The 125027-nt window shown below is 40.7% G+C and overlaps 2 protein-coding genes and 1 long non-coding RNA gene across 16 annotated transcripts; 2 read left to right on the forward strand and 1 right to left on the reverse strand.

The window, feature by feature from the left end:
- The first annotated feature begins 26431 nt into the window (after positions 1 to 26431).
- LOC134548743 (uncharacterized) lies at positions 26432 to 42717 on the forward strand. Of its 3 annotated transcripts, none has more exons than XR_010079883.1 (4): positions 26432 to 26520; positions 26892 to 27364; positions 32459 to 32542; positions 33061 to 42717. It is a non-coding gene; the product is annotated as an uncharacterized LOC134548743 (long non-coding RNA). The 3 variants fall into 3 exon arrangements; XR_010079881.1 differs by having other exon boundaries at positions 26892 to 27360; XR_010079882.1 differs by having other exon boundaries at positions 27111 to 27360.
- A 152-nt stretch (positions 42718 to 42869) lies between these two features.
- Positions 42870 to 98476, reverse strand: EMSY (EMSY transcriptional repressor, BRCA2 interacting). Of its 11 annotated transcripts, none has more exons than XM_063393705.1 (21): positions 98421 to 98476; positions 83275 to 83383; positions 79791 to 79890; positions 79095 to 79169; positions 76803 to 76978; positions 75390 to 75542; positions 71005 to 71264; positions 66328 to 66592; positions 63984 to 64253; positions 61687 to 61836; positions 59774 to 59947; positions 57012 to 57148; positions 55292 to 55465; positions 54203 to 54401; positions 52684 to 52848; positions 52262 to 52420; positions 50510 to 50569; positions 49298 to 49449; positions 47314 to 47877; positions 45982 to 46350; positions 42870 to 44394 (listed from the first exon to the last, which is right to left on the reverse strand). In XM_063393705.1, the coding sequence occupies exons 2-21, from the start codon at positions 83342 to 83344 to the stop codon at positions 44200 to 44202; spliced, it is 3867 nt and encodes a 1288-aa protein (XP_063249775.1). In that variant the 5' UTR covers positions 83345 to 83383; positions 98421 to 98476; the 3' UTR covers positions 42870 to 44199. The 11 variants fall into 11 exon arrangements, with proteins under 11 accessions (XP_063249775.1, XP_063249776.1, XP_063249771.1 ...); XM_063393706.1 differs by lacking the exon at positions 98421 to 98476 and adding an exon at positions 84403 to 84554 and having other exon boundaries at positions 52262 to 52417; XM_063393701.1 differs by lacking the exon at positions 98421 to 98476 and adding an exon at positions 84403 to 84554.
- Positions 93479 to 120489, forward strand: THAP12 (THAP domain containing 12). 2 transcript variants are annotated; one of them, XM_063393713.1, is made up of 5 exons: positions 93479 to 98251; positions 108069 to 108189; positions 109703 to 109810; positions 110652 to 110688; positions 110951 to 120488. In XM_063393713.1, exons 1-5 carry the CDS (start codon positions 97890 to 97892, stop codon positions 112894 to 112896), a joined length of 2574 nt encoding a protein of 857 aa, XP_063249783.1. In that variant the 5' UTR covers positions 93479 to 97889; the 3' UTR covers positions 112897 to 120488. The 2 variants fall into 2 exon arrangements, with proteins under 2 accessions (XP_063249783.1, XP_063249784.1); XM_063393714.1 differs by lacking the exon at positions 93479 to 98251 and adding an exon at positions 103629 to 107968 and having other exon boundaries at positions 110951 to 120489.
- The last annotated feature ends 4538 nt before the right edge of the window (positions 120490 to 125027 follow it).

The raw sequence follows: 125027 nt of genomic DNA on the forward strand, positions 1-125027 counted from the left end.
CCTTTTACTTTCCACACACTTTTACACTCTTTGAGAGTACCTGGCCAGAAAATGCCCTTCATAAACCCTCAATCTGGCAGTGTTGGGGGTTCTCCCTTCCCAACCCCAGGTGTTCTTGGGTTTATTTCATAGATTCTGCAGAATTTAACATAACCCTGGATGTCTCAGAATTGCTTCCTCCAATCCAGCTGGTTATCAACCCTGGGTGCTCTCAGAATTTTCCTCAACCCAGCTAAATTCTGGGTGTTCTTGGAATATTTCTTCAACCCAGCCGATTATTAAAATAACCTGGGTGTTCTTGGAATAATTTTCCTCAACCCAGCAAAAGCTTTTAGGGTCCCCTTTTCACACACTTCTTCCCGGGGGGTTCTTTCACTCCTTTTTACCATTCACTTTCGTCCTCGGACTGGCCGCCTCCCTCGCGGGACAACGGAACCGCAGCGTAGGGGACTCCGCTCTCGCTTGGAAGGTCCGGGTTTTACCCCAGCCCGCCTCTCAGGCACACACACTTTCAGCCCCCGTTCCGCGCCAAGCGCTGCCACCCCCAATCCCAGCAATTCTTACCACTCCGTTGTCCTTGGGTCTTTATTCTTCGTGCACACTTTGATGTTAGGAGCTGGTTACCGCGGTTTTTAGGGAATTCTTTCCCTTCTCTTTGCCTTATTGCCTCCTTTTGTCCTTGGATCTTACCCCTTTCTGGGGTACTCTGCGAGGACCAGAGCCGAGGCCGCCTAATGCAGGCGGGACGCGTCTCCCTGGTCTCTAATCCTCCCACAGCACCCACAGTGGGGTATTTTAACCGTACTCTGCTACCAAATTGTGATAAATGCCAATAACTCGCTTTTTGAAATTTATGAAAATTTAATAAAGAATAAAAATTGGTTACAAAAAATTAATACAATAATAAAAGTTTAAAAAGTTTTCAGAGACAGGACAAATAATGAGGCAAATAAGAGCAAAGTAGGTAGCCCGGGTCTACCGTCCCCCCTCCCTCCCAGACAAAGGCTGAGAAGGAGAAGGGCCCCGTTAGAGAGAAGCCTCTCTATTTTTGAGGACCAACTTTAATGAATATGCATACTTTATCTAAGAAAAGCCCGTTTGCCACGAGCCTTTTGCAAAACCCCTGGCGTCCTGGAGTCTGGCTTAACCAGATAGCTTTGTGGATTCAAGGAGATATGCATGGTCTGGCTTGACCAGGGTGGTTTCGAGGAGATATGTATCTTTCCCTCTGAAACATCCAAGAGGGGTTTTTAGTCTGGCTTGTTGTAATTGTTCTCTCTGTGTAGAAACCTCTGGGTTATCTTCTCTTTGCTCTTGAGCTAAGGACAATACCTTACACACACTTCTTACTTAGATTCAATGTTAAAAACTACATTTACTATATTATTTAAAATGTTAATATTGCATAACTTTTCTACCTAGCATATTACATATAGTAAATATCTGCGTAGAGCCACACACACAATATGCATTTTTCACAAACCCCATACTGCAGCCCAGGTGATGTTTTACACTGTGGTGGCCAGGACATGTGTCTATCTTTGGGTGCAAATGAGGGTGTCCTGGAAGGGACTGTACCTGCCAGATTTCCTGGGCAGTGCTGGAAGACTGTGTGAATGGAGGGTGAAAAGTTATAGAGTGGACTTATTCTTAAAGATAAATTAGCTTTTTTTTTTTTTTTTTTTTTTTTTTTTTTTTTTTTTTTTTTTTTTTTTTTTTCCTCAGGATGATCAGGGAGGTGGAATCAGGAATTACTTGGGGAGATAAATTATAGGGTTACGTTGGCAATGCCCATTTCCTGCAATTAGAGAGAAATGTATAGGACAAGGTAGCTAGAGTTTTCCAAGTGTTTTTACACCTTGTTTTATCTCCCAGAAGTCTTCCATGTCAAAAGCCCATCCAAGTCCCTTATTACTCATTTTCAAACCCAGGCTAGATATCCAAAATCCAAGATGGCTAAAATTTCTGGGATCCATCCACAGCCTGGTTGTTTCACCCATCCTGGAAAAAGAACTGAGACTACCGAAAACTTGACTCATCATTTGGACTGAGAAGTTATATCCTTCAGTATCTGCTGTCATGGTGAACATGAGACCCTTCTGAGAGTCTCAATCTTCTTCCTAGAAGATGACCATGTTTGCTTACTCACTCACACACCAAATTTTTCTTGTGTTCAAAGCAGTAACTGAACCTGTTGTGAAGTGAATGCACATCATCTCTGTGGTCTACAGAGATTGTTTACTGGGAACTTGGAAAAGTCAATACAACAGCATGCCTTTTTGTTTCTCTGTATTTCAAACTTCAGTCCTCTAGCTAAATATTTGGCTTATGCTATGGACAGCTGCTGGAATGCAGCTTCTGGAATACTTGGTCAGGGTGAGAGGGCATTGCCTTTCTTCAAAGGGTCTTGTAACTGGGGAAATAACTTCTTGGAAGAGCCTTGCCATTGTACATTGGATGTGCTAGATGGTTCCCATAGGATGCCCCGAGGAAATGGCTTTTCTCTAGCACAGTTAGAAATGTGACCTTGCAATCTGTGCTGTGGGTGATGATCTTGTTAAGAAAAAAGCACTAAGATTTTCAATGAGAAGCTCAAGCCAGGAGGGAATATTTTATATACTTTTTGATCATTTGTTCCAGAGCTTATAGATTACATCCTGTTCAAAACATCCATTTTTAGTAAGCACAGAGCTTAAATTCCATTTGAAGTGCAGGGGATTTAGCATGGGCCTCTGTGCTTTGACAAATCTGAAACACTTAACTTGTACTCACTGTTCTGGTGACCTCAATGAGAAAAACGTTCTGGGGGTCCTCTCAAGTGTTGACTAATGAATTACAGTCATACTAATCCAGATGCATTTTCCTCAACTCAAATCTGAATCAGATTTCCTGTTCCTGGCTCTGTCTCAATTTCTTTACTAATGTACCCACTGAGGTCTATAAAGTGCTCAGAATACAAAGAATGCTATCTTGTCTAAAGATAGCACTACCACAGATTTGGCTTCAATGATGCATGAAAAACTTAATATTTAGTTTCAGAAAACAAACCTCCTTGCTGATAAAAAGCAATTCAAAAAAAATGGTGACCTGTGAGGACACCTAATCACTGCTTAGTTTTCTAGGCCTTTGCCCCAGTGACAGTTGCTGTGTTTGAGGGAAATGGCACTTCAGGTAGTACAGGATCTGTATTTACGGAATCATAAAGTCATAGAATCATAGAATAGTTTGGGTAGGAAGAAACCTTAAAGATTATCCAGTTCCAATGCCCTGCCACAGTCAGGGACACCTTCCACTACACCAGGTTACTCCAAGCCCTGTCCAGCCTGGCTTTGAACACTTCCAGGGATGGGGCAGCCACAGCTTCTCTGGGCAACCTGTGCCAGGGCCTCACATATTAAGATGGAATTTAGTTAGTTAAGGAGCTGATGCCCATATAAGAGACTGCTCTTGCATGGTCTGATTCTGCTTGCAGGGAAGAAGGGAGATACCTACAATCTGCTCTCCAGGCTGTAGCATAAATATGAGACTTGCTTTTTGTATCAGCAAGTCTCAAAACACTTTGGGGGGGAAAAAGTCCTTTTCATCCATCCTCTTCAGGACACCAGGCCATGAACAAACACACAAAGAGAAGTCCCAGAGGCACCTGGCAGCACAGAACATGGTACCCAATACACAGTGGTGAGCACAACCCACCTGGCTGCCTTGGTCTGAGGTTCTGCATGCACATAAGCAAGAGCATTTATCTGCCCACCAGACCAGTACTGTGGTCAAAAGGCATAAAATGCTTATATTTCATTGAAGGAAAATGAGATTTTTAAGGCTATAAAAAAGATGAGGTCAGGATGACCTGGAAGCCTGGAAGAAATCAGCATCTTCCCACAGTGTCTTCTTCAACATCCAAGATTTTCTGAGTTTTTCCATCTAGGTTATGTGTAATTTTGCATATTCTTTCAGTTATACATATTCATGCTGTGGGTTCTCCCTACCATGCCCAACAGATACAATATTTTCAACATCTTGGTGCTTCAGTTATTGCAACTTCCTCTACTCTCATTCTGATAAGTGCAAAATAAGGATTTTTAGAAAATAGTTCTAAATAAATCTAACCATTTCTCCTAACTTTATATACCAACATAGGCTTCTTTTTTTTTTTTTCCTTTAGCTCATAATCAAAAATCAGATGGTTTTCTTACCTCAAGCCTTTATGCTTATCCTACATTTTTTTGATTTGAGTCTAAAAGTTTGGATTTCACCTACAGTTGATGTATTTGCTATGTCCTAGACCTCTAAGAGAATCATACGTGGACCTAGATGGCATGTTTTAGTTTCTGGCTATGTCCCACTTGGGAGATTTTTCTCTGTATTTCTGTTCCCACACAGTATACAGAAGAATAAATCTTCTTTGCCCACTATTTTTAACTACTTGCTCTAGTTATGCCATTTAGTACATATTTGTAGAACATTTCACACAGCCCTGATCAGAGATGAAATCATCATACATTACCAGAACCTTAGAAAAAATGACATTTTTAGGAAAATAAATTCTATTATCAATGAGGAAATCCCAATGAAATTAGTTATTTGGGTGCAGAAACGCCTTTAGAAATACTGAAAGTATGTAGGTTACATTAGATAAACAATATTAAATATTGGATACCTATTCTTGCTGTCATATGGGGCTGGAGCAGAGAACATCAAGCTCCTGAGGGTCTTTGTTATGAAGTTCACTAAACGAAATCAAGATCCCCTGAGCAACAGAAGAAGGTGTTGCCAACAGCAGACTGGACACACTGCAGATGTGTGAGTTCTTTAAATATCCTGTACAAATCTTCAAGAGGAACAGTTAGCAATTCTGAACCAGGGAATATTTTGAGAGTATGTGTATTTGTACTTAATTTACTTACATACTTTTTTTCCATTCATAGTCTGGTCATCTTCGTGTTCCAGGAAAAAAAAACCAAAACAACAAAAAAACCCACAAAGCCCCAGTGCAAACAATTATCACCCTAACAGTCAAGATTGCTTTCATTTACTCCCTTACAGCACAGACAAGTTGGGAAAGAAGTCTTAGTCATTAATCTGATGCTCCAAGAAGGGAAATTCCTGGGGAGTGAATTAGCACAGCTAATAAGCAATATTCCAACTTTTTTCCTTTTTTTTTTTTTTTTTTTTTTAAATGAGCACTTTACAAGTCAGCATCAACTAAACTTTTTAAACAATTTGTCATAATTTTATTCTCATCTGCACTTCACATGTGGCAATTCTCATCTGCATGAACTTAGCTCGTATTGACTTTACCTTTCTGGTATAATGATGAGGTGATTTTGTTGCTGGAAAGAGAAAAAAGGACAAGATTTCACATCCCCACCAGGCCCCCTACCTTGAGTGGAAACTGGTAGGACATGGTTCAAAACCTCATGATGGAGTGATCACATTGCAGCCAGGCAGGTTCCTGACTCAGGTGTAAGTTTGATTTAATAATTATAGAATACTTTGGGTTCGAAGGGACCTCAGAGATCGTCCAGTTCCACCCCCTGCCATGGGCAGGGATAGTTTCCACTAGATCAAGTTTCTCCAAGACCTGTCTAACTTGGCTTGAACATTTCCAGGAATGGGGCAGCCAGAGCTTCCTTGGGCAACTTGTGTCAGGACCTCACCACCCTCAAATCCAAGAATTTCTTCCAATTTAAATCCATTCTTTTTCAGTTTCAAGGCATTTCCCCTTGCTCTGTCAGTACCCCCAGCTCAAATGTCCCTCTCCACCCTTCTTGTAGTCTTTCTTTAGGATTTACCCATGGTTAATCCATGTTTTTATCTGTCAGCTTGACAGAGAAATTTGGGCAATATTAATAGTGCTATCAAGCCTTGGTATGTCCTATTCCATGGAAGAAAGGCTTTAAATGGTTCAAAAATAAGCTAGCAAATTGTCTTGAGAAACACTACAGAAAACAAGTTATCAATACTGAACTGCAGATAGTCCAATGCCTGACATTTAGTCTTAATTTCTATATCTGCTGCTCAAAAAATATAAGCACAGCAGAATAGTAGAACAGTAGAACAGTTCTGGGGAAACCTGAGAACAAGTTTGTTGAAGGTAACATGGAAAATGTGGCTTTTTAAATGTCTTTCCATTCCCATTTGAAATCATTAAGGTGCAAACAGCTTTAAACTGACAGAGGACAGGATTAGATTGGATATTGGAAAGAAATTCTTGGCTGTGAGGGTGATGAGGCCATGGGAAAAGTTGCCCAGAGCAGCTGTGGCTGACCCATGCTTGGAAGTGTTCCAGGCCAGGTTGGATAGGTCTTGGAGCAACCTTTGACTAGTGGTTTAGTGGAAGGTGTCCCTGCCTATGGCAGGGAATGGAACTGGGTGATGTTTAAAGCTCCTCCCACCCCAAACCTTCTATGCTTCTATGAAAACGGAGTTCAAATAGCACTGGAACCACTTAGATGTAAGACTCTACAGCATCACACTTCATCCTTCTGGTGTCTTAAGTACTGCCACAAATTAACTTATAAATAACTCTGTCTAACACATTCCATAGCACTTCTGACCACAGCAGGGCCTTGACAGTGAAACCACCAGTTGTGAGGTGCAAGTTACTCCCTGCATTCAAAGAACACTGACATCAACCAATGTTTTCCCAGTGGGAAGGTGGGCCCATTTTAAAGAAGGGGAAACAGAGGCATACACAAGTTTGGGATCAGTCTGACCAAAAGCATCCTTCAGTTTGAGTCACTCTGGGCTCTCCTTGTAATCCAAGGGAAGACTCTCTTGGGATGCAATTCACTTTCTTGGGAAAGCAGTGTCCAAAAGAAATCAGATGAACCACTCTGCTGACTGTAAGGGCAGTCGTGGATGACTTAATCAGGTATAGACATCAACACAAAAATCTAGAATCATGTGCGAGGAGTCACATCTTTGGCTTTCCTGGGACCTGACAGCTATTTGGCAATTGCAGCAGAGTCAGAAGCTCTTCTTTAAGATCAAATCAAATCAAATCAAATCAAATCAAATCAAATCAAGTTTTTAAAAGATCTAACTGGTAATCTGGTCTGAGGTCCCATGACTTTAATCTGACTCAGACCCTGTTGTTTATCATATTTACATCTCTGTAGCAATAGGAAGTCAACACATTGTGGACTACAGGAAATGCAACAACTTTCTACTGCAATAGTACTGCCAGTCCTAGTGCAGACTCTGGCGGATCTGTGTGGGATCAGGCTCATGCTTTGTGTACGATGAATGCAGGTGATGCAATTGATAGACCACGAGTGGAAAACCTGACCCCAGATATGCTGCAATGTATGTTTTGTATTACTTTTTGTTCCCTAAGTTACTACTGCATTTCCGAGTTCAGAAGAGCGATGGAGAAGATGGACTGCTCTCTTTGCCCTGGCAAAGGAATAGGAATCTGACAAATCCCCCATGGATTTGAGACTTGACACAAATGAAATCTTCTCCCAAACACCACCTGGTCCTACTTTCGCTATGAGCTGTGGGTTTTAGGAAAAAGTCAGTGGTAAGAAGAGGGCATTTTCATCTGGAGATGGTCCACTGTCATGTATTCAGTGGTCTCATGGCATTTCAATAATGGTCAGGTGCCTACAAGAAAAATCATGACCTAGCTGATATTCCTCCAGGGCACCGTGCACTTGCAAGACTGTTTGGAGCTGTACAGATTTCTCTAGCTCAGACATTGTTTTGTTTTGTTTGTTTTTCATGGAGATGGTTCCAGCAGACATAGCATGGAGAACTGCAAGAGATGAGGAATTTTACAATGTCTCTAGATTGAAACAAGAAATGGCAGAAGGGTTCCTTCAACTGTAATAAGGTGGAAAAAGACCCAACAAGGAGATTTTTCCTCATCCTGGTATGAGCTCTGCTCTTTGCTGTGGTGGCCCTGGCTGGATTCAAAGCAGGATGGGGAGCAATGTTCAAGTGTTGCTTGATTCCTTATGATACAATTTCTAAGGACTCAATACCATTTTGGGCACAGGAGAATTAAGAAACTTTGTTATTGTTGGTTACATTTCCTGGAGGTGCCTTTGCCACAACTTTTATGATCAAGTTCCTTGGTAAGCCTACATTTCCCTGTAAAGGATCATGTACATCTTTCATAATTCCCTGAAGCATTGGGGTTTGGTTTACTTTACTTTACTTTAGATTTCAGTTTAGTTTGTCTTTAGTTTAGAGACACAGTTTTACTGAGTGAAATTTGCAGGCATATGAGTCAAAACTGGGTTCCTACAACCATGTTTAGGTTTTCTGAGAAATGTGATCTCGTTCAGAGGAGAGTCAAAAAGCTTTCTGTGGCCATGGAAAGAAGAGGCACTCAGCACCTTTGAAATATTATTTGCCTTGAAGAGTCTAAATATAGGTATGAAGGTCTAATTTGAGAACATGGTTTAAAACCAAAGGAAATTCTGTGTTTTTTCTTTCCTTGAATATCTACAGAATATAAAAATTCTAGTGCAATATACTATCATATACTTGTAATTTTTAATATTTTGCTTACCAAGAAGTTGTTTTCCAGTAGACTTAAGATATTTGTTCAAAATAAGTTTGATGTAATATCTATGTGGTCCTATTGCATTTTCGGAAATTTAATTTTAAATTATTTTAAATCACTATTTTAAATACCTATCATTAATAAAGTCCTGTGAATCCAATCAAGATGCAAAGTATGAGGGTTTTGTTTTTAGTATAATAAAGCAAGAATAAAAAAGTTGTGCAAATATGGGTGCATGCCTTATGTGAGATTTCAGAAGCAGAGAACATAGTTTTGGTAAGAAGTCATTTAACTGAGACATCTGATAAACTTCCACCGAATTACTTGCATTTGCATTCTTAATTTAGTTAAACATTCTGTCCTGTATTTTTGTTGGGAAATACTCAGAAGAGTGATGCGGTGATCTGAGATTAGAAAAAAAACCCCACAAGAATCTCTCAGACTTTACACCTATCCTCAACAGCAGGATATGACAGGAGGATGTTGTACCAGGGATGTCACCCAGAGACTTGTACAGCACAGCGACTGTGATCCACGGCCACTATTTCATGTGAGCACCAGGGATGGAGCCAGGAGAAGTATGAGGAGTATCAAGAAGGATTGCAGAGCCCTGGGTGTGGTGGTAAGAGACCCGGAGTGCAGATAGTTTCTTCCTGAATGTTCCTGGTCAAAGGGAAGGGATTTGAAAAGTCCAGTTGAACCTGGGAAGTCCACAAATCCTTACAGAACTAGTGCCACAGCCAGGGATTCAGATATTTAGAATGTGGGACTTGCTTTGAGAAAGCTGCTCTGCTGGGGACTGATGGGGTCCTGTCAGAAAAGGGGAAAAGCAATTTTGGTTATAAGTTGGCCAGCCTGGTGAGGAGGGCTATAAACTGAAGTTGGTGGGGAAAGACAACCTCAATCCATCCCATTCCTACCAGTTTGATGCCAAGACCAGCAACATATGCCCAGAACCTGGACAGCAATCACAGGTCAGCTGAAGAGCACCTGAAGAGCAGTACAAAGCTGCTCCAGCCACTAAGCCAGCTTAAATGTCTCTGTGCAAATGCACACAGCATGGGGAATACAGGAGGAGACGTACATACATTCAGCACTGCCAACTTATCAGGACCATGGAGATGTGGTGGGGTGGCTGCTATGCCTAGAGTGTCAGGATGGTGGGATACAGGTTCTTTAGGAAGGAGAGACAGCAGTGGGTGTTGTCAATGACCAGCTGGAGTGCGTGGAGCTTGGCCTGGGGATGGATGAGGATGAACTCATGGGTCAGGATCAAAGGAGAGAAAAGGACAGGTGACATTGCAGTGGGGCTCTGCTACAGGCCACCTGAGCAGGAAGAACAAGTGGATAAGATCATCTATAGATAGAAGTAGACACATGTTCAAGTCCTGGTTCACATGGGGGGGACTTCAACCACCCTTATACCTGCTGGAGGGTCATCAGAGTAGGGCATAAGCTGGGATGTTGCTAGAAAATGTTGATAATAACTTCCTTCTCCAAGTGATAGAGATGCCGAGGTGTGGAATTGCATTTTATGGAAATGGTTTGCTCTGGCTCACCCCTGGAAAGTGTATGGTTTATCTCAAGTCTGTACCCTCCTTGCAGTATCGTGTATCTGTAACTCTGTTGGCTAAAGAATCTTACTGCGCCCACTTTGAACCTCCCTGTTAAGGGTGCAAACGGAGAGGGCTCGTGCTCTTTGCCCGGGAGGTCTCCAGAGGCTCCCCTTCCCTCTCTCCCCTTCCCTCTCTCCCCTTCCCTCTCTCCCCTTCCCTCTCTCCCCTTCCCTTCCCCCTCTCCCTCAGTGACCATGCTGCCTTCCCGGGGTAAGACTCCGAATAAATCCTCATCTCATCAGCACCCCACCAGTGTCTGGAGTCTCTTTACCTGCCAGCATGCAAACACCCACGACCCTACAGCCCGGGGGGCTCCCGGGGAACCTTCCCCGGGAACCCCCTTAAATTTAAATCACTACACCGAGGATGAGAGGTGTTGTGGTGGACCTGGTTCTCACCCACAATGAGAAGCTGGTGGGGAATTGGAAGCTCAAGGATAGCCTGGGCTGCAGTGACCCTGAAGTATTGGATGGAGCTCAAGATCCTTACAGAGAGGAGGGCACACAGCAAACTCACTGTCATGGATTTCAAGAGAGCAGCCTTTGGTGTCTTCAGGGATCTGCCTGGAAGGGTATCATGGGATAAAGCCCCAGAGGGAAGAGGGGCTTAAGAAAGCTGTTAAATATTCAATGATCATCTATTCCAAGCTTAGGAACAATACCTCTCAGCAAAGAGGAATTCAGACACAAACACCAGGGTGCCTACACAGATGAACAAGGACTGCCTGGACAAACACCCCCACCCCTTACCCCCCCCCCACCCCGCAAACCAACCAACCAACCAACAAAAACAAACAAAAAACCCCCAAAAAACCAACAAAAACAAGCCCCCAAAAAACCAAAACCAACCAACCAAAAAAAAAAAAAAAAAAAAAAAAAAAAACCAAAAAAAACCCACCAAAAAAGACCACCAAAAAAGCCTTCAGAGGATACAAACCAGGAAAGGTAATGGGAGAAATGCAGAGCAGTTGTCTGAGCAGGTTAGAAAAGCTAAAGCCCTGGTAGAATTAAATCTGACTAGGGATGCCAAGGGTGACAAGGAAAGCTTCTAAAGGTATTTTGGTGATAAAAGAAAGACTAGGACAAATTATGCCTCTTCATAAGGATATGGGAGCCTTGGTTACCCAGGATGTGGAGAAGGCTGATACAAAATAATGTTTTGTCTTGGTCTTCACTGGCAAGTTCTCCAGCAGGGAGGAGGCCTCAAGGACTGGAGCTCCTCTGCTCTGGAGACAGAGAGAGAGGAAGGGCTGTTCAGCCTGTAGAAGAGAAGGTTCCAGGGAGACCTCAGAGCCCCTGCCAGTGTCTAAAGGGCCTCCAAGAGAGCTGGAGAGGGACTTTGGACAAGGGCCTGGAGGGACAGGACAAGGGGGAATGTCTTCCCACTGACAGAGGGCAGGGTTGGATGGGATACTGGGCAGAAATTCTTGGCTATGAGGATGTTGAGGCCCTGGCACAGGTTGCCCAGAGAAATTGTGTCAGCCTCATCCCTGGAAATGTTCAAGCCCTGGCTGGACAGGTCTTGGAGCAACCTGGTGTAGTGGAAGGTGTCACTGCCCAAGGCAGGGCATTGGAACTGGATGATCTTTAATGTTTCTTGCAACCCAAATCATTCTACGACTCCATACTTTGTATTTAGCTGAAGATGTAGGTTTTGAACTCCAGGGAATGCTTTTTCTCTATTGGACAAACAAATCAAGAGAAATGTAGCTAACTTACCAGTTGTTTATTGAAATTCCATTTAAATTATTCAATGTATTCAACAGCCATTTATTTCTCCCCACTTATTCTCTTGTATGGTCCTGTTACTAGTCAAGAAGGGAAAAAAAGATATATCTGATGCATAAATTAAATCTCATTTTAGGATCAGCTATAGAATTTAACTATTTTTTATAAAAATAAATGGGACTTCTATTGCAGATGAGAGTTTCCAAAGGGTATCTGCTAAGTTTCTGAGCACATATATTATCTTTACTATGATGATATGTTGTCTGAGGCTTAGATATTTTAAGTCAAATTAAGACATGATTTACAATTTGCATCACTTTTTCCAAATAACCATGGAAAGTCCCCAGCTGCGAAAGTTTCACCAAAAAAAAGCGATGAACTAGTATTTGGCAAAAGATCCTACAGATCATTTAAAAAAATGAACTCAAAAGAAAAGTGGGGGGAGTGGTTTAAAATGATTAACCAGCTTACATTGTCCCCTCCCTGTAATTCGACAGTCTTGCTGCACAATCAGCAACATCCTTAAAACAAACCTGACTTGGTAACAGAGTCATGTACACAGTGGGACCACGCCACACACCACAGCTTTGGTGATACATCTTGGGCCTCATCCAGAGTGGGCTGGAGGTGATGGAGAAACTGTGCTTGCCACCTAATCATCTTAAGTTGCACAGCACATCGCAGAGCCCATCATCACTCACAAGGGCTTCGGAAGAGAGCTCCCTCTCTGCTCTCCTCACTCCCATCAAGCTGAGCCAAAATTGTTTGTTATCATCTCCAAGGCATGGGGTATCCTTTCCTGGTGTCTGAAAGCTCCCAGCTCCTCAGAGCGAACCCAAACAGAGCTCTTGTGTATCAACTCTAGACATGTGCAGCATGATCTGCTATGATTGAACACATCATTGGGTCTGATGATGTGTCCTGAGGCTCCCTCCCATCCCTTCCCCTCAAGAATGACCTGCACTCAGGTATTATCTCAAAACACTGTTGACACCCTTATTCATCACTATAAGAATATATGGTGTGGCTCCAGTCGGAAAACAGTGTTGGGATCAAGCATTGCATCAAGCCCTACAGATTAAAGTGTCTTTGCTCCAACAGCCATACAAATCACATGTACCTCCAAGGAACTACAGTGGCATCAAGACAGCAAGCAACAAGGTGAGCTGTAAATGGCTGAATGTGAAATACGAAAAAAAAATCCTTAAAAGAGAAAAAAGCAGGCAGAAATCTTGTGGCAAGTTGTTGCAACAAATGTGTCTGATTGCTTTGAGCAATCTTTGCCAAATTGAGGTGAAATTGTCAATCGTTTCCTTTAGTGACTTGCTCTCTTCTGGCCTTGTGGTGGGAGCACACCCCGGGAAAATGAAGTAAGAAAGAACAATTTTATTTTCATTATTCCAAAGACTTGCACAAAATTATTTATCTTGACAGCACCAAATTCTTAGGAAGAAACTACCACTCACTGACACATCCTACTGCAGACACATCCCAGATGTCCAGTCCCCTCACAGTCTGAATAGCAGAAGACCTCTCCTAGGCAGAAGAATTCACATCACAGTATCCTTTGTTTATCCTTTTAATGCTCTGTAGGCTCCTACCTGATAGGTTCTGCTTATCACTATCAGACAACTCCTAGATAGAAATGGTGTTTCTTTATGTTCAGTTTCAGCCAAATTTAGAACGGCATCTTAAGAAACCTGACCTCTCTGCAAAGCTTAATGTGAATCCATGCCATACTCAAGGTTTCAAAATCCCGTACAGGTTTTGGGAATGAAGAGTTTAAGTGTTTATTGCCTTCAGACCTGTAAATCTGTGAGCTTCATAAGCAGTTAATTTTGTATGACGCTGCAATATTACACTTTAGCCCCATTTTTGTGAACGAGACCCAGTTTCTACCAGACACAGGAATGAGATGTTCTCACAACAGGTTTGCAAGCAAGTACTGATAAAAGTAAGTAAAACGAAAGTGCTTTGAGGATGCAAAGGTCGCTAGGTAGGAGTGAGAGCAAGAGATGATGTCAGGCTAGAGCAGAGGAAATGAAGAAATGGAAGCAGTCTATGCAATGGAGACCTTGCTGCTGGAGGAAACATTGCATCATATCTCCAAGTGGCATCACTTGCGGTGGCAGGAGCAGGTTTGGGGGACTTTTTACCCTCCAGATCTGCAGGTAGGGGGATTGTGGTGACTGAGACCAGCTTAGACTCATACAGACCTCTACCCACGCACAAAGGCAGAAGTGGGTTTTCAAGTATGTCTTGCCCTTCTCAGAAATTACTAACACAAGTTAGGGGAAGATAATCTGAGATAGTTCTAAACCTTCTTAGGCCACAAGTCCTCAATAGCTAATCACACCTAAGACAAATCTGAAAACATCTGGGTTACCAAAACCTGTATCTGTCATGCAATACACGTGGATTTCACCTCAGAACATATAGCCAAACACTGGACTCAGACAACTGGGTTCAGGGGTAGTGTGAGCAGCAAAGAACCTCAACCTTTTATGCAAAACTGAGCTTAAAAGCTGTCTCAAAAAAATCTACTAGAAAATCACATCAGTAGGATTAGGATTTCAGAATTGATCACTTTTGCTCATTTCAAGCCCAGCCTCTGTCAAATTCTTGCTCTGCTGCTTCATCTCTTCTCCCAGACCTCAGGGCACTGTTGCTCAAACATCACCAAACATTGAAAAAGTCAACAGTGCAGTGAATGTTGTCATGGGTGTTGTGGGTGAAGTGACACCTAAGAATACATCCTGGCAACACTGCTTGTCTCAACTGTGATCACACTTCTCCGTCACTGTCCAGCTCCACTGACCTGCACAAGAAGAGAATTGGATGAGACTGGATTCCAGATGTTGCTGCAAGGACAATTGCACAACCTCAGACAGAGACCTCATCAACATGTGATCTCATGTGTGCAAGGTGGGAACATCCCCAGGGTGTGTCTGAGAGGCTGTTTTTGTGTGTCTGTTCATAACAGCCTGGAAACCACCATGAGAGGTGATACTGGTGCCTTAAAGAACCTAGAAATGAAACAACACACTTTCAAGATAACATTAGTCTGGGAGGTAATATAAAGACTGGTCTTTACTGGAAGCCTCCGAGGGTGGAAATGCTTAACTGCCCAGATGCACACCTCCACCTGGGGTGAATACAGTTTTATAGGTTTAGCAAATTAGCATAATTGACAAAAATCACCAATTAGGAACGGAAGTATTGAGGCAATTCCTCCTCATTTCAGCCCCTTTCTAAATCCTTCCCCCGCAGATGCGAACTAAACTTTGTTTACGAAAATGTGTCTCAAACAGCTTGGTTTCCAGGAAGAAACAAGATATGATAGAGGCCTTGTACCCCCTGGGGCTTGGAGGTCTGGAATGTATTTTTCTGCATAGGGAAAAGGTAGTGAGAAGTACTGGGACTAGCTACAAATACAATAATAGGCTACAGAGCTACAACTATATGTGTACAGAATAGAGAGAATGTATAAAACCAAAAATAATTCTGATAACATTACCACCATGGAGCTCAGCATCTCAGCAGCCAGCCAAGGCACTCAGCTGCAGTGCAGCACAAGGGCACCAGCAGCTGTATAGGTAAAGGTACAAATTTATGCCACCCACCTGCCCCCCAACAATGTTGTTTTGATGTTTTTGAGGCAGTCAAATCCCTCCGGGCCCCAACTGTTCCTCCTTCCTGTTCTTACAGGGAATTGAAAGGGAGCTTATATGATGAAATTGTTCCCTGTGAGGTTGTTGAGGCCCTGGCACAGGCTGTACAGTGAAGCTGTGGCTGTTCCACTCCTAGAAGATTTCAAGGCCAGGTTGAATGGGGCTTGGAGCAACCTGGTGTCTCTGCCCATGGCAGGGGGATTGGACTACACGATCTTTAATGTCTTATCCAACACAAACCATCCTATGATTCTATGAAACTCAACATTTTGCATAAAGCCATGGAGTCAGAAGTGACTTTGAGAAAAGACAAAGGAAAATGTGTTGACCAGCAACCCCAACACATTATTCCCACACACTAGATAAGATTTGTCTTTCAGATTAAAAAACTCTGACATTTACAAATGTAGGCTTCCTGAGAAATAATTTTTAAGTGGAATCTCCCCAGCTATTTCAGGCCAAAAGCAAACACTGCAAGAGAGAGAAAAAGAAACTCATAAGACTTTACAATGGTGAGATAGGACTAAAGGGCTGGAGGAAAGAAGCCAGTGCCCTATGTAATGGGGCACACAGATACCTATGTTATTTGCTGTGAGATGCAGGCAGCATTTATAAGGCAGAAAGCGAAAGAAATCGTGCCAAGAAAAGAGACAGGTCAAGAGTAATATTTTGTGCAAAGGCAATCTACAGCTTTGGTCTGTATTGTGGAGTGGGAGGCAGTTAGGCATGGAATTCAGTAAGTACCCAATGCCCAACTTTTAATGGCCACAACAATGCTGTGTTGTTCACAGTTCCTAGATATGCTGGAAAGGAAAACTCCAGGATAATCAAGATTTTGGTAAATGCCAATGAACCTTGTGTTGTGCTGGTTTCCTGGTGCAGCAGATGAAGCAACCAATCTGCTTAGTCATTAGTAGTTATTTTTGTCCACATATCCACATTGGATAACATGTGGGACAGTGCCATATTGATTGCATTTCTTTACAAACTGAGTCAGGAGGACTAATAACTGCGCTAGTTTCCCTTGATGCTTCGTCATGATTACTTCAGGAAAAGCTTTGATTCCCATGGACTGTACTGATATGAATTTGGGGGAAAAGGGAAAGAACAATCACTGATCTAGAAACAAAAACCTAAAGCACTGAGATTGGACATGAATTAGAAATATTCATCATAGAATAACACTGGGTTGGGTTAGAAGGGCCCTAAAAGACCTTTGGTTCTAAACTTCCTGCCTTGGGCAGGGATACCTTCCACTACACCAAGTTGCTCCAAAAACTGTTCAACCTGGCCTTGAACACTTCCAGAGATGGGGCAGCCACAGCTTCTTTGGACAACATGTCCCAGGGCCTCAACACCCTCACATCCAAGAATTCCTGCCCAATATCCCATCCAACCCTGCCCTCTGGCAGTGGGAAGCCATTCTCCCTTGTCCTGTCCTTCCAGGCCCTTGTCCAAAGTCCCTCTCCAGCTCTCTTGGAGGCCCTTTAGGAACTGGCAGAGGCTCTGAGGTCTTCCTAAAGCTTTCTCTTCTCCAGGTTGAATACTCTCAGCTCTCCCAGTCTGTCTCCAGAGCAGAGGGGCTCCAGTCTCAGGAGAATTATTGTGGCCTCCTCTGGACTCACTTTACATGGTTACTTACCCATTGAGCAAATTACGTTGGTGTGCAGGGATAAAGGTATGATACATCACTGACTGTCTCTGCTGCTTAACAAGAACCCTGATTCATTTTTTCCCCATTTATGTCATTGAAGCAGAGCTGGTATTTCCTGTCTGACCCAATACACTGATTAATATAATCAACAGTCACATCTTATGATTATTCTGACCGACTTATTCCACTCAGCCTGAGCAGAAATTAATTTCCCCCCTCAAAAAAAGGCCAGTGACTTTTATTGTTATTTAGTTTTAGACTGTATTCAGCCCTTCAATTTCTATATATGAGTTAATACCCTCCAGCTGTGAATCTCAGCTAGTTCCCTGGAAAAGCAGCTTTTGTGCTCCCCAGCATTCCTTCAGGAGCACTACACTAAGGGAAGTATCATCTTGCTATTATTCCTCAGCACCTTTGCCTTCACTCTGAATGTTAATGCAGACTAGAAGTGCCAGCTGGGGTGTTTTGTTGACTGAAGTCCCTGAGCAAATTTCCTCCACCACTGTAAAACAGGAAAGAACATAAACTTGGTATAATCACATAGACATATTATCACAGATATTTTGAGTCGTCTTGGGGACTTTATGGTTTTTGGATAAAGAAACCCTTAATTTGGGTGGGATTCGAGGGTGGTGTGAGACATGGGTGTGGATTAGGCTAAAAAAAATTATGGCGTTTATAAGGTTTAGCCTAGGAGACAGTTTTGTGTCTTATATGGAAGTTAATCCCTCAAGATATAAATCATGGAAATTTCACAAGGTCAGAGGGGTGGGTTACACTTGGTTACATCTGAGCTGGACCAGGAAACAAAGTCTGGGTTTAAATAAACAAAACTATGGAGAGAGTGAGACACTGCAACTCTGAGGTCCTGACCCCTCAATGACACCCTCTTTTGCTATCAGACTTAGTGGTGCCTTCAGACAGACATTAACTTAGACACATGGAGAGATGTCTGCCAACCCTATTGTGAAGCCAAATAACTGGCTTCAGAGACCCATATACCTTGCCCCTACAAATGCAGTTTCTTTTAAATCATTGTGCAAATTATAGATGGGCTGAAGTCTTGGGAGGATTTTTTAAGGTTCATTACTTTATCAGTTCTGTTTATCTTTCTGTTCCATGGTTACAGCTGAAGTAATCCCAGACTTTACGAATAAACTCACCTGTGTGATCTTCACCTGTATTTATTTAAAGACCACGAGGTACAATAGTTTCCACAAACAGAGCCTTGTCAGGGGAGTCATACATCATGCATGGTGCTGGGAATTATATTGTCCACATTTAGTGCCTGTTTGCTGGCCAGTGAAGCTGATGGAAACTTAAAAATGCTGACAGCAAATAAGGAAATCAGCTCTTTACTTTTAGTTCTGCCAAAATCTCAGCTGAAGGTTTGTCAGGAGGTCACCAGTTCACCTTTCATTACAAACTTGCTGACTCTAAACTTATGTTGTTTGTTTGTTTGATTTTCTTAAGTGTCTGATAATCCATACGAAAGACTGAAACAGAGTGTTACTGAACAAGTTTTAACTTTGCAAGGAGAAGCAATAGAAAAACAAAAAACCCAAAATCCTCTCAATAAGTCTCCAGTTAAAATGTTGCATCTGAGCAAACTCCTGGCATCAGTTTCTGCTCTGTGCTGAAACTTTGTCCATCCCCCAGTGAGCCTTTAAGCTGAAGTAGTTTTTGGCTAAGTACAGTTTCTTCAGGAAGGTCAAGCCCTTAACCTCCAGTCTTTTGCTGGCAGCATGAAGCCTGAATATTTTGGGATAGACGTTCAGGGCTGTGGATCACTTAAAAAAATAGGGTGACCTGTTTGTTTTCTTGGAGTTAGTCTGAAAGATATTCAAAGCTCTTTGCTGCATGATGGATTTTTCATTTTAGTTTTAAATTTAAAGATCTGTTACCTATTTTCTTGTTGCTAGTGAAAGAAACCACAAATAATTTTTCTCCTCACCACCCTCCCCCCCCAAAAAATTTTTTATATACATATATATATATATATATGAACAGTGGTGCTGTATGGGACACTTAAGAAAAGAGCACATAACAATCACAAAATATTTGAAGTGTTCAAAGCAAGTGAAAACTCTCAAAATCTTCATCCAGGCGACACTGGCTAACAAATTGTGCTGCACAACTTTGCCTTTCACCCAGCTGCTGTCCTGTGCAGGTTGTATGAGTGCACCAAGACAGTGTTTCTAATAATCTCCCTGGGGACAAAGAGCAGAAAAAATTGCATCCTGAATGAAGCAGAGATCTAACAGAAGATTACACGTCTAAGTGCAAGTTAATGGCTGGATGCCCAAGCTTGGTCCCCAGATCCATACCTGGAAAAGAATGTGGAAGGAAAAGGGATTTTGCAGAAGGTCACTTAATACGTGCATCCTGAAATGGTTGGAGTGTGAGATGGGCATCAGGGAACAGCAAAATAGTAGGAGCAGGCAGCATTTCTTGCTCCTAAAGTTGTGGAGGAAGGAGACCCAGCTGCAAGAAAACCTGCATGCATGTGTGAGGAAGGAGCTAAAGTGCCTTCCAGCAGGGCTCTGGTTGAGGTGGTTGGCCCCAAGTTTAGATACTTTGGTAGACAATCAACTCAGATGAAGTAAGGGATCCTCTACATTTAATGTAGCATTAGTTTCCTATTAAGTTTTTGAAATAAATGTATATCCCAGTTTTTCAAGAACATCAGATGAATTTACAAGATGTTTTTAGTTTCTTTCTTGAACTTGGGTACTCATCTTCCAACTGGCCTGTACCCTTACTCAGGTTTTGTGTCCTGCTTAGACCAATGACCACACTTCTACCAGAGGGTTGCTTGCATGATACCAGAGATGTTAAGACTGCTTAGTCCTCAGGAGGACAGTCTTGGAGGATCTTGGAATACCCAGCTGAGTGCTCAAGCTATCCATGCATTGAACCAGCAGTGTCTGAGAGGGCACACCCTGCTCCCATCCATGCCAGTGCACATGAGGCAGAAGCAGGAGCTCTCCAAGAGATGAGTGTACTTACAGTGCATTACAAGGTAGGTCTCAGGGCTTCCAGCCCACACCCTGCCTGACTGCTCAAGCACAGTAGCACAGACCCCTCTCTCAGCCAGATCCAGCAGAGAACACTTACACATCCTAGAAGTAACAAGGCCAAAAGGAGAGCTGAGGAAGGGTCTGACTCCAGTTCTGGTGTAGAAGATTCATTTGGGAGGAAGGGAGTAGTTCCAGATTCCTGATCTCTTCACATATATTCTATTTTCTCACTGAAATGGTGTTTTGTCTGGATTCCCTTCAGCAGTCACAACATAACACAGACTTTCCTATTCCTCAACCTCTTTACATGACTGTCATAGCAAAGATCTTCAGGTATCGTATGATGAATTCAGGGAATGACCATGAGAGGCAGGAATGCTGCTCACCAGCTTTCTGAGCTCTTTAGATAGCTTAAACTCATACTTTCCAAATAAAAAATAACCTAGGAGAAGACAACCACAAGCTACCAGGCAGAGGAACACGTCTACAGTGCTATGAATCCTATAAGAAATCTTAGACCTTCAACAGTTAGGCTGGATGAGGGTGGGGAGGCCCTGGCACAGGTTGTCCAGAGAAGCTGTGGCTGCCCCATCCCTGGAAGTGTTCAAAACCAGGTTGGACAGGGCTTGGAACAACCTGGTCTAGTAGATGTCCCTGTCCATGGCAGGGAGTTTGGAGCTAGATGGTCTTTAAAGTTTTTTTCAACACAAACCATACCATGATTTTATGATTCTAAGTATCTCAAACACAGTTTTGTGCTATTTACTCATAAAAACATGTTTGAAATTAATATCTGTGTGCTTACTTTGTTTACACGGGAAAAAATAACAAACTTTGAGATATGAATCCGTTCAACCAAATTACTATTTGTCTCACTATATCTCGTAATTTTTTGCTTTGTTCTCTTTTCTATTACTTTGAACAATAATTCTCACACTGCAAAGCTGTAAAACCAATTTTTTTGGCTGTCTCACAGGGTTCTGAGAACTTGCAGAAAAATAGCATCACTGAAATTGACTGTCAGCTAAAAGAAGCAAAACTACTCTCCCAAAATACTCCCTTTTTTTTTTTTTTTTTAAATACATTGGAAATATGTGGGTATTCACTGAAAGGAAGGGACTGAGACTTTTACAAGTCAAGAAGGTTTGGCCATTCTGGTATTGTTACCTTAAGCCTCTAAAATCAAGAGCCAAAAAAGGTGATAAAAATGCAGTTACCATTTAATGAAGGGTCCCTTTGGGTGCACAGCATGCTGAAATACATGCTGAAAATGCATCAAAAATGCACACGGGATACAGGGCAAGTACAGTTTTATGTTTGGCAAATTAGCATAATTGACAAGAATCCTCAATTAAAAATACAGGTAATGAAGTAATTCCCCCTCTTGGTTCAACACTTTCTGAAGCCCCCTGTCATGGTCTTGATTCCCAGAACAGGCCTTCAGGAATTTGTCTGATAGGAAAAGTATTGGAGTTAGGAAACTATATAACTATACAATAATAGTCTACAGAGCTAAGAATATATATAAAGAATACATAAAAGCAAAAATGATTTTGGCATCATTATGGTAGGCAAACAATCTGCAAAGCTGCTGCTGGAAATTCATGGTTGTTGGCAGGACAGATACCTCATAGAAGGTGTGGCAGTGACTCAGGATAACAGGTGAATGCTCCACATTATACTTACAAAGTTGTTTGCACGTGTTTTTTTTTGGTTTTTTTTTTGTTTGTTTGTTTGTTTGTTTGTTTGTTTGTTTGTTTTCCTCTCCCAGGAAGAAGCAAGCTGAGTCTCTAACCTGGGTTCTCTGAGAGAAGAAAGAGGCAGTAAGGTCTCTTCAGTCCCTGTGACTGGGCCAAGGCAGGGCACAATGTGGGCATGCACATGAAAGACATTGAGATGCCAGAGCTTGTCCAGAGAATGGCAACAGAGCTGGGGAAGAGTCTGGAGCACAACATCTGGTGGTTTAAAGCCTCATCCAACCTGGTTTACTGATGCTTCTCCTGATATGATGAGGAAATTTAAATACTTTCCACACCAGTGTTTCTCATGATGAAGATAAAGATCTTTTCCACCAAAAAATGTTTCTCCAGTCCTCAGATGAGAGAAAAAAACCCCACCCTTTCTTGCAAAAGAGGCGAGGAACCTAAGAAATAGCTAATTATGAGTCTCATTTCTCTCAGTAAAGATGCTACCAGTAAAAGCTTCTGGCTTCTGGAGCACTACACAAGTGTGCTTGTCAGCCTTTTATTGATGTTGTTGTTATTGTACAGATGCCTGCACAAGAAGAACAATGATAGACATGTTCTTTACTTTATCCTTACCAAAAATAGGATTAATTAGGAAAAAATCAAAGATGGAAAGCAAATTCTTTTGCTCCTACATGAGAATATACCCTGTATCATAGTTTCTCAAGGCATGGTGTGCAAAGCTGCATGTACTGATGCATAAAAGATTAGGAATGATAGATCCTTCATGATATGTTCAGTTTAAAGAAAGATGGAAAGATGCAGCTTGGTTTTAATGAAGTTTCAAGGACTTTGAAAGTTTGTGGCCCAAATTAATTTAGAGCCCCTTTTCTAGACAATCAGAAATGGGCAACAACCGTCCTATTTCTGAAGAAATTGTATAGCATCAAAAAACTCTAGAAGATAAACAGATACCTTGTGAAAATTAATATCCAGTATAGTCTTTTGAACATCATCTACTCCAGCAAACTAAACACGATGAGGACTCAGACTGTGCATCAGTGCCAGTGCTGCTAAGCTTCCCCTGGGATGCCTCTGTCCTGGCTGAACCAACCCCGTCCTCAAGTGCCACCAAGCATAGTCTGGGAAATAGCACAAGATACTCAGACACCATGGTGACAAATAGATTTCAGAAGTGTGGGAAAAGGGTATCAAGAGCCAATTTGTCTCAGTGCTGAAGGACAGCCATGGGCTGCTCCAATTTGCTAATGTAGACGGAACCTTAGAGAGAATTAATTACAGCAGACACACTCAGGATACAGAAATAACTAGGGCTTTTTGATGGGATAGCTCATGTGCAACTACAACCCAAAGAAAGGGAGGCTCAAAATTAATTTCCTGAGCCTAAAAGGAACAATACTTGTGCCCTCAGAGAAAGAGATCACAGAAATGCCAACATGCTTTACTACCTGGGAGGAATATGGATGTGAGGATAGAGTTGTTCTTTGTTGCTTTTTAGATCAAACGCAATACACACAACAAGGCCCATCAGCAACCTAATTCTTTGCCAGGAAAACACCCTTTTTTGCCACTTCAGAAATCTGACTCAGCTGCACAAAGCCAACAGTGACAAAGCTGAAGAAGCAGTTTACATGAGCACAGATTGATATTGCTTCACTTTCTGTCTTGGTTTAAAAGACAAGTGTCTGCCAAGAAAGGTGGAAACCTCCCTTGGAATTGAGAATATGATCCCTTTCCTTCCAAATTACTATAACCTTGAAATTTAGGGGCTTTCAGGCAAAGATATAGGAAAAGGAGTAATGGCTAGTAAAATTTAAAACATTTAATAAAAATACAATAGGACAGAAATAAAGCAAAGGGGTAAACGGCCGGGTGTGTGGCATTCAGCCAAAAGCACCCCTACTGTCTTCGGGCACGTTCCTTAAATACCTTTTCTAATAACATTGGCCTGTTGCATATTCACAGACCATTATGCATATTCATATTTTTCTACAAACTAATTCCCATATTCCAGGAACCGTTTAGCACAATCACTCTTCGGGTCTGCCTTTTTGGAGCACGCGTGTTTCTTGGCTGTGGTTTTATTATCACCTCCAGTTTGGGCTGTGGTCCACACTTTCTTCAGACGGCAGGTGCTGATAATTGGCATATCAATGTAATAAATATGGTATGTTAATTCATGTTCTTATGAATTATAGTATGTTAAAATCATAAGCTCCAACTGTAAATATGTTATATGAAAATGTAACCTCAGTTCCAGCCAGCCTCGGAATTTACAAATCCCGAGGCAGGCACCACCCTAAATTCACCATTTAGGAAAAGACAATGAAATGTTGGGAACCCGGCACTGTCATTGGCATCAGAAAAGAGGACACATTAAGATAAGCAATCAGTCCTTCCTGCCGTGGGCAGCAGAGCCATCAGAGCATCGTCACCGCACTGATCTCCAGAGGAGAATGCCTTTCCATCCACAAATCCCGATCTTATGTTCACTGGATGGTATCCCAACCAAACAGACAATTCAATTGTAAGCATAACTATATATCAGCTACTCCACTACTATGTCTAAGCAAAACCATAAAAACTGTATCCTTACAGCAGAGTTAAACATTATACATATAACACTCATCTTAATAGTTGCAAAAAGCCAACTTTATAATATGTATTTATAACACTCTGAGGCATCCAAACAGATGGCAAGGGTTCTTCCCGGTGAGGCAGGGTGCCAGTGGGTCCCAGATTGTGAAAAACGTGAGATGATTAATTCATGTTCTTATGATAAACTGGAAATTATAAAGCTGTATAAATTTATATCAGGTAAAAGTCTATGTTTTAGGAGGTTTCTGCAGCAGATGGTGAAACTGAGCACCCTGAAAATCAGGCGTCTCCATTCAGAAGGGAACAAAAGACTTTGCAGCCTTCTCAAGTATTGGGAGGGGACCTGTTGAGATGAGCCGGATCAGCAACTCACACCTCGGGAGCCACTTTCACAGACCATCAAGCAATATCACCCATATCTCGAACATTCATCAACTATAAGGATCCATAAAAACTGAATATTAACACATGGACTTGGGAGGGGAGCTCTTTTTCAATCCCACCGGAGATGAATTTGGGTTTGAATAGCTAACCAAGAAACAAAGGGAAGTATGGGGAAATATTGCCAGAGGCAGAATAAAGAGTATAAAAACCAAGCCTCGAACATGGCAAATTTGTGAACCCAGCTAGATACACTGGCTGGCAGGTCCTGTGTCTCTGGGGTCACCCTTGGCTCAACTTTTCCCGGGAGAACTTCTGTCAAGTAAGTTTCGCTGTTTGTGGGGTTCGTATTGTTTTGTTTTTATTGTTTGAAATTGTTATAATTTGATTCTAAATTTTGTAATTTGGATGTTAATAAACCAAACTATTGAATTTGGCAATAAATTTGTCCTGGTGTTTATAACACAGATCAATGGCTGCTATCAGGAGCAAAGGCTCACCCATGCCAGGAGAAGTGGTACGAGGCTGCCTCAGCGGCGGCACTGTGTTCTTCCCCCAGTAAGCAACAGAGCCTGACCGTCCTTCTCCGATGCTGAGAGGAGCCAAGCCCAGCCCTTCATCCCCAGCCAGAATCTGACAATATCTCTGCCCTTCCCAAGAGAATGTCCCTCAGCTACAATAGTGCGGCCAGCTGCACCCCTCTCCCTTCTCTGTGGCTACTTCTTTTGTCTCGCTTAAGTACTGGTCATTATTGTCTCTTAGCAACAGATGGGAGAAAATTCCCTGAGAGAAAGAAAACAAAAGGAGTAATACTAACTTTCAACACATGCCATGGGGGCAGGCTGGTCCCCACAATGCCAGTGAATCAGTGTGTGAAAAAGGCTTGTTGTGTGTGTGGCTCTATGCAGATATTTACTATATACAATAATGCTAGGTAGAAAAGTTATGCTGTACTGACATTTGAATAATATAGTAAATGTAGTTTTTAGCATTAAGTTTTAGTAATAAAAGAATTGTGTGTAAGATATTTTCTTTAGCTCAAGAAGAAAAAAAAAAAAAAGGGAGAGGCCCAGAGGTGTTTCTCAACAGAGATAACAGTTACAACAAGAAGAAGAGAACCCCCCCTTAGGACTTTCAGAAGACAAGATGCAGATCTCCCTGCATCCACAGAAGCCACCTGGTCAACCCAGACTGAATCCACACGAACCACCTGGTCAAGCCCAACTCCTGGACGCCCAGGATTAGAAGGGGGACTCTGGGCAAACGGGTCTGTCTTAAGATAAAGATTGCATAATTTTGAAATTTTGGTCTTCAAAAAAGGGACATTCCTCCCGAAGGAGGCCCTTCTCCTTCACAGCCTTTGTCTGAGAGGGAGGGGGGACGGTAGACCCGGGCTACCTTCTTTGCTCTTATTGTCTCATTATTTGTCCTGTCTCTGAAAACCTTTTTAAACTTTTATTATTGTATTAATTTTTGTAACCAATTTTTATTCTTTATTAAATTTTCATAAATTTCAAAAAGCGAGTGATTGGCGTTTATCACAAGTGGCAAAGCCAGGAAACAAACTTAGGATCTGGCAAGCAAACAAACACTAGAAAACCACATAAACAAAAGAACCCACCTCAAAATAAGGTAAGAATTTCTGGTAACTTTTGCCTGGAAATGTGGCTGAATTAGCTATGGATAATGAGTAACAACATAGACACAAAGCAGACCCACTGTCATGGTATTCATGGGCAAGAATTGTCTAGCAACTCAATCTAAACTGCTGCAAGGAGGGTGAGATGAGAAGGGAGCCTGAATACATGTCACAGAGAAATTTATATCACATGCTATGCTTCACATGTAATGTTTTCTCCCCCACCTACTCATACAGTAAGTTTGTGATTTTAATCTGTTTATTTTTAGTAGGAAGTATAAGTATGTAAATATGTGCTCTGAGCTGATATTTTAGGCAGAGAGGTTTAATTGTATATGTGCGCTAATTGCTGTTATGTTTCTAGGTCTTATTGATTTTGGACTTGCTCCTGCACACTCCCGCACTCCAGGAGAATAGGTTGTTTGGCTACTATCACAAACACTCCCTGCTACTACTGTACAAATTGCTCAGGCTGGAGGTTTCCACACCTCCCACACCCCCCTCCTGTTCTCTGCTAAAAAAGTTGGAGCCGTTGGAAGTTGCCAAATAGGTCTTTGGAGATAATCTTCTTGTTTGTCTGCAGGATGAGTGGAGGAGAGACTATGGCCATGTAGGTTGTCCCTACACTACACTGGCAAAAGGCAGCCACCAAGATGGTCAAATGAGACACAGGCTCTGCTGTTGTTCTGCTTTTCCTTCCTTTGATGCAAGAAGTGATGAAATCAGCTATAGCAGCATAGAAACTGGCTTTGAGCTTTGCCCACCTTGCTACACTACTGGAGGATATACATCTCCCCGCCTCCAACATGTCAGTGAAGATGCTCAGGGCTCAGGTTGGTAAGAAAATATCTTTCACCTCATGCCTATTGTAAGTCTGCAGTCATTCAAGTAGTTGTGCATGCACTTGGCCCCATTTCCAAGTCCCACAAGCAGCATAAGATTCCTCAGTCATGCACAGATATCTTCTAGGACATCCTTGCATGGGAACATTTGTTCAAGAAAACTTTATAACCTGGTAAATTTGCACTGAACTTGGAATCTCTACACAGCCTTCTCCTTATTCTCGATTTCATTCTGACTTCCTGAGTTAAAAGCTCTTTAAGTAAATAACAGATTTTTATAAACACACAAGTTCAATTCCAGATGATTTACATGGTTTGGGTAACATCATCAAATAAAACAAGTATAAATAATGCCAAAAACCATAGTGCAAATAGGTAAACAAATTACAAGGTCTTGTAAAATGACTTGATTTTGATTAAAACCAAGAATAAAAAGGCCGACCAGAGTTTAGTCTTCAAATGGCTGAGGTCAGCTAGGACTAGCTGAAGACCTCTCAACCAAAGTGTTAACATGCTTCACTTACTTTCTAGACTGTAAATCAAACTGTTATTAATCACCACCACCCCAAGCAAACAACCTCCTTTAATCACCTTGTCATGACAATACTTCTTTGTAATACTGCAGATGCTCAGGGTCATCTTATAAACAGGATGTCAGTGAACATCTATTAAAAGAATTAACTGGATTACTGCAGTTGCTAAATATTATTCCAAGTTTCATAACACTATGTGCTTTAAGGCCAACATATAAAACAACAGCTGCTGTTAGAAGAGTTTGTTTTTCTACTAATAACCAAATTTTGGCTTGTGAAAGGCTGTTGTTTTTCTACCCTCATTTTTTTCCTGGAAATTGTTGCACAGGCATTAAAAAAAAAAAAGGGGGGAGGGCGGGTGGACAAGCTGTCTTTCTGAATTTTTTAATGTGTTTCTTTATTTTTGTCTGTAATTCACCCACCTGTCCACTCATCAGTAACTGGCAGCTCTCTTCTGTTATGCTGCTGCTGCTGGAGACAGCTCATTTTCTCTGCGTTTATATTGCTAAACTAGGAGATTTCACAGATCTGTGCCCAGCTAGGTGCCCCAAAGCAGCTCCTGGGTTCACATCATTATGCTGATTTTTAACTCAGGTTCTTGTACGAATTAGCAACATAAAGGTGGAGTGTTCTTTTTGACACATATTACTATACTCAAGGGAGAGAGCTCCACCAGTGCTGCCAAGAGAAGGATGACAACCCATCCTGTGTCAGCTGTCAGGGTGGAAAACCTAGACCAGGACATGGCTTTCCTGCATCACTGCAGCATCCTGAAGGTCAGCTGGAGGGTCTACTTGACTCACAGTCAAAGAATAAAGCAAGGGGCAGACAGGTCAACACAGACAAGGGAGCACAGGGAAGCAACAGCCATGCTCAACAGAAACCATCAAGATTTCTGCAAGGTGTAGATTTATCTGAAGGGGAATTTTATCAAGAGAAGGCACAGACTTGTGGTTTTGGAAGTACACATGATCTAATGAAGGTGTCCCCATCCATGGCAGGGAGTTGGGTTAGATGATCTTTAATCCCCTTCCAGCCCAACTCATTCCATGATTCTATAAGCAACAACGGCCACATCCAGGCAGAAGCAGTTGGCTTCTCTACATTGGAGAAGGCAGAGGGAGCGATGTCTTTGACAGAACAAAATTGAAGCAGGTGTCCCTCAACATTTTCCCACAAACCTTTTTGCAAGGGCTCCTCTATCTGTAATCTTATTCTGTGTATTGGTGTTGGGCTGGATCATGATTTTGGTTCTCCATGTTTCCTTCTATCCACCTTCTCTCCTGAGGTATTTTGTCCATGCTTCTCCTGCCATGCAGCCCTGATGCTGGACCTTGGCACTGGGTTTTTACCTCTCTTCTCTATCTTGACACAGGGAGCTCTCACTACCAAGACCTGCATTTCAAACACACTTCTTGTTCCCAGAAGTGAACACATTTTCCTTCCAGATCCCACCTCTCCACCTTGTGTTGACTCGCAAACCTCTGGCTCTTTTTCTTTCTTTTCTGCCCTTGGTGCAGCACACCATTCATGCTTTTCTTTCATTCCTAAGTCCACACTTCCCTCTTGGAGACCAAGAAATCACACAGTATTTAATCACACAGTTGAAGTTATAAACACAGCTGTCCTCAGACCTTTTCTACCTACACTACTCCCCAACTTTCACAACTGGAGTTCTTCCACCCAGGACCAAGATCCAGACTATTATTTCACAGTGCACTGGCTTATCTCTATCTTCTCATCTAATTTCTTTTTTTATCTCGTCACATCCTTGGCCTTGTGGCTTTGCCTTTTCTCTGTGTTCATCTGTCAAATGTCTTCTTTTCTTCAAAGCACTGCTTAAAATTCAGCTCTCCAATCAGCACTCCTCTTTTTTAATCACTGGCAACCTCACATAATCCTTGTGATGAAATATTTTCTCATGCCCTGCCAAGTGTTAAACTTGATTACTTTAGATTTCAAAGCGTCCTAGACAGGGAGTTATGTCTTACATGCAATCTATAAAATACTGTTCACATCTAAGGTACCCTACAAATGTTATCTAATAAATGGCATTCACTGCACTGTATTTATGATCAGCTATGAAAGGATGAGGAAGACTAGCTAAGATGTGAAGTTAACCATTTAAAGCCTAAAACAACCCAGCGACATGAAGACTTGGATTAGGCTTTGAGGTGAAGGCGGGTAAATTTAGATTGTATATTAGGAAGAAGTTCTTCCCTGTGAGGATGGTGAAGCCCTGGCACAGGCTGCCCAGAGAAGCTGTGGCTTCCCCATTCCCGGAAGTGTTCAAGGCTGGGTTGGACTGTGCTTGGAGCAACCTGATATACTGGATGGTGCAAGACTCCTGGAGCTTGGGGCCATTGGCCGTCCAGTGGATGTGCTGCACTCGGAGGTGTGGAACAAATGCACCACTAAATCCTCGGGCAGCGGCAAAAGCCTCAAAGCGTGGGGTAAAGTTGAACAAGCCTTATGCTGAGCTGTTGAGGAACAAGAAGCTTGGAAGGCCGCCCGTGAATGTTTATTAGCTATACCCAGGCTGGAGGTGGGGGCAGCCACCCAGACCGCCTTTGAGGGTGATCTTTCCGAAAGTGGGGATCCGCGGGAGCGAGATGCCTTTCCTCCCTCTCCGAACCCAAACCCAAACCCTCCGGTACCCCCAGAACCCCCCTGACCCTTCCTCCAAACCCTTCGGGACCTCCCCTGTCCTCCCCAGAACTTCCCCAAAAATCCGCAGTCTCCCCATCCGTCGCTCAGCCGCCGGTACGGGATCCATTGTTAGAGGCACAACAGCGTGCGTGATCCTTTTGGGGTGAGCTAGCAGAATAAGGCAGAGATGCTGCAAATGCAGCTCCTGAAGAGACCTGAGAAATGCCACCGCCCTATACACCTGAGAATGGCGCCAGCCGGTGAGGGGATAAGCGGGGTGCGGATGTCCTCGGCGGGAAAAAACGGGAGCTGCAGACTTTTGTAAACTCGCGCACGCAGGAGAGAGGCGGGGAGGAGAACACACGTCATGAATAGCAATTGTTGTGTTAACAGGTAACATCTTGACAACCACATGACTGTGCTCTTGACCCTGTTGGGCTTACTGTGAGAGTTTCAGCCCATGAAGTTAGGCTACTGAGACCATGTGTATTGTCCTAAGTCGGGAGAAAGGGAATAACAAAAGACAAAGGTGGCTTTTGACAATTCAGAAGAAGCCAGAATAACCTCCTGTTACTTTATAGTCACCAAACTAGTACCTCCCGACCTTCTATGAATTGGGAAGATAATTTGGGAATAGAGCAAAAGGCAGTTTAAAATATTAAAAAAATAATGGAATTGAAGCTCATAAGCAGGTTTCAAACAGTGTAGCTCTACTACCTAGAGCATGGACTGGTTGATGTACAGTCCCTTTGAACCCAGCTAAATCATCTTAACCTAAGCCTGTAAAACACTTTCTCTCGTATCAGAGCTACAAACACCTTGGACATCACTGCATGGTTGTATTTGTATAGTCATAGCTATGACTTCTGTGGATTTTTTTTAGTCTAACTCATAAACATGGACTTGAATTAAGTAATAAAGCTTATAGACAGATAATCAGAGAATCTCTCTCTACATAAATAACATATAATCTAATAGCAAAATAAGGCTAAATTAAGCACAGCTTCCTCTGAGGAGCAGATAGTGTGGGGAAAGCCCTGGAAGAGGATGTTAGTTGGGTCTTAGTCTTCAGGCATCACCAGGAACATTGCAGGGAAGGGAGGAATTGTGCTAGAAGACAGTGATGATTTGCCAGTTAAAAGCTGCTAGCTGGGGAGAGAAGTTGCAGGGCCCTGTAGAGAACTGCTGAGCGAGGACACCAGATGAGCAGCTTGGGATGTCGAACTGGCCCAAGGAAAGACACAGTTAATTACATGAGGAGGGTTGGAGACCAGAGAAAAGACTCTAGAAGATGCATTTTTTTATTTAATGTACTTTAGATTTTGCCCTAAGTGCCAACGTATTCAAGCGACTCAATAACAAATGGATTTTATCTTTACACTACCCTGTGGAGAAGGTAGAGGGCCAAAGGCTTAGGGAGCCAAGGCGAAGAGCAAAGCAAGTGATTTATTAGCCTGCGGTCACAGAGAATCTGGTGATGTGAGTCCTTGTTAAGCCTCTTCACCACAAAGGCATGCTTTCCCCAAAGGAAGGAACAGATCTGCAGCCTACTGGTGTTTATTTGAAAAAAGGCCTGAGGACAAGGAAAACACTAATCAAGGAGTCATTAAGGTTGGAAAAAACCCTCTAAGTTTATCAAGTACTCATTAAACCAGCACCACTGTGCTACCATGTCCCCAGCTGCCATATCATGGAGAAGTGTCACACACACACAAAACTACAACCACATTGTTATTGTAACAGTTTTCCACTGGAAAAAGAAATACATAATTATAAATGTACCAAGCTGAGACAGCTCACACTGCATCGTATTGTTGCTCATGAGAGACTGTAGTGGGATGAGTCCTGATGAGAGGCAAGATATTGGTCTACTACAGCCATTCATGGTTTTTGTTTTTTTTCCATAGGCTACATGAAAAGGATTCCTGCATACTTCTCAACTTGGAAGCCACAGCTGGTCCAGCTGTATTTCCCACCATCTGAACAATTTGGTGAGGTTAACACATTTTCTCTAAAACAACAACCTTCCCTTGTGGCTTTTAGAGTGGCAGTTCAGTACCAAGATAAAACTGATCATTGCTAGGTGATGTTCCCATGATTCGGATACAGCACAGTCCTCCTTGCTTCAGCACAAGGCTTTTGTGCTTAGAAGTTCTATTACAAAAGTTCACCTGTAAAAGCAGAATATGGGAGACGTGAGAACAGCAGACTAAGAAATTAAATGCAGAAGCATAATTTTTTATTCCATTTGACACATAGAATCATAGAATGATTTGGGTTGGAAGGCACCTTAAAGATCATCCAAGCCCATAGTGAAGAATTCACTCTTGTAGTGAAAAATTCCTATCTATAGGGTCATAGAACATGGCATAACCAAATTAAGTATTTTGGGATTTTCTGGTATTGATTTTTTAGAGCTATTTCTTTTGTCAAAAGATTGTGAAGTAGACCAGCCTGCCACCACACTCAAAGTGCAACATAAAAACTGATTAGGTATTGTTTTTTACAGGAAACCATTTATAGCATGATGCAGTTTGGGCTGTTCTGGCTTAGGTTTGCTGTGACACATCTGCATGGGATTATTTAGCCTCCTGGAAAACAAGAGAGAGAGCTTACAGCATGGCTGGAGAAGCCTGGCTATATTCCTAGAGAGCTTCATGCAGGTGGCATCCTATAGAGAGACCTGACCCTTTGATTTGTGTTTTACATCAATAATTGTATGTTTTTGAAGGGGACAGACTGAAATCATACATTGAATTTAAAACTCACATACGTTTTCTGCCAGCAAAATCCTTCATAATTCATAAAAGAAAACCAGAAACATACATCATGAAGTCATGTTTCAAAAATGAAGCATCCAATTAAAAGAGACAGTCTTTTACAAGCAGCAGTCTTTTTTCACTTCCATTATGATCAAGTTATATTACTTTGGCAAAACTATTTACTTTTCTCATATGAAACAATGAATTGTGAGTAGCTGTATCCGAAAGCAAACAGAAATTGAAGCTGTGGCAGAGAAACCCATGGAAAACCAGAGGGGATAATGGACAATGGTTTTAAACTAAAAGAGGAGAATTTTAGATTAGAAACTCATTTACCAGAGAGTAATAAGGCTGTGGCACAAGTTGCCCAGAGAAGCTGTGGCTGTCCCATCCCTGGAAGTGTTCAAGGCCAGGCTGGATGGGGCTTGGAGCAACCTGGTCTAGTGGAAAGTGTTCCTTCCCACGGCAGTAGGATTGGAATGAGGTGATTTCAAAGGTCCCTTTCAACCCAAGGCTTCTATGGTTCTATGAAATCCAAATTATAATTGGCCTTTAGTTTTGTGGTTTAACCTATCCACACTACTCATGGCCCTGAGCTACTCTTTGTCCTTGGTGCATTAGAAATTGCAGAGGTTTCTTGCTTTTTTATTATACAAACAAGCAGTATCCTACATAGATCAGAAGGAACTGGTGTTGCCTGAATAGTGACAAAATAGTAAATAATAGTAACAGAAAACTAAATCTGTGTACTAATATGAGACTGCAAGGAAAAGGAAGCAGGAGTGAGGTTGAGCAGTCCCCCTAGTGACTCCTCTCTGGTGAGGAGAAGATGGACCAACAGAAGGCACTAGGATTAAGAAGAAGTTTTGCAAAATGTTTGTGAAAGAACAGGACAAATCTGAACACCTCACAATAGCAAAATGGAGACATTACAGCCACAAACTAAGAACAACAAGACTGTAGCCAAGACACTGTGCACAGCATGGAACATGTCATGGACCTGTGTAGGCTGACTCCCTGCCAAGCCAAACCAGAAGATATCTACACTAAGCTCTCCTGAGTTGGAAAATTAATTTTGGTTTCAAGAAATTAAATGCAGAAATTAAATACCAAGCAATATTTTTGGTGATATTCCAACAGCAGCCATAGTGTTATTTTAAGTTGCTATTACAAAACACGTCTGGCCGAGGGAAGCAGAAGACAAGTCTGATGGACAAGTCACAGCAGAAAGACACACACCAGAATTTCAGGAGTGAGAAATTTCAGGAGTCCTCTTTCATTGAGCTTATTGCAGTGGTTTGGTGGAAACTTGGGACTCTACAAGAAATATGATCAGCTGGATGGGTGGAATATAACAAAAGGAGGGCTCAAATTACAAGACATTGAATTTGCGTAAAACATCAAGCCAAAAAGTGGAAGCTTTTAGCTTGTAAGTTAGAAACAGATTCTTAAGTCTGTAAGAGGAACAATCACCATTTTCCATCGGAATAAAATCCAATCTGTCCAAGTGCATCCTGGTGTTTCCATTGCCTATTATATACCAGGGTTCATGAGGAAGCTTAAAAAATAATGCAAAAACTATCATTACTTTAAGGGACACTGTCATAGCATTGTCTTGGTTTGAAAGACAGGTATCTGCTAGGAAGGGGGCAGGACCTCCATACAGATGGAGAATTTGAATCCCCTCCCTCCAAATTATTCTAATTCAGAAAATTAAAGCGGCTTTCAGACAGAGGTATGGGGATAGGAATAACAGTTCTTTACTAGTATATATGACAAAACAACAAACAAACAACAACTACAGCATTAGCAATAAACAGAACCAAGAACCTTGAGGGCTTTCTTTCACAAAAAAGCCCCGGGCAGTTTGATCCTGGTGCCCCTGCAGACCCCGAGAGGCCGAACTGGAAGGAAGGAAAGTCCCGGGCTGGTGGATGAGATGAGGAGCTCTGTGCTGGCAGCTGGAGCAGCAGGGGTGTCCCGGCAGGGCTGGGCAGTGCAGGGCTACAGAGCAGCAGGAGAGCCTCAAAGCTCTGAAGAAGCAGTGGCGGTGAGGGGAGGCTGGAGAAAACGAGCTCAGGATTCCCGGGTACAGGAGCAGATGAGGGTAGATTTCCCAGGACGAGGCAGAGGCAGAGTGATGGCTGTGAACTCTTCCTGCAGCCAGCGGCAGCCTGACCGTCCTCCTCGATGCTGAGAGCAAGAGAGAGCCCCTGCCCCAGCTCTGTCTTTTTACCTTTCCCAAAGCTCCTCATCTCTCCCCTCTGAGGGACACTCCCAGAGACTCAAAAACAATAGGTGTAGCCTTGTGCTGCCATGTCCTTCAAGTACTCCTCTTTGTTCTGACTAAGTACTGTCATTAAGGTTTCTTAGAAACTTCTGGGAAAAAATTCTGTGAGTGAAAAAGAGGCAAATCTAACCCCCAACAAGCATGCAGCAGAAAATGGGATGTCTGGCAATGGGGAATGTTTTCGTAGTGTGGACTCATTTATTTGTGGAGGACTGTGTAGCACCCTGCCAAAAAACAAGGTGAAGGATGAAAACACATTAGCTTCCTCACAGGAGACTCCCCAGATCCTTAGGGGTCATCATAATGCCTGTCTTTGCTTTTGAACTGTTTAATTTCATCACATCCAGGACTCTTTACCTGTCCCACAGGTAAAGAGTAATGATTGCATGGCTGATGTCACATCTCTCAGGGGTGTGATTGACAACCTGAAGTTTGCAAGGCTATGTGTCATTTCACCTGCTCAGCTCACCAGGCTATAGAAGGCATTTACTTTCTTCCTTCATGCTTCTCAGTGGCCCCATGAACTCCACTGACCTGTGCAGTAGCTCATGTGTTTCTCCAAAGAAAAAGTGCACGTGTAACAAAACACCAATACCTTGGTCTGTGCCATGCATTCAGAGTGCCACACACCCTCCTCCAAATGATAAACCACACAATTGTTTAGGTTGGAAAAGATTATTGAGTTGCATTGTTACACCAGCACTGCCATATTCACCACCAAGCCACGTTCACACCTTTCAGACACTTCCAGAGATGGCTATTCCACCATTTCTATGGGCAGCATGTTCTAGTGTCCCATCCCACAGCAAAACTCAGTTCTGTGAGGCAGTCTCCATGGGATGGAAATCCAGACCTTCTAGGCCTATGGTGAGGAAGCTGTCTCATGCTTTTTTACAGTCATCCTAACTAACTAAGGAATTTCTTGAAAATTTCCAAGGGGAATCTAATTTAGATTTGGCCTAAAACCCTTCATTCCTTACATTACTGTTGTCCTGTTAATCTCTAGGCTGTAGATTACTGCATTATGACCACAACACCCAGGAAGAAAAGGACAGAGAAAATGGGAAAGGGAAATCATGAAGTTCTTTGGAAATCACACAAAGGACACCCTTCTGTGTGACCCAAGATAAAGAATGTAATTTGTAATTAAAACAAATCTCACTGTCATAAAAAAGTTGGACAGGAAAAGTAATTTCCAGTAGCTTTAAGAATAAAGTTGCATAATTTTAACCTTTTTTTCTCTAGGGGTGAAAGGTAAGGAGAAAACAGTTAATGGGCGACATAGTCCACCTCAGTCAGGAACTTGGTAACCTTTTGAGTCCTTGTAAGTTTTGCAAACAAGGTTACCACTACCAAATCAATCATCTAGGTGCACATCATGGCTGTGTCTCACCATAACAGGAGCTGTAGCTCTCTGTAGGGGATTTTGGTAGTTTCCCTCCAGTTGTCCTGCTGACATCTCTACACTATTGTTTCCCACATTCCATCTGTACACACCATGTGCATCCAAAATCAGGCAATTTACCAGATCAATTCTTCTACCCAACCTTTGCAAGGGGACTAAAGCTCTGGGACCAGAGTTGTTCTTGTACCATCTCATCTTGATTGAAAGAATTTAAAGAATCCAGGTTACATTTACCCTCAAATTTAAAGTTTGCAACCCTTGTTCCTCAACCCCAGTTTATTTCAGCTTGAGGTTCGTATTTTATTTCTAAACAATAACTTTTCATAAAGCACCTGTGCTAAACCTAACCAAAAGTAACCCCAAGCCTTATGGTACTTTGATAGTGGCTGATCAGATGAGGCAATTGGTCACTGAGTCCATGCCCTACTATCAGTCAAACTTCATAGCAATTATTTGTAATACAGCCATTTGGTAACAATTACTTGCAGTAAAGCCTTATCCTGTGTTCTCTGTACTTAGCAAGCTCTGCTTTGAAGCATCTTCCTGGGTTGTCTTAAGATGCTTTGGCAGATTTTTATTATCATTTTGGTCTACTCAATTATTGGAGAACTCATGCATACCTCAGGACAAACTCAGAGGGGAGCACCATCTGCAACCAAATGAGTATGTGCATCCTCAAGGAATGGCTCTAGCAAGGCTCCACGCAGACCAAAATCCCTGCTTCACAGAGAAGGCAGCCCTTCAGTTCTCAAATTAGTCATCCTGGGCCTGCATGTGTCACATTTACATGGTGGATTTGAACAAAAGCCGTAAATCAAGAGGTAAAACTGTGCCGTGGTCACCTATAGATCTGTATTACATATTTTCATGCAAAAAAACAAGGATGCACAATGCTCAGTAACAGCTATTGCATCCACCTGTAGATTGATGCAGTTGGAAAAAAAAAAAACATTTCCAAGCCTTCAAATCCTTCTGTGGACACCTTTTTAATATTAAGAAATATTACAAAGTGACATCTGATGACAATATTTTGTTAGTACCCTGTGTCTCTGCAGTGCTGAACTGGCTGCAGGGAGAATTGAACAAACTGAAGTCTGGAGAGGAAAACAAATATGCCTTTTTCTGGGAACACTGCAGCTACGACACTTTGTTCTCACTAAGTTTGTGCTTCTTCCTTGTAGTTTGTTCTCATGCCATTCTGAGCCTCTTCTCCATATAGTATTTCTATTTCACAAAACAAACCAAGAGAAAAATCAGAAAACACATCACATACCAGGAAAGAAGAAAAAACAATGTGCGGGTGGTCACTGGAAAAGGTTGTTGAGTTTTCATCATGCTGGGTTTCCAAAAACCCAGCTGGACACGGTCCTGAGCAGTCTACCCCGCTTTGAGCAAGAGGGTTGGACCAGATGATCTCCAGAGGTTCCTGCCAACCTCAGTGATGTGTGGGCAACAAAGAACTGTTCCCAGCTCTTTGCTGTATGCAGGTTTTGGGCAGCATCCTTAACCGCAAAAAAAGCCTGTGCAAAAAGACTTCCAGAGCCTTTAGCTGGCTTCTTGTAGAGCCTGACATGAAGGAAATCACAAAGTATTTGAGATCTATGAGGTTCTGGGACAGTTCTGCCTAAGAGCTCTGACAAGCTTTTTTTTTTACCATAAAATTTCTCAAGAATATTTGCTCTAATGAGTAATAAATTAGGCTCTTACAAGTAAGAATTATCAAAGTTTTAGTAAAAGTGCCATCAAAAAGGATTCATGCGAGGTAGTTTGGACATTCAAGTGACAGAATTAGATAATCTTGGTTCATTCCTTCCAAGCCAAACCATTCTATGGCGTCTAAGCCCCATATGTAGTCCATACAAGACTGGCTGATGTGCCTACCACTCTCTGAAGGGTAGCCAAATAGCCAATAATAGCCAAAAAATCCCATGGTCCTAATCACCTACTCCCAGTTGGGTGACAAGAGTAGCTTTTCTAAATCCATTTAATAAAGGCAGCTACAGAAAACAGGATCACAGAAAATTTAAAAACTGCTGAAAACCTCACTGAGCTGGAAAGTTGATGAAAATACCAAGAAACCTAAAAAAGCCCCAACCAACAAACCAAAAAACAACAAAAAAACCCCCGAACCAAACCCAACGCAACCAAAACCATAAAAATACCAACCAACCAACCTGACCAAACAAATAAAAAACCAAAACCGTAACAGCAAAACACCAACCCCCCCACCCCCCCTTTTTATTTTTTTTTTTGAGGCCAAGGATAGCACAAAATTAAAATCATAGGAAGTTTTGAGTAGGACCAGATCTGGAGTATTGGACATTTCTAATTGTTATCACAGAATCACAGAATGGTTTGAGCTGGAAAGGACCTTACAAATCATCCTGTTTCAATCCCTTGCTGTGGGGGCAGTCTTGGGCTTCAAAAATGATACAAGATCATTTGATTACTCTTCAGTCCACAGTGCTTGAAAACTTTTTAATATCTTTTCTGTACCAAATAATTCAAAGACCTTTTCCTCTAGAATTAATGAGCAAGTTCCCAGGTACTGATTTTCCTGTTTTAACACTTCAGCAACTTTTCACCAAAGTACAGTGAAAACACCATCCTCCCAAACCCAGCCAAGATGACTAACCATCTCTGAATGCCCGTCATAGCTTTACATGCCTCAAGGTATTACCAAGTTCTCCATTTTTTTCCCCCCCCAGTTTAACTCCTTAGCAATTCTCCTTTAACTCCAATGCAATTCTCAATTCACTGCCAGTATCAGAGATACAAGGCTACTAGATCTCAACCTGCAGGATCTGTGCTGATTGGAGAGAAAAGACTGTAAATGACAGAAAATACTATACACCTTATCAATCCTGGTTTATTATCCTCAGACTTACAATTAATTTTTTTTTCAAGCCTTTTTTTTTTTTTTTGTCAGAGTATCAAGGTCCTGGCACAGATTGCCCAGAGAAGCTGTGGCTGCTCCATCCCTGGAAGTGTTCAAGGCCAGGTTGGACAGGACTTGGAGCAACCTGGTGTAGTGGAAGGTGTCCCTGTCCATGGCTGGAGGGTTAAACTGGATGAGTTTTAAGGTCCATTCCAATCCAAATCATTTGATGAGGATACTCTGCCTCTATACCAGAAGGCTGAAATGCTGGGCTGAAACAACATTCAGCCCTAATGTTGTTGGGCTGAAACGTCCCAACAATTTCTTCTTGCACAGGAATCCACAAATACACCTGAAAGAACTTCTTCCCTAACTTTCTCTTTGATAAGCTATGTTATGCTCTAAATTTATCATAAGGTAAGTGCTTCTTTTATACTGGAAGAAAACAGATTCAAAGATTCTCAGGACAGACTCAGAGTAGGGGAAAAGATCAGTCCCTCAGAGTGGAAGGAAAACGTGCACAGGCTGTTAGCAAACATTCTTCATGGTTTACTTCAAAACTCGGGGAAAGGAGCTGAGCTAAACACACTTTTTTTTTTTCCAATACAGGCAAAACCCAAAGCAGTATTTTGCTAGTTCATTATCCTAAATTATGATCAGTCTTCTCTGGGTTGGATGTTGCCAAGCTGAAATCATCTGCCTTTGTCTGCACCTGCGGGGATGAACAACCACCTTCACCTGTGGAATCATTAGACTTCAGGAACCATTTCTGCATTAGAAACAAAAGCATATATTCTTAATTCAAGATTTTTGATTTAGGTTTTAGATAGGTGTGGCTTTTTAAAATTTTTTTTTTAATCCCACTGATTTGGTCATGTGTTCTCTTCAAAGGGCCTTAAGGGCCCTTTTTCTATTTTGCCCTGAAATTTCAAGAGCTTGTTTTGTCAGTGGCAGAAATACTGAGACTGAAAATACAGTCAATGCAATGCTTTAACCTTTCCAGAAAACATGCAGTCTTCTGTGTTTCCCTGCATCTTTAAAGCACACATAAAGTCCCCCTAGTTTCAGTACTTCCTCTAACTTCAGTTCACTTTCTTAGCATCCTTTTTTGAAAATCCATGTGTTACTGCAGTACCAGAGCACATTCAATAAACAGCTGAATTCAAAGTGACTCATTAATGCCATTTCACTTGCTCTACAATTTATCCACAGCTTTCTGATAAGATACAAGCCTATTGCCTGCTAATTCCCAGTACCAAAAATGGTCAGCCCCATACCCACTCTTTCTACTGTTCCAAGGAGGGACATCAAAATAATTTCAGGAATGAAGATGCAGCTTATGAGGGACAAGGGATATGCAAATATTAATTTACATACTGATGCTTTATTTTTAGCAGTTTGCTGATATTTATAGGGCTGTGAGAAGGGGATGAAGTATCCCAAGGGCCGGTAGAAAAAAGCTGCACATCTGCCACGAAGGACAAAAGAACAGGCAGTGATACCTAGAGTTCATGCAAAGGAGAGAGGGCCAAATGCTCCAAGCACCTTGTCTTACTGTCATTATCAAAAATCAAGTTACTTCCCCCCCAACATATCTACTCTACATTTTAGCTCATCTTGTCTATTTCTTATTTGTAAAGGTATTCATATGACAAAGTGCTGAAACAGACAAATTCAAGAAAAGAATCTGAAGACAAACAAGTTCAAATTTGTGAAAGCAGGAAGAGAAGTGTCAAGAATGGACACACTGACTACCAAAGTTCCTTCTTCTAAATTTCTTACATCACCCCTAGACATCCCCAACATGTGCTTCAACTTGCCAACCTTAAATCAATCACTTCTCATAGGAACATGAAAAGCTTTGAGGTGTTGTTAGAAGACAATTTTCTGTCTTCTAAGAACTGTCAAATAGTCCACCGTGGTTGTCCATACTTTTGCTCCAGTCATCACTAAAGAGGCAGACGAAGTCTTGCAATAAACATCAGAATAAACTGGACCAGAACTCAACAGTATAGTGAATGCATTAGGTTGAATTCACCTTAGGCCATTTCTTGGTATCTATTTTTGGCTGGGGAGAGCACGTACCTTCACCTAAAACTGAAACTGTAACTTAGGGAAGTGTTTTTAGTTGTAAGTACTTAAGAAAACTCTTGCTCTTATATTCTCATGGCTTTCCAGTTCCAGATATGCCAGGGACACTCAAAGCACTGCAAGAGCCCAGGTGACAATGAAAATTTGATACAAGCCAGAACTGTGTCAACTGCTTTGGGCCCTTCAAAACTGGGTATGGAAATACACGCCATTCCTTATGGTGACTTATGCAAGGCACAACTGACAGCCCACTGCCAATAACATCAGTATTAAGCCACTTTTTGTCATTCTGTAGCAATGTGGAACTTTCACAACTTAAGAGGATAACTTCTTCACTTTTGTTGATTGCTGTGATTTCATTAAAACAAGAGTAAAATGTCCCAATCAAAACCTTAACTACCTACAATGACATACTGGCAGGGTTATTATTTAAGAAGGAAATGTGGAATGTTTCCTTTTTAACATATTATTCTCTTCAATCCTGAGCACTATGGATAGCAGAACCCAAACCAATACTTATTTCAATACAAAGGTAAACACAAAAATTGTTAGTTTCATAACCCACTATTCCAGTATTTGCATATCAAATAAAATCTGGACATTTATCCACAATTATAAACTACATTATTTTGGAACTAATGTTGATGGAAAAAGAAAACAGAAGGAAGGAAGAAGTATATGAAGGGCCTAGTGACTTAGTTCATGGGATAACTGATGTTAGAGAAAACCAAGAGCCCCCTCTAGGGGTTACTGTAAGTTCTAACATAGGTGGATACCCAGGACAGGTAAGATAAATGGTTTTTGGGGTTTGTATTTTTAGTTTGGTTTACTCCAATTGGAATTTAGCCTTAACTACAATATCAACAGTAAAATGACAGCATTAAAAAAAAGACTGACGCAAAAAGCTGTATTAGACTTTGGATGAAATCTACTTACAGTACTTCAGCACCAAAACGTGGGCAGTTAGGCTTATACATGTATATACAATTAAATGATATGTCAAAGTCATAAAATGCTTAGTTATTTATAATGAAATCTATACAAAACAGTTAAAAACATGTGTTTATATACATTTTGGAAAAAAAAATGTAATGTCTTGATTACCAGAATGTATTAAAACTGGTTCTCTTGTCCCATCTGAACCCAAACCACTCGCTGTGACTTGTAACTATCACAAAACCCCAATGTATTGCTTCAACAAGCCAAGACATAAGGCTATTTTTGGAAACCTACCATTGTATACTCATTTAAGCTTTTAAACGCCCCAAATGGTCAACTTTAAAAACAGCATGTAAGAGTAAAATATAGATTTTTAAAAGTCTTAGCTCACTTCTAAATTCTCAAGTTCAACTTGGAAAGATGTTGAACTATTTATCCCCAATTTTGAAAAACTGATTAATAGCAAAATACACCTCCTCCCTGGTTTGTACTAGAATTAATACAACTGCCTGTTTCACAGGAACTTTTATAACAACTTTTCTCACTTTAAATTTTATATTTAAATAAATAATCAAAGATTAACTAGAGTAGATGAGCACTTTGCATGCTTATGGCACAAAGAAGTGCCCCATCTACCATTACCCTACTTCTTGTAAAGCACGAAAACAAAACTCCACTAGCAAATCCACTTTGCTACCAGTTAGCTGTTTTGCTTATTTCCAAACATTCACCAACAAGAATTAAAAAAAGTAGTTTAAGCTTCTGAAAAAAAGTATTAAGTGAGCATGAGTGCAAGAAAGCTAACCAATTCCAAAATTCCTGGAGCTTTTCCAGCACTGTCAGAGGCATTTTTTCTCTCACATGCTATTTGAAAATAAAAATATTTACTAAACGTTTTCTTTTTTTTAATGGTGTTTTGCTCAACAGCTAAAAAGACACAGCAAAATAATGATCCCTTTTCACTTAAAGCTGTTTCAGTATCTGGGCAAGGGCTTCAATAGCACAAGCTGTAGAATTCATTGCAGATTTGTTTTTGAACAGAAGTACATTCCACTGTCACAGGTTTACTAAATCTTGGTACGTACACCTTCTCTTTTTTTTTTTTCCCAAACAATTTTTAAGATGTAGCTTTTGCAATGCTGTCTTGTTAAAACATACTGATGCTTCAAGAGTCCAATGAACAATACTAATAGGCAAAGTGCTCTAAGACATCACAACAGAAGGGCATCTTGGATGCGCAAAATCCCAAGATATTTTAAAGTGCACTCCAGTGTCCCTATTCCTTAGGATTGTTCAGCAGAACTTTGAGAGGGGCTGGGCTCAGTGCCGTCCTCAGTGCTACTGTCCACATCTTGCTCCATTGCTGTCTCCTCATCATCGAGGCGCTGACTGGTGAAGTTGTTGAGCTCCAGGAGCCCGCTGGGTTCCACCACCACATTGGAGCTGGAGTGACAAGGGATGGAATAGTGAGGGATAGTCTGAAAGAAAATATTTAAGTTTAATGAACAATTTTGAAGGTAAAGGCATCTGTGCAAACACAGAGCTTTATGGGAAAGGGATTATTTAGTTTCCAAGGGCAATTTTCCCTAACTAAGGCTTGAAAACACCCTTTCACTGGATTGGGTTGTAAAAGGTAAAATTTGACTGATCTTGCTCTCCAGGCAGTGATCTTGGCATTTGACCTTCCCTAAAGGTCTGTGACAGTATAACCAACCCCCATCATCCACTATTCTGCAAACCCAAAGCAGAGATAGTATCTTCTTCAGCCTGATCTTTTTCCGACAAGACGTGCCAGTAAAGGAATAATCTGAGTTAAAATGACTCACAAGGACCACTGAGTCCAACTCCTGGCCCTGCACAGGAGTACACTGCACCCAGGCAGCGCATTGTCCAAGCACTCCAGGAGGACTATGTTTTTATATACAATAGAGCTCAAGCTCTGGCCCTGCTCAGAGCCCAGTTCAGAGGCTAAGGAAACACAATAGCTATTTATTTTCTATGATTATTATTATTATGGCTATTATGTTATTTATTTTTATTTATATTTTCATAGGTTAGAAGCTACATCTCTGACTTTATATGAAATTCTGGGCATTATTTGACTTTTGAAACAGCTTGTAGCATGCCACAGTGAGAAACAGTACCAATTCTCAAAAGATACAGGTTTGAAGTAAAACAGGAATCTACCCTTGTCTATTCAAGAAGGACTAAAAACGAATACAGAAATAGCAATTTCTACAAAAGAGAAGTTAGCCCCAGTAAAGACCTCACAAAGTAGCATAAAAAAAATCTGAAACCTCTGTACACAAATTGTTTCTCACATCAGAAGTATTTTCACTGTAACACAAGTATGACACATATTAAAACAATTTCAATCCACACTACCATTTGTGTGAACATATGCCATGCCAACTTGTCTACAAAGATTCACAAAATAACACTTGGAAGACTTAAATACCTCCTCAGTTGACATTCTGACAACTCATTGCAACATAAACCATAATATTTAAGGCAGCAGAATTAATGAAAATATTAAGCATAGCAGTTAGGAAATGATTCAAAGCATTCAGGCTAAATATCAAAAGTAATTTTATCTTAGAAGTGGTCTTATCCTAAGTGAAGTTAAAAGGCTTTCTTCTGATTGCAGACCTTATTTGCTGAATAAGGTAAGAACAGTAAGAACAACCCTACTATGTCATTAATTTTATAGTCAGAAGCAACTTTAATAGATAATATAAAAGATTCTAGAACATCATACTAAGTGTTGAAGCAGTTTTAAGCATTGCAAATGAAAACACTTTGCAAAATGAGATGAGTTTGGTTGTTTTCTTAACAGAAGGAAGACACAGAGGACAGAGTGAATGACACAGCACTAGAGAAACCTTAACCCAATTAAGAAGACTTATACTTCAACATAGCAATTGATTACAAGCTAAGAGTAGATACAGAACCAAAACCTGGGGAATAAACCCACAAGTCCTCAAACATCATTCAGTGACTACCATCGCATCAGATACGTGTTTGCTTTGCTCAATCTTTGCCTTATTTGCTCAGTCTTCTCTTACCTGGACAACAATTTCTGATGAGCTCTCTTCAGCTTTCTTTTGTGATATATTCTGAGTGTGCATGAACTCGTTTGTCGTAGGTATTCCTCGTGCATCCAGTTTCCTCTCTGTTAAAGCAGGACCAACAGCAGGAGGACTTGAGCTGGATTCTGTATGTGTCTGTTGCTGGGGGATGGAAGGTGCCGTCATCCCTACTGCAGCCACCCTCGGGCCCTGGGTACAAGGTGACGACTCTGCTTCACTAGCAGCTGTACTAGTGGACGTGGCCTTGTTTGGGGGATCCACTATCGTATGTTCTATGTTTGCATCAATCTGAGCTTCCACCATAGACACTCTCAATATATCTGCTACTGATGTCTCCGTGGATGCCTGCATGGGAAATAGGCTGGTAACCAGCAATGCCAGTTTGGGCACAGAACTGCCACTTGTACCTTTGAAACAAAGGGAGGCTCATGCCCCTCAAAAGTTATCTCTCTAACAGTGGATCCTTGCATTACAGTTAGATGTTGCACCTGAAAATCAAATTTTTGTTGTGCATATTACAGTTAATATTTTTTTATTGAATTCCTCATCAATATTTCCAAGGACAGAATGGCACAAACAACATACTTGCTATAAGGAAGACAATTGAAACTCAGTGTTTTAACAAAGGAATTAGCAATGATAGGGCAACAGTTAATTGAAGCCTGGGAAAAAACCAGCTTTTTAGGCTGCTAGATAAGGATTGTAGCAGCAGTCTAATTTTCCTTTGGGATTTACAGCCCCCTGGTATGTTTGCTAGTTTTCACATCTATTCCTGAAAGGGCCAAAAAAATTTGTACTTTCCTGGAGTTAGTTAAAATACATTTTTTCCCATCTTCCTCAGTCTCTGCCTTTTTTCCCTCCCAAGGAAAATCAAATTACTCCTATACATGAAAGCCATATAACTTCAGGAAGATGTAAAGGAAGAGGAACAATGGAGAGCATTAGGAGACTGCAGTGTATTCATCTTTATTTCTACAGAAATAAAAAAGTGCTACGGGAATGGAAATTACTAATGTGTCATTATCTAAAAATTAAAAGAAAATAACTAGGGACAAATTCCATGCACCAGTGGTGGCTGAAATTAACAAAAACTGTCCTAAAAAACACGTTTGTGAGCTCTATGGATTTTTCCCCTATAACATGTGCTTCTCTCTCCTAGTATCAACCTTCTGCTGGGGTAATTACTACCAGCAGAATGAGGGATTCTCTCTTGCCAGGACAAAACACTGCTACAGCAACAGGGTCGGTGTTTTACTTTTTTTCCTTGAACAGCGACGAGTATTTTGCATGCTATCAATATTCCGTTACCTGGCTTGCTGGCTGTTTCTCTGAAGAGGCAGGTAGCTGCATTTGACTCTGGGGGGGCTGGGGTTGCACGTAGATTTTTTGTGCCGTTGGTGCCTGTTGCAGTTTGGGCAGCTGCTGCGTGGTTTTTACTGCAAGCACCTGTACTACAGTTTGCTGTGGCTGTGCCACTAAGGTAGGGAGTTGCCTTTCTTTGGCCATCATATGGTGTGGGGGGTGCTGTGCATCTGGTTTGGTCTGTGCTTGCTCTTGCTGCAGGGGGCTTAGCTTTTGATGCCTTATGGAAAGTTGGGGCATTTGTGGCAGTTTGTGCTGGATTTGATCAGCCTGCAGGTGGATTGTCTGCTTCTGCTTAGTCTGGAAACACTGCAGAGTTTTCACTTGCAGTTGAGTCTGTTCCAGCTGTGGCTGATTCAGTTTTTGCTGCTTTTGTGCCTGCGATTGTGTCAGGGCAGATCTGTAAAACAGACCAGTCTGAGGATCCAAGGTGTCCATCTCTTCCACTTCTCCTTCCTCAGTTCCAAGTTGTTCACTGTGTTTGGTAAATGCCGTGTGACTGCTTAAGGCCTTAAGAAGAAGAATTTAGAGCAAGTTAGTAAAGAGGAATATAAGAATACACAATCTAGAAATAATTTTTAGTGTTTCAAATGGACTACTTTAACTTTTTTTACATTACAGACTCCCAATTCATGTATAAAAAGATACTCTTACGTGGGTGTTTCACAATACATAAGCAATCGAGATCTATTATTATCATGTTAAACTGGTACATCTCTATGTGAGAACATGAGCTTCCAACTAATCCTCAGTGGGATTATGCAGATCTCGCTCGTGTCAGACTGAGGCTCAAAACTCCCTATGGCAGTTGGATATGAAGCAGCAGGGAGTAGCAGGTGGCTGAGCCAGTAACTCCTCATTCAAGCCACAGTCTCTCTGCACAATAAATTTTTATTCTGCCTCCCGAAAGCCTAATCATCTTCTCTAGGGTTTCTTCTGCAGGGCTCCATATAACTACAGGCTGTCCTATTTCAGCAGAGATCCTTTCTTCTTCTTCCTTTCTCAAAATTGCATTCTGATTTTTCTTGAACATTACACAAACATTTGACTTTTTGAGGGAACAAGCAACCTATGCTTTGTAAATCAAAATATATAAATGTACTGACAAATGGTGTTAGCAAGATCAAACAGCCTAATCCAAAACCTGTAAAAACATACTGCCTAACATGAGTTTATAACTCTAATGCAGTACTGTTCTGGACTGCAGCTGAAGTTCCAAACTAAAGTTGGAACTCTGGAGTTGAGCAGGTACTGATCATTCAAGTGGCTTCAGCAAGATTTCACCACAAGCTGCACTGCTTGTTTGAATTGTTTGGAATCCCCACAGTCCTGATCTAAATATGATCTGAGTTTTTGATTCAGGGAAGTTTTCCTATGCACAAACTAAAAACATCAAATGGAAAAAAAATTGTGCTCTCTGTACTGACCAGGTTCCATTTCAGGCCTCTTCCCCCTACATTACCACCAACATAACCTAAACAGGTCAGGTCACCACAACACTACAGCCCCTGTCACCATCAAAACACAGTCACAGAATGGTTTGGGTTGGAAAAGACCTTAAGGACATCAAGTTCAACACCCTCGCCATGGGCAGGGACACCTTCCACTAGACCAGGTTGCTCCAAGTCCTGTCCAACCTGCCCCTGAACACTTCCAGAGATGCAGCATCCACAACTTCCCTATGCAACCCATGCCAGAGCCTCACTACCTCTTACAGTAAGGAATTTATTTCTCATATTTATTTCTAATACTTAATCGAAACCTCCTCTCCTTTGGCTATTGAGGCAATATTAAAATCATTGAATTGCCTGCATGCTGAACCTTTTTTGTGGCAGCACCATAATATATACATTCACAATAAACCCTGGTGCTACGTAATTTTTATGACCTAGCGCCGTTTATAGACTGCTGGGAAAAGAAAGAATCCAACCTGCTGCATGATATGGGTAATGGCACCACTGGAGGATGCAGGAATAGATTTCACCACAACCGAAGTCTGCGTTGCTGTCTGCGACTGAGCCACGTGCTGCAGCAGAGTCCTCTGGGGCTGAGATGACTGGTGGGGCTGGGACCGGTGACTGACTGAAAGTAAAGAGGTCAGTGGCACTTCTCCAGAACTACCTGCACCAACTGCTACTGTATGTTTTGCAGTTAAGCTTCAACTGAAGGCATATATGAGTGAAAAAGATCTAAGTATGGAAAATGTCTTTCACTGTATGCTAGTGTCAACCTTAATGGATAGATCTATTCTGAGAAACCTCTTAAAGTGGCAGCTTGGGAGTTCTGCTTTTGTCTCTGTTTCCTATGTAACCACACTTGGTCCAAACTTCCTCTGGCCACATGTTCCCAAAACACCAATTCTGCAAGGAGAGTTTATACTTGATGTTCACCTGGGTTCTTTATGCAGCACTAGAACACTGCAGTAGAACACAAGTTATTCTGTGGTTTTTACACTGTTAAAAGGACCTCCACAACTGACTGCAATTAAGAACAGCAAGCCTTGCTCACCAGGTTTCTACCACTCATAAACTGCACACAATACTCCCCAGAGCATAAGATAAATTTGAAAGACTAGCAGACAGAAAATGTTTGGGTATTATTAAAGCAAGTGGGGCTTTTTAGATGAGAAATGATAAATCAAAACAATGGAGACCTTGTTATGGGGCTGTGTCACTTTTGAGAACAGATCTAGCTTGAGCTACAAATCTATAGTGATAGGCCTGTAATTAAACAGTGAAATGACAGAAAAATCATGTGCTGCTGAGAAAAAAAAACCCAAAAAACCATTTTATATTCCAGTCACTGATATGAATTCAAATCACATTATGTCTGTCCATACTAATTTGTAAACATTTGTGTAATCAAATTTCTTAGTTACAAAATATTTAATCACTGAAGGAGAGCAAGCAAAGTTTAAACTCAGTTCTAATCTAACATAACTTAAAATTAAAAAGTTTCTAGTGACCTTCCTGAATGTTCAAGGAAAGGTCAAATTTTGAATTAATATGGTAATTTTACTTTCTCACTCTGAGACAGCTGCTTTATATCAATACTGGCCTGCATGCTGTGCCAGATTTATCCTGGATATCTCCCAACAATTCCTACACAATGGAAAACTTAATTTAAAAATAAAGTTTCTAACCTATATGGTTGTGTAGATATTCTTCCGAATGTGAACCAATACAGTGTTGTCTTCCTGAGTCTGCAGACAGACAAAAAATGGTGACACTAAGATGTGTGAATTGCTCCCTTCATCTCATGAGGAAGCACATGCTGAACCCCAGCTCCCAAATACCTAATCCTCTGGTCTAGGCCCATGCAGGACATTTCACAACAGACTATAGATTCTTTACTATCTTACTACTGAATTTTTAGCAAAAAATATAGCTATGTGGGTTACTGATAAATTCAGAGAAGCACAAATTAAACCAAAACGAAACTCAATTACTTGCATTCCTTGGGAAAGTTCAGGGAAACTGGGGGAAGGTACAAAAATCTAAGTGCAAAGTAACCAGTTTAGTGCTGCAGCAGAACCTGCTGCTGCCAACCCATAGGAGTCTGCGCTTCTCTGGTGGATTCCTGTATTTCAAATCAATGTTTACAGAAATCCTAATATTCAAAAGAGTATATCCATATCTCCAGGAAATTTTTAGCCACTGTACTTTGTATGGCTTCTAAGCTGCAGAAAAGTACTGAAGTCTACAAAGACACTGGCTGTAATTTTCCACCCTCCCTGCAAAAGGCCCTCTTGTACATCAACTATCACAGCAAGACCCATCAAAAACTGCAACCTCGAAGAGAAGCTCAATGCACAGTATCTGTGTCAGTGAAGATATGTGACTGCTAATTGGAAATCACTTTAACACCATTTACTATACTTTGGAGTTTGTTTTAAAGGAGATCCAAGGGAGCATGATTGAAACACTTGAAACTGAAGCCAGATATAGTAAGTACTATTTAAAAGAAAAATAATTGACATCCTCCTAGCTCCAATTTCACACAGTTTAAATTTCAAGGGATGGGAGCAAGGGCAGGAGGTACTGAACAAAACGAAAATATCAGATTAGGCATTCAGCACTAAAATCACTAGAGCTACAGATATGCAGTAACACAGTTTAATACAATTAAGTTTTATTTCTCTTTTCCAATGTAGACTTTCAACACATTTTTGCTTTCATTTTCCAAATAACATAGAGACCAACAATGTGGGTTTAAGAAATTAAAATGGAAAACAGGAAATCTGATCCTGTCATGTATGTATGAGAAGTGGCTCATACCTAGTGTTCTGGGATAGTAGGGAACATCAGAGAGACAAGAGAAAGCACTTCCATGAAATGGATGTCCAAATAGGAGAAGTCCAGAATTTAAATAGATGAATTTGAGTAACTTACATATTTTAAAAGTGCATGTTTGTTAGTTCAAAGCTTTCTAGCAAATGAAGAAACTGGGGCTACATTAGCATGCTAAATGCACACCTGGCTTTAACTCGGGATTATATGGATTTTAACAAACTCAATGTCTGACTCCTTTCAGTATGTACAAAAACTAGCCTACAGTTCTTGTAGCTTTTCTACTTTCTCCTTACTGGACATTTTCATTTAAAGATGGTGGCACAGTCTCTCTTCTACATCCAGGGAACAGAAAATCTACTCAGCTGGGCTATCCTGAAGCAACCAGCCTTTATTTCAGTTAGAAACATTTTCCCTTATTCCCCAGCAAGGCAGATGCAATCTCTGTCCACTGCACAGGGTCTCAGGAGTGGAAGAAAAGACTGATTTCCTCTACAGAAAATTACAGCAAAAACACAGAAGTGAAACCTATTGTAAGAAAACTTCAAAATTAAGTCCTCAGAGTTCAAGTGCCAAGCCATCCTCACACTACCTTAATCACTTACCAGTTGTGATATATTCAGCCACTAGTTCTGACTCTACAACTGCAATTGAAGGACTTTCTGGAGAATGCCTCTTTTCTTGAGTCATCTGGATTGGAACAGCCATTTGGCTCAAGTCAATGGTAGGCTGCCTTGGCTTTGATTCCAACTTTTCCTTCACTGCTTTAGAAGAAAAGCAAAGCATAAAATCAACCTCTATTATATAAACCTTCAAAGTAAAATAAATCTACAATATCAATGCACCAGTTTAATTAAATATAGTGAACCCTATAGAATAGGTGCATACAAACTGATACAGAATAAAAAGGAAGGAATCAAGTTGATTCAAGATAAGTGCTTTTCAATTACAAAACTTACTACAAAAGCCTACTTAAGCAAAAAATAACCTCTGAAGTTATCCTAAACAATCTCATTGGTTTTCAGACCTGTTGTCTGCTGAAGTTCCAGCAAAGCTTTTATTGTGGAAGTAGCTGACTGAGATTCACTGGAGACGTCCTGGTAAATTATTGTAGGGTTTGTGTCCACAGCAATTTCATGTTCTGACCAATCTTGACTTCTTGAAGCAATCACATGGACTACAGGCTGAGAATCTGTTTGCAAAAAAATCAAAGGCACATCAAAGAATCATGGAATGGTTTGGGTTGGAAGAAAACTTAAAGCTCATCTCAATCCAACTCCCTGCCAACAGCAGGGACACCTTCCACTAGACCAGGTTGCTCCAAGCCCTGTCTGACCTGACCTTGGACTCTTCCAGGGATGGGGCAACCACAGCTTCTCTGGGCAACCTCTGCCAGTTCAAGTATCATAGAACCATTTAAGGTTGGAGTGCTCTCATCCAGCTTCTTGCTTTAAAGCAGGGTGATAGCTCAAAATTATACCGAATTACTAATTACTTAGTAGCTTTGAACATTGCCAAAGATGCATACTCTCATTCTGCTACACTTTAGTTTCTATTTCAATTGATTCTTGAAGTAAAACACTGTTGATGTTATGAACAGTTTCCAGCAAAAAACAAAAGTTCTGCATCTTAACTTTTTTGTAAAATATTTTGTTTGAAAAATCAAAGTTCAGCAGGTTTCTTTGGATGTTGAATTTGCTTTGGATTGAACTTTTTTTCTAGAAGGTTTTAGCAGTTCAGGTGATCACCATGTGTTCAGCATTCTGAACTAACAGCACCTAAAGTTTTTTAAGTGGGCTGAATCTTCAAAATTTTTAAAAACTTACTTAAATGGCCATATAGACCAGCAGTTACAACATTATATAGAAAAGGTACAAAGGTTTCACTGAGACACTTGCTTTTACTTGCCGTAATGATACGTATCATGTTCACTCCCAAACAAAGGTTGGATTTTGTTTATGCCGTATTACTTATGCTCCTCTTACACACCAAGAGCTGCATCTGTACCATGGCTTGAAGTCAGGGCAGAATTCCCATCAGGACTGCGTGTCTGATACACATCCTGTATGTGTATACTGCATGTACAGGTCTATAAAAGGACCAATATTTGTGTTGGTCCCATGGCAGCTTTCAGACATGTAGCAGAGATGCTTTGATACACTCTGGGAAGACAGTGGCAGAGCATGGACTGCCAAAACAACCTTCAAAACTTGCTACCCTGCCTACCTCTGGCAGAGTCTCCAGGAAGAGGGAACAGGTTGCATTGTAACAGCAAGTTGGAGCCCAGAAAGACACCTTTATCACCACTTTTCATGATTAATGAAAGCAGGTAATGAAAGAAATAATTAATTGAAAATATTAAGGATCAATGAAAGGAAGTAAGTAGCTCAAAAGAAAGAAAAATATAAAAGTAAGGGAACAATGGTACTTCACTGTCAACAGATGGAGTGAAACCTGTGCTAAAAGGAGACACACAGAGTTCTCTGGAGCAAGCTGGCATGCTTGGAAAACAGTCCACTCATACATTATGTGACACCAACACAGACCTTGAGAGCTCTGGGAAGACTCTGTAGAAGAAGAGCTACTGTCGGTGTAGGTTTGTGGTTCTTCTTTCACTTCTGGGAGAGATGAGTTTCCTGTCTCTGTTACCCTTGAAGCCTGCTGTAATGTTTCAGTCACCAGCTGTCTGGTTTGTTCACTCACAACTGTTGCTTGAAATGTCACTGGCTTTGGCTTTATGAGGACCTAATTAGAAAGGTAAATTTTGTTTATAATAAAAGCACTCAAGAAAACAGATCTGAGCAATCAGAGTACGAGGTACCACTCAAATCTATGTACGCCACCTACATAATATTAATATTTCACTTAGAAACTTTGATTACTAAACCACGAAGTCCAAGTAAATGGCAATGCACAAGAATGTACTTCTTACTCAGTAATTTGAAGTGTTTGACACAATAAACCACTAAACAGTTATTTTTCAGGGCTAGATAAAACTAGTGTGATACAAGAAAGCTATGCAAGTGAGCTGGAACATGCACTGCACTGATAAGAACAAGCACTTCCACAATAAATACAGTCTTGAACAACCAAAACACACAAAATGTTGCACCTGATAAAAGTTTAGTTCTTTCAAATAAATACTAAGTGCAGCCAGAGAAAAAGCTGAAACTGAAAGCATCCAGAAATAAGCCAGATTCTCTGTATACAGCCCCACCAATACACAAGGCTGCAGGGACAGCCAGAACAGGTATGAAGCAGAAAATAAACTTCAATATAACCTCAGATTTGATGAATGACCTGTGTCCAGACTCTGCATCTTTATTTGTAATGGTCTAACCATTGGCTGTAAGATGTAAACAAGCATCTGGAGCCATGGCCAGACAGTTTCAGCTACCGAAAAGGCTTAGTAAATGCTTCTGGCTTGCTCTAGGCCTTCAGAAAAAGCTAACAAATGCAGGTACTGTGCTTGAGAAATCAGGATTGAGGCCACCTCATTATGCCACTAAGTCTCATTTCCCACAGCATAGGTTTATACTAAACCTGGAACAAATGAAGAAATACATTGAAAAATTATTTACTTTCCATTAAAATTTAGGGGTACATTCCAAGACAGAAACGGGTCCTCACTGTACCTGTGTTTTCCCTTGCTGACCATAAACAATTTTAGTTGGGATGATTTTGGTGGCTGGCTGGACCGTGGACCCTATTCCTTTTGGCTGTGTAACAATCATTTTTGTGATGGGTCTTGTGGCAGTGATGATAGCAGGTTTTGCTCCTGCTGGCACTGCCTGAATAGTTTTCTCCCCCTGTAGAGAAGTCAAAGTTTACAGGTTAACTTAATGGTTCAGTGAGACCAAATTTTCCAAAAAATACAGTTATATATGAGTGTGCGTACCATGAAATAAATCTACTGCTACAACTACCTTTATTTGATACAAAATACATTAGATGGCCAAGAACAAAAGAACCTATGGTTTTGAATTGAAAAAGCTAACAAAATCCACTTTTTCATTACCTTACCTTTTGAGTAGCTCTGAAGAGGTGAATAAATAAGTAACTAAAAGTCATGAATCTTTTCAAATTGGAACTTTCTTCAAATCCTTCACAAATTTTTTTAAGACCACCAATTTCTATTAACACTAACTTTGGCAAGACATTTACAAAACTTGAACTGAGATTCTAAAAAAAAAATTATTTTGGTACTGTCTTTTAAAAAAAATATAGATTTTGGCACTGTCTTCAGGACCAAGACATTAATTACGTATGGACTTCTTTTCAACTAAAAGTTCACTTCATCAAAAATGCAGATTCACAGCCGTTTTAGAATTTTAGAAAAATTTTTAAAATAGTGTTTACATATGACTAGACTCCTGACAGCTTAAGGAGAGCAAAGACATTGAGCATGCTTTTTTAAGCTCTGCACAGCAACAAACCAAGTGAGTAACAACATTAGTAGCCAGTTCCTACCAATTTCCATGAAATAGCTGGAAATCCCCCAAACCATGCTTGTTTCAAAAAAACCATCCCATTTTGGTAGCTACTATTGTGTAAACATCACAAGATTTCCACTTGTCTGCAAATACACCTTTAATTCTAAAACTAGGGAAGTTCAAAACCTAAAAAAACAAATCACAAAATATTTTAAAAAGAACAATTTTAAATCAAGAAAAAACCCCTTCAGTAGTTCTGCTACTTAAACAGCCTTTTAAATTTTACAGGACTAAGGCATTAAATCGCACAGTTTTACCTAGGAACATTGATCATTTTTATTTACAAGTACTTACAGATAAGCTTAGTTGATCCCAGAAACTTCATTTTATTCTTAGGTATACGTCTGGTTATCCAAAAAATAATTCACCACTATGCAATACCCAGGGCACAGGATGTTACAATGTTACACTACTACTACTACACTACATTAACAGAAAGTGGTTCCCCTACTGTGAAGACACAGTTTATTTCTGCCCTTTACATCCAAAAGACAAATAGCTGGAGATGCAAGTTATTAACAGGACCTCAGTGCTCACTGGAGCAAAGAGGGTAAGATTCTAGTAATTTTCATCTATTTAATTTAATTCAGGAATACAAAATCATTATCCATGGAAACAAAAAGTAAGTTCTAAAGTTTATATTTTCCTTTACCTCTGAAAACATCCCCAGTTTGCTTTAAGCATGGAATCATATTCTGCAAACCAGTCAGTTTTCAAACATCCCTGACATCAAGGCATGCTGGATCTGTTAAGGAGCTCATGCACTATTTGCTTGTAATTGAGCCTTTAGCAGAATGAATGCAGCAGCCACCACACAGCTTGTCACTAGGCTCTCCATTTGAGACTTGAAACAATTACTTACCCCAGCATTCAACAGTGTTGTGACAACATTTTTGCCTGGAAGCCCTTGAATTGTAGTTCCTTTTCCAGTAGTTTTTTGCACAACAATCACATTGGGTTTCGATGTCATTGGAATTGTAGTGATTTTCGTTGTAGTTCCTAAAATTTTTGTGGGAAAAGAAATAATGTAAAGTTTATCACATTTGGTATATTTCCTTTCACCATAGATGTTGGTAAGCTGTAGAGGAATCCTTGTATTTAAATCTGACAGCACATCAAGAAACCAGCAGCACCTGGAATGGGAATTCATGTCACCCAACTCAACATGGAAAGATTACAGGCCTACTTGACAAAATTTTCACCTACAGTAAAAACAGGTGTGCCCAGGGGAACATAATGTATTCTATATTAGGATAGGCAATCCCTTCTCACCAGTTACAGAGCATACTAACACAGCTTTCTCAGGCAAACATGTAGAACTTTTCAAAGGCTGGAGTTAGGGTGGGATAAGGACATCACTGATATTCAACTCAAGGTCCTATTTGCACAGACAAATATTCTTCTACAGATGACCTCTGCAGAAGAATCTATGTACCAAGGATGTATCTCCAGTCAAGAGAAACACCAGCTCCTTCTGTAGTAATATAAGTGATGAGCAGTGGATTCAAAGAAAGAAAGAAGAAAAACATACTATTGTTTCACAACTAGTCCATAAAAGCTCAGTTTAGACGTGTGGTGGTTTTTTGGTTTTGGGTTGTTTTTTTGGTTGGTTTTGTTTTTCTGTTTGTTTTTTTGTGGATTTTTTTTAGGAGTTGTCTTGGCTATTTCTCTTCCTTTGTTAGTATTTAATTATTTCCATTCCCTTTATCAGGTTTTTAGTTACCTACAGTGACAAGTAATTCTGGTCAGCCTTCCACAGTCTACAAAAGTACATACATTGGAATCAATCATCAGTGCTATCAGACTGCCATTGCAGTAGCTATTCAAACAGCTTTTTATCAACAATTTCTCCTTTCTCCAGAAGAAAGCACCATTCAGTCACAACAGAGCTGCAAACCAAATAATTCCCTTTACTACCTTCTACCCATTATTCATGCCTGTAGGTACTTTACCACCTATTTCAGATTAATGATTCTACTAATTCTGGGGAAGGGAAGAAATGCTGAGACAAGATTATGATTTATTTAGTCCTACTGACTTGAGAGGCATCTAAAGACTACTCCCTTAGCAAAAACAATTAAACAAAAGAAAAAAAGCAGGCACGATTTCCAAACTTGTGTTCTTTCAGGAAAATCACTATTATTCTCATCAGGATCACTCACAGGTTTCCCCACATTAGCTACTGCTCAGGAGAATATTTCCACTTGTGTATAATTCATTGCAAGACCTAGAAATTGTCTTAACAATTCACCATACCCACAACAGGCTAAAAAAAGTTACTTGTTGCCAAAGAAGATGCTGAATCATCACTAAATATAATATTGTGGAAACCAAAACCTGTAAAACTGCTCCACCAGATTACAGCCCAACAGGGCATTTACTGGATAGCTTGTGCAGCACCTTACGGTGACTGGAGCTGGCTGGTGCCATGTCAGGTCTTTGCTAAACAAAGTTCAAGTCCTAAACATATACTAAGAAATTGTTACTGGTATTAGTGTGCTTGGTCCTGGTCCCAAAGAGACCTTATCGTTAGAGATGATAGAACCACTTAAGATTTTGGGTCAGAAGGGACCTTGAAGCTCGTTCAGTTCCACCCCTGTCAAGGGCAGGGACATCTTCCACTAGACCAGGTTGCTCCCAGCCCCATCCAACCTGGCCTTGAACAGTTCCAGGGTTGGGGCAGCCACAGCTTCTCTGGACATCCTGTGCCAGCAGGGAGAACCAGGGCTACTCACCAGACTAACAAAGATAAGCAGCACGTTAAAATACAGCATAACGCTGGGAGGGAAAGCTTAAGGCAGAACATGGGCTAAAGGAAAGACAGGCTGCCACTGATAAAACACCAAAATCAGGGGGAGACTGCATAGCTGAATTTAACATACACAGTCCATTTTTATTCTGGTTCTTTGGACAGGCAGTGGAACAGATCAGTGCAGCATTGAGATTATAAAATGTTTTAAATTGGGGCCAATACTGTTTTCTGATCTTTCTGCTCTCTGTACAACATACTAGTCTGTATCCCACATGTTACAGTGGATACGGAAAGAACTACACGAGGTCACGCTGGTGAGTGAAGCAGGAAAAAGGGATGAGTTTATTTACAAAACTCAGTTTTATACATTTCTTATGGGGCCTGTGGATTGGAGGATGGAATTCCACCTCTCAAACCACATTGGTTAAGATAACTGTCAATTAACTTTCTCTTCCCACCTAGAAATATGTAAACAATGAAAGACAGTTAGGAAAACACGGCCATTGTTTATAGTAGAAAGTGTGATAAGGTAAAATTTCTGACTCTAATATGAAGAACATTACAGAAGGCTTAGAAAAGTCTTCAAAACCAGGGTGACACCCACATTTCTCCTTCCTCCCAGTTTTTCTTTCATATTTGCTGTTTCCTTCTTAAACACAAGAACTACCACAATCCTTAGGGACACTTCACCTTCAAACTTCTACCTATTACCTTCTTCTTCATGCTCAGCTATTTTTCTTCTGACTTCTTCAATAAGGTCCTAACAACTATTTCAGCATGCAATCCACAGAAAAGCCCTGAACAGTTAGAGCAAGCCCTAAGTTACTTTTGAAACAAAGTCTTAACAGTAACAAAAGTACTGGTATGCCTACCAGAAACAATATTACTGCTGATGATCTTCCCTCCTAGAGTAGCCAGTGATTTTGGTACTACAGTAATGATGCTACCACTTGTAGTTTTCACGTAAGTAGCAGCCCCTGGAGTTCCAGCCATCCGAGCTCCCAGAGAGGGGCTCACCGTTGGCCGTGTATATGTTGCTTGAGTTCCTGTTTAAAGAGAGAGAGAAAAGAAGTTCACTGTTACAATCCTCTACTAATATTGGTGGAAAAATATATTTAGGAAAAATGTGTCAGATTTATTCAAAGACATCCCAGCTTGCGATCTATTACCACCCTTTAAAATTCTTCTAGTAATGTTTAAATCTACCAAGCAATATTCAAGTATATACTAAATTTAAATGGATATAACAGTCTTCTGAGTATTTTAACAAATGTTCCATGACTGCTTCATTTTAATTCATGTCCTTGTGCATAAAATTGTAATTTTCAATAGAAGTGCAGATTCCGCCTGTAGATTTGCCTCTTGCTCCCTTTGATGTCCAGGAGTCAGGCATTCGTTGAGATGACCAGAACTCATCCCTTCCTCTCAGAAATTACACTTCTCCTATATGACAGTTTGCTTATAAAGAGAACCACCAATGACTGGTTTAAGTAACACTCTTAGAAAAAAATATAATTTACAATGATGATGTTATTTTATGGATTTAGCATACCACAGCACAGAAGAAGCCTCTCAACATAGTATAAATGCTGTTTTTTTAGAACTAGTCCTTTTCTGAATGGAAAGAGAACTGAGTCCACAAAAGAAACTTGTTCAAATATAATTAGAGCTACACAAACACTGAAATTCCATTCTGCTTGTACTGCTGCAGATAGTGTCCTAATTGCTAAAGATCACAGAGCAGAACAGTTTGTTTCGTCAAGAAAGGTGTGTTCACATCCAAGAGAGCACAGTACAAATTTTACCAACTAAATGAACTGCAAACCTTCTGTTTTTTATCATGTATTCAAAAATGTATCTGTGGAGTACTTTAGAAGTCACAAACGGAGTATTAACCATTAGTTTACGCTAAGAACATGAGGAAATGACCTCAAGTTGCACCAGAGGAGCTTCAGGTAGGATATTATGAAAGAACTGCTCAGGGGAAGAGTGGTCAGACATTGGAAAAAGCTGCCCAGGAAAGTGGTGGAATCGACATTCCAGGAAGCATTCAAAAGCCATGTGGATGTGGCACTTGGGACAAGGATTTTTGTGATGAACACGGTGGTGCTGGGTGAGTGGTCAGACTTGATCATCTTAGAGGACTTTTCCAACTGTAACGATTTTATGGTTCTAATATTCCCAGCCCATGCTAAAAAAAGAATCAAGAAATAAAGAGTTTTCCGAAAACCGGGATAAAGCTACCTTTCAAGTTTTCCTCATGCAAGTTTACAATCAGAACAGTCTGCATTATTATCTATTAGAAACACAAATACAATCAGATGCCCAGAAAAACACTGGGAGCCTAAATTTCAATTTACTGGTCTTTTAATAAATTCACTGCAGGACTATGAGCAAGTCACATGTCTTTTGAAGTCCAGCTATGCAAAACAGAAATGGTGCTGACCTGTCTGCTTGAGTTAAATCAGTGTAAAGCATACAACATAAGATACTACAGAAGTGCAAAGTATCTGTATAGGTTGCATGAAAACTTCCTTTAAAATAAACCCAGTGGGGATGGAACAATGATATTTTTGTGTACCAACTCAAACAGAGGGAAAAAAGAGCACTCAGTGCAAAACTCCTGATCTAGAATAAATAATAGGATTGTGAATGTGGTGTTGTGCCCACTGTTCAGAAGAGGTAAGTGTTTTGTTGGTTTTTTTTTTTTTTCCCTAAGAAACCATGTTTGATGACCTGTATGTCTGGGTTTACCCTCCCTTCCCTTCTCAGAGCCATAACTTACCAGTGGGAGTAGTGACCAGTTTAGTTGTCATGATAGTCCCATTACTGCTAACCACCATAATGGGTGAATTGCTACTGCTGGGCAAGGTCGCTGTAACTGGTTTGGGAAGGATTTTACTGGGCTGCACCTGTTGAGTGATTATTTTAACACCTAGGAAAGGAGAAAGGTCACTGTTAAAATACAGGCACGATAAGTTACTTTCTGAAATTCTTTCTCAGACGAAGGCCTAGTGGGCTACTAGCCCCACAAGGCTTCAATTCTGAGCCCATGTATTCTTGTTCATGAAAAAAATTATTGAATTTTTGAGGTTTTAATATTTTTTTTGCAGGGGTGGGGGGGTGGTTTAGGGTTTTTTGCTTAGTTTTGGTTGTGGGTTTTTGTTTGTTTTGTAAATTCCAAGAAAGTCATCATCATGTGCCTGTTTCGTTTCCTAGCTACTTCCACTGTCCATTCCATCACTGATTTGCTGATGTAATTTTTATTTTTCCTGGTCCATGATACAGAAACTCAGAACTTTCCCAGGAGCCAATGGGTCACAACCAAGACTGAATAGGTTCATATACAATGAACCACCTAGAAGCAAAGTAACTCTTCATCAATTCAGTCTGTAAATCCTAATGTGCCATACGCCTAGACAAACTTTACCATCCTCAATAAATTAAAAAACATTTCTGCACAAGGAGTATTAGTGACTGTACAGAAGCAAATGTGACACTCGCTGGGGAAGGTTACTTTAAGTAAACTGCTCTCGTTCCCCCTGATTTACTGATTATCTTAAAGCCACAAAGAAATCTGGCTTAAGCTATGAGTAGCATGAGTAAGAATGAAGGATGAGGGCACCTTAGTACCTTCAGGATTCTGCTCCCTCTCTCCATTTTGTGTTGGGGAATGGTACCTCTGTGAGATTCCCTTCTCAGTTGCAAACCAGTGGATTCACAACACCTGTTCAAAAGTGCACTCAGGAGATGTGCATCTTATGATCTGTTCCATGATGATGTAATTGCATTGCACTGTAGTGGCCAAATGCCATGGAATACACAGCCTGGATGAATCCCATCTAGATGAAGCACTTATGTTTGTACACAAGTATTCCTAGGTGAAAAATTCTGTCCACTTGAGATGTGGACAAAATCATCCTCCAGAGATGTTTTCTTCTCTCTACACTGACTATAAAAGCAGTACAGAGCAAGTAAGCTCCAAACTGAAAGAGAAATTGAAGTCTCTGCATCATCCAGACACAAAACTGGATAAAAAGTAGTCTCCATGAAAACTGATTCACATCTTCCAGAAGGAATTGCTATCAGATGGCACTTCCAAAGAAACTTTTAAATAAAAAGCACAATGAGCCGAAATTCATTGTAGAAGACAAGGAAATGAAGCTCATATTGATATTGTTCAGTAGCTGGAAGCCTTTTTTATGTCTTAATTAGTAGCTATTATTTTTCTTACGCAATGGTCCTATAATCCAAAAGGTAGTTTTAGCAGAGGATAGGAGTAGGGCTGTTTATTTTTTCATTTTCATTGTCTATTTTAATTCTTTGATCTAAATATTATGATATAAAATATTAATTTTACTGACAGGATTAAAATAAAACACTGATTTTATATTAATATACACAAAATACTTTGCACTTTTATAGCACTTATTTGAGAACTGGATAACTGCAAACTTTCTTACTACTTCTTGCTGAGATAAAAACTGTGTGCTACAGCAGAGAAAAGCCAAGATTACATAAAAATAAATTACAAATAAAGATTACATGACTTGCCCAAAGTCAGCTGAATGAATCAATGTCACAAAAAGAATCCAGTCTAACTTCCAGATCTAACAGTATTTGTTTTGACAAGTATCTCAAAAGTATATTTTGATTTCTGGACCAAAGAAAAAAATTAAGACATGGAGTAACTTCTTTTTCCAGGTGATACAGTTGAACAATTCTTGGATCTTCAGAAACCAGTATGTTCCACGTTGCCTATCACATTACTTTTGAAGTTATTTACATACCTCTCAACCTCTAAGATAAAAACCTAAAGCATATGTATACCTAAAGCATGAGCTGTAATACCTGAACCAAACGAGAAGAGTGAAAAAAACAAATTCTTTAATTACTGTTACTTGAAAACATTTAAACATCCTTCACTATCTACTTATATTCATGTTTGAAGCCAAATCCTGTAGTCAAAAAAATGATTCTTCACGACCACTCCCCCATGCACATTTTGGGACAGAATTCTACCCTACTTTGCTGAGTTGCAGTCAGACCTCATCAATGTGACCCAAGATCAACTCCAACTACCTGATTCCTGTTTGATCTGAATGGTGGGCTTGATGCCAGCTGGCAACTGAGACTGCTGTGGCTGCTGCTGGGCTACAGAGCACGGCACCAGCTGCTGCTGCTGCGGTTGCTGCTGCTGCTGTTGGGCCTGTTGGACTTGGTGCAGCTGCTGTTTGGGAGATTGCTGATGCTGTTTGGGAAACTGTGCTAAGATCTGAGTTGGATTCCCAACCAAACCTTTTGGGGAAGGTAGTCTGGTAGAGGCAACTTTAACTGCTGATGTAGATACACCTGTGAAAGAGTAAAGGGTTTAAGATTCAACAGTGCAATGAGAAAGAAAAATACTGTAATTTCTAAAATAATCTTACATTTCAATTATCTTTACTACTGAAAAATGCATTGACATATGTGAGGAAATAAAGCTCCCATTAAGCAAAAGTGCTCTGTTAGGAGGCGACAGAGCTGTATACAGATTTTCAATGTGGCAGCAGAACAGCAGCTAATGGAAAGACCACAAACCCAGTCTACTTCTGCACCTTTTACAGTAATACAAATAATTCAATAACATTTTCAAAGACCCATCTTTAATCTTCAAGACAGCAAAATAACTACAGTGAAAGTATTTTAAATATATAGATAGATCCATTTATATTTATAAATATTTATAACAACTTAGTTTAGTGGAAGGTGTTTCTGACCCTGGCAGAGGGCCTGGAACTAGATTGCTAAGGTCCCCTTCAACCCCAAACATTCTGTGATTCAATGATTCCAAAATCACAATGACAAAACGTTGGTGATAGGACAATGTCAAATATCAAACCCATCAACGCTGGAAGGGAGTATCTGTTAGCAAAAGAGTCAGTTGGCATTTTAAAAAAATCAAGTAATTGTATATAAGTTATAAAACTGTGGGCTGCTTGTTGTATGCTGTTAGGTTAGGTGATTCTGTAAGTAAGAGTCATTAAAAGAAGTCTGCTTAAGATGGAAAGACAAAGTTCCCAAATAAATCTTATTACTTATTTCTGTCATTCCCCTACACAGCTGTCGCAACATTTAGAGCAAAATCTAGCTTTGTATATAATTCTAAACTACACATCCATAAGAAGCAAAACAGACAGACAAAGCCAGTATCCCATGAAGTAATTTTTAAACTAAATCCCAGTTGTAGTGGAAAACAGAATCAGATGGCAGTTATAATGAAGGAATCATAGCAAAGGTACAATTCTGGCAATCTAAATAAGCAACCCTTTTCTCACTGCATCATTTAAGATGATTACATCACTTCCTTGGGCAGCTCTTTTCATTCACAAGTTTAACTTTACATCTGAAGATTTTATCAGTTCATATCATGAAACTTTTCACCAGCATCTTCTGCAATGATACTGACAGTCTCGGAAAAAAAATGCTGGAGAGATACTTCACCTAACATACTTTAGAACTGAAGTCTCCTCCATGATCAAACCCAACTAAAAATCAACAGTTCAAACAATATGAAACCCTGCTGTGTGCCCTTCTGCTCCACAGATTAATACCTGATTACGTTAATACATGCAAGTGGGAAGGAAAATACTCCCTTAGCCTTGATATGGCTACCTAATGTTTTGTGGAATGGAACAAGAATGGAAAATACAGACCAGGAAAAATTGTGATGTGACACCTGTCATTGTCAGGCAGTTTTTCTTTCAAGTGCTGCTCACTAAGGCCCAGTCATTCATTCATTCATTCACAGCTTCCCTTTCAAATGCTAGCTTGAGGCTGTGAAGCTGAAAGAGTCAAGCTAGCATACACAGCTGGAATTTGAAATCAGAAACCTAAGAATTTTAATCAGGCCCACTCCAGTCCTTATTATAAAGGACTTTAAAACTGACATGCTGATAAAATACACCAATAAAAAGGTGTAAACGCTTCTCTACCTTTCAGAATTGTCATCTGGGCATGTTAATAAGTTGTATTTACTTGATGATTACTTGTATTTACTTGATAAGTTGTATTTACTTTGCATGTTTTTGTAAATTGGGCTTTTAGAGATGCCATCACCTTCAAATATTGAAAATATACATTTTTCTATGCACCAGACAAAGTCCTTAAAGCCAGTCATTTTGAGGTTATATTGTTTTAGAGCAATGTCACACCACCCCACTACATCCTCTTTAAAAGGAGGATCTGCACATTAACTGTTGAAGTACAGAGGAAAACAGTTCAACAGAACTTTTGTGGAGTCTCTTGGGTTAGTTTCATCAGCAGCTTTCTTTCACGTGTCCTGTGCTTTACTCATACGTAAACAAGAAGTGCATCTCCCCAGTGCTATTCTCACTGCAAAGTCCAATTCCTCAATGAAAGAGCCCTTACAAGATAATTGCCATACCTTGTGCTACTGTTGACATAACCACTGATGGTGTGGATGACACTACAGCAGTCACAGCAATAGTATTTGCAGTGCAGGAGGGAGTGGAGCAGGCGCTGCTGCTGCCCACAGAGGACTGGGAAGCAGTGATAACCACGGGCTGCTTTTGAGTAGTTGAGGCAATGACTGATGTTGGGACAAGTTTTGTAACTGCTGCATAGTTGTGGGACTTGGAAAGGATGTTGGGTACGAAAGTTGAGCTTGGAGAGGTGGTTACTATTATGACCTAAAAGAGGAAAAAAAAAAAAAAAGAAGAAATTCATTTGTTCCTTGCGTTTATTTAGAAGCACAGAAATTTCAGTAACATGACTGTCTGTGTATTTAGTTTTAGGGATACATGTTTATTAAGGGCTTTTAAGAATGTCAGTCACATTTGTTCACAAGAAAAAGTTTCAATTGTTTTAAAGAAGTGGTGATTAACATTTCCTTAAAATTGGGATTTTTAAGGAAAACAATTACTATCCAATAAAGTAGAATTATCTCATGTCTGAAGGCAAACAGACAGGAATGAACCTGACTTCATTAAACTGGGCCAGGAAGCTTGAAACCCATTTTAAGAGAAACTGAACGGATTTTTAGCAAGTTTTAAGAACCATTCTTCCAAACCTCGCAAAAATATCAAGAAACAGCAATGAGAGAAAATAGACGGGGTTTTTTTTTCTTTAACAATTAACAAGCACTTTCTGAGTCAGTACTGGGAAATGCTTTTGATCTACAAGGCTGTAAACAATATTTCATCAGTGAAAGAAAAATGGTTTTGGTTTGAAGCAATTTCTGCTTTATTTAGTGCTCTCAGTAACAAGAAATCCTTTCTGATTTGTATGAAAACCATTTGTCTGAAGAGAATGAACACCATTCCAGTGCAAGTTAAAACTATGACTTCATGAATCTGATCTGACAGAAAAACACAGAATTCATGACAGCATTGGAAGAAGTCTGTCCTTATGCAACTGACCTAGAAAACTAAACATTTATTAAGTATTGAATATGGGGACTATTTACATAAGGAAATTCCTTTTATTCAATTTCTATGTCCCTTCTTGTACTTACATATTTAAAATAGGAAAAGAAGCACAAAAATACAACATTTTCAGTTTATCATGCAAGAATATTGAGAAATTATTTTAATAATACTGTTGTCCCAACAGAAATTTTGCTTATTAAAACTATGAGAATTTAAACTTATCAATGATTCAATGTAACAAAAGCCAATACAAAAATAAGGTACAAAAGGGGCAAAGAAAACCTGTGTCAGCTCACACAGAAAGCCTTACACTGCTAGCCAAGCACTACTGCAACCTTTTGCCTGATAAAGAAATAATATGATAATGGCACCAGAAATAGACTTAAGCAACAAAGCAAGCAACAAGAGATTACGAGTTTATAATCTGCTTAAAGAAAAATGAAAAAAAAAAAGAGAAATAGCCACATGGATGGAATAAAAGCAGCAAATTTCACCACCATGGCTGGTTCTGCCTCTTCTTTTGTCTCAGTTCTTAATTTGATAGTCTCTGCTGCTCATATAAGCCTTTAATATTTTGCTCTGAGGAAAATCAAAACCTTACTACCCCACAAGCTACAGTAGGTTGACCATAACTAACCAGTGTCTGAAGGACAAGGCTTCCACACCCTGCTCCTTTTCTACTTGATTGCATTCCTCAGTGAGAACATTTTCTCTGCATCAGTCTTGTTTTTGCATTCTGCCTAATCTTGATTTAATCAAAACACCTTTCTCAAATTGCTCTTAGGCTACAAACATACAGATGAGTTGAACACAACACAGCTTGTTCTAGTGTGAGAATTGGAAGTGAAAGGACTCTATGATATGCCTCTGGAGTTTTATCCTATTTCTTAAACTGTCAGTTAATACTAGGAATACCAACTGTCTGAAGTTTAGGGTTAGCTCCATTCCACGTAGGGTAACTAATTTAGGAATACAGTCAAAGGACAACTCGCAGTTTTAAAAGGCAGATTATAGGTTTACATGAATATAAACTACACGATGACAGGGCAAGTTCAGCATCACAACTAAGTACAGATATGTATAATGAATCTAGGCATCATCGCAACTCCTGCACACCACTGCACTTCCCTAAGTCCAAGAGTATCACTTAAAAATACTTTATTTAATCAAGGAAGGAATAAAGCCTGTAAAGCATTACAGCTCAACAGTGGTCTATTCTATGTCATCTTTCAAAATTAAGAAAAAGAAGAGCAAAGTTCAGTAACCTTCAGTACAAACTATATCCAGAAATCATAAAATTCAGGTAAAAATTTAAGTATTAAAGATGAGATCACAGACATTTTATTTCTGAAATACTGTTTTGTCATGTATGTTGAAATGATCCAAATAATCTCATCAAGGGTATCAAAACTGCATGCCACGTTTTACAGCAGAGAAACTGCCTGACTTTAAACATGCACACACACAAATCAAGGTGGTAATTTTTTTATTGTTGGTTTTAATTGTTACAGTAAAATCTAACTCCCAACATGTACTGAATTTAGTCCTGTCAGCTCTATTTTGAGAGATGTCAAAATTTAGTACCTGAAAAAATAAGATTATAACTGCCAAAACTCCACTAGCTATATTCCTTCCATGTCCTACACAAGTGACTTTATTACAAGAGAATCGAGAAACTGGAGCTGTGACATTATTAGTTGTTATGACAAATCTTCCTCCAACTTACTAAAATGTCAAAACAATTCAAAGAGCTGGCATGCAGAAACAAAGAATTTCATTTATATCTAACAACTTACATTCAAACTGGAAATGTGCTGTTGGATATGAATGAACAAGACTGACTGCTAATTTACTACTGAAAAACTACTAAAGGGGATTTCTCCCACCAAAATCATCCAGATATATATTTTGGCATATCTAAATCAAACAAAAGAGGGCACTGTGACAAATTCAGATACAAACGCTACTCTGGCTGCCTAACAAAACAAGCACTGATTTTTCTGTCATTGCAGATTAGTAAGACAGTCAAATAATAGAATGCAAAGCAAACTCTGAAATTTCCATGTCAGAACAAGTGGGGAGGCGTGACTGCAGGAAAGGTCCTACTAACAGGAGACTTAGTACACTTCATCTTTAACTTCCATTATATATAACACTCATACTTAATACAACCTTACAGATGTTTAAGGCAAAAAATTCTTCTTGCACAAATTATAACCTTAATGTGCAACAGGATGGATAGGTTAAGCCCTATAGTAGCTGTGGACTTGGTGCACTGAATTTAATTTATTTGATGGTTTATGCTCACTCATGGATTTCTCTTACACACTCATGTATTCAGAGACGATATTTGATTAAGAACACTGGTAATGAACAGTGAATCAAATGAAAGCATCTTCCCTGGAGTGGGAAGAGGTCAGAAAGCAAGATCTTTATTGCACACTACTTCAGTTAATCTTACTTGGTTTTAAAGTTTCCAAAAATCAAGACACGGGAACTCTGCTAATCCGAAAAGAGCCATAAAGCAATTAAGAAGACTAGTAGGACAAATACATGCAAAGGTTTGAGCTCAATAGTCAAACTCTCTCAGTCGGAAAAAAAAAAATGCTTGTTAGTGGCCAGCCTACCATAAGTCTGTTGGTATTAATGAAATTAATTCCGCGGAGACCCTACCTCTCCCTGAAGTCTGCTGTAATTAATAACTGTACCAAGAATGAACTTGGTCTCAACCATTCATCTTTTTTTATATCTTAAGAACAGAAGAACACACACAACTGAAATGCCTCCTAAAGAACGGTAACACAGTCATGCCATAGATTAGGCACTTAAAAATCTGAGTCCAGTACAAAATTGAAACAAGGATAACCTTTCCTGCACACTACATTGTGGTGAAAGCTAGGCACACTCAGCTGAAATAATGCAACTGATTTTGACCACTGTAACACTGTTAATGTAGAATGAGAAATGGCACACAAGTACTGAAAGGAAAATAAAGCCCCCCAGACTTTGACCAGCTCCAAGAATAAGTGTTCTAGACCCCAAAAAACTAGTCTCTAGATAAAAGGCTTGGCCAGGGAAAGCCCATGCCACTTCTCCTGGAATTCTACTACTGCAAAGAATAATTATAAATAATGAAAATAGAAATAAGAAAGATTACCTTTGACCAACAGTTGTTACCATCTGAAGGCTGTTCAGTGGCCTATGTGATCCAGTTTTCAGTGGACTAGTGTCCATATCACAAAACCCAACACCACAAATGGTACTAACTGGTAACCTTGTTGGCAGTCTCACCAGACAGGCCAAGAATTTAATGAGCATGGAGACTGAATCCCCTCTCATCCCTAGAAGTGGTCCCTTCAGGTCAGGGTTGAGGCACATTGGTGGGGCAGTCTGGGGGAAGCTTGCACTCCCGCTGCCTGTGCTGTACCTGTTCTGTGGATAAAAAGAGGGCTTCAGTCTCCACAGCTGTCAATCCAGGTCCTTTCACACACAGGTGAACTAAATTCATACAGAGTTTGGTTTTCCCTTTGTTTGTTTCAAAGAGGGATTACCTTATCCCAAGCGCAATCCTTAAAAAACAGCTAGTCAGATCATAGAAAGGAAGAGTCAAACATCACATCTTATTCATTGATAAAACCAGAATAAAGTAACAGTTGGCAACTTCCCCCACATACCTTCTGTGTTGTGGTGTTTGTTGTCTGTGTTGAGGGCTTAGTGAAGGTTATTTTCACAGGCGACATGTGTGGTGGTAAGGAGTTGGCAATGCTCTGCATTATATTACTCATTTTGGGGCTCCCACTTACAGGCACTGTGATAGTTTTAGTGACAGGAGTCACGGCCTTCGGGACTTCTTTCAGGAGAACAGGGGAAGAACTAGAAGAATTTGTTCGCCGTCTTTTGCGGGGCTTTTCATCGTCATCTGAGCAGCTGACACCTGGAAAAGAAAATACTTTTCCTAAATTATGTTTCCCCCGTCTGCAGATCTCAGTGCTTTCTGAAACACTACAACCATTTTGAGTATTACACACTCTTTCAGGTAAGATAAAAAAAATAAAGGACAAATTACATCTTATGGTCACAACCAAGCTGTATCACATCTCAGATGCTCTCAGTCCTTGATATGGGCCACACTCATAGTGCCATGAATCAGAGACAAATTGCCCAAACCCCAAATCTGCTCAGTTACTGGGTTACTTCATTTAGTTTGAGAGATTGAAAGAACCTAAGAGCCAGTACAGGGTTTTCATTCTGCCTACAGAAGTTTGACAAGTTAGACTACACACACAAGGGGATTGGGATCATGCCACATACATTTTAATTTAAAACTTTACACTACTTTGTTTTTTTTGGTGGTGGTTTTGTTTACAGCAACTGGACTATCAAAGCTTATCCCCCTATAGTTTCCCTAGACTTCAGCCTTTGCACTCACTTCCATGTTATGTTTATTCTTACAGTATCCTTCTGCCTTTCACCTCAATACAGCATCTTGACACATAATTATTCTTTTATTATGTAGTTTGACTGTGAAGGTCAAACCTCACTTCATCAGTTTTAGCCTTTTTTAGTGCATTTTGTGCAACAGATATAAAATGGCACCTAACATGCAGTCATGAAAAATAGAAGTCCAGGCTCAAAAGAGTTCTTTCTTCCTCACAATCATATACTGCACACATAGAAAAAAAATCTGCTGCAATATTCAGCTCAGCAAAGGATAACAGCATGATTAACAGATCCTAAATCCAAATGAAACTTGCCAAAGCAGGCAACAGATTCATAAATTACAGGAAGACAGGTCTAGATACAGAAAGACAGAGGTTAATAAACTTACAAACCTCTTAGAGCTACTCGGTAGCATTGAAGGCCTGAAGGCTCTACAGAAGGATCTGAACATGGGCTGACGTTCAGTGAGGCTTTGGATCACAACCACTCCATGCACAGCTACAGGCTGGGGGCAGAGTGGCTTAACAGTGGCCCAGCATGAAGGGACGTGGGGATGCTGACCAACAGCTGGCTGGATATGGGCCAGGCATGCCCAGGTACACAAGGACAATGGCACCTGGCCAGTACCAGCATTGGTGTGGCAGCAGGAGCAGGGCAGTGATCATTCCCTGTGCTGGGCACTGCTGAAGTACCTCCAGTCCTGAGGTCACTTCTAGGCACCTCCTAACACCAGAGACACAGAGGTGCCGGAGCACATCCAAAGAAAGGAACAGAGCTGGGGAAGGGTGTGGAGCACCGGGCGCAGCTGAGGAAGCTGGGGGGGCTCAGACTGCAGAAAAGGATATTATGGGAGGACATTCTTGCTCTCACCAACTCCCTGATAGGAGGGTGTAGCCAGATGGGGGCTGGGCTCTTCTCCCAGGTGACAAGAAGATAAGAGCGTCAAATTGTGCCAGGGGCGGTCCAGATTAGATATTAGAAAAGAACTTCACTGGAAGAGTAGTCAGGTATTGGAATAAGTTGCCTGGGGTGACGACAGTTTGGAAGTGTTCAGGAGGTATCCAAATGAGACACCTGGGGATGTAGTTTAGGGGTGATTATGATGGTGCTGGGTTGATGGTTGGACATGATGATCTTGAAGGTCTCTTCCAAACTTGACAAATCTGCAATCCTGTTATTTATGCTTACCATGTTAACCCGTGTCAAATCATTTAAAAAGAAAAACAATCAGAGAGAAGCTGAACAGATACAATCCCGCCCATGCAAAAGATGACTGAAAAACTTGTTCCATGTGCCTGGAGCTTAAAGACAAAAAACACTATCACAGTAAAAAACAGTCTTGCTGATAATCAAAGCAAACTTGGTTGGTAGTCAATCTCTAATTAGGGCCAGGATCTAATTATGGCCAATCTCTAATTAAAATTGCTAAATCTTCTGGCGTTCAAAAAGTGAAGTTGCAAGAACTAACATGGACAAGAAACTGCCCAGCACCACAACAGGCATTTCTGAGAAATGGTGTTTTCTCTCAGCAGGAGTAGCAGCTCATTTGCAGGTACGCATCCAAAGGCTGACAGTTTTATCGGAGGTAGGAAACTGAACTAGGAAAGAGAAGCAAACTTCAAAAATGTAGCTTTAGTTGGCTTTGGCAGTACAAGTGAAGTGTGGATCTACAAAAACAGATTTCAAAGCTCTAATCAATAATTTACTTTATGTCCCTGAATAAGCCTCATGGCAATCTCCCTCTATAAAGCAGAGGCTTGATTACATAACTTTAAAGTTTATTATGGACAGGCTTCTATGTATTACTGTAAGTCCACTATAGAAACTCGTAACTATGAGTACACTAATCATATTAAACATGTGTAGCAATTTAAAAATCTCAGAATCCATTTAAATCCAAAATCCACATGCAACTAGCATGTTAGGCACACAGTTGTTATTTTTATGGGGCACCAAGAAACAGAGAAAACTTTGTTTGTGGTCCTCATCCACAAAAAACCCATCAACCAATGAATCAAGACATAAGAAAGTAGCATTAAACAAGCAGAGCACTATTTTATGTTAAGTACAGCTCATTTCTCCTTTTGTTTTCACTGCTGGGGTTTTGCAAGAATATTATTCCTATCATTTCATGTTAGAAATTGCTGTACAAAATTTTCCACAGACATTCAGTTAAAAGGTAATACAGCTTTGACTCTAACTCACACTTGATAAGTAAGAGAGCAGTCACAGAAAGGTTAATGGCTCAATCAGACTGTGACTTGGAAGAGGTTACACCACAGACCAGTGGCAAAACACTGACTAACTCAGATCTCCTGAATCTCCTTCTAAGCAGGTTTGTTAAAATCAATGTGACTTATGTAACACTTTATGTAAGACTTTTCTTTCTCTGAAAGAAAAACAATTCCTTTAAAAAAGTCAATAAAAACAATAACAACAAAATGAAGCACATGAAGTAGGGAAGAAATAAAATCTAGGGACAGACAATAAAAACTATCATCCCTGGATCATGAGTCTGGACTTATTTGATACTCATTACTATAGAATAATTCAATAAAGTCAATTTTAAGACATTAAGAACATTTTCCCCTGAATCTTCAAACTAAAGCCAAGTGATTAGTGCATAGATCAGAAAAATGAAAAACCTTAATGTAATGGGTTGACAGAGCCATTAACGATTTTTTTTGCAAGTAACATTATATTTATGTACTATGTGGCATTTCTGATTAGCTACAAGCTTATACAGTTCTGATTAGCTACAAGCTTATACAGATGTATACATATAGCATTAAAACAGTATTTTTAAATTAAGTAATTTTTAAAATATTAAAGGTATACAGAGCAAGCATAAAAATGGCATTTATCTACTACACTATTAATCTTTACTTGTTGCTTTGATAGAATCAAATAAAAATTGAAGGAAACATTTTAATAGTAAAATAAAACTACCCATGATGAGGGCATATATATGAGAATATAATCTGCTTTTAGACCTAGCTGACCTATTAGTCAAACAAAGATGGGGACAAACACACACTCTCAAGAAAAAAGACTTTCTAGACTGTACGTCTTGGATTTCCAGATTTAAATACACGAAGATGGGTCTCTGGTAGGAATTCATATGAAGTTTTCACAGCTGCCAAGGAACACGAGCCTCACTAAGACTGACTTCCAGGTAAATCACAAAATGGCCAGACATAGTAGGTAAGCACACACCCTTGCCAAACTGCACCCAAAAATAAAAAAAAAAATCTATGTCAACTGTGAAAGTGGAAGAGGGACCTTTTCTAATTCAAGTAAGTGACTACTATGTGTTAGTTCCCAACAAGATGGATGAGAAATTCACTGATACACAGAAATGTCTGTATTTAATTTTCAAAATATTTTTCACTTGTTGTCCTTGTAGCTCCAGTGCGCCTTGGAGCATTTTGCAGTGAGTGGATTTATCCTGAACACTATTTATCTGAAAAAGGGAAGCAATAAATTCATTCTCTAGACTAAATGAAGGCACAAAGGCCTTAAATAACTTGCCCAGTGTTGGAGTGTTTAACTTGGTCTGTGCTTCAGCCATGATCTACCTTTCTTTGCCTTTTTTTAATCAGTTGCTAGTATGACTTACTTTTGACGTAAACAGTACTTCCACTTGGCAAGATGACTACATTGGAGGCTGGACTGGCAGGTCTGGGGGACTTCACTGTTGCTACACTGCCACTTGGAACAGGGGTAGATGTTGGGGTTGAAGTGGTACTTGTGTAGGAATAGCAAACCACCACTGAAGAGGAGAAAAGACACCTTCCATATAACTGAAGTGCAGAATCCCATTATTCTATTACTATTTTTGCAACTGAAATGAAAGCCAAAGACTTATTGGGTCATTATCTGTGTATTTGCCTCTGCATTCCAGTTACTGTGGAATACTCCCCAGTTTTAGCTAAGCATGGCCATGGAATTAATGGTCTCCAAAGACAACACAAAAATCTAAACTCCTGTCTTCCCATCCCCAAACACCTGTGCTGCCAATGGGCTAATTTTTTTATTAATCTTTGTTTTACTTTATAATTTGTTATCTTTAACTTTAGCATTAATTCAGTGTGTGAATCTTTTTGCTTTTCTGTCAGTGATCACATCTAGACTAGTAACTGATAGAAAAGTGTTATCGCCTCAACAATACATCAGTTGAAAAAGTCAAAATATTCCTTCAGTAGTGAAGAACTGATTGTGCTAATCAGCTTTTTTAAACCACTGCTTTTAAGTAATAATACAACGATACAGTATTTCTCACAAAACCAGGATGAAACAGCTTGTTTCAAGAAGTGTTCCACATTCTCCAGCTGTATGAAGCCTAACTCAAGCCTGCTGAGCCAAGCTAGTTGGCTAATACTAATACTACCATTAATTTAAACGCATAGGGAAAGCAGAAAGAAACCTTTTCACTTGTTATGATAGTACATTTAATCTGAAGGAAAAAATACAAAGCAATATTTTCTTGACTTTCACTAAAAACTTGCATTCTTAAAATAAAACATTCTTCTTTAAGAATAATAAAACAGCTTTCATTACTTACAGAAGTTGACAAAATCTAGCCATTAGTCCAAGTTCTTAAACTTTACAGAGCTGAAGAAGTTAATCAGTGAATGTAATTTCCTGAAAAACTGAGTTGTTTTTATATTTCAGTTGCTTGAGTGTCAATAACACAAAGCACTCAGATTAATGCTGCAGATACCACAAAGTTATCTTTAAAAAAACAGGTGTTTTATATTTCTGTGAATAATGTTTGATAAGAAAGATTTGGATTTTTTTCATAGGTTCCAAAATGGTCTGGGTTGGAAGGAACTTTAAAAGTCATCCAGTTCCAATCCCCTGCCATCAGCAGGGACACCTTCCACTAGACTGGGTTGGTCCAAGCCCTGTCCAACCTGGCCTCACAAAAATATCTTTAATATTTAACACTTAAAATCTAAGACACCAATTTCTACTGTGACATTATTTTTACATTCCCGTAGATAGCAGCAGAATCCCATCTTGCTCTCACCTTCTTTGTTTCCAGTTTCTGCGGGGACTGGAAGAGACGCGTTGTGCTGAACGGCTGCATTGGCAACGGCGTTGGCGGTGACAGTAAAAGCTGTTTGTGGAACAAGTCGTGGCATCAGTGGCACCAGTCGACGACCTTCTATGGACCACTCAGAAGAGCTGTTTGGTCCAGACATGCTGAACAGAAATGCATGTTCTGTAAGTATTTTGATCAGTTTCCAAATACTCAGTATCTTACTTAAGTACATTTTTCCAGTAGTGCAAGTCTAAAAGGCAGTTTAAGACATACTAGAGCACTAACACTCAACTTTCTTTATTTCATGAAAGCTCTTGCATTTTTGTTGTCTGATATAAAAAACATCCCATTTAAAATTGAAGAATACACTCTTCTTTTGTTGTTTGTTTTAACACAGCCGTTCATGGGCCAGAGGTGTGTGAATGTCATACTCAACCCCCCCACATTAGGTTAGCTACTATTCAGGTACAGTTGGTATACTCTCTACTTCTGGATTACAAAAATAACAAGAAACCAAACAGATATCATAACAGACTATTGAAATGGAGTCTGTTACAAGGAAGAACTCTCAGCTTCTAAGGCAAATTTTGTTTTACCTGAACAGAAGAGTTTCTGATGCTTATTAAAGTAGTCCCAAACAAGGTGACAGAACATGAGATTATTTAATAAACAGAAAGCAGTCTTCTGCTCTAATTTACTCTTAACCTTAGTACTTACATCCACACTAGAAGGTTTCATAAAAACACTGTTCTTATGTAGATGGAGAAATATTTTTGACTGTTTTACATGAGTCATTTGTCAAATCAGCAAAACTAAAACAGCAAATTATTTTTCAATGTTGCAATGTTTTTAAGCTAATCAACCTGTTTAATGTATTAATATATTCGAAAAAATAACTTCTCACATGCAATATTTCAAGTTGCAGCAGCAGCTACTACAAAGTAGTTTGTAAAATGTAGAGTATCTGCTCTGTTGTTAAATTTTGATATGCTTCAGCATTCCTCATACACACGCATATTGTATAAAGAGAGCTACAGAAGCTGAGGTAAAAATAAATTTTAAAAATGAAAAATAAAAGGTACAAAAGCTAGCAAAGTAAGCTTTCCTAATGAGTTAAGAGAATTATGCAAGTCAAATACTGTATTACCAACTATCACTAATAAAGGTAAAATAAAGCAGCACTTCAAAATTGCACCTTGTCTGGATTATAACATTTCATTCAAGTGCAACACCTCAGGACAAGCTATTCATTTTCTGCAAAATGCTAAGACCAGAAGAACTACTTAAAAGGAAAACTTGATTCAGGAAAAGAATCCTGATTTGACAACTATATGCTTTTCATTATTCCCCCCTCATTTCTTTAAAGGGGTGTAAGGAAGTTTGGTTGTTTTGATTGGTGAACAGCATACTTCTAAATCTTTAAACTTGAAAATTAAAACTTAAAAGTCCTTCTACAGCAGTAAACCAGAATGCTGATTTTGACCAGACTTGGATCAAACAACTGCTAAATCCAAGTGTCCTGCTATTCATATTATTTCCTTTCTTTCCTCCTCACAACACCTGAACTACAACAGTCAAACTTTAAAAAGTCAACAGTTGTAACAAAGAAAAAGAAAATAATACAGACACTTACAATGCAGCTCTGTTTAAACACAGTCCTTAACAGTAAGTCTATTAAGTAATTATCAAAGATACATAACCTCTTGATCTATTGATCCTCCACCTCTCAAAATCACGTAGAGCTTGTAAAAAGCAAATCCAAGGAGGAACCAGCCCAGCTGATGTCAGCACAGCAGCTGCATCACAGAGAGTGGTGGACACTGATGTCATCAGCTTTTGCAAAAAGCAGCAAAAGCTGCAGCCTTTTCTACTCTGACCATTTTTTCCTTTCTATGCTGATACACTGGTTTCCACTAATCTGCCACCACTTTCCCTCTCTTTGTCTTTCCTATGCAGTTTTCTCTTTCCTCTTTCCAAATTGATTAAAATAAAACCAAAAGCAAAACAAACAAACAAAAGCAAACATGTTCATCCTACTTAGGAGCTTCTCTATTTTCTCCATTCTCTGTTTATTCTGGTCTACCTTGCAGAAAGGTCTCCATGCAAAAAAAAAAAAACTTTCTTACATTCTATGTGTACAGTGAATGGAATGGCCTTGGATCCAAAATGTAGTGGTACTAAATAACTCATCCATCTTCAAAATTCTACCATTCAGTTAAAGCATAATGGATTTCCCAAAAGGTACTTTTGGAAATCAGCAAATGATGTGGAACTTACTTGTGTGCAATCGTTGTTAGTCGTTCATCATTAACTGCTCTCCGAACTTCAGCTCGATGTCGCTCTGTTGAAATACTATTAAAAAAACAATAAAGCAATATATTTTAATTAGATGAAGACATGAACATTCATCTAAAAATTCCAGCTCAATTGAACTTATGAATAATCTATCTAAGAGAAGAAAGGGAACAGGACTTCACATTTAAGAGATTGTCAGTTAACCCCTGCTATCACAGAGAAAATGAACCATATTATTGCTCAAAAATACTACTGAAGAATGTTACTGTTCAGAGAGTATCCTTGAAAAACAGCTAGAATCCAACCTCCTAATGAGAGCAATACATTTAAAGGATATAGCAGAAAATTCACACAGGACATGCACCATTCTTTCTTGAGGTACCTTGGGCTCAAAGCCTTTGGAGTTCTACCTTGACAAAACCACAAGCCAGTGTACATTCATGACCTGGCTTTAACCCTTTTAACACTCAGTATCCCATAAAGCAACAAACCAGCAAGGCTTCTACCACTGAAGGATGGTTGTTTTCCTTATTAAAAACTCCAAGGAGAACAGGAATGAAACCCCGAGAATTACTTCTCCAAATTCAGATTTACATTGTGATCCCAGTGAAAGAAAAACCATGTAACACCTTAAAAGAAAACAGGTCATGGTTCTTAGTTTAAAAAGATCAGGGTTACCTAAGCACTTTAGAGAGTTCTCCAAGAAGATCCTTCTTCTCTTTTGTAAGGTCTCCCTGTGCACGTAAGGCACTGATGACACCTGCATAGGCCTCCAGTTCTGAAGAATTAGAGTGAATAATATTTCTATTTAATGCTCACAGCAAAAGGGGGCAAAAAATGTTGTTTTCCACATTACTGACAGTATTCTAATAATTTTCAAAATCATTAAGAGGAACATGTCTTTCAATTATTTAGTGCTTTCTCAAAAGAGATTGATGATTTGGAACTCTGTCAGTCAATTACTCTGCAGCATAAAATACTTCTATGAACAATTGTCTCATCACAGAGGATTAACTAGTTTATAAACCCAAATTAGTGTGCCAAGCCCTCTCTGAACTGACAATTCTGGCAAAAAAGCTTGAAGAAAGTGTTTCAAAAGTAGTTCAGAATTCTCTTAACACGTATCATTATTAAGAGTTCTATGGAGAAGCTTGGCTTGGAAAAGAAATACACTAACAAAAGAGCAACTTTTTTTTTAATGCCTTTCCTTAATTAGCATGGAGGACATCAGCTCTAGTTTGTTAAATATGATCACCATAATCTTCTATGCCTATTTACTTGATATGGTATAACTGCTTGAATCTGAAAGAAATGCAACACACTTAATTAAACCTGCTCAAACAAAATAAACAATCCAGCTATTCTTATGCATAGAGCTACAACAAAGACTAACTCACAAAAATGCAGCTCTGATTTACCAGAAATGTATAATTCCAGGTGACTGTGATGTCATAACCATCAGCAGTTAATAAAACCGGAACCATCAAAGGCTACTGATATTTCTGAATTTTGTCCTACTAAACAGGGTAAAGATACACTTAGTGCAAATAATGAGGCCTGCTAATTAGGCAAAGATTGACTTGCTATTCTCAGCTTCACATGATTTAGGGAAACCAGAAACAAAATTGTTTTTGATCCTACATAGGTGCCTTTCATTAACATTTCAGCATCCAACCCAAACAACCCCACAGCAGATCCCAGTTCACCAAAACCAAGAATAAAAAGTGCAGGCCAAAACCTAACACAGCCGAGGTTTGCTGCAAAAGAAAAGCCTCATGCTATTCTGAAAAGCTTTCCTTTTAGGATTCCGAAGAGCTAATTTACACATGAAATCAAGGAATTGTGCTGAAAAGAAATTCTGCCCTCCTGTCCCAATTAAGCAGATAAAACAAAAAGCAGAGTCATTTTGGTTAACTATGCAGCCTGCACAGGGATGCTGAGTGACCTACAGAAGCATTTACAGCTTCAGTTATAAAACATTCACTAATTAATGCAATAGTTATTACTAATACCAACATTTATTTAGACAACCATGTAACAATATTTATGATACTAATTATTTTCCTCTGTTAACAACTTAAAGTAATTCTCAGATGCAACCATATAATTATTTATCAAGGGTACACTTTCTTTCCTTCTGCATTATAAATAAAGATCCTCTACACCAGAGCTATAAAAAATCCACATACTGGTCTTCTGGAAGCTAGCAAGGATTACAGAACAGCTGTAACTTCCTCCCCTTTGTGTTTATGCAGCAATCACTAACTGGTGCACTCTCTTTCCAACACAAAACACATAAAATAGCTAAAATGGGTTTGTCAAGTAAATATCATTATTGCTAGTGTTAGGTACTACCATCATCACCTCGTTCAGTAATAAACCACGATCGACACCAGGTCCTGCATACCCCAAGGTGCATTTCAGCCTCAACTATATCCCTGCCTCCCTCCTTACAGGGTACTCCCACTACTTCTGTACCATTAGTTAAATTAGATGTTGGGCTGTGAGCTGGAAAAGCAGGACCCTCTAAAGCAGACGGCTATTGCTGAATGTGACTGTCACACAGCTATTGCTCCCACTGCCTGTGCTCCTTCACCCCCCTGTCCCATGGCGCGCCCCCTCTCAGCTCGCAGAGGCTGTGCCTCAGCCTTACCCTGCTGGCAGGGCCCCCTTGTGGGGATACAGCTCATGCCAGCAAAACAAAAATGATTATTTTATTTTTCCTTCCTGTCAGCCTAGATTATGTCATTGAAGGAGGTGTAGCTGCAGCTCTGTTTGGCTCAGCTGCACCAGCACGGCGCCGTCAGCTCAGGTGGAGTTTTTTTTCTTGCTTCCAGCCAGCACAGCTACGTTAATGAAACTTAGTAGCACAGATCTGGTCAGAAGCTTTTGGCACTCTGCACTTTCTCCTAGTTTTTGTACTTCTTGAGCCTTGCTTAAGACTTAGGGCTGTCACCTTAAAAGATAGTACAGCTTGTTGCCACGTTGTGTGCAACATCTGCATCACTGTTTCAACAAGTGAAACACAAATCCCATATTCCCAAGAAATGAAATAAAAAGGGCAAAGGGAGGGAAAATAAATTCTCAACTCTCAAAAAAGAAAGTGGATGGCTCCACAACGTATGAGAACCTTGGCACAGTTAAGAAATACAGCACACCATCTCTTAGCAGTCAAACAAAATGCGAACAAGAAAAGCTGTCACTTGACAGTCACAGAAGTTAGAGGGAACCTCAACTTTCTTCCTGACATCATCTCTTAGATTATGGTCCTCAGAAGAAACTCTCAAAAATCTAAGGCTTTTTTTTCCCCATCTAGTATAATTTAACTGGCAAAACCCCAAACCCTTAATTACACAAATTCAGCCATAAGAACTCAAAACCAACTATCTGTTGGAGCAGATCAAAGGTCTAACAAAGGATTCTTCCCTGCAGTAGCCAAACGCAGATGCGTGAGGAAAAGCAAATGTTTTTATTACTTTCCAAAACAGAAGCATCTCTCCTCATACACTTAGATCTACAAGGACAAAGCACAAAAATATCTTCCAGTATCTATCTCTTGGGCAGGGGCCTCAAACACCGAGCTACATTGGAAACAATGAAAAAGGCTCCCGTTGTTATGGCAGTTGAGTGAGGACATCATTTTCCCACTTCCTTGACAACCTGTGTAACTGCAAACCACAAACAGCATTTTTAAAATCCTCTTTTATGCCTTCACAGTAATAAGTTCATTACTTGAATTCCTCCCTATGGTACCAGTTAAACCAGGATTCCACTATGTTTTTTTGGGGTACAAAAAAGTGTCTGATACAGAATTGGGGAAAAAACAACACAAAAACCAAAAAAGAACTCCAAAGGTTCTCCTTTCACAGAAAATTTTCTTGTATGTTTATAGCGACAGAAAAACCCAGCCCTGAAACACAGCAGCTAGGACATCCAAGAGAGATTCAACCAAATCAAAACAATTCCTCTCTGCTCGTTTTGCTAGGGCTGAGTGTTGGCCAAACATAACTTTAAGCCAGGGCTGTCAAACCAATGACACATGGAAAACACAGGAAATTACTTGCAAATTGCCTCTAGACATATTAAAGAATTTCATGCAAACAGCATGAAGACAAATCTTAAAAGGGCAAAATACACACCCACAAATTGTATCTTACTGTACCCAGTTTGCGAAGGATCCTCTTGCACTCATCCCTACTGAGATCCAGAAGAGTTGGCCACACCACAGGCATCCTTCCCTTGTGTCTGTGCTCCCACAGAGCTCAGCCTCGCTAGAAAAGGAAGATAAATGCTCAAGCCCATAATTTATTGATTTCCCAAGCCGATTAATGTAAACTCCTCTCAGCCTGCTCACAACTCCACCGACATATTCGCTCCCATCCCCTCCCCAGTCTTTGTAGTGGCATGAAGGAATTCGGCAGCTTCACAAGGGCATGGACTTCTTATGCTCTCTAGCTCAAATGCATCACCCAAGCCTTTTTACAGAGTTTCCTATCTCCTTCGGAAGCCTTATTTTTTTTTTTTCATGCCGAAACGCTCTCGGAATTGATATTCAAGTCTCCTCCCTCTCTTTATGTGGAGTACCTATTAAAAGAATTCTTCCAGCAAACCGCACGCTCCCCTTCTCCCCACAGAATGCTTTTTGCGCCAGCCTATATTATATGACAGGATGGCAAAAACATCATGTGTGAAAATTCGCTCTCCACATGCCAACACCAGCCCCCTCCCCCCAAAAATAAGCCAAACACGGGAACACCTCGATCCCAACGAAGCGAGATTCCGGGGATGTCGGGGAGAGAGGGCGCATCTCCCTGATGCGACGAGGATAATAAAGGAAAAAGAGCAGCCGGAGGCGAGCTGGGCGAACGAGACTTGGGCTAGGCAGGGAACGGCACGACAGTGGGGGTGGGCACCGGGAACAAAAGCCCTGGCGCCATCGCAGCTTCCAGCCGGGGGCTGGAGGAGGGGAGGGTCTCCTACAAGGGCGCCCGAAGGCAGCCGGTACCCGAGCACTCCCCTCCCGCCGTTCCCGGGCCCTGGGCACGGGGGACCGGCCGGAGCCAGCGGCGCTGGGTCCTCGTCGGGATCGGGGAGAGAGAGAGAGAGAGAGAGAGAGCGGAGGCGGCTGGCGCTGCTTCCCCGCATCGGGCGGAGCGGCAGCGCCGGCGGGCGGGGGCCGGGGCGCTGCCCTGGGCCCGTGAGGGGGCGGCGGATCCCCGCCGTCCCGGAAACGGAGCTGCTTCTCTCCCCGAGGTGGACCGCCCCGGGTAGGGCGGGGAGCCGGACCCACCTGCCCGGCCGTGCCCAGTACATCGAAGGCTCCGCAGCAGCCGCACCCCCCACACACACACCGCTCGCCAATGCCACGCTCGGGTTTGTTTAGTGGCGGCGGCGACGGCGTTTACTCGGGTCAAGATGGCGGACAAGAGTGCTACGCATGCGCGGGTGCCGCGAGGTACGCTAGGAATTGTAGTCTCTGCCGCCCCTCGGCCGTAAAGAACTGGAAGAGGCGGGTGCCAAGATGGGCGCTGGAGTAAATACTGCGCATGCGTAGTGACAAGGAGCATGCCGGGAACGATAGTTCTCTCGGCGCTTCTCGACGCGGGAGGAGCGGCGTCCGCCTTCCCGCCATGGCTCGGCGGGAGGGTACGGGCAACTGGAGGGGACAAAACACGTTACGCGTTCTCTGCCCGGGCTGGGACGCGCTGCGCGGTTCGAACGCAACCCCGTACGGCCGCACTCTAGGAATTAACAACTGGCCGCTACTCCTGGAACGAAATCTGGCAGGAGGGAACATCACCCCGACGCCGTTTGGCCGTTTGCAGTTTTCCGACTTAAAACGGACGCGCGGAGCTGTAGCGAACCGAGTGTAAGGAACAGTAAGGGAATAAATTCCGCACGCACAGCCCCCCTCACAGCCCTCCCCCGACACTGCGTGTGCCATTGTCAGAGCCCCGGGCCGCGCTTTTGGATATGACAGCGACTGTAACTTGTTTGCCTGAAGATTTCCATGAAAAGCAGTAAATTTTATCCGACTGAAAATTCTCGGATCAAATTACAAATAGAAAATAAAATGGCATGCGGCTGAAAAGCAACGCATCCGGTTGTGGCTGCATGTTTCAGCGAGAAAGTATAAAATAATCCGATCCATAAGACTGCCTGCAAGGAAATCGCTGAAAAATCACACCCAATTGTGATAAACGCCAATCACTCGCTTTTTGAAATTTATGAAAATTTAATAAAGAATAAAAATTGGTTACAAAAGTTAATACAATAATAAAAGTTTAAAAAGGTTTTCAGAGACAGGACAAATAATGAGACAAATAAGAGCAAAGAAGGTAGCCCGGGTCTACCGTCCCCCCTCCCTCTCAGAGAAAGGCTGTGAAGGAGAAGGGTCCCCTTCGGGAGGAATGTCCCCTTTTTGAAGACCAAAATTTCAAAATTATGCAATCTTTATCTTAAGACAGACCCGTTTGCCCAGAGTCCCCCTTCTAATCCTGGGCGTCCAGGAGTTGGGCTTGACCAGGTGGTTCGTGTGGATTCAGTCTGGGTTGACCAGGTGGCTTCTGTGGATACAGGGAGATATGCATCTTGTCTTCTGAAAGTCCTAAGGGGGGGTTCTCTTCTTCTTGTTGTAACTGTTATCTCTGTTGAGAAACACCTCTGGGCCTCTCCCTTTTTTTTTTTTTTTTTTTTTTTTTTTTTTTTTTTTTTTTTTTTTTTTCTTTTCTTCTTGAGCTAAAGAAAATATCTTACACACAATTCTTTTATTACTAAAACTTAATGCTAAAAACTACGTTTACTATATTATTCAAATGTCAATACAGCATAACTTTTCTACCTAGCATTATTGTATATAGTAAATATCTGCATAGAGCCACACACACAACAAGCCTTTTTCACACAAACCACTTGAGGATGGGGCTTGCTCCTGCCCCGTGTGGCACAGCGCTCTGTTTTTGCTGCAGGCGCTTGTTTTTAGCACGCTTCCCATCTTGGACACGGGCGCTTGGCACCAGGCACTTCGGTGGAGGGGAACCAAGGGCGCCTCGTTCTGCTCTCTCCCAGAAAATCGTGAGCTACAGTTTGCTTTGAGAATGCCAGTGTGAAATGCAGGGTTGTGTTTCGTGTCAGGGAAATGAAGAAAATCTGTGTAATCATAGTGGTGGAACACAGCCATGGGACGGTTATAAAGATGAGTTCTAATAAACAGCTGAGGAAAGCATGGAAGGAAGTTTTTGAATAAATCTTTTGCTTGCAATTATCTATTATAAGTCTCAAGCTATTCTGCAATAGGTGTCCTTTAATTATAACTTTAGAAGCTTGCTTTGTATTAAAGAATTTTAAACTGTAGTTTTAGAGTGCAAAAAGGTTTTTTTTGACAAAAGAAGGAAATAAGGAGGGGGCTCAGGCCTCACACAAGGTGGGAAAACATCCTGGACATGAAGATATGACTTCAGCTCACTGATTTCTGGCTCCTGGAGAGGGAAACTGGACATCAGCATTGGAGATTGATGGACTTGAAAATAGAGATGGGACCCCACATCTGGAAGCCAGATCCCACCACCTGGAAAAACATATCCTGGAGGTACATCCTGGAGTATTGAAATATCGGAATAGATCACAATGGTCTATAGAATTATACAGGACAATCTATAGATTTATGGCTGTTAGGTATTGAATTGTGACGTTAAAACTAGAAATGGAAACTGCTGAGAAAGCTTGTGAATATGTATGAATATAGCAAATAAAATACCATCAAGTCCAGCAATGAGTGTGCAGTTGGAAGGGAAAACCCCTACCACTGTACCCAGCGCTGCCTTTTTGCTCACACTTGACCATGTTAATTAATTAATTATTAAATTGCTGCTTGATATATTGGCCGTGTCAAGCGTCTTATTTTTAACACCAGGAACAGCTTTGCCGAGGAGGATGGATGGTGTGCACTGAATTGTAACACCTATTTCCAGCAGATCTGCAAGATCTGATGTTTTTTCCATCTCCCTATAGATAGAAATGTTTCTTCCCTGTTATCACCACTGATGGATTTTTTTCTCACTTGCAGTTTCCTATTATTCTTCACAGTGGTATAAATCTAAAGTACTTGAAAACAATTATGCTGAACAGTACAAGACAGCTAGAATTTTGTTTTCTCCTTTTAATGCCTTCCTAAACAAGAACGAGCTGAAGGCAAGTAGCATTATCTTTGCATAATATTGCCTAATAAATGTCCTAAGATTTGCACAAATGGGAAGATGCAGGTTTGTGCCAGAAGTTTTCCTTTCCAGGTCAGAGACTCCACTGGAAAGGAAATCACAAATTCCAAATCCTGAAATCACAGAATCCCAGCATGGTTTGGGCTGGAAAGGACCTTAAAGCTCATCCAGTTCCAAACTCCTACCATGGGCAGTAACACCTTCCACTAGACCAGGTGGCTCAAAATGTGTCTTTTAGTCAGACCATTCTGGTCAACAGGAACAGGCACTTACCAGAATATAACTTTTTTGAGGTTTATTTGAATTTGTAATTATGATGCTCTAGCAGAGTATGAATTTTATTGCACTCAAGATATTTAACAGCCAGCCTCGGTATTTGGAGAATAAATTACTCCATGAGCAGAAACTACTAAACCTGCCTTCTTAAAGAAAACTTGTCTACTAAGATCTAGATTTTAGCTGCATGTTATGTTTGAGTTTGTGTGTTTATGAAAGCGTTCTGTTCTCAGAGTGAAATCACTGCTAATGATGCAGCTCAGAAGGAGCAGAAATACTTTTTTCAGACCTGCTTAGTAGCTAAATTCATTAAATGTAATTAGATGTATTTGGTATTTGTTTTAGATCTTTATTTTTTTTTCAACATGGATGAAAGTAGCCAAGAGAATCGAAAGTTATTGTGTGTAAGGTGGACAGACACACACTAACACATATGTTCATATGTATGTATTCAAGAAAATGGTATTTGCTTCATTTCCTTTAGCACACAGAACAGAAAAGAAATGTTAAAAAATAGTCAGTTATATATATATGAAATGTCTAAAGCTGTGATTGCTGCATTTCTACATGTCCTAAGATGATTTCCAAGAATATTTATTTTTATTAAGGATGAAGACCCAGACTTGGAGATGTATGAGAGATTCAGAAAGTCTGAATGCCAAATTTTCCTTGTAGTTAAAGCCATAATGTTACCATTTACTTCAGACTAGCCTGCAATCAATTCTCCATTACCCAGAAAAATGGGAGGGCTGAGAAAGCATGGACAAAGTAAAAAATGCCCAAAGCACATAAATAGTGAGTCCTGAAAAGCATAAAAAGAGCAGAGCTCTGCAGCAGTTGACCAGCTTGGATAAATGACCAAGGTTGTCTGAGCAGATACACACAACTACCCCAAGCCCAGCAAGGTCTGGTCAGGAGCATCTTCTCTAGTCAAATCCCACATCAACAGAAATCACTATGATGCTGTACAGTCTTAACCAGTCCAAGAACAGCACAGATCTTTCTGTAAAACTGAACTAGGGTTGTCTGAACTCAGAATGACTGCATACAGCCAGCTCAGATCTCATAGCCTAATCCAGGAGACTGAGACTTGACAGCATTTCTTTATCTCTGGTGACCAAAATATCAAGTGTTCCAGTTATTTAGACTAAAAAAACGAGAAGAAAAAAAGACAATATGGTCTGGGCTTACTTCATTAATACTTAATACAGAATCATGGCTAAATGTTCCATATTCTGTCAGTAAACTCATATAAAATAAATGAGGTTGTTGTAGGTAAAGGAAGAAAATGCAGTGTGAAAATGCCAGCATTTTTTCTAGCCTTAGATGCCTCACAGATACTAATCATTTTTTCAGTTCTGATTACCTACATCCTTGTTCTCTAAGTCATCATTTAAGGAGGCCCAAAATTACAGAGCACTTTCTGTGTGTCTAGAAAGTAAACAAGATACAAACTTGTTGACAGCAGCATTTTGTCATCTTCCCTAAGGAAGCAAAGCTCAACAATGTAGAAAACCCACAAGATGAAATTAATTTGTTGGTCAAGGGGAGCTAAGAACTCAAATGATCAAATCTGATGAGCAAAACTCTGCAAGTTGTTGCAATCTCTCTTGTGCCTTCATTTCCCACTTCTACTATGCATTTTAAAAACTAATGACAGATAATTACATATAACAGCTAGGCATTATATGTAGAGTGGTGAGGCCCTGGCAGAGGTTGCCCAGAGAACCTGTGGCTACTCCATCCTTAGCAGTGTTCAAGGCCAAGCTGGATGGGGCTTGTAGAAACCTGGTCTAGTGGAAGGTGTCCCTGCCCATGGTAGGGGGCTGTAACCAGGAGATCTTTTAGGTCCCTTCCAACCAAAACCATTCTGGGATTCCATGATTAATTTATAAAACCATGCTGCTGAGTATTTTTTTTAAGAATTTGCTCAATTATATGCATTTAAACAAAACCTGTTCCTCTTTGCAGAAAGGGAAAGAAATGACCATCAATCTCTACTGCTTTTTGATATGTTCTTTACAACCCAACAATTTCAGATTCCCCATTAGCTTAGAGTAATATGAATCTCATCAATAACACACACTGGTCTAATTAACCACACTTTCTGGGTGCTAACAGAATACTCTGTCTCACCACACTTGTTATTATCCTCAAAGACAATGGAAGAGAGAAGGAAGTAAGCTTGGAAGCCTCAGCAGTGAGATGGCCCAAGGAAGAGCTATGATTTTCCCAGGGAGGTGATTTGTATGCAGCTCGGGTCATCAGGACAAAGCTGTGTTTCTCAGCTCTTTACGAGCTCATAGAAAATGAGTGGAGCAGCCTCACCGTAGTTCTTGCTGGGTTGTGACTACAACCTGATTGATACAGGCTCTGCAATAATCCCTTTTCTTCAGAATGGTCTTTCATGGCTAGAAGAGAGGTGCTTCAGCTTGGTACTATAAGGGAACCAGGCACAGCTACTGCAGCTGCTGCTTTTATGAGGTAAAGGTGAATTTCCACCTTCCAAGAGACTTACGCTAGTAATGTTAAAAGTATAATTGGAAAATTAAGGGGGAAAATGTGTTTGTTTCAGTCTGCCAGCAATTGAGAAAGAAATAAAAAATCCACAATGCTTTTGATACTAAGATGAATGCAACACTGTAGAAAATTTTGAATTTTAGGGAATTTAAGGGAATTAAGGGTAAGGAAGATGGACATCTTCCATGTCTTGCATAAGATAGAAATAACCTAGATCCTAACAGAAGTTAAATTATTTCTTGGCCTTTTTTTGTTTCCAAGTGGCTTCACCAATGGAGTTTCCACTAATAGGTTATTCAGTGACTCAATACATTTTCCTGACATAAGCATCTCTATTTTAATGTCATTCCTCTGCCCTCAGACCACTATTAAAATCTCTCTTCTTCCTCAAACACTTTCCCATCATATTTTTCCTCCTGGCTAAGAGAAAAGCAGAAGCCTCAACAATGTCTGGGTGCTGGCAGCTTGCAGAGGTGCTTTTTATCCATGGCCTTGTCAGACAGATTGTCACCCAGGACTATTTGTATTTAAAATCACAAAGATATTTTCTACTTAAACTACTTTCACTAAAGATAGCTTTGTGTTGCTAATCAACAGATATTTTCCCCCTTAGTGTAAGTAATACATATTCTATTCAACAAATGCTTTTGCTTTACAAATCCTAACAGCTTCTGAGCTGAAAGTATCTTAATTCAACAAGCATTAAAAATGCATCTAAATGCCACTGTGTATCGAGTTGAGCATCTATTTAAACACTTTGCTACTCTGAGGCAAAAACTCAACTATGTAATCTCAGCTAACAAAACAATCATTTCTGTCATTCTGCAACATATCAAAGAAGGAATGAAACCTGGTACCCTCTGCAATCCTGGGAGGTAGATGAAAACCTCCACCCTCTGTGGCTTGCTGTACTGACAAAGAACATATAAACTTGCTTGCTCAGAACAGGAAGCTAAGGAATAAGGCAAAGTATTGAAGTTATTGTTCCACTGAGCCACTTGAGTCCTTATCTACAGCCCCATGCATGTTATACAAATGCTGGGTATCTCTAACAAGCTTCTGCCATTCAAAGAACACATATCCCAGATCAGCAATTAGCAGAATTCAGTCACACTGGGAAACGATTTGCATTGTATTTTAGGCTTGCATTTTCTCTTTCAAATTGAACTTTTAGCCCATCAACAGACCATCTATTGCTTTAAAGTTCAAATCAACTCACCAACAAATTAATTGTTCCTAATTTTGACAAATTATTTTTACAAGGCTGGGTATGCTATAAATACTGAGGAAAGAAATTAATATTAAAGATTATATAATCCTAATATAAGTATTAGAAATTATATTGATCCTGGAACACCTTGCAAATTAAAGTTTAAACTCCCAGTATTGTTGTAGGGTGACAGCAGCAACAGAAAAGCAAGCTGGTGCTGCATTTGCAAACCAGAAACTAGCATTATTGTCACTGTGCAGTTTTCAGTGAAACTTTGGGCAAAGTTCACATGCCTTAAGAGTTTGATGTTAACAACCTCTTGATGGGATTAGCAAGGTTTATGCCGACAAATAAAGACAACCCTGAGCAGGGGCAAGCAAATGGGGAAATGAGGAGTCAGACTCTCACTCCTAACTCCTTCATGGTGGTGTAACCATGTACCTGCAGCACAGCATGGGGTGGGGAAGCTGTGATCTTGCACTGGCTAGAACTTCAGAAACTAGACTAAGAATGGTTGCTTGGAATTTAGATGGCTGCTTCCCTCTGCAGCAGGGAAGTAGCTGTAGGCCAGAATACATAGCTGAGTAAAAAGAGTAAGTAGAGCAGGTAAGAATAAAGACAGCCCGTGCACAAAACCATGATTTTTTGGTCAGATGTCAGATACTCACATCAAAGTCCAGTGCTGCAAAGACAATGGCCCTCTGGGTTTCTTCATATTGAAGATCTGATAGAACACCTATGAAAATCACCATTCTTTGAATCAGAACCATAATAAGAAAGAAGGCCCCAGTGAAATAGGGAAAATTCAATGGAAATTTGGTCTGATAACCTTTTATTATCATCACAGACATTGTTAACTTTAATTTGCAAAAAGCTAACCTCAAGGGAGCTGGGATGCCGCATTACTGTAACTCAGGGTGGGCGTTAAGTTGCATGTTGGTCACTAGTATTGCTTACTCAGCCTAAATTCACCTGTCCCCAGAGGTCTGACACTGCTTGCAAGACTTGGTTACTCCCCACCTTTGCTTCCCAGTTCTTCAGAACAGCAGGCACTTAAGAATAAAAAGAGGATGTACCATCTTTGGAGGGTCAGGTCTCAGAAAGTATTTAAGGGAGTTGCTAGGGCATGTAGGAAAGAAATTAGGGAGGCCAAAGCTCAGTTTAAACTTAATTTGGTAACTTTTGTAAAGGATAATAAAAACGTTTTTACAAATATATTAATGGCAAAAGGAAGGGAAAGACCGACCTTTGTTCTCTACTGGATGCAGAAGGAAACTTAGTAACTGCAGATGAGGAGAAGGCGGAAGTGCTTAACGCTTTCTTTGCCTGTTTTTAGTGGAAAGACAACTTGTCCTCAGGACAGCTCTCCTCCTGGGTTGATAGATGGTGTCAAGGAGCAGAATGGTCCCCCTGTTATCCAGGAGGAGGCAGTCAGAGAACTGCTGAAATGCTTGGATGTTCATAAATCTATGGGACCAGATGGGATCCATCCCAGGGTGGTATGGGAGTGGGCAGATGAGCTTGCAAAGCTGCTCTCCATCATTTACCAACAGTCCTGGTGAGGTTCCAGATGACAGGAAACTGGCCAGTGTGATACACATCCACAGGAAGGGCCAGAAGGAGGATCCTGGAAATTACAGGCCAATCAGCCTGACCTCAGTACCCGGCAAGGTAATGGAACAGTTTCTATTGAGTGTCATCACTCAGCACTTAGAGGATGGCCAAGGGTATCAGATCCAGCCAGCATGGGTTTAGGAGGGGTAGGTCCTGTTTGACCAACCTGATCTCCCTTTATGACCAAGTGACTCACCTGGTGGATGCAGGAAAGGCTGTGGATGTTGTCTATCTGGCAAGGCCTTGGACACTGTTTCCCACAGCATACTCCAGGAAAGGCTAGCAGCCCACAGCTTGGACAGGAGCATTCTTTCCTGGGGTAAGAACTGGCTGCATGGCCAGGCCCAGAGAGTGGTGGTGATGGGGCTGCATCCAGCTGGGGGCCAGGCACCAGTGATGTCCCTCAGGGGTCTGTGCTGGGGCCTGTTCTGTTCAATATTTTTATTGATGACATGGAGGGTATTGAGTCTTTCATTGGTAAATTTGCAGACAACACCAAGCTGGGAGCGTGTGTTGATCTGTTGGGAGGTAAGAGGGCTCTGCTGAGAGACCTGGAATGGTTGGATGGATGGACAGTTTCGAATAAGATGAAGTTTTATAAGTCCTCCATTTTGGCCACAATAACCCCCTGCAATGTTATAGGCTGGGGACTGGAGCAATTTGGGAACAAATACACTGACCCCCTTGTGCATGCAAAGGAAATTGCTTTATTGTAGAAAACACCTTTCTTATATACCTTTCGTTTCTAGTGGGCATAACCAAAACCTAACAGACGACGAGCACCCATTGCCTGCTCAGCTGCAGTCTGCTGTCCGTGTGTCTTACTACCCACCCAGCTTCTTGCTCACATGCTGTCCACGTGTCTCTCCTCACGCCTGCCTCTCACCCCCTGACTGACCTCTTAATTGCACAGCCTGCTGCTATGCCCTGCCACAGGGCTTTCTGATAAACATAACCATTGATAATTTTAACAAACACAACCCCATAACCCATAAGGGATGATGTGGCTGGACAGTGCCCAGGCAGAAAGGGACCTGGGGGTACTGGTCGACATGAACATGAGCCAGCAGTGTGCCCTGGTGGCCAAGAAGGCCAAGGCATCCTGGCCTGGATCAGGAGCAGTGTGGCCAGCAGGAGCAGGGAGGTCATTCTTCCCCTGTACTCGGCACTGGTGAGGCCACACCTCGAGTGCTGTGTCCAGCTCTGGCCCCTCAGTGTAGGAAGGGCATTGAGGCACTTGAGCACATCCAGAACAGGCAACGAGGCTGGTGAGGGGCTTGGAACACAAACCCTGTGAGGAACGACTGAGGGAGCTGGGTTTGTTTAGCCTGGAGAAAAGGAGATTCAGAGGGGAGCTTATCACTCTCTACAACTCCCTGAAAGGTGGGGTGGTGGGGATTGGTCTCTTTCTCTAGGCAGCAAGTGACAGAATGAGAGGACACAGCCTTAAGCTGCACCAAGGGAAATACAGGTTGGATATTAGGAAAAAAAAGTGATAAAGTACTGGAATTGTCTACCTGGGGAGGTGGTGGAGTCACCATCCCTGGATGTGTTTACAAAAAGATTGGATGTGGCACTTGGTGCCATGGTTTAGTTGAGGTGTTAGGGCATGGGTTGGACTCGATCTTGAAGGTCTCTTCCAACCTAGGGATTCTGTGATTCTGTGTTATTCTGTGAACTGGACAGAAGTGTCTTTGGGTTCATAGAGTTATTGTGAATAGATACTTCTGGATACAAATCCACAAAACTGGTTCTTTGAGATTAACCTGATGTCCATTTGGGTCTTAGACTCAGGTTATCCCAATAACAGGGCTGTAAGGCTTGGAAGAGAAATGTAGTAGTAAAAAGAATCACGGAAACATTTCAGATTTTAAATATTCTCTTGCAAATAAATTTTTCACGGCAGGAAACTTGCAGGAGTACACTGTCACACTAGCAGTACTCTCAGAAAATTAAGGCATACCAACTTTCACCTTGGAAAAGAGACATACAGTCCATTTCCAGATGCACACAGAAAAAGTTATCTTATACTTACTATTATGTGAAAGAAAACCCTGTATTTAAGCTACAGCTAACCTTTGAAGACATGAGGAAAAAAGCAACACAAATACACAAAATTCCTTTAAGAATAATTTATCAGAATACAGATTACATATTAAACACTAGTACAGTATATAAACCCTGTAAAATGTTCTACAGACATACCTGGAAACATACTGTATATAAGACTTGAATAATCAAGAGGATTATTTAAAATATATACGTACACTTCAGAAGCTACTGTGCAGGAAGAATGGTTTCAGGGATTTCTGCACTCCACAAAAGATAATTTTTGAAATTTCCAACTAAGTGGTAATGTAAACTAATTTTTATTTTTAAATAAAGTGCTTCTAGTATTACTACTGGGTTTTGAAAACTATTAAGTCCATTTTCTTATTTTCTTTCCATTACATAGAAAGCACTTAAGAATAAGTCTCCACATAAAACCCACCATCCAGCTGATCTCAGTAAGTCCACTTTATAAACAAGTTCTTGCCTTAATTTCATTTCATGAAGATAGCTCCTATGCAAAGATACACCCATCTGGAAGGTAACAGCCATAACATACTTCTATAGTGCTTCAAATGATACAACCAATATCAACTCCATCTTTGGTCAGAAGTGGCACTCAGAAATATGTGCAATGGCTAATTTAATTTTAATACTGCCATGGCAACGCTCTGGTCTGGCTTACTCAGAGCCCCAAAAAGGAGTTTAGCATGTCAGTACTTCTGTTTGGTGAAACTTGGAGGAGAAAAGGCCTTTCAATATTGGCAGAACATACAATTTTCTTATTAGTTATGTGAGAAGTAATTTTTTTCCTACTGAAACAGATTTTAAGTGTTTTAAAATTCACTCTAACATTATGCAATTGTGCTCCTATACTATTACTACAACTAAAAATAATCCTGCTCTCTTTTTTTTTGTGTATTTCCTTGTGTCAGCATGAACATTTATGCAACCTGCATCACAGATCAGATGGCAGCTATCTGGACTGAATCTAACCCGAGTTCATTTTTTAAAAACTACTTATCTGATTAATTAATTTGTACAGTTCACTGTCCATGAATGTTGGTGACTGCCGAGTAAAGTCAAACCAATGGGATGCAGCTACAGTTATCTTTAGCATTATCTTAAATGACTACTCAAAACTATTTCAGCCACATACCCAAGGTAGAATTTAGTCAAACAATTAACACAAATAAACTGATGTTATTATAATTGGTTAAGAGCACTTGATGACAAGACTTCCTCATGTAAAATAGCTTTAATCCTGCTCATACTAAACAAAGAAAGCTTAAAATATTTGAAGCTCAAAACGAATCAAATAAGTAGGGTTGGTTTTTTTTTTTATTTTTCCTTAATGCACTCTTTTGAAAACTTATACTTTTGACCATTTTGTGTCTTTGGATTATCGTTCCTAAAGCCCAGCACATGTCCAGGACAGGAGGACCTTTTATATGAAGATACATAAAGGATATATCACAGCTGAATTCTTAAAACTACAGCAGTATTACACCTGAAACAATCATCACTTGCTGTCAGCATTTATAATTTCACAGGTGCTCTACCTACTTTTAAACAGGACATATTTGATGAGGGAGCCCTTACCTACTCCCGACCATCCAGTTTTCTGCATCTTGTTGTTTTCTCTAAGCTTTATTTTATTTTTACCTAAAAATGGCTTCTGACCAGTACAACCCTGTGGCTTTTACCATTACTTCTTTAACCACCTGAAAGGTTTTACCCACGTGGGGATCAGCCTCTTCTCCCAGGCAACCAGCGACAGGATGAGAAGACATGGTCTTAAGCTGTGCCAGGGAAGATTTAGATTGTACATCAGGAGGATTTTTTTTCACAGAAAGGGTGATGAGATATTGGAAGGGTCTGCCAAGGGAGGTGGTAGAGTCACCATCTCTAGACATGTTTAAGGAAAGCCTGGATGTGCTCTGCTCTAGTTGACAAGGTTATAATTGGTCATAGGCTGGACTCAATGCTTGCAGAGGTCTTTTCACGCCTAATTGATTCGGTGATTCTGTGTGGGATTATTCATCAGGCTGCAGAGTAACAACAGCATCCTAGAGCCAAACAAAAGAAAGCAAGACAAGAGAACAATGTTATGACCTCAATGTCCACCCTATGCCTGGTTTTGAAGCAGACACGGGGTACCATATGTACAGATGAGAAGCAGCCTCAGGTGAAGGCACACCAGCCCTGCCTTGCTCCATTCACCCCTCTGTGAGTTTCCTCAGTGGGGGAAACTTGGCCACGAATGATCAGAACTGTAACAATGAGGCTGGCTGGCTGGAGACCTGTGGCTGGTGACCAGCAGCTGTGAGCAGAGTCAGGGGGAAACCAGTCGTGGAGTTAATGGGGGAACTGGAGGTACTGCACTTAGAGGCTGGAGGTTAGATGAGAAAACTATGTAGGGCTGCAAATACATGAATGAAGAAAAAGAGATAATGTGGCAGGAAAGAGCAGGAAGACCAGGCTGACATGAATAAATTGGACTGGAGAAAAAAGAGCTGTGGAGGAAAGTGTTTGTACATAAAATGTTATGATCTCCCTCCTACACTGGGTTTTGGAGTGGCCATGGTGTAATACACGCACGCCGTAACATGTGCACGCACACTTGGTGTCACACACGAGCACATGGCACCACATGCACGGCGCAACACACACACCTGCAGTCACACACATGGCGTTACACGCACGGTGTAACACAGATGCGTATGCCGTAACACAAACACACACACAATGAAATACACATACACGGCGTAATGCGCAGACGGCGTGAGACACACCCACACAGGGTGACAGCCGCACGGTGCAGTGAACACACGCGGTGAGACACCACCACACGCACACGCTGACAGTCCCACAGACCCCGCCGCTCCGCGCATGCGCGCCCCGCCGTGCCCGCTCCCCGGGCGCACGCGCAGCGCCGTGCCCGCCGCGGGCGCGCGCGGTGCAGTGTGGGAAGGAGGCGGCCCCGGCCCGGCGGAGCGCGGCGCTGAATCCTCCCGGCCGCTCACAGCACTGTGGAGCCGCTTCCCGCCCTACCTCCCCTCCGGCCGCCGCCGCCGCCTCCTCCTCCTCCACCCCACACACGCACCCGCCCCCCTCCCGCCGGCCCGCGGATTTAAAGGGGCAGCGGCGCCGGCCGGGGGAACCATGCCGAACTTCTGCGCTGCGCCCAACTGCACCCGCAAGAGCACCCAGTCCGACCTGGCCTTCTTCCGCTTCCCCCGGGATCCGGCCAGGTGAGACCACCTCGAGAGGGGCGGGCTGGGGGAGGGGCGCCCGACTCTCCCCCCCAGGCCCCGCCGGCCCACAGCGCTGCCCGCCTGAGGAGACACCGTGCCCGAGAGCCGGCCGCCTCCCTCCCGCCCGCTCTGCTTCCTCCGCGCCTCCCTCACCGCCCCTCCTTACCCGCGGGGCCGCCGAGCGCCCGCACCTCCGATCGTGCCTCCGAAGGCCGCTCCGGCTCTGGCGCCGGCGGGGCGGGGCCGCGGCACCCTCCGGGCGGTGGCGGCGGGAGGCGGGCCGGCGGCTGCGCCTGCGCCGGGCCCGCGGCGGCGGCCGCCCCTCGGGGGAGTGGTGGGAGCGGGACGGCGCCGCTCCGGGAGAGGGTGCCTGGCCGGGAGGGGAGTGGGGGCTGCCTGCCTGTGGGCAGGGTGGGGCTGTGTGTGAGGCGGTGTGCAATGGGATGTACGGGTGGGAGAGATGTGGGGCAGCTGGAGGGGTGCCGGAGCCGTGTGCCGAGGTAAGGGAGCCCTGTACTGTGGGAGGCCCGCGCAGGCTCGGCACTGGCTCGAGCAGTGAAGGTCTGTCAGTCCTGCTCTGTGTATTAGATGCGGTACTGGACGATGAGGTGTGTGCGTGGCAAATGGGACACTCCTGCGACAGGGAGAAACTGTTAAACTGTTGCTGGGATGGTGGCAAAGCATCATGAGCAACAGCAGAAGTGATGGGAGAAATTCCCAATGGGTGAAAAGCATGGGTAGTGTACTGGTAGAGCAAAAAGTGTGTGAGAGAGAGAATATGGAGAAGAGTGGAAAATACTATGAAAAATACACCATGATCTTAGATGTAGAAACACCCCCATGTAAAGCTTCACCCTTAAATCGAGATAACACTCTTAAAACCACTTGACTTAACATGATGCTCACAATATTGAAAGGTGCATAGGCATAGAACAATACGTGTTACCTCTTTTCTAAGAGTAGATAGTTAAGGCTGAATTTATTAATGATTTGTACATGATATTTACTTCCTTCCTTCCTTGAAGCTGCTTGACTTGATTTTTGAAAAATCAAAACCATGTGGAAATTATGCATATGTAGTATTTTCTAAGGAAACAGACCCTCCAAGCAATTTCAAATGAAGATACAAGAAGCTTATATAGGTAGTAGCTGCTCTCTAAAGTTGTGATTTTGGATATGTTAGGAAGTTCTGGGTGAATGTGATGCCTTGCTGTAAAGCTTGGGAATCCAGACTTCTTCTTGATGCCTAGTACATGCAAGGTATTGCAGTACAATCCATATTCCATATGCTTAGTAAGAACTGAAATCAAAGTGGTTGCTTACCTACTCTTATTCTTTCATTTTTATGGTTTATTCCTACTATTGTCTCTTTCTACCTTCTGTCCTTTGAGACCCTCAGGATCTCACACAAAGGAATGTCTGCAGTTTGTGTGGAATTGAAGAAATTTGGTGCTGTCTGATCTTCAGTCTTAATTTGTAAGAGGTCCATGCTGTAAAGTGTGAGTCACATCAAGCTGTACAGTTGTCAATAAGTGACAGTTTCTTGTATGCAGAAAATAACCTCTTCAGTTTATTTTTTTTTTATGGAAGGACATTTTGTATGAGTGTATTCCATGGTAGCAGTGTGGAGATGTAGTTAAAGGTATGCAACTAAATGATTACATTTTAAAGATTAATTTTTTTATAAACTCTAGGATGGAACCTTAAAGCCATTCTCATTCCAAGCCATGGGCAAGGTATACCTTCCATTAGACCACCTTGCTCCCAGCCCCATCCAGCCTGGCCTTGGAATTTCCAGGAATGGGGCAGCCTCGGCTTCTCTCAGCAGTCTATGCCAAGGTCTCCAAACCTTCACTGTAAAACATTTCCTTCATATATCTAACCTAATTTGTCCCTCTCACAGTTTGAAGTCATTCCCCCATATCCTGTCACTGCAGTTCCTGATGCAGAGTTCCTCTCCGACTTCTGTGTAAGGCTCCTTCAGACACTGGGAGGCGCTGTGAGGTCTCTGCACAGCCTGCTCTTCTCCAGGCTGAACAGCCACTGCTTTCTCATCCTGTCTCCATATGGGAGATGCTTCAGTCCTCTTAACAACTTGGTGGTCTCCTCTGGACTTGGTCCAACATTTACATATCTTTCTTTATATTGAGGCGTATTGTACACAGTATTTCAGATGGGGTCTCACAAGAGGGACAGAGTCTTCTGTCCAGAGGAAGGAGAAACTACATGTAAACTGTTTATAGCATCTTTGTGCTCTTAAAAACAGTCAGTGACAAAGATGATGTTCTAAGTTCTCTAGGAGTTCCCCTCCCTTAATATCTTACAACTTTCTGTCCAAAGTTGATCATATATTCTATTTTACCAAGAGCATTTAGGGACTGATAAATCCGTGCATCCTTTTGGTTTTCAGACTTGAGGGTGTTGGTTTATTCTTTGGCTTGATCTAAGCAGTCTGCAGATGGAAATGACAGTATGTTCCTTGTACTGCTTGATCTCACTTTTGTAGGTCAGACTGGGATGGTAGGCAAAGGACTTTGTGCCAAAATGTTATTTGCACTTGGAGGCTTGCAGTGGGAAAGTTGAAAATAAAGTTGTTAGAATACATCCTAAAATATTAATTTAAAAAATCATTGATGGTAAATGGATTGTCCAGGATAAATTGTTTCTATTACCTTACTGTTTTTGGTGTTTGCATAATAGCTGGGTAATGGTCTTTAATGTTTTCCCAATGCAGTGCTAAGCAGTTCCAGTTAGACATTCCAAGACTGATTTTTCAGGTATTAGGAAGTCAGGGAGGGCCAACCTGTTAAGACTACCTTCTTTCATTTTGGCTGCTTGAAAAGATAAAGGGTTCAGAGATTAGCCTTTGGAGAACCACCAACATTAATGGGTGTTATGTTGTCTTTTCATATGAAACTAGTGTAAGTAGCCTCTGTTACCTCCATAAGGTTGTGTATTTTATAGTTTTATACAGTTTAGGCAGTGATCCTCACAGTAAGAGATGTTTGTTTAACTCTCAGCTGTGATTGTGGTTCTGTTCATCATGGTGACTTGAGTTACAGTTGAGGTATGAGTGTTTAGAACAAAATACTTCTTAAACAAAGAGATGCTTTTCTACTGCAGTTGACCCGTACTGAGGTAATATATACTCTAGCCACATCTCAGTAAAATGCCAATTCACCTTCCGTGAGACGTCAGCAGATCTCTGAAAATGTAAAGTTTGTGACTGAAGAAAACCTTAAAAGCTAATGAGCAATGCCTAAGTGGTATTAAGGAAACTTTCCTGCCTCACTATTCAGAAGCCAGGCCCATTTGCATGACCTGAGACTTTAATTGCTGTGACCAAAGCCCCTCCAGGGCAGGTGGCTCCAGTGGAGCAAAGAGTGCCATTTGGCTCCCTGGACATGCCACACTCATGGTGGCAGACAAGTTTCCCTTTCAGCCTTGACCCTGGGTTCTGGGTTTTCTGTAGCAGTCTCAGATGTCCTGTTCCTTTCAGCACTTCAGTCATAGTCTAGTAACAGTTTGAGCTGGTGCCTCTGGGGATTGACCCTGAACTGAGAAATCTCTGGGCTTTTATATGTTTACCATCTATGCACCTATTGTGTAACTGCTGCCTTATGTACAGCATTATTCCAAGTACAAATATAACAAAGCTAACAGGATTACCGTAGGGTAGAGTACAACATTATAGATTCCTATGCACAAATACTTAAATGATTACCAATAAAAAATCACAATCAACTAGTTGACCATTACTACTTGTTTGATGTGAGAATAGTGTATCCAGTTTCCTTACCTAAGACTTACAGCAAATAGTATATGGCAGTATGTGGTCCTTCCTATTTAACTTCCAATTTGGATTTTACTGAAAATACCTTAGTTAATCTTTCATCTCCAGTTGTATGTCATGTAGCTGTATTTTGTTTTATTTATCATTTATTATTTTGTGTGAAGTGGTCTCCAACCATTTATTTTCTAAGAGGCTGGTACTGGATATAATTCTCTCCAAACACTTCCTGTTGATGACCACTCTAGAGGTCGGTGAGAGTTATTTCCAATATCCTTCTATCCCATAGTACTGTTCCTAAAGTCCAGGCTGTTTTAAATCTAGTTGACTACAAGTTTGAGCAGTTTTATTATTTCTTTGTTTCACAGGAGACTTTGGTATGAGTTGGACAGTATACTAAAGCAATTTCTCTTGTAAGCTTGGTAGCTTCCAGCAACACTTGTATTTCAGTTCCATTAGATATATTCTTTTCTGCTGACTTAAAAAACTGTGGTTCTTTCTGTAGCGTAGACATATGACACTCTGGAAAAGCATATTTAGAATTAGTACTGTCACTCATTAATTACATCCCCACAAGGCTGCTCTTCCTTATGCGAGCTAATTGAGCCCCTTGGGCATTCACCAAGGGTTTTAGAGGTTCTGCTTCAAGTATTTCTGGGTTTCTCATGCTTATGTAGCCTGTGTGTCATTTTCCATTCATGTATGAAGATCCATTGGAGAATGGAATTAGATTCAAGTTCTCTAGAGACTCATCATGCATATCATCTCCCTGTAGGTGGCTGGAGTGAAACACTACCTGAGCGCATCATGATGCAGCTCACTGTTGAAAGGAACAGGAAATAAAGCTCTGGATTAAAAAAAAAAAAAAACCTCAAAATAATATGTGTATTTAAAATCATTTTTTCACAACTGTATGTTTCACCTGATGTGCACCTGCTGGAGAACCTGCTTTTTTGGCAGGTTACATGAAACTGACACCCTGACAATCCATCCAAATAGCTACAACTAAATCTGAATTCACAAAAAGGTTAACTTTTCCATAAAAAAACCACACAAATAGCACAAATTTTGAGGATGAGCATTCCTTTACAAGCAGATGTCTCCAAATCCCCCTTTTTGAAGGAAGTCCATATGCACATAAATACATCAGAGTGAGCAATTACTTCAGATAGTGTTTTCTGTGCTCTCCAGAAATGTTTTGTCTGCAAACCAATTGCCTAATTACTTGCAAAAGAAGAAAATACTTTTACTACTAAAAAAGGATAGTACATGAATTCTTAGGTTAAAATATCTTGGAAGAATCACCATATGTTAAAATGCTGTGTATAATGATTTTTAATGATTTCCCACATAATCTTTAAAATGTGCATGTAGTGGCATGAATCATTAAGAGTTTAGGTTGTTGTATTTTGGGTTTTGGGGATTTTTTTGTAATAGAAACAGCTTTGCTATCATCATGCTCTCTCATCCAGGTTTAGCTAAGCCTTTAAATTATCCCTCAATATTCAGAAAATAAAGTCATAGAATAGAATCACAGAGTCTTTAAGGTTAGAAAAACCCTCTAAAACCATAAAGTCCTTCTTTTAAGCCAGCACCACCATGTTCACCACTGAGCCATGTCCTCTAGTGCCACATCCACATGCCTTTTGAGGACTACCAGGTAGGGTAATTCCACCACTTTTGTCAGCAGCCTGTTCCAGTACCTGACCACCTTTCAGTGAGGAAAATTAGTCAACCTAAACATCCTCTGGCACGACTTGAGGCTATTTCCTCTTGTCCTGTCCCTTGTTCTCTGGGAGCAGAGCCTGATCCCCACCTGGCGGCACCCTCATGATAGGGTGTTGTGGAGAGTGAAGAGATCCCCCCTGAGCCTCTTTTTCTTCAGGCTGAACCCCTGCAGCTCCTTCAGCTACTCCTTGTGCTCCAAACCCTTCCCCAGCCCCATTCTCTTCTCTGTACACATTCCAGCCCCTACATCAAGGTTACGAGGACCCCAAAACTGACCCCAGGATTGGAGGTGCCTCACGAGTGCCCAGCACAGAGAGGCAGCCACCTGTGGCCACACCATTGCTGGTACAGGCCAGGTGCCCTTGGCCTTGTTTCTCACCTGGGCACACCTGGGCTCTTGCTCAGCCACTGTTGACCAGCACCCCCACGTCCTTTCTAACAGTCAGCTTTGTAGCCACTCTGCCCTAATCCTGTACCTCTGTGTGGGGTTATGGTGACCCAAGGCAGGACCAGCCACCTCCAGCCAGTGCCACAGGACTTGTAGGACTGTGTTAGGCACGCGGTCAGTGCCACTTCACAGCCTGCAAACGCTAAAGCTGCTTGCATTAGGTGTATTGCTCAACAACAGTGGTGTAGTATATTGCATTGAGATAGCTTTTAATTTGTGCTAAATGTATTGCAATTGAAGGGCTTGTGTAACAGTATATGGTATGCATTAGTTGAATACTGAAAGATTTGATAAAAGTTAATACATATTTTTATTCTAAGATCTTTCTAGTTGTTGCTTGGATAATACCATGCAGAGCGAGATAGTGGGTGATCTCAGGGGTCTGACTTCCATTTTCTTTGTTATTCCATTCCTGAGAGAGTGCTCTATTTGGAACCAAACTCAAAATGAGATTGAAGGGCTGAATTCAGACTCATACGGAGTTCTCAGGTTTGAGTTCAGTCATATAGCCTGCCATCTCCTTTTAGTCCTGTAGCTACCTGAGAGAATGTCAACATTTCAGCCTTTGCCAGTAGAGCTTCCTAAATTTCTTGAACTCTGGTTCCTGTTCTGCTGCTCCAGTGAGTTAAGAAGCTTGGTGCCCATGTCTGATCCATGATATGAAAGAGGGGAAATTCAGATTAGGTATTGGGAAGAAATTCTTGGCTGTGAGGGTGGTGAAGCCCTTGCACAGGTTGCCCAGAAAAGCTGTGGCTGTCCCATCCCTGGAAGTGTTCAAGGCCAGGGTGGACAGGGCTTGGAGCAGCCAGGTCTAGTGGAAGGTGTCCCTGCCTATGGCAGGGCCTGGAACAAGATGGGCTGTAAGTTGTTTTACAACCTAAACTGCCCTAGGGTTGTGTGGTTAGGATCCTTAGACTGGGGCTCTGGACACCAAGGGCTTCTTTTGGTTCATGTGCTCAAGTGATGCCTTAAAGAACCTAGAAATAACACACTCCTGAGGTAATGTTAGTGGTATAGGAGGTAACACGAAGGTTGGTCTTCATTGGAGGCCTCCAGGGGCAGATACAGAAAAATGTCCACAAAATGCCCACCCCTATGGGATGAATGCAGTTTTAAAAGTTTAGCAAATTAGCATAATTGACAAAAACCACCAATTAGAGACATAAGAGGTGATGCCATTTCCCCTGGTTCAACCTTCTCTGAATCATGGCCCACTCCCTGCCTTAGTAGGAACTAGACGTTTGTGAAAATGTGTCTTGAAGAGCTGTTTTTTGGCCTTGGTTCTCAGACAGAGCCAAGATAGGATGGGGGGCCTTGGAATGTGTTTTATTTTTCTGCCTGGGGAAAAAGTAGGGTCAAGCACTAGGAAAACTAGCCACAGATACAACGATTGGCTACAAAGCTCCAAATATATGTGTAAGGGTACAGAAAATATATAAAAGAAAAAAGGCAAAAATCATTTGGTATCACAGGCAGTGTTTACTCAGCCAAAGTCAGTTTTTGTGTAACTGTTGAAGAACTTCATAAGAGAATGATGCCTTGAGAGGCTACCTAGAACAGAGGCTAGATAGTGTTAAAGGAATAAGATAGGTAATTATTAAAAAGGCCTTCAAAAAATACACCTTGGGCAGTACAAGAGCCTGGCTGAGGCTACATCCAGTATGGACAATGAGTGACACATTTTCACACTTTTATAAGTTTTGGATCATTTGCGTATTAGGGTTAATTGTCCTATTACAGCTTCAGGTTATGAAGTCTTATTGTCTCAGATTGCTCCTCTCAATTGACTGTTGTTTACACTTTTTGGGCCTGAAGTGTCCTTGGTTCTTGGGCTGGGAAAGGATTGTTTTGTCTAATTAAACTGTGAGGAGAACTTGCTAACACTTTATATGAAGTTGAGAGTTACATACTAATGCAGTACAGAATCTGGAAAATATGAAAGCTAAAACTTAAGGAATAAGATATCCATAATAAGGAATAAGAGATCAGGAAAGGAGTATTGGGTAGTTAATGAAATCTGTGTGAGACTCATTTTTGAGTAAGGCTCCTCTGAAGAGCTGGTGGTATCTCTTGCTGTCATTCATTGAGCTGATCCTTGACTGTTACTATTACCTACTTAGGTTCTCTGGTTGGCATTAACATGGGAGGGCAAGGAATTCTGGTTTATATTTGTCTGTCCTTGACAACTGTGTGCCTGTTGCCACTTCTGAATGCACCATTCCTGCCACCAATTTGTCTCCCTGTGATTGGAGCTGATTCAGAGGAGTTAATACAATATAAGGAGCTCTGGCTTTTCTCTCTGTCAGTGTTTGTCACCTTCCCTGAATCACTGAGAGAAGCAGGTGGAGACCATGGGGTCAGGCTCTCTCTCTGGACTGAAACCCTCCCCACTAACTATAGAGGAGGCTGATCAGCCTTTGTGATCACATTTAATTAGGTGTTTAGTAGTCGACATCCACTGAGAAAAGTCTGAGAGCCAGAGTCAATATAATTTACATGCTACATGTCTCCCACTTTAAAAGAGTGTTTATATCATTTGATTAAAGGAAGACAGCTGTCCTGTTCTCTTTTTGGGGTGATTGCACTGCCCAGACAAGAGTGCAAGATTTGTTGTGCCAAAAGATCTGATTTTTTAAAACATTGGTTTTCTTTATTTTAAATTGTTACTAAGCATACTCTGCATGGCTCTCCAAGAGCAATATTAGAAATTACTCCTGACTTACGGCATTTGCCATCACTGTTACTTTGATATTTTGCATGAGCAAAAAACGGAGATAACAAACAGTTCGGCCAGCTGAGATCAGAATCAAAGATTCCCCTCTTTCATCTGCACAATTGCCCTCTACTGAGCTCAAGTAGAGGTGAATCCACTCAGGCCTGTGATTTCCTCATTTGGGCTGCCCACCAAAACATCTGACAAAATAGCCTTTGTTCTGCTATTGCTGACTAATCACTAGTTGTTTTTCTCCTTCCTTACTGCTATAAATATTAATTTCATGTTTGCAGTCAAAAGTAATAGTGAAATTGCTTTCTCCTAACTTCTAGCAACAGAACAAGTAATTTGTTGCTCAAAGAGTGATGGTATATACCCCATTAGGAAGTCGAAGCTGATTACTGCATTTGCATCAATTACTGCAAGTGATTTACTCACCAGAAGAAACAATCTCGCATACCTAAATGGAGTCCTATCAGTAAGGGAAATATATCTTTGTGGTATATCTTGGAGAACTAATCCAAAGCAGAAATAAATATGTGTAAAAATACATATCTAAGAAGGACTTTCTTTGGGTGTGGAAGGACTGTCTGTAGAATGATTGCTTTTCTATTGTTATTATTTCACTTTCATAAATCTACTCTAAACTCCCCAGTGACCACCATAAATAAGAAGAATACTGTATTTTGAAGGGAGGTGGAGAAGACAACTATCTTAAAAACTGCCGAGAAAACGTTATGACTTTAGACTACAAGCACATCTCTTTGTTTTTTAATTTTTCTTTTTAGGAGCAGATTCTTTAGAATTAAATAGTTAGGTTTTATGAGCAACTGTGCTACAATCTGTTCTCTGTGTGTATATGTGTGTGTGTGCGTGTGTGACAAAGGCAAGAATATATAAATTATGGGAGAAGACTCCTGAGTTTGCTGGGGTGATGTTGTGTGGTGTGCAAAAGCAGAAAAAGTAGTTTTTACAAAGATTGGATGGCATGTTCCAAAGGAAGTTGTAAAGAACTTTCCTGAGTCTTCCATCAAGGTCAGTTGCACTCACTTGCGCTCCAATTTCGAGTATGGTTTGAAATTGTAAGGGATTTTGTTTTATCCTAAGATTATCTAATTCTTCTCTTCACATGCAGATGTCAGAGATGGGTAGAGAACTGCCGACGGGCAGATTTAGAAGATAAAACTCCCGATCAACTCAACAAGCATTACAGATTGTGCGCTAAACATTTTGAGACTTCTATGATATGCAGAAGTGTAAGTAAAAACAAGCAGTATTTTTTTCTGCATCTTGCAAAATGTGACTGACATTTTCCCTCCAGAATGCTGCCTTTTAGTCTTTCAGCTCCTGGGTAACTGGTCTCTAGGAAAATTAATTTCGTAGTCTTAATTGAGATCACTGCCATTTCTTGGGCTCCACACAGGCTCACAGCCATTGAAAATGATAATGAAAATGAACAGTCAGAAGAAAAGAGAAAAAGTGGTGCTCCTGTTGGTTAAATGTGTTTGTTGAACACTGGACCTCAGTGCAGTGCTTTCCTCCTGCTTGTTTTGTTTCACTAGAGATTACAATATTATATATAAGTTTATTTGGTGTAAGCTTGGATATATCTAATTATTTAAATTTACTAATGTCCTGTTCCTGAAGTGTTTACATGGTGTCATTTGGTTAAATTTCACTCTGTTGTGGCCACAAGATTTAAATACTCTTTACATTTGTTAAGCTTTTATTTCCTGTTAAATTTTCATCCAGCTATAATCAAGACACTGTTTTCTGATAATGAAGTAATAGCTTTCAATTCTTTTTGTCAACACAATGATTTTAACAGCTTACAAAAGAGTAGGAAAGGGTGGACTTGGGACTTTGTATCAAGTTTTAATTTCCAAGCTGAATTTCACTCTGGTACATAAGCAAAACAAATCTTTTAGTTATGAAGGATAATGAAAATACAGGTCAAACTCTGAAGTCCTGATAGTATTACACACAATGATGTCTCTAATTAGCCAGCATCCCAGAAACAAATGAAAATTGGAAGTAATTATGACTCTGAAATGAAACTGTATGAAACTAGATTTCTTTGAAATATATTTCAGTCTAATGACAGATACCATCAGTTACAATTTCATACTTAGTGGAAATTAGCCAGTGTAGGCAACACAGGTTTACAATGTATCCAAATATAAAATTTTACTTAAAATACTTTTTTTAACTGGGAGCACTTACATGATCATCGAAAAGTCTTTTCTTCCTTTTTTTTTTTAATTCACAGATAAATTTTCCCTCAATATGATCTTTCAATGTAGTGCTTGGTGGACTTCATAATTTTGCAAAAAGATGCATTTGAACATTTTCAGAATGAACTGTTTCTAGAATTGTGAAAGAAGTGATAAACCCCAAAACACAATAGTAACAAAATGTTTCCTTTCTGATGCATAAATGTCTTTTTATCCAGAATGTTTATGCTTTAAAAAATCATAATATTGCAGTAAATTAAAACTATTGCATCCATGGTCTTTGATGTGAACGGGGCCAAAAAAAGGGATTTGCAGTTTAGATTGGAGTTTTCTGTAGTATCTGTCTTCTTATTTTCAATGCTCTTTTGATATCCCTGAAATGTAAATTGCTTACCTTAGCTTTCTCTTTGGTAACATCAAAAAGTCAAAGTACTTTAGAATAAAAACATAATCAAGAAAAGAAGGAGAGAAGAAAAGGGCACAGTATCTGAAGTTTCTCAAATTTTCCCTAGTCTACATGTCTGTTTTCTTACAGAGCCCCTACAGAACGGTTTTACGGGATAATGCTGTGCCAACTATATTTGATCTTACAAGTCACCTGAACAATCCCCACAGCAGACACAGGAAAAGGATAAAAGAGCTGGTACGTTTTTAATGAAAAATTATTAGGTTTGGTGTCAAATAAAAATATTTAGCACTTGACTGTATTTCTGTGCTGCCTATTCCAGTATCTTTTTTGTTGATTATAGGTTAAACGCATGATAAAAATTTTATCTACTAAGGAAATCTTTAAGAAATAATCTAGAAAATTAAATGTGTTGATCCAGAGCTGATTCTTTCATCCAGATCAAATGTATAGTTTTCTTTTCCTTGTTACTACAGTGCCGACTGAACACAACTGAAAAATGATATCCCAAAATTCTTGCTACATATTGATTGTAATCTTTGGTTCACCCATTTAACTTGTGAAATCTGACTCAATTCACACATGCTTGTTTTAGCTTATTGTTCTGAAAAAATGATCCATGGATAAAACCAAGATTGAGAATTTTTTTTTGTGGGATTGTATCTTGTGTATCTTTTAGGGAGAAAGTGTCTCTGTGTTATAAATATACTAACAATTAAGAGGAATTCCACTCCTGATCTCTGTTTATACTTGAAAAATTGCAGACAATTTCTAAGTACTTCTTTGTGAGTTTGCTTGCATCTGTTGACTGAAAATGGAGTCCAAGATAGTTCTGTCTACTGGCAGTACATTATCAAATTGCAATAGAATCTATTTACTAATTATACATATTGAAGAACCTCCTAATACAACTCTTCTCATGTAGTAATGAACTGCCTCAAGAAACCTCCTGGTCTTAGAATTTCTAGCACTTTTTGGCCAATGTTAACTGGTCTCATCTACAGTGTTTATATCTGATCTTGATGTCACGTGTTAGACATTGTCATCAATATAAGTTCTTTTTGTTTGTTTTTTTAAGAGTGAAGATGAAATAAGAACATTGAAGCAGCAAAAGAGTAAGTGGTCAAAATAATTGAGATAATAACTTTATTTGCCAAGGCTGACAAGGTAATGCAGGACTCATAACTACTAGTTTACATATAGCAAGAGGATAATTGAGTTCCTTCTTGATTCAGCCAGCCAGTCTAAATTGTTTCCAAAATACTCATTCACTTTTAAACTGGAAACATTCTTCTCTGGACTCTGGTAACTTAAAGGTAATGGGTAAGTAAATGTTTTGTTTTATTTTTAACACTCACAGTATTTTTCATTTTGTAGTTGATGAAGCTTTTGAACGGAAACAGACAACTCAAGAATCAAATGAAAACAATGAGCAAAATACTATCTCAGAGGAAGGAGGGGAAGAACAAGAGGAAAAAGCTGTCCCCTTAACGCTGGAAGAAAGAGAAAACAAAGATTACCTTAAATCATTATTTGAAATTTTGATTCTAATGGGTAAACAAAATATTCCATTGGATGGCCATAATGCTGATGAACTTCCGGAAGGTGTTTTTGCTTCAGATAACTTTCAGGCTCTACTGGAATATAGAATAAATGGTGGCGATGAAGTTCTGAGGAAACGGTTTGAGATGACTGCAGTCAACCTTGAGTATTGTTCAAAAACTCAGCAGAAACAAATGCTTGAGATCTGTGAAAACTGTGTTAGAGAGGAGACACTGAGGGAAGTAAGAGACTCACACTTCTTTTCTATTGTCACTGATGAAGTAGTCGACATAGCAGGAGAGGAACATTTGCCAGTGTTGGTGAGGTTCGTTGATGATTCTCACAATCTAAGAGAAGAATTCATAGGGTTTTTACCATATGAGGCTGATCCTGAAATTTTAGCTGTTAAGTTCCATGCAACTATTACTGAAAAGTGGGGTCTAAACATGGAGTACTGTCGGGGTCAAGCCTACATCGTCTCCAGTGGATTTGCTTCTAAAATGAAAGTTGTGGCTACAAGACTCTTGGAAAAGTATCCACAAGCTGTGTATACTCTGTGTTCCTCATGTGCCTTAAATGTTTGGCTGGCAAAATCTGTTCCTGTTGTTGGTGTTTCCATTGCATTAGGAACAATGGAAGAAGTTTGCTGTCTTTTTAATCAGTCTCCACAATTACTAGTAGAACTGGACAACACAATTTCTGCTCTTTTTCAGGACAATGACGAGAAGGGTAATGAGTTGAAGAAGATCTGCCGTTCTCAGTGGACAGTCAGGCATGATACTTTCGAGGTTTTAGTGGACCTCTTGCAAGCACTGGTACTGTGCTTGGATGCTGTGAGCAGTGACTTGTCTGTCAGGTGGAATAACTTCATTGTTGGTCGAGCATTTGTACTTTCAAGTGCATTAACAGATTTTGATTTCATTGTCACTATTGTAATTATGAAAAATGTCCTGTCTTTTACGAGAGCATTTGGAAAAAATCTCCAGGGACAAACATCAGATGTGTTCTTTGCAGCTGGCAGCTTAACAGCAGTGTTGCACTCTCTGAATGAAGTGATGGAGAATATTGAAGTTTACCATGAATTTTGGTTTGAGGAAGCCACAAATTTGGCTACAAAACTGGATGTACAAATTAAACTCCCAGGAAGATTTCGCAGGGCACAACAGGGGAACTTCGACCCTGATATGACATCAGAAAATTACTACAAAGAAATACTAAGTGTCCCAACAGTAGAGCATATTATTCAAGAATTAAAAGATATTTTCTCAGAACAACATTTAAAAGCTCTTAAATGTTTATCATTAGTGCCCTCAGTCATGGGACAGCTGAAATTCAATACGTCTGAGGAGCATCATGCTGACATGTTCAAAAATGACTTGCCCAATCCAGACACGCTTTCTGCTGAGCTTCACTGTTGGAGAATTAAGTGGAAGCACAGAGGAAAAGATATTGAACTTCCAGCTACTATTTATGAAGCACTTCACTTGCCCGACATAAAGTTTTTCCCTAATGTTTATGCGTTGCTTAAAGTCTTGTGCTTACTTCCAGTGATGAAGGTGGAGAATGAAAAATATGGAATAGGACGAAAGCGCTTAAAGGCATACCTGGAAAACACCTTGACAGGGCAAAGGTCAAGCAACCTTGCTTTGCTGAACATAAACTTTGACATTAAACATGACTTAGATTTGATGGTGGACACTTACATTAAACTCTATCCAGATAAAGTGGAATTTCAAGACTGTATTCCTTCTAATAATTCTGAAGTAACAGACAATGCCTAACTTCTTAAGCTCTAACCAAGCTGTTGAAACAGCTTGTTCTTAATTAAGTTTCAAAGCTGGGGAGAAAAACCAGTGAAATGTTAAAAAAATCACTGCAGCTGTGTTCCCATTGTAGGTCTTGGACTGAACAAGCTGTGGTCAATGACCTAAATTATGTGTTGTTAGTCCATACTAAATATGTTTAGCAAACAAAATCAAGCCTGACACAGGCCCATGCTCTTGACAGAGGTGCTTTCTACATCTGATTGGCTTAACTAGGTGCTCGTTTACTTTACTGCATCGTGGAAAAAGTACATGATGATTGTAGATCTGACGGGGCTGTTACATATTCTCTGATTAATTAGGATAAGAAAGAAACTCAAACTATTAAAAAGAGTATAATCTATTTCAGTTCTGTTACTTAGGATTTTTTAAAAAACCCAAACTTTTAAGAAAGTCTTTGATGTATATTTAAGTGGCATTTTGGAGAGTGGATTCAGCTATTGCACAATCCCCGTGCTGTGTACAGGTCTCGGTGTAAAGTGAATGTCAGTGATATAGGGGTACTTATATGGTTTTGTTGGAAGAGTCAACCTCTTTAATCTCTTGATGACTGTTTACATTCCTTTGTGTCAGACACAAAACTTTTTTTTTTTTAGGCTGAACAGGCATGGCAGGAGTATTTAAATTTCTAAAAGACACTAAAAACTTAAAATTTATTCCACAAACCTTTAAATCTGTTCGCCCAGATTCTGATGCAAACCCATGCATCTTATAGTACGTTTATTTGTAAACTCACTCTGGAAAGATTAAAATAAGAGTTTGTTGTTTGTCTAGAAGTAAGATTGAAAATATTGCTGTTATTTTTGGCGAGAATGAAACATTTTTGTACAGTTTATGGAAATTTAAAATAAAATGTGAATTGCTTTTTACATAGCATGGGATTTCTTAGTAAAGCTGTGCCTTTGGGAATGTGTTCTGTAAAGGTGCCTTTTATTTTAGTAATTTTTTCTTCATTGGTTTTGCAATTCTAATGAGCAGCATTTTCTGAAGACAGAGGAAACTGCAATAGTACTCCTGATCTGCATGTTCTGCAAGGTTGTAAAGTATTTTGAGATAGCATTAACTACAGTGCTCTTACGGATGGAAGTTGATGAAGATGACAATCAGGCAGAAAGAGATTAAATTTGAAATGGTTCAACAGTAAAGTTTTGCAGCTATCCTGATGCGTGAAAATTTTATAACTTATTTGTTGAAGCAAACATCAAAATTCGAATGGTTTGGGTTGGAAGGAACCTTAAAGCTCACACAGTTCCACCCCCTGCCATGGACAGGGACACATTCCACTACACCAGGTTGCTCTAAGTCTCATCCAGCCTGAGAACTTCCAGGAATGGGGCAGCCATAGCTTCTTTGGGCAACCTATGCCGGGGCCTCACCACCCTCACAGCCAAGGATTTCCTCTGCATATCTAATGTAAACTTCCCTTCTTTTAGCTAAAAGCCATTCCCCCTTGTCCTGTCACTACAGTTCCTGATGCAGTTTCCCATCTTGTGTTCTGTGAGTTCCCCTGCTAAACACAGCAGTGTGGTGGTCATGACCTCAGGGGTCATGAGCCCTGTGTCAGTGAAGTCAGGTTGGATGAGCCTGGACTTACAGGTGCAATCAGAGAAGGAAAATTGATATCCAGTACCATAGAATTGGCCAAAAGAGCTGAAGAGTGCTTTCTGACTGTGTAAATGAGGCCTTTCTCACCAATGTACTGTGACAAATTGAAGAAGGGAAGTGCAGTAAAACTCCCCTTAAGTTACTAAGTCTATTGCAGCTGGGCTGAAGACACGCTTGTGATACGCGTTGCTAATTAGCTGGCTCAACCTTTTGGTTTTGCATTGCCTTTCACGGAGATATTTAGCTTGTCTGTAATAAATTGGGAACTCCTGATTTATTACAATTTGATTTGTCCTGTTTGTGAGGAATATCTTCATTTTTTGACACCTGTAGGAGTTAGTCTGAACTGTGATGATTTGGTAGGATGCTGAAAACTACAAGAAGGGAGATTAAGATTAGATGTTGGGGAAAATTCTTGCCTGTGTGGGTGGTAAAACACTGGCAAAGGTTGCCCAGAGAAGCTGTGGCTGCCCCATTCCTGGAGGTGTCCAAGGCTAGCTTGGACAGGGCTTGGAGCAATCTGGTCTAGTGGAAGGTGTCCCTGCCTATGGAAGGGGGTGTGGCTTGAGATGGTCTGTAAGGTCCCTTCCTACCCTAATCATTCTGGGATTCTATGACTGGTCTATGATGTGGTGGAGCAAAGGCATAGCAGGCTGCAATGATAGATGCCTCTTCAACAGGAGAGGTTTCTGTGGAGGAAGACAGTTTGCTGAAACTGCAGTGTTTCCTATCTGATTTCTAGGGATGCACAGAAAGAATGCAACTGTAGTGTAACTCAGTTATACAATATTGCTAGAGTAGGTCTGAGACTGATATAAATGTGTCTGAAAATGAAACAATCACTGAAGATAAACTTTGATTCTGTTTTTTTGAACAGGTTCTGGAGACAGGGAATTACGGTTTTTAAATATTCTGTCAATTCATGACAGTGTGTATTCCAAGATGTATGTGAGGTATTTACCTTGGTTTGACCTGGCATTTTGGCACATTCTATGTAGTGAAGTAATTGGTCTGTTAAAATTATTGTAAGTATTGCTGCTCAGATATAATTTTTAGTGAAAATGGATTTCCATTACTGCAATGCTTCTTTTAATACACAAAATGTATTTCCTTTTCCCATGCAGAGAATTCCTGCTAGAAACTAGTACTGATACTTGGAAAAGGAGCATGTATAATTTTGTCTCCTGTAGTGTTATTTCTGTCATTGTCTTCAGAAATCCCGTATCCACTTGTTCAGCCAAGGCTGTGCTGTAAAGAAATGGAGGAGCAGAACCACTTAAGGATTCTAGGTGCAGCTATTCTGTCTTCCACACTCACTTTCTGTGCAACAGTGCAAAATCTCAAGAGTGTCCAGAAACATCACAATTACTCTTAAGCAGAGGAAAGTAAATCTCTTTATTGTATCTGTTTCGAGTAACAGCCACTAGCCTAGAATAATAATAGGTGTTATGCCAAAGAAGCTTACCATTCTGTCATTTCCAGACCTGTAGTGCTCCCTACTTTCCCTAAGGAAAACAGTTCCAACAAGGAATAGGAATCTCACCAACATTTTGCCTAAATGGAATTAGTGAGACATCAGAAAAAAAAAAAAAAGGCATTGGAAGTTTTAAACACATTTACAGCAGTTTCAAAACATGTGCATGTTCTTTCTAAGCATTCTTTACTTTGAAAAATAACACTGTTAATCAAATACAATTCAATGTGCGTGTTCCATAATAGAGTAATCGTTCATTTTATTATTGCCATATTGTGCAGTGTTTCTATTATTTTCTATTATTTCTATTATTCTATTTATTTTCCTGTGGCAAACTTGCTTTTTTCTTAAAACCATGCCTGTAGGTCTTCTGTTTTAGCTGGCAAGAGTTATCCCTGGAAGTGTCTTTGTGGTCAGTGTGAGTACTAGGGAGATTGAGAAGCAGCAGTGACAGAGCAGATGTCCCTGTAATCCCCTATTCCTCTGTTTTGTAGTGTCCCAAAGTTAAATATATCAGTGAGTAAACTGGCAATATGACTGCTCATGTGAACTTAGAGTAAAGGATACTCCTGTGTTGCATAAGGCTCCCAAAGTGCACCCCTGCCCCGCCCCCCACATGTTAGCTGACATAAATACCCTAGGAAGAAATTTATTTTCTAGTTGAAGAACTGGAGATGCAGAGTAGATGATAGCTGCTACCATCCTCCAAGGCCACACGAGCAGTCTACAGACCTTCCTCAAACCCTCCTGCCCACAGGCTCCAAAGAGCAACAGTATAATAAAAAGATGTTTTTTAAAAAATAGTTATTTTATGTAGACACCTACTTGGGTGCCTTCTTGCTACAATACCATGCTTTGAGCCTGGCACGTGGAGTCCCAAGTGGAGTCCAGGGTTCCCTTAGAGCACCCAAGGGAGAGGCCTGTGGCAGTTCCACCTTTATTAAAAGGTACTGAGAAACACTGATTTACATTTAAAAATTGAGATCCCTGTGAAAGTCAGCGCTGGAGGCAGCTCAGCACATCTGCCGATAGTTTCAGATGTCTCACAGCATCCTTCACTGCCAGGGGACTGCTGAGTGCCTCATCATCTGTAGCAGTCTACAGTTGGAGCTGGGACCCCTAACACACCACTATTAGAGAGAAAATTCAGTTTGTCACCTCTTCAGGCAGCAAACATCTGAGGATCTTGGCAAAGGAGTGTCTTTCCTTGCTCCTGGAAGAACCTCTAGGAGATCAGCAAGAGAATACCTGTTGCACAGCCCCCAAACCTCAGGATGGTTTCTTAGCAAGTAGATTCTGGCAGCCAGCATCTCTTGTCACCAGGACACGGAGATTGAGGAGAAGAACTCACCAGAACCTTGGGGTTTTTTTGTTCTGTCTTACTCCTGGAACACCACTTCAGTCTTCATAGCTGTTTCCTAGTGAAGCATTTCCTGGAACTTCCTAGTGTACACAGACACTACTGTACAGTAAGCACTTGCTATCTTGGTGAAGGAAAGATACTTGGGAGATGGATTTGGGTCATTAGGGAAGTGGGAGAGGGATGGGGAGATACGTGAGAGACATCAAGGGCACCATTTCATTGGTAGTGTGATGCTGGAAGCTGTGTAAATTCTGCACCAGAACTAAACCCAAATGGAATCCTGGTCTTTTCTGTCTACACCTGCAGTGGTGTCAGTCCTGATTCTTTGCGCCCTTCAGGCAGGACAATACTGTAGAACCAGGATGCAGTTTCCCATTTGAGAGTGCAACATTCCTCCTGGGAAATTTTAAGGGAAAAAAAGTACTGATAATGCAGACACAGCCATTTCCTCTCCTGTTTGCTTCTCCAAGGTATGTGTAAGTTCCTGAGAACCTTGCTGATGTGGTCCTTCAAGTCTTAACTGATCTGTTCTTCCAGAACTCACTGATATGCAAAGAGCTGCAAGGAGGACAGGTCTTTTTCCAGATCTAGGTGTTATTTTTCTGCATCTGCATGCGCCATAGTTTTGTGCCCACCTTGCTGCTCAGTAAGGTCATGTTTTGAAGGTTAGTGTTCTTAGTTGCCTGTGTTTTACATTCTCCATTTGGAGACGTATTGAAAGGCTGTGGGTTTTAGAAATTGTTTAGCACTACCCCTCTCTGTGGAAAGTTGTTGGAAAGCGGTGTCAAGCTGGGCATGCACAGTCAAAGGCAGGAAAAAGCACAGACTTTGAAAATCTCCATTCAGGAACAAAATTCAGCATCTGAATAGTGTGGCTGTCCTTGTTTAGTTACCTTGGAATTTCATTCCATTAACCCGGGTGGCTTTCTGTAGATAATAAGAAAATTAAAACTTTCTAAACAATTTCAAAATTTTCTTTTTTGTTATATTCACTTATTTTAATGGTGGATTGAAGAATAGAAAAATCAGACTGTACTACATTTCAGCTGTATTATTACATGTGCTGGGTTTTTTTCCTACTTTACTCTTTTCATTTCCCCTTCCCAAAGTCAGTCCTACTTTGTTTGTCTACAAAGTAACCTTTTTCTCAATTGCAGTTCACATGTTGATCAGTCATTGCTTCTGATCTTTACAAGATTTTTTTCTGTTCTGACGGGGATATATTTGCAAGATATGTTGGGTTAGGCTTACTGTTTAAATAAACAAACCCATAATTTTTCTTACCTAGCATTCTGTTTTTCCCTCATCCTAAAATGATGCTTTTATGGAACCCAAATGTAGATAAGTGGCAAGTTCCTCTTCACTTTTCTTCAAACACCAATATTCTTCAAATATTAAGTAAAGATTTGTGCTTTTATCCTGCAACCTTGCCTGTGCAGGGAGGTACACTTTGGGGAAAAGGTGACCTTATACACTTCAAATGGATGAAAAAATGTTCTATGCTTTACACTGGTAGGTCTCTTTATCTTCTCTGCTCCGACTCTCAGCTTTTAAAGTGTTGATTTGTATCATTATGTGCCACTCCTTACTAATCTGTATGAATGGTAAATCTTGCTGAGCATGACCTGTTTTGGTGCCATACAGGTCTCTGTAGGCACTTTACCCTGTGCTCAGCTCATGGACCAAAGAGCCTGGAAACCAGGAACCTGCAGTTGAATCGTTGAATTCCAGACTAGTTTGGGTTGGAAGGGACCTTAAAGATAGTCCCATTCCATGCCCTGCCATTTAGGGACACCTTACACTAGACCAGGCTGCTCCAAGCCCTGTCCACCCTGGCCTTGAACACTTCCAGGGATGGAACAGCCACGGCTTTTCTGGGAAACCTGTGCAAGGGCCTCAACACCCTCACAGCCAAGAGTTTCTTCCCCATATCCCATCTAACCCTGCCCTCTGGTAGTGGGAAGCCATTGTCCCTTGTCCTGTCCCTCCAGACCCCTGTCCAAAGTCCCACTCCAGTTCTCTTGCAGCCCCTTTAGGCACTGACAGAGACTCTAAGGTCTCCCTGGAGCCTTCTCCAGGCTGAACAGCCCCATCTTTCCCAGCCTGTGTCCAGAGCAGAGGGGCTCCAAATCTGGTATAACTTCCCAGAACAACTTTTGAAGTTTTAATTGCAGCATGTGAGAAGCCTGTTCCGAAGCACACCTATCTCAGTAAATTTTGCCCATACAAAATAATTTTGCATTTACCTCAGCCTGTGTGTAAACCAAAGTTTATATGCCTACTTTGCGTACTGAGTGAGATATTGTCACTGCCATATTTTTCCTTGTATTTGGGGGGGGGTTGTTGTTTGCAATTTTTTTAATACAGAAAGAAAATGTAGGGATGTCAGGTCTAATGTGACTGCTCTGTAATGAAATGTACATTTTAATTTCACATGGAAAGTTTAAAAATTTCCCAAGTTGTTCATGTACCAAAAATGTTTTCCCCTCTCCCTGCTGCTGTAATACTTGTTGCTTATCTATAAGAGTAAGCAAATAAACCCAACCCTAAACAAAATATTTACTCACTGCTCCATTCTGCCTTCACTATAAATCAGATGAGCAATGTAATAAGATCAAAAAGCCAAACAAAACAAAAGAAGGATTTCCTTTGTCTTTATTATGACTATGAATTGAGCCAGTATGGTACTGACATGTAGACAGTACTCATCCAAGTTTTTCAACTGAAATTTTCTCTAAATCGGGAAAATAATGTGTGAATTGCATTGTCTTCCTGAATGGTTCATTCAGGTGGAATGTAATTGTTTTTAAGATGAAGGGTTTTAGTTTGATAATATGTAACAACAAAAGTTTGACTTAATCTGTCTTCAATTTAATGCTGAGATGGTTAAAAACATATATGTTTTTTTTCCACAACAGATTATGACTTTTTGTTTTAAAAATATCTCTTTTTTTATTTTTCAGGATTATTGTTGAATAAAAAGTACCAACTATTTTATCGTTCTCATTCCAAATTTTTTCTCAGCCCAGCAGAAGTAGTAAAGTCAATGATATATCCAAATAGCCCTAAAAACCCTCCAAAACTGCATACTCATAGCTCTTTATATCTTCAGCACCTTGAAACATCTAGTGTGCAGCAGCTCTGGGACAAGCAACGAATGCAAGGCACATTTTTATCTGATCTAGCACAACTCTTACATGTAATACAACATTACTCAATTGTCTGTAAATGGCTCAGCTCAGCTCAGGTATCACAATATTTCAGGAAATACTAAATTGCTGAAAATATTTTTTTTTTTTTGCAATTAGATTAACATGGGAGGCAGGTTCCAGAGTCAACTCTGGATATTTAATAATTTGAGTGGATGTAACCTATGCACCTTCCTTACACTCACACCTGTCACCAACCTGTTCCCACCTTGTTTTCTGCAGAGGAACCATCTTTGGCCGTGTTGGTGTGAAGAAGAAGAAGAGGTGAAGTAGAACCATTCAAACACTGTGTTGGTTTGAAGAAGAAAAAGAGGTGAAGTAGAACCATTCAAAAACTGCTGTCACTGTGAGAGGAGACAGTGCTGTCAGGGAGAAGTTACCTAAATAATCAAAGCCACATGGAATGAATTTCTAAGATTCTTTGTCTGCCAGTGATCCTTCCTTGTCCACTGCTGACAAAGCATGAATCCAAATTGATACTCATGTTAGGAGGGGCTGTGTCCTTAGTTTTTGTGAATACCATGAACCGAACATTCATTTACCCCCAGCTAACTCACCCCTTCTCTCTTTAATTATTATTTGTCATGTTTCTGCTGTCTCTTGTCGTGTCAGGTCTGTACATTTACTGGACTAGAGACATTGTTTTATAGCACTAGGCAGGGGTTTGGGAGACCTTGATAGACTGTCCTGTTTCACTGCAAATTTTTCACATGACCAGGTAGAGGTCATTATCACATATTTGATAACTGGGCCTTATATCACAGAGATTTTATGAAAGCAAATAAATCAACTGCATAGAAAATATTCCAGAAATGGGGGGTCATATGAGTATCTATGATTACATGGTAATTACAAGTATTTACATGGTCTTTTGCATACAGAACAAAGTGAATGCAAATGTGTCCCTAGCCAACAAGGAATCCTGGATCCATCTCCTCATCTCCAGGACTGTACATTGATCATGCTTCCAAGCTTGACCTGACCTGGCCCTGTGCAGTGGCCCAGACAGCCAACTGTGTCCTGGGCTGACCGTACAGTGTGGGCAGGAAGGTGAGGAAAGGGGTTCTGCCTCTCTTTTCTGTTTTGGTAACACCCTACCTGCAGAGCTGCCTCCAGCTCTGGGACCCAACATCAGAAGGACGTTGAGCTCCTGGAGCAAGTCCAGAGGAGGCCACAGAGATGCTCTGAGGACTGGGGCACCTCAGCTCTGGACACAGGCTGGGAAAGATGGGGCTGTTCAGCCTGGAGAAGGCTCCAGGGAGACCTTAGAGTCCCTGCCAGTGCCTAAAGGGGCTGCAAGAGAGCTGGAGTGGGACTTTGGACAGGGGTCTGGAGGGACAGGACAAGGGACAATGGCTTCCCACTACCAGAGGGCAGGGTTAGATGGGATACTGGGCAGAAATTCTTGGCTGTGAGGGTGTTGAGGCCCTTGCACAGGTTTCCCAGAGAAGCCGTGGCTGTTCCATCCCTGGAAGTGTTCAAGGCCAGGGTGGACAGGGCTTGGAGCAACCAGGTATGTGAAACAGCTCTGGCTGTTTCCTGAGTTTATTTACTTTTACTTTTAGGAATTAACTGTGCCTGTATCCCATTATGGATGAAAAATTACTGGCAATTCTCTTTCTCTTTTTTTTTTTGCGAAGTGTTGCTTGGTCACTGTGATTGCACAGGATTGTGGTAGGAAATGGGAACCAAGGTGTGGACTGCTGGTGTGACAGAAGAATTAAGTTGCTTTGGGATTAGCAGAGCCGAAGAAACTTCATTTCATCTTCACTTGTGTTTCCAAGGGGAGCTCACCTGTGTTTCTCTGTCTGATAAAGGGTAAACCCACATCCAGCTGTGTGCTCTAGCAAGGTGAACTTCAGTCTCTGTCTCTTGTGGCTCTGCAGGACCCATCTTCCTTCCCCATATTTGTATGAAATTGGCTAGTTGGTTCAAAGATTCTAGTAGAACCTTGATAAACTCACACAAATAGTCCAAGACATTTACGGGGTTTAAAAATTTGTTTTCCTTTTAGAAACTGGGCTGAAAATATCAAATTGAAGAACAGTATATGTAAGAGCATGCAAAACTGTTATCACCATTTTTGTCTGGCAATTTAGTATATCCTAGCAGACAGGCAGTGTAATTAATTTACTTTTTTTTTTCCTACTGAAAGGTCAGGCATATTAGGATTATTTTACGTTTTAAATATGATGTATATGCTAGGACTGGACAGCTTACTAGATCACTAGACTTGCTGATTCCCAATAAGCAGCTGAAATTGAATTTACTCGGAAGAATTCAGTCTTGCAGCCCAGTCATGTAAGGTTTCATTGCAGTGTGACCAGTGTGATTCTGATGCAGGGATGTTGTCCCTGCATGACTGCTTTAGAGTCATTCTTGACAGTGGCAGCCCTAAAGGACTGTCAGGCTGCTGACGACATTTATGAAGTGCAGCTGCTGAGGAAGGATGCTGATTGTATGCAGCCCATAGTGTGTCATGGAGAAAACATTTCCTTCTTCTATGCTTTCCAAGTCACTGAGGTCCTTCTGTGCAAACAGAGACAACACCAAATTGCTGCTTGGCAGCCTTCAGCAGGGGCCTATGGAGTTGTCTGCAGAGAGCCACCTGCATTTAAATAACAGCCACCTTCTTTTGCATTAATCCCAATGAAGAGTAACTAGGGATGTGCGAGGAAAACCAGAAGGAAGAGCATCTGTTGCTGGCAAATATATCCAGATTTTATGATGATGCTGGTGATGGATGCCTCAGGTGTCAGCTGGGTAATTTTCAGCCTCCTGCCCCTAGCTGTGCTTATGGATAGTGCCTTTAAAATCAGATGCCATTAAAATGTCTTCTTTCATATAATTTCAGATCTCTGAGTACTTCAGCTATTCTGGGAAATGGTGGCACTGAAAGACCATCAAAGGGATTCAAAGACTCTGATAATTGGTTTTATTGGAATACAAGAAGCCTAGAGAGGGACTTGTGACAAGGGTGTGCAGTAACAAGACGAGAGGGAATGGCTTTAAATTAAAGGAGGGTGGATTTAAATTAAAGATTAGGAATAAAGTATTGACTGTGAGGGAGGTGAGGCCCTGGTACAGGTTTCCCAGAGAAACCCTGGAAGTGTTCAAGGCCACATTGGAGGAAGCTCGGAGCAACCTGGTCTATTGTCCCTGACCATGGCATGGAGTGGAACAAGATGAACTTTAGGATCCCTTCCAACTGAAACTCTTCTATGGCGCCATGATTCTATTAAATAAAATTCTTGGTTACCTGCTCTCAGTAAGTGATTGTCTGCTTCAGCGGTCATTTCAAAATACTTAGACAAATGTCCTGTTTTTGATAGTTCAGAGGTTGTCTTGACTCTGCCTTGGCTTTTTGGACTGACTTTTCATATTTCCAAAGGAGTAAGAAGCAATAGCTCAGGAACTAGAATTGATGTCAAGGAGCCTTGTAAAACTTAAGGGTCTTCTGGTCTCTGGCCACACATTTTCCTTCACCTCATGGGCTGACACTTCGAAAGCAAGCCCAACAATGATGAGAGGAGAGAAGAGAAGGAACAGGTTTCTGGGAACAGCAGCCAAGTCTGTCCAGAGGAAGTACTTAGAGCTCAATTTGTTGTGGATTTGAACTCTTCAGGTTTGCACTGAAATGCAGTACCAAGTGACAATCCACATTCACTGATTCCTACTTAAGAGCAATAGTACAGAGAAAGATCCTCCCAGTTTTGTGAGCTAAACAGTTACTTATTTTATGTCCTCCCCATTCCCAAATGAGAACCCACGCTGGACAATTCCTCCATTGACATTTTTTTTCCTTCCGGGAAATGATGGACCTCTTTGGTTTGCAGTATCACTAAAATTGTCATTCTCACTAAAACTGCAGCTCACTATCTTTGTACAGACACTGACCAGACTCAACACCACATCAGGGAAAATCACAAACCTCTCTTTAGGATCTATTATAAGGTGAGATGCCTGAAGCAAAAGCTTTCTCCTGGCTTCTTCCTTCTCCATAGTAGCTTGAAGGTTAGCCACACATAAAGCCATAGGTATTTATAGCCTCCCTTAAGATTAATATTACTAATTACAGCTTTGGATAGTGTTTTTATCCTTATACAGCTGATCTTTCCTTTGAAGGGTGTTTGAACAAAGCAGGACCCAAAATATTTACTGCAAGAGATGTAGCCACTAATACTGCAGAGATGCTGGTTGCCCTCAGGTTATTGCCTGCCTACAGAGAAGGTGTTATGAACCAGTCAAAACACAGAAGAGCAAAGAAAATAAGATCTGTGAATAAAACAGACCAGATTTGACCCAGAAAGGTTCAAAATATACCCCAACACTTGATTAAAAACAAATGAGGTTAGATCTGGATGCAAAAAATTTATGTATTTTATTTACTAGTAAAAGAGACGAAAAGAGGTGAAAAGAGGCAGAAAAGAAGTGAAAA

Source organism: Prinia subflava, chromosome 3 (assembly GCF_021018805.1).
Source record: "Prinia subflava isolate CZ2003 ecotype Zambia chromosome 3, Cam_Psub_1.2, whole genome shotgun sequence".
Lineage (NCBI taxonomy): Eukaryota > Metazoa > Chordata > Aves > Passeriformes > Cisticolidae > Prinia > Prinia subflava.

What these genes read in the sequence shown, in the direction of transcription:
- EMSY (XM_063393705.1), bottom strand. Translation starts at nt 83,344, where the DNA reads ATGCCTGTGGTGTGGCCAACTCTTCTGGATCTCAGTAGGGATGAGTGC. An exon ending in AGAAACTGGAAACAAAGAAG is followed by an intron (nt 75,543 to 76,802) that starts GTGAGAGCAAGA and finishes TCTCCTCTTCAG; the next exon opens with TGGTGGTTTGCTATTCCTAC. An exon ending in CAGCAGTAATATTGTTTCTG is followed by an intron (nt 57,149 to 59,773) that starts GTAGGCATACCA and finishes CAAAAATTTTAG; the next exon opens with GAACTACAACGAAAATCACT.
- THAP12 (XM_063393713.1), top strand. Translation starts at nt 97,890, where the DNA reads ATGCGCGCCCCGCCGTGCCCGCTCCCCGGGCGCACGCGCAGCGCCGTG. An exon ending in CTTCTATGATATGCAGAAGT is followed by an intron (nt 108,190 to 109,702) that starts GTAAGTAAAAAC and finishes GTTTTCTTACAG; the next exon opens with AGCCCCTACAGAACGGTTTT. An exon ending in AACATTGAAGCAGCAAAAGA is followed by an intron (nt 110,689 to 110,950) that starts GTAAGTGGTCAA and finishes TTCATTTTGTAG; the next exon opens with TTGATGAAGCTTTTGAACGG.